The following is a 138,279-nucleotide window of genomic DNA, read 5'->3' on the forward strand; positions in this document are numbered from 1 at the left end:
GTTGGTCTTTGTATTGAACAATGATGGGCTTCCATGTCCTCACTAAATTGGGTGTGGTGGTGATGGGGATGACGCCTCTGCTTGGTAGGGGGGTCTTGGTGGTATCTCCATTATCACTGCTTAGTATTGTACTTCTGCTTGCCTCTTGTAGGCTTCTTAAATATGGTTCGTTGTGTTTCAAAAAAAAAAAAAAAAAAAAAAAAAAAAAAAAAAAAAAAACTTATAAAGGCGCAAAATGTAATTCACCCAAAAGTGTATTTCCCACTTGAGGAAAAATGAAATGGTTCATGGACTTTAGTGCATTAGTGCTGCTACTTGTTTGGCATGCACAAACCTTCAAACTGCATATTTTACATGTGTCCCGAAAATAGTCTCTCTCCTCGCAGACGCCACCCAGACAGTACTGGATTGGAATCCAAGCCAATCCAATCCAAACCAAACTTTGAAAAAGCTGTAACTGCCAAAGCACTCGACAAACTTTTCATAACATGCAAAGAAAGAGAAGGAGAAGGAAAAGGTCTTTGCTTTTCCCACACCTTTTCTTTCTTTAGCAAAGCATGCATCAAGTTGACATGTTGATATCCAAACCTGTTCAAAAATATTTAGTATTTAGTTTTATTCTATTGTTCGGGTAATTTTAGTATTTTACGTATTAGGTTTTATGAGGTATATGAAAAATAAGTCAGTCAAAATGTTATCTCAAATTGTAGTCGTTTTGACAATTTTGTTTATTTGTTTTTCCAGTTAGTAACATAATTTACATAGTTTCATAGTCTATTTGATCGTATGTTATGCATACTCTAATTTTCAGTTAAATTTTCATTTCTCAACCATCTAATTTAGAATCATCAATCACAAGTCTCGCATATTCAATTGTTTTGTAATACAAAATACATGCTACAGATATACTGTTATTATAACGCCTCATAACAATTATATAGTATTATAGAAAAAACCTCACATATTATTATTGACACGTAAAATGTCAGGAAAAATGTGTAACCACGACATGTTAATTTTTGCAGGGAGGAGGAGGGGAAGATGACGACGGATGTTGTTGGGGATTTGGGAGAGTGATTGGCGATTAGCGTAACTGCTTATGTCAAAAAGTTGCGCTATATCAATATTTTATATTGATTTTTTCTATAAAAATAATAATAATATAAAATATTAACGTAGCTTAATTCGTAATCGAATAAATAGAAAAACATAGAAGTGTACAGAAACTAAGAGAGCAGGAAAGCCAGGTCCAAAAGTTGCTCTTCTTGGCAGAGTGGTGTGGGTCCCCACAATCCCACAATAGAAAACGATATCCTTCGTTCATATGGGATCTGGTGGAGTTTCTTGTTGTACCCCTAATGTTTTACTTTAATTACGAAGTTGCCATCATCAAAATGGCTGGTATTTCACTAGTTCTAGTTCCATTCATAATTTGGTACTTATTGCTTTGTGGGTGGCACTAGGAATCCAGTTATGGAGAGCTAAATGTAGCACTAAATTACTTTTAGATCATCCATCTCCTCTTCACATCTCTTTTTGGTGTTGAGGGTTAGAAGGTTTGATCCTTTTGGAACTTGGAATTCCTATTTAACACACATACAAAGAGCAAAAAAGTTAAAAATAATAAGAATTTAAGACGCTCTAAGTGACAACTTTATAAAACCAAAGATTTGTTTACAAAGGTATAAACCTCCATCCTTTCCTTTACTATCTCAAGTTGTGTTAGTTTGGTTCACCTATCACTAGACTTTAAAATTCGTGGGTCAAGATTGGTTTTCGAATTCATGTAGTCTAGCTTCCGCCTCTAATTGTTGTTACCCTTGCATGTTATACTCAAATGATGTTAAATGGACTAAATTTTTCCTTCACATCCTCCCCGTGCACCAATGTTGGTCCATAGTGCCTCTTGTGTTGTAGCTGTATCGGAGTGCTCTTTTCACTGGGCTGCGAGTAGTGGGGCCTACAAAAAATTTGGCCCTAGGGCTAGCGGGTTGGATATATCTAGCATGCCTTGCGGCTAAGTTTGGCCTGATTCCTATAGATGATTTCCTTAAGTTCTTTTATTGAAGACCTATATTGTCCATTTAGAATTAAATATGGCATATAGTTCTTGACTGGAGATGCCTAGTATGCCACTAAAATCACAAGTTAGTGAATTAATTCGTGCCGTGGACCTAGAAATATCACAAAAATGTTGCTATTTTTAAAATTGGACATTGTTTTTCCACTTACTAGTTTGAAAAATGCATCACGTTATCACATTGATTGTAGTAAGTATTAGTTGAGTTGTTAAGGTCCGTAGGGGACTTAAGGGAGAGCTCTATATTTGGTCCATCATGATATCAAGCTGGTCACCACTATGTTAATTTTTTTTTTTTTTTGGTACTAAACAGTGTTTTCAGTTATTGTAAAAGTACTTCTAAATGATCTTTAAGTTATTATTGGATTGTTCGTCTATTACAATAATGATACATAAAGAGTGAGGAGTTTGTTGTACCAATACTATATAGATAACACGTGTAATAACATTTGACACTAGTACAAAAATCAATTTGCGAGACGGAAATTTGCGCGACGCATCAAATTTCGTCGCCCAAAGTGTGTTTGCGCAACACTATACAAAAAGTGTCGCGCAAAGCTGTTTTGCGCAACGTACTTTGCGCGACGAAGAAAACGTCGCGCAAAACAGCTTTGCGCGACCAGGACATTCGTCGCGCAAAGTGGTTTTGCGCAACGTAGATCACTTCTTCGTTGCGCAAACCCTGCTTTCACGCACTTAGCGCAACGATGAATGCGCAACGAACGTCCGTTGGGCTAATTTTTGCACGACGTTTTTTGACTTTGCGCGACGAAGGTCCTGCGTCGTGCAAAGCCTTTTTTTTACTAGTGACATGATAAAATGTAAGAATAAAAGCCTTTTAATTATTTACTTTAAACAAGATAAGCCTACCGTAAACATAATTCTTATTTCTTATTTATCAAGAAAGTAACTTTTTTTTTTTGGGTCGAATTATCAAGATAGTAACTAAATTTAATGTTGATGAATTGTCGATATTTTTTTGTTTTAAATTCAAGGTTTTTGTTTTTCACTCTTTATCTGGTCGAAACACGATTTGGTATATTTAGAGTTATAATATGATTAGTTAAAAATTTAAAAATAAAATTACAACTAATTATATTATAACATTTTGTGTAATAAACTGTATTTCAAACACACTGCGTAATTTCTTTTTATTGTAGGAGATGAGATCAATTGACGTTGCATTGTATCCGAATTGCACAAATGGCATTTACGTTAAATGGCGAGTAAATAAGGACAAAACCGTCATCACAATAAATAAAAATAACCCACGTGTCCTTTGACGCAGAGTCCCTTTCTTGTCCTCTCTCCTTCAAAGCCCCCGACTTCCTCCCTCCGAACTCGACATTACTTCTTCACTCTCTCTCTCTGTCACTCAAGAAGGAAGCAAAAATCTAGAGAGAGAGAAAGAGAAACTGAAGCAAAGCATGGACGAGAATTCATCGGCACTAATCGAAGCAATTCTCAGAGAGCAAGAGGAGGAGGAGGCACAGAGATACGGCAAGAAGTTGACCCAAAACGGCGACGCTTACGCCTGGCAAACGGTATCGTATCCGAAGCGAAACCGGAAATCCTCCTCCAAGGCGATTCCTGCGGATTCCAACGGTGGTCTCCATAACGGTGTCGTATCCTCCGCCTCCGACGTGTTTCGGCCGATCGAGCTGCATTCCGAGGAGCGCCGTCGGAGAGTTCTGGAGGCTCAGTCCGCAGCCGTTTTCGGAGACGCCGCACCAGGCGGATCGAAGCGGAATTCAGATGACGACGATGAGGATAATAGCGATGCTGAGGTGGCCGGGGCGGCCGTCGAGAACGTCGAGGTGAAGAAGGTGAAGCAGAAGAAGCCGAAGAAGCCGAAGGTGACGGTGGCGGAGGCGGCGTCGAAAATGGACGCCGGTGAACTCGGTGCTTTTCTGGCAGATATAACTGTGAGAGATGCTAATCGCTTCTGTTTGTTGTCAAATTCTTTAAATTTGGGAATTCAATTCTGTTTTCTGATGTTTGGTTATGGGTGTTGGATTGGATAGGCATCGTATGAAACGCAGCAGGACGTACAGCTTATGCGTTTGGCGGATTATTTCGGCCGAGCATTTGCGGCGGTCAGTCCGGCACAATTTCCGTGGTTGAAGACGTTCAAGGAATCTTCTGTGGCAAAGCTGGTTGATGTGAGTTTTTACTTACACGTGTTTCTCTGCATTCGACTTTGAATATTTTTCTTAAAATAATCACACCAAAAAAAAATAAAAAAAATCAAAAAAATCAAGGCATCAAACTTTGGAGGACTTGTAGGAAAAGAAAAGGGCTTGTGATCATTTCGTCGTGTTTACTGCATATTCTGTGTACTGAATTGTACATGCATGCGGGTTTTCGATAGAATGTGAGTGTTTCGGAAAGCCCTTTTTTCGTCATTGTGTTTTCGAGTTGTGGAATTTATATATATGTTTCAAAGGGTCTCCTAATATCTTACGATTATGTTAATTGTCAAGCAGATCCCTCTTTCGCATATATCTGAAGATGTTTACAAGATATCGGTTGAATGGATCAGCCAGCGCTCTACTGAAGGGCTTGGATCATTCGTGCTATGGTCGTTGGACAGCATTCTTGCTGACCTTGCAAGTCATCAAGGAGTAGCCAAGGGATCCAAAAAGGCGGTCCAGCAAGCACCTTCAAAGTCTCAGGTAACTTTCAGTTGTTGCATGCATCGGATTCCCTGTTTAAAGTGTCTGGTGGTGTTGAACTTGTTTCTGCCTGCCTTGGTTTGTGACAAATTGTAGAAGGTGGATAAACTAACTAATAATGCTGCATCATCTTGCGAAGTTGGTGTAAAAATATGAGAAAAAACAGTGTTCGTGGGTCGTGGCCATGCTTTTGAGTTGAGAACTGTAGGAGCAAATTTGTCCTACACTTTTCGATCCATATATTTGAGATAAATACTGCGTCTACATTTGTAAAACTTTACCAGAATATCATGTCAAGTATATATTTTGTAGAATTTTACATAATTGTATTCATCATGCTGCTCTGTATTAACCCCTTGTTTCTTGAAATGATTTTGTTTGAATCCACTGCTATTATCTGTAATTATAGTTTGTCTTTGCTTTCGTCACATTTTTTCCTTTCTTTTCAAGTAAGTTCCTTCTTCAGCGGCTGCATTCTAGAGGATGCTTCTGTGTGCTAGCATTATTGAACTTTTAGATATCATATAATAACAGTTCCATAGCTTATCCAACTTTGTTGCATATGTGATCCGATGCCAAGATTGACTAGATGTTTTCCTACTCTACCATCCTGGAGATGCTCAAAATGTGGATTTTTTTACTCATTTAGTGGTTCATTATCCTTGGGGATAGCTAATTCGGCATTTTGTTTGTGGGAATGTTTCTTTCATCTAAAATTGGATTCGGCATCCCTAAGTTTTAAACAGCAATAGTAAGACTGCAGTGTTTTAAAATAGCATCGGAATATGGGGTTCAAGTTCAAAACTATTGCTAAAGTTACAATTAAATAACTTCTAAAGTAACAAACCTTTCTGCATCCTTGCCTTTTCTTTGTTCTTCCATTCAATTGGTTAACATTCTCTTTACCATTAACAGTATAGATTATATGTGCTTAAACCAAGTGAGTTATTAGCTGTAACCTTGGAGCTGCAGGTTGCCATATTCGTGGTTTTAGCAATGGTATTGCGACGAAGACCTGAAGTACTGATTAGCTTACATCCTGTGATGAGGGGAAGTCTGAAATATGAAGGCCAAGATAAGCTTCCAATCACAGTTTGGCTGGTTGCACAGGTAATGCATTGTGTTTAAACTTTAAAGTTCCTAAAATCATGGTTCACTTTTCTAAGTTATGGATATGCAGGCTTCTCAAGGAGATCTGGTTGTGGGGTTGTACTCGTGGGTGCATTTTCTCTTGCCTATATTGAGTAGCAAGTCAAGCAGTAATCCTCTGTGTAGAGACTTAATTTTGCAGTCTGTGGAAAGGTATGACGCCATTTAGATTAACATGAGTTCTACTTTCTTCACCTTACATGTGTACATGTCTGGCTTCCTTGTCACAGAGACCTGTCTTCTACGACTAATTCTGTTTTTTTCTGTTCTTCTTTTATGCGTGATGTCAGAATTTTGGCTTTTCCGAAAGCCCGTCCAATTCTGTTGAACGGTGCTGTCAGAAAGGGGGAGCACATAGTGCCACCATCAGCCCTTGATCTCTTGATGAGAGTCTCTTTTCCAGCACCTTCTGCCCGAGTTAAGGTGCGACTCTTCAAGGAGCCTTTGCATAATTGCAAAATTTTCAATTTAAACAGGAACCCCACCCTGTCTTACCCCCCTCTACCAAATAAATAATATGTGGAAAATTTTGGTTTGGTTTTGCTAAGGCAACTGAGAGGTTTGAAGCTGTTTATCCAACCTTGAAAGAGATCGCCCTTGCTGGTTCCCCAGGAAGCAAAACAATGAGGCAAGTCACACAGCAGATATTAAAGAATTCAGTTAAAGCTGTTAATGAAGGTAAAGCAAAGAACAAAAAAAACTTCTTTTCCTTAAAAAGTATTTCCCCTTTGAAATTCTCTTTCGGAGCTTGATGTATAGGGCACTTTGCAGGCATCCCTGATCTGTCTAAGGAAGCAACTGGCTTATTTATTTGGTGTTTGACGCAAAACCCTGAATGTTACAGGCAATGGGTATGAATTTTGATCATTGTTCTTTTACTTCTTTATTTTTTCATTTAAGGCATTGCACGAGGATTTAAATATCATCAATTTGCTGCTTCGCTGTGAATATTTGGAACAGGACGTACTTTATCTGGACAATCTCGATGCAAGCGTTGCTCTCCTGAAAAAGCTATCTGACGAGTGGAAGGAGAACTCTGTTAAACATGCTTCTCTTGACCCCTTGAGGGAAACTTTAAAGAGTTTCAGGGAGAAGGTAACTATATTCAGCTATCTAAATGACATAAATCTGCCGAGACCACTAATATTTTGAAGTGATGAACCCAGTCTTATTATTCATTTGCCTTATATTAATCCATGTTACCCTGAACCCGGTCTTATGAACTTATTTTCTGTTTTGGGTGTAGAATGATAAGGCATTGGCAGGGGGAGATGATGTTGCCCGCCATTCACTGTTGAAGGATGCAGACAAATATTGCAAGCAGATGTTGGGACGATTGTCGCAAGGCCATGGATGCATGAGGAGCGTGGTGCTTGTTTCTGTTGCCCTGGCTGTGGGTGCTGCGGTCGTGTCCCAAAACATACAACTCGAGGACCTCAAGAAACTTGCAGCCAACTCTCTAAATGGAGGAACTCACCAGTACTTAGTACTTACAGCATACCGGGTTTAATTAAGTCTGGCGTAGGTCAGCTAAGATAGGTGGCCCATAAAAGTATAGGCAGAGGAGGATGAGTTGACTGACTTGCAGCAGGTCTCAGTGGAATTAGAAGAGTGTAAGCAGCAGCGTAACCAAGTCTGTGTTGCGGTTTCTCAGGTTGTTAGCCGTATCTGGTTTTCAGCGTCAGTCTGTTGAGTTGAGTGAGTTGTTTTTCCTTTCAAATGGACTAAAACGTTATGGAGGCGTGTGTGTTTTGGGTTTTCTTTATTTATTTGTTGTGTCAATAGAATAATAGTGTGTTGAAAAATGCACATGCAAAATGGGCATAAGAAGATGGGAATGAAAGGCGGAATAAGTGCTTGAAAGAATGTGCACTTCTTCTCACTGTGTTCAGATTTGAGCCTCACCATTTTACTGTCTGTTATCATATTAGTATGTTTGAAATAAGAGATGGGGAATCCTTAAGGCCTCGTTTGGTGGCCGGGATCGGATTGGACCATATTTCGAATAGGCTAGGAATTGAAGTGGATATGGTGGGAGTCTTGTCTAGCGTTTGGTGCGGTCAATGACCATGCAAAAGATTTTGCCAAGGGTAGTGCTATTCAACGGTGGCTCCATACGGGATCGATCTTCTTGTCATATTCGTTTAATAACATACGGATCGATCTTCCTGTTAGTGAAATATTGTTATATATAAAAAAAATGAAAAAATAAAAAAAGCAAATCATGACACATGGCTTAGTGAAAAAGTGTGAACAATAGCTCTCTTTAAAAAAAGAGATGTTGTAGGTTCAATATTTTATAAGCTATAAGTTGTGAATCTGTTTGTTCGTGTTCATAAGTAAGGTGCAATTCTCAACTAGCCTCATATGAGTCCGAAAGGAGTAGATAACCATGGTAATGTAGCATTACTCTTCTTTAATTAACAAGGCTTACCAATTACGGTTACTATTTTAGTTGGAGGCTGGACTTGCACAAGATTAGAGAACAACTAATGAAAAAACTTATGTTATTATGTTGCAACATGTTCTTTCTCAAGTATTCAAGGGAGACCGATTTAGTGGTATCCCTCGTCACCTTATAAGTGAAAGTTCTTAAATTCAACTCTTCTGGATGACAAGTTTGTAACTAAATTATTATAACTAGCCTATTATGTGTTTTATCCCAAATACGTGCTCCTTTACAATTACAATTGTAATAAAAGTGAAAAAGAAAATCAAGCAATCAAGACCAAAGAAGTTTGTGAGCGAAGGACATGTACAAACATCAAACACATCAGTTCAAACTTAATTTTAAGTCTTTCCTTTTTCTTTTCTTTTTTTCTGTAGTTCATTTCGAGTTTTTCGTTCGCATCGGTTTGATTTTTTTTAGCAATTAATTATTGATTTAAGGACATGTTGACTTCCAAAAAGTATGAATTAGAATCATTTTCATTTTTGAGTTTTATGTGTTTTCAAACATAAGGGTAAACAATCATTTTACTCTTTAACTTATTTATGCGTTTACATACATGTAAGTAATGGAAAAAGATCCATAATCAAATACCTAAAAACAAGTAATCAAATCGACTAGGGGGACTAGTTGATCTAATTTGCTTTCCTTACCTTCTCTTATGTTTAAGCTCTCCAATATATTTACATTTTCTCATTTCTGTAAAGTAAACATACCCTAACTTTCTTCTGTGTAATTTAATTTACATTTATGTGTGATCAATGCTGTTTTTTTTTTTTTTTTTTAGAAAATCTCAGCAATACGAAAGAAATTTATTGATATGAAAAAGGAAGTTACACCTAATTAGGGGGGGGGGACATAAACCTTACCCCTCATAAAACAAGAAAACCAAAATACAAGAAAGAGAGGGGGTGGACATAAACCTTACCTTTCTTGAAAAAGAAAATACAGGAAAAGAAGAGGGACTTAAACCTTACCCCTATTGGAAAAGGAAATACAAGAAATAGAGTGGGGCATAGAGTCAATCCCATCTAAAATAAAACCAAAAAAGTTACATGTAAGATAAGCTGCAAAACAGAAAGGGAAACCCAAAATGATTAGGTAAAAAAGAAAATCACACATCAAGAAGAGGAGATATCCCATATAATCTGGCATGCCTAAGAAGTATGAATGCAGAAAATGAAGAATCTCTGTAGGAGGAGTTGCATGTCAAACAAGAGAAGATGAGAGAAGATGAGAGAAGCCCTAAATTGGCTAATTTGTCAGCGATGACATTCTCTTCTCGAAATGTATGAAAGCAGGCATTCCCTTCTTGAATGTATGAGAGCAATGGAAACCTATATGCTGCAATCAGGAAATACAGTTTGTCCAACGAGTCTGGAGTAACCAATGAGGAGAAAAAGATCCATAAGCAAAGCAAGATATTACAATAGAAAAGTCACTTTCAACCCATAAATTTTGTCAACCCCACGCAAGAGCCAACTCCACAACAAGGATGACAGTATGAAGCTCCGCGTAGAAAGAAGTATGATGCCCTAAACTCAAGGAGTAACCACCAAGAAAATAACCCACATAATCTCGAAAAACCCCACCACAAGCAGTAGGACTTGGGTTACCTTTAGCAAAGCCATCCGTATTCACTTTGATCCATGGAAATGGGGGATGCCAAAAAACAGGAACTATAAAATAAGTTTTACAAGACTCAGCCGAGATTCCAAGAGATACTAAAAACTGCTTATCCAAAATACCACATACATGACCTGGAGTGAAAACTCCAATCTGCCTAATCCAGGACAAAGTAGAGTGACAAATGCGTGGACAAGAAGGAGGCATTCTTTCAAACTTCACTTTATTACACATCTTCCAAATAGTCATTATTAAGAAAAATCATGATGCTAGCTAGACATTGCGAAGTTGTAGAGAAAATCTTTTTGACACAAAATCAAGTCATAAATCCGCGAATGAGCCTGTAAGCGGAAGAATAGTTCCAAATTGAGTAGCAAGCCAAAACCAAGCACGTTGTGCAAGTTCACAACCCCAAAATAAGTCAATAGACTCAGAATTTGTAGCATAGTTGGCATATTGGAACCAAAGGAATGCCTCGTCTTTGAAGTTGATCCTCTGTTGGGAACTTATTGAAAAGTATCTCCAAACTAAAATGGAGCAACAAGGTAGAATAAAAGATTGCTAGATAATGGAAGCCCAACTTTTAACAGGAAACAGACGACGAACAATTTCATAGCCATAAAAAAACAAAAATACTCCAGATGCAGAAGCTTCCCAAATTAACATATCATTTTCCTAATCAATTGGAACAGGCACCTCTAAAATATCTTTAGCCAACTATGGAAAAGTAACAGAAAAAAAGGAAGGAATAACCCATTTTCCTCCACGAAGAATGTCTAAGATCTTAGTGTGAGATAAAGAAGAAGCAAACTCAGTAGCACCAACGACCTCTACAATAGGTGTATCCAACCTCTTATCAACCCAAAGAGAAGCACTAGAACCATTCCCAATCACCCAACAACAGTTCTGAAACAAGATAGGGATAATAGATTTAAAACCAGGCCATATAGAAGATCGTTTGTGACAAGTATAGTATAAACGACCATGTAATTGAAATCACCCTCTAAAATAAACACTCCATAGAGAGTCAAAAGTAATAACAACCCATCCAAGCTTTAAAAGAGCCATAGTATTTAAAGAGCAAAGATCATATAATCCTAAACTACCCTCATTTTTGGGTGCACAAATCTAAGACTAAAAAACTGTGACAATTTTCTTTGAAGTCACATCACCGGACCATATAAAATTGCAAGCATCGCCAAAGAGACCTCAACAAGGAAGAAGGCATTGATAAACATAGAAACTATGCAAAGTATACTTTGGAAAATTGATCGAATAAGTTGAACTCTTTAGAAGTTTTCCTTTTCAACCTTTAACTTAGCTTTAGCATTATCTGTCAAGGCCTAAAGATGACACCTCCTATACTTGCCACGAAAAATCGTGCTGTTATTGTCATGGATATTATCCTTTTATCACTTAAACAACTCAGTTGAGCATCGAGATTTTCATTACCATATTTTAGAAGCATTTTTTATTCTAATGGTCAATTGCACATTTGTACACACAACTTTCACCATCTAAAGCTCACACCACGAAGTCATTTAGATTCCACTTTTTAGAGTGAAAATTTACTGAAAATTTGTATTCACAGTGTTAAAATGAATCTCACATTAATAGGAGGAGAAGCCTTACATATGTTTATAATTGCCAATTGTTTTATCGTGGAACATCAACTTTTTTCATGTTAACAGAGCATGTTGACCCACATGTGAAGCCCAACGGCCACACGTGCTCCACGTCACTCCGTTTGAATGTACAGACATTAGGCTTGAAAAATCATTACACGTGAGGAAGCATGAGAATGAATCCCAAATTGATAGGAGAATAAACCTTGCATGTACTTACAAAACTACGTAAGTTGGATTACTCTCTATATTGTCAATTGATTTTATGGTGAAACCTCAACTTTCTTCACATGGCTAAAATATAATGATACCAAGAGGAGCTTTTTATTAGTCTAGTTAAGATCAAGACGCATTACTACAGTTTAATAATATTTTTCTTTACTTGTGAGTTAAAAGTTTTAAACTTAAATTTTTTTAATGACGAGTTTAAAACCAGTTTATTTTATTAAAATACAAAACAAAAAAAACAAACAAATTGAAGGCCTCTTGCATCACCCACGATTAAAGATAATGATGTAACTACTAATTGACTTATAATAATGCTTCCATATTGGGTGCTATGATTCACAACTCACAGGGGATCTCGTGGTGGTAAATTAACAAAGCATATATCTAAATGGGGTTATTATATTAGGGATGTACTATCTATACTTTTTTTTTCTTTTTTTTTCTTTTACTTCTTATATATTTTTTGTTAATTTATATCCGTTGTTCTTTTTAATTTCATTTGATTCGATAGTCGAAAATTAAAAATATGTGTGAGAAGTAAAAAAATAAATAAAAATATATGTGAATATCATGTCCCATTATTTAAGTCGGTGGAGTGAGTTGCAGTAGATGAGAGCAAATCAAACTGTTTATATGTTGCAATTTGCACGATCTTTCACATGCAACATCAAAAGGACCACATCACAATTATTGACACACTTCACAATTCAGATGAGAGACATCATCGCATCGAAACGTTTAAAAAAGTATCAACAAAATATCCAAGTGGGATAACATAGGGGGCTGCATTGCATATATTACTATAATTCTTGGGTGAACTATTTAACTAAGCTATCTGGACACAAATTCCCATGTTCTTATAACTAAAGTGGTTAGAAGGGAATTTTTTGAATGGTGTTTTGAGGTATTAGATATTTCAAATTTTTTATCTCTTAGACTTTTGGCCAAACATAAAAACCAAGATTTGCGGTTGAAAAGCCACCTATACTTTAGAATACCTTAGAAGTTTTGTGATTAAAAATGTTCATTGTGTTCTCGAAATCTTATGTTTGTTATATTGAAGTGTTATTTTTATTCATTTGTAAGTATAACATTTTAAATTTAACAACAATTATGAATAGAAAGCTCAATTCAAATTACTAATGATTTATTATATGACTTAACTCAACACCTAGTTTTTACCGTCGATATCATTGCGAAGAAATAAAACTAAAAAGAAGGTGGTCTTGAAAGAAAAGTAGTTGGTCTAAAATATTACTAACAAAAAAGAAAGACAGAAAAGGTAGGGAATGAAGATTGGATCTGTTAGAAAAAAAGTGAAAAAAAGACGATAACATGGTGTTAAAGTTGACAAAAAAAGCAAAAGCCCGAAACTAAAGCCAAACACTAAACACGGCGCCTTCAGCGCATGCAGAACAATCCCACATGGACTTTTGAGGCATCGGTTCCCTAATCCCCCAATTCCACGCCCTTAAACTACTTGTTTTATTCCACTAATCCTAATATTATATCCTATAAATAACCCCACAAATCCTCCACTACAAAGTAGAAACCATTCCTCTTCACTCTCAAGAGTCAGAAAATGGCAGGACGTTCCTCCACCTCCGTCTTGCTTCTGGTTTCTCTGCTTCTTCTCCTCGCATTCTCTCACGTAGCTGAGGTACGTGCTCACAATCCATCTTCTTCGTTATACTGCATTGTCGAAATCTCGATGTCTTCGTCACTATTGACTATAAAAAATCATCGCCAATCAACTGTTCATACGAAATAAAGATTTGATACGGATCCTGATAACTTATACTTTTAAAAATTTATTTGGCTACAATACTTACGTGTATGATGTATCATATTCATATGCATGATAGTGATCTTGCTTTACAGTTTACATATATAGGCAATCTCCTCTTTTTTCTAATTTAGTTTCTTTTTTTTGTTTTTATTAATATCCAGGCTTACAAAACGCTTCCTCAGTCAGGTAAACATTATAAAACCGAATTCTTCAATTTATTTACTATTTTGTTAAATCTTCTTTTCTCTCTGTGTACATCAACTTCGAGGTTGCTCAAGAGTGTACATAGAGTAGGAGGGGAGGATTTATTCTCGAGTTCTTTTTTTTTATGAACTTGAACTTGACAATCGATGTTAATCGTGCGTGCAGCGTGCACACCGAGATGTAAGAACCGTTGCTCGGCGACATCGCACAAGAAGCCGTGCATGTTCTTCTGCGAGAAGTGCTGTGCCAAATGCAAATGTGTTCCTCCAGGCGTCGTTGGCAACAAGCAAATGTGCCCTTGCTACAACAACTGGAAGACCCAGCAAGGACGACCCAAATGCCCTTAATTTAAATATATTTTTATCGGAAACATCTTGGCTTTATATAGTTTCCTAGATTATTATTATTAATAAGCCTGTCACCATATTTTTTGGTATGTGACAGTTATGGTTTATATTTTTAGTCTAATACATTAGGACGACCCTAATGTTAATTTATGCCCTACTGTCCTAGTTTCTTTTTGGATAGTAGCTAATGCTCTTAAAGTTAAGCCCACATTTCCTCTGTCGCTTGTTTTTTCTTTCAATTCGATTTGTAAACTTCGATTCGAAACTGAAAGAATTTGGTATCAAAGTCATCGAATCAACCACCATTTTGTGAGATCCATGGAGATTTTATGTTCATTCTACAATATCGAGATTATTATTACCCTATTTATTGTCTAATATTGAAATAACACTGAGTGGTACAACTAGCTCACGTGTTGTGAACCACGTAGTACTACGGTTTAGTGGTATTCTTCTTCACTTATAAGTGAGATGTCTTATATTTAATTCTCGTCAATAGCAAATTTGAACCACATTATTGTTAACCCATTGTGAGGCTAAGCCTACCCCTCCCTCTTAGTGTAGATAATATCGTTTGTTCAAAAAAAAAAAAAATAAACCTCACGTTATGAATGATTGGATGATATCATACTTATAGTAGAGTGGGAAATATCAACTCTATCGAACACTTATATATTAACATGTGAACAATTAAGAGCTCATGCAGTAGCAGAGCCAGGCTGGGCACGTTGAGTTTACATGACTCCAATAAACAAATATTTTCTCTCTTGTTTTTTTTTTTTTTCATCAAACTTTTCTTCTTATTTCCTCTTCTTAGTACGACATTACTATGTGAACAACAAATATGATTAACTTTAGAATCGCTTATTATGACCTCATTGTTATATAATCCTGAATCTGCAGCTGAGCTCATAGATAGTATTTGGTCTTAAAACTAGCTTGTAAGAGAAGGGTTGGATACTTATCAATTTCTCAATGTTTTGTTTGTTGTTTCTTTGTTTAATCTTTCTATTGTAGAAATCCTCCTTCTATGTTGTTTCTTCATGCCATTTTTTTTACGTATTCATACCTTCTTTTTTTTCCGCGTATTTAAAGTGTAGACTTGTAAGTGAGAGGTTTTAAGTTCGATTTTTGCCAAAGGCAAGCTTATTGTAAGGCATAGCCCACTCCTCTACCCGTTTAGTGTAGATACGATCATTTGTTAAAAATAAAATTTTTTCAAAGGAATATAATAAACCAAATAATTGAAGAAAATGACACCTAATAGATTCACGTTTAATGTTTTGAACCGAAGCTAAAGGCCCAAAATAAAATGAACTTTAGCGAAAAACTCATGATATTGTTCACTTTAACGAAAAACCATAATTTTACACTAAAAAATCAATTCCGGTACTATTCATTTTACCATTTATTTTGTCCTTATCATTACAACTCAAAATTTTTAAATTCTTTTCATTAGTTTTCCTCAAAATAAATTGTTTTACATTTATCCATCCATCCACAATGGATTAGGATTTCTGTCTTTTAGCAAAGAGTTTGTACAGTTGTGGTGAAGCCCAATCCATAACATCTGTCCACTTCAAGCAAACTCCAAAAAACTGAAAAATTAAATAAATAAAAAAATTTGTGAACGTAAATGCAAGTAAATTTGAGTAGGTCACTTACTACTACGATCTAATGATATTTTTTTTTTTTTACTTCTAGGTAAGAGAGGTATTAGGTTCGATTCTCGTAAAAAACGAAGTTGAATCACATTATTACTAATCCATAACCAATTTTAGAATCTTAAATTAAATTTTAATCAAACATTCTAATCCCTTACAATTCTAACAAAAAACTCAGGTGAAAAGTCTTAATGACCTTTATTTATACTAAACCTCTCCGTCTCCTCTTCCTCTCTCCTTTCTCACAAGCTTGAAGCGCTACAATTATTGCTATAGTCGGGCAACAAGGGCTGGTCCTACCGGCAGCAGCCGTTTTCTCGTCCTTTATGGGACCATTCTGCAGTGCCAGAATCCAAAGAGAGGTCCGCTCTGGTATCACTCTAACTGCCCATCAATTCACTGTTTTTTTTCCCTTTCTGTTTTTCAACCGATGAAATCCTGAGTCAAAATCCATCCAACCAACCAAAAGAACCAGAAAAAAAGTCAGACCCTTAAATTATGTTCTAATCTCCAAATTAGATAGCAGAATAACCCAAAAATTCAATCTTTTCCTTATCCAGAACCAGAAGTCTCAAAATTTTCACTAAACATTAAACCCACAAACTGCAAAAATAAAAAATAACCCAACACATATCCTGTAATGATCTTATCCTAAGCCAATGTTTACCTAGGACTCAAATCAATGTTTTGCTCCCCTGATCGTAATTTTGAGTTAAAGATGAACGACGATTGAAATTTTTTGCTTGGTAAAAGTACAACGTGCAGTATCGGCCTTGAATTATCAACTTCCGTGGCCGGAACCGCATCTAATTGTATTGCTAGTTGAGTTATCTGCATGAATAAACATCACAATGGTTTTTGGCACCGTGGAATGGTCCCAAAAAGGATGAGGTGGAATGGTCCCAAAAAGGATGAGAAAATGACTGTTGGCGGACTAGGACTAGCGCTTGCTGTCCGATTATCGCAATAATTGTAGCGGCTCAAGCTGTGAGATTGGAGAGAAGAAGAGGAGAGAGATTAGTATTACTAAAGAAGACTATTTACCATAGTTTTTTTTGTTAGAATTATAACAAGTTAAAAAATTTGGCTAAAATTCAAAGAAAAATTAATGAAAATGATTTGAAAACTTTAATTTTTAACGATGAGGATAAAATAAAGAGTAAAAATAAATAGTATCATGATTGTTTTTTAATGCAAAAATATAATTTTTCATTAAAGTAAACAGTGCTGAGCTTTTCGTTAAAGTTGCAAAATTCAATCCGCGCCTCCGAAGTGGGCAATTTTTCAAAATTTGTCAAAATGGGTCCAATAATTGCATAAATGATAAAAACGTAACTCTCCCGCCTTTCATGAATCTTCGTTCTTGTATGTTTGCGCTGTGGCACTTCCGGGGCCACATGAACCTGTTGTGGTTGCAATTTCTCTTCTCAATTTCCACGCCATTCTTCCTTCACTGTAGACTGCCTACAAATTTGTTACGATCTCTCTCTCCCTCTCCCTCTCCCTCTCCCTCTCTCTCTCTCTCTCTTGTGGAAAGTCAGTGCTTTCCTACCGCGAGGTGAGTTTCTTGCTTTGTTCACTTCCAGCTGCTTCCACATCTTTATTCTGCAAATTCTTATATGGGTTTTCTTTGATTTTCAATTTGGTTAACGAGATTTCGTTTTCACTCTATGCTCTGAATTTTTAGGACTTTGTCTTTCGATTTTTCGTTCAGTGACTGATGGATGCATTGTGAAGTTTGCTTTGATTTAGCTATTGCGTGCTTGTTGATATGATCGTGGTAAAATGATTGAGTAATTACAAAAAATTTGAACTGAAATGTTGAGGTGATCAAGATTAGTAATCGAAAAATGGAATACAGAAACCTTTGCTGTACTTTAGCTTTTAAACTATGAAAATATCGCCCTTGATTAATTATTTAACTCTATAATTAATACTAGTGACACTGACAACAGCAGCATTCTGCATTAAAAAAGGACGACCCCAAGCCGCAAGGCTCTCTGCTTTGCGAGGGTGGGGGAACTGCCAATACCGTCAAGGGCGGTTAAATAGAATAAGAGATCATGGGCGAAGTTAGGGAAAAAAGTGACTAGAGTGTCCTTTATAAGAATTGGAAGAAAGAAATGAGAAAATTCTTATGTTCATATCACGATTTTGGAATGAAACAGAAGCACTCCAAACTCTTAGTTAAAGAGGTTTGAAAACTAAAGATGTTGAATTCATTGATTTTGGAAGCCTAATAAGAAAGACTGGAATGTGACGGCAGACTTTATGAAAAAAGAAAGGTAGTGAATACCTTATTGGTGGGCTATAAGGATTATGTTGGCTGAAGATTCTGAACCCAATCATATATTTAGCCAAAAGTTATGAAATTTTTGTTATGAAATTTCCCCAACGGAACTATGGTCTCCGTTTGCATGTTAGACTGCATATGTTGGGGACTTAGTATGGTATATGTAATATCGTGTATTTGATGCTCGTAGAAATTTTGTGTATTGTGTGGTAGTATTTTCTCATAAGTTTTTTTTTTTATGTTAAATGAGAATATAACACTTTCTTGATTCATTTTTCTGTTGTAAATGAAGATTTAAGCTTCTGTGAAGGAAATTCTGGCTAGTTTCACTTCATTGGTGTGTTGATCCTTCCATGGCACTTACTGCAAGCAAGGTTTCCAGCTGTCCTGCAGTGACTAATTCAAAAACGATTCCTAACTCATATGGAGTTTTAAATTCGTTTTCCAAGTCGATGCAACGACATAACCTTCATTATCCAAGTCAAGGGGTTGAACAGAGGCAGCTAAATTGTGCACGTATCGGTTCAGAAAAAATGAGCTTTTCTAATGCTGGTTTGAAGCGTATATTGGGTAAACCAGTTAATTTTACTGCCTCTCAGAGATCTACTGTCTTAAACCTGTCAGGGGGCAATCATAATACCAAAGCAAAAGAACGCATTGTAACTTATGGTGATTCGGCAAAGGAGACTAGGTAAGAACCTAGTAGAAATGGTCTATTATGTTTCTGAGACTGAATTTACTTTGTTAAAGTAGATATTGTTCTATGTGTATGTGCAGCAAATTAATGATAGGAGGACAAAGGGAATAATAATTTATCTAAAAGCATAATGCAAGTCTGCAATAATTATTAGATAAACATGGCTATTCCTTAAATCAGATTGTTTATAGTGTTAACTTTGTTTTGGGATTTTTTATTTTTTATTTTTTATTTTTTTTATTGGGGATCAACCTGTCAATTGGCTTATGATTGTCAACTTGTGCTGGTAAATTGGAACTTGTTAATTTATTAAATAATTGTATATGTGTGAAGGATTTTCGCTATCCCTGGTAGTTTCCTTACATGAAACTTGTGGTTTGTATTTGAAAGGAAAATATGCCTATTAAACATAGGAATTAGGCAAAGTGCCATTTATATGTCTCCATCTGACAGCCAAAAGGAAAAGAGTTGCAGTAGATGAGCAGACAAGGAGTTACAAACCTTCAATCTCCCCATCTTCCTCTTGTCTCGGAGTAAGAAATACATTCTTCTGAGTTGATTGAGATATGAGTTTTATCTTCTTCTAGCTTGTTTACTTGTGTTTGGTAAACAAGCAACAGGGTCTCTCCACATCTAGCTCTATCAATCAAATTTTTCCTTAGCGTAAGCACTAAGAAAGAAAGGGCTCTTAGACGACTAAAGGGGATACATGAGGGATAGTTTACTTGCTTAGTTAGGAAAGGAATAAGCACTCGGAAGTACTACTAGAATGGACTACTCACTCACAGGGACACAACTGATTGATCTAATGCTTTATAAGTTATCCATATTATAGAAAATACCAGCAGGAGGATTTCTTAAGAGGAAGAGGGCAATCAAACGAACAAGGACAATAATGTATGTATATAGGGAGAAGGGATTCGCTCTCTAGGTACTTTTCACAACCCTCAAACTAGGGACAAGTGCATTTATATTCCCTTCATCTAGATCCTCAGTTAAGTGTCAAGGTGAGAAAAATTACATATTAGAACCAAATGGACCAGAGGGTAAGAAAATCCCGTGACACTAACTTTCTTACATAATTTATGTTTCTTCACTCATGAAAAGGAGGTACTTAATGAATTTGTGCCTCATTTTTATAATAGATTTTGACAACGAATTATTTCATCAACTTTCAGAATTTTCCTTATTTATATCTTGAACTATCACTTGTAACTCTTGCCTAATTAGTTTGTTGTTCATGCTTTTTGATTGTGGCATATTTTTAGCGTAAGTTTAAAAAAACTGCCAATTGTTCTCTTTTTCAACATCTGTTAAAGAACTCCTCTTGTATCCTAGTTCACAGATTAGGGATGACAAAGATGGGGGCCCTCCAGTCTTTTATGAGAGAACTACTCACTCCAATCAGGGTTTAGCTGAAGCTTGCAAATTTGTTTACAATGACGCGAAGTTTGTTAATGAAAGGGCACGCAATGACATTATTCTGCTTTCTCGGTAAGATTCCCTAATCTACGTTCGTTTTTTTTTCCTTTTCATTTTGAGATGAGATTGCAGTAGTTAATTGTAACCCATCTTACTTGGTCTTTATACTTTAGTCTCAGGAACAAGTCTTGCAATATTAAATTACAATTAAGGTTTACAATTTTCAAATTACACTGGACCTGTATGCAAAATTTGCAAGACCATTTTTTTGGCCTTTTCTGTAATTTACGCATTATAAAGTCAGGTCGAGCATGGTTTGCAAAAAATATACAATTGTACTGGCTACCTGCACGTGATAGTTATTATCAATGTATTAAGATAGGCATCCATGATTTTTATATGACCTGAAATGTTCATGCTTAGAGCTCATTGTTCATTATTTGCCATTTCTTGTCAGTGGTATAATGAGGTTGGATGCCCGTGTGCGTCAAGACATTGCTATCCTTGGGTCGGGGTTTCTTAAGCTGGATGGTAAAACTCTTATCACCTTTTCAGTGCGCAGATTTTCTTGGGCAGCTTTATAAATTCTATATATCCTTGAATCCACACTTACAGAAATTTATTCATATTCGAATAACAAATAATGTGAAATGAATACAGTGTTTGGTTTCTGGAATGGAATTGGAAATTTGGAATCAAGAAAATAATCAAACTCTTGTTATTTATTTGGAACTGGTAATCTAGGGTCTGCATCGGGGATTCATCAAGAATATATATGATTGGTTAAAAGATTTTTATCAAGAATATAAACTCTGTTGCTTATATATTTTAGCTGTAGTCATAAAAGAAATCCTATTCTCATATTTTCTCTCAGATAGAATTATTAATAGTTACAAAAATTCAAAATCCATATTCCAGTAATTTAGAAATTTTTTCTTTTTTAACAAGTAATATAATCTAAGCTAAAAGTCGTGTAAAACATTGGTTGGAACCAATCATGAAGTTATATTTCTACTGAAAATATGATATCTACGTGGCTGAAGGACTTTGAGTGGAGTTGTACCATTTAGGACTACTCTAGTACGGTTAATGAGGTATGCAATAGTTAGAATGACCATATGCCATACTCTCAAGAAACATCAAACAAAAGCTATATAGTCTCCACATTTTGCACTGAGCCACACCATTCTGCTTTGGTAGGGAAGTTTCTGAAACATACCCTTTAGGAAAAGCTATGACTGAAGTTATTTGAACTGTGCGACAGGAGAGAAAAAAAGGACGACTACAACAGATAAAAGGAAAAAAAAGGAGAACATGCTGAGTTAGATGTCCGATAGGATAGAATGTATTCAATTATATAGGACAGGAGGTATTCAATTGTGTAAACCCATGAGGAGGAGTAAGTTCCATAGGTCTGATTCTTGTGAAATGCACATTTCGTCATCCATAGCAAGTTTCTGGATAAAGATTAGCCTGGAAGACAAGGTAAAATCAATTGATTGCAAACAAGAAGAAATTAGCAATGCGATGTTGAGTACATTGTACACATTCACCCCAAAATACTCCAAAAGGATTTTGTGGTAAACGCATGTGTGTATAGCATAATGCAGTAATTCATCATTATTATTGGAAAACCATGGGTCAATCTTTTGACTGGAGATAAACCTGCAATGGGGGTATGGTGATGTAGATGAAGTTAGGTGAGGAAGTTAGTGGCTCTGGCATAATAGGAGAAGATAAGGACACCTGATCATGATAAAATGGGGGAATGCTGATTCCACGTTTTGAGGCATTCCTTCGAATGTTCATTCTGGGGAATGAGCACTCAACCAACGATTTTGTATGAGTATACGTTCTTGGATGAATATTTTTCTCCTTTTAGAACTTCTGGCTTCTTATTTCTTTTTGTTTATTTAATGGGAGAATGGATTATTTGGTTCTCTTTTTTTCTGGTTACCTAACCATGCAGTCATCTTTCTCATGAAACTTATGATGTTGTTATCGTGACCTTCTGCTCTGTAGCACGGGCAAGAGAGGATACTCAGAAAATTGACCGTAATGTGAAGAAGAAGGCCGAGCGCCTTCATCATATTGCTATGGTATGTGTGTTATTTATGGGGGCATTTAGCAGTAAGTCACAAAGCAACACTTGTAATAAACACTTACTTTTGGTGTCTTCTATTTTTAAGCCCCGAACTATTTTTTAAAAAATATTTAAGCCCAGTTTTTCTGGGAAAAATAAATAGGGCCTAAATATAAATAGTTTTTTTTTTTTTTGGGGGCAGCTTTTTACTAAAACTTTGAATATTTTTACTAATTTGATAACCAACAATCCTCTGCAGATCTTAAAAGAAAAAGCCGAGTCTAGATTGAAAACTGCTGCTGATAAGCATTGGAGTGATGGAGCCTTAGAGGTACGCTTTTCACAGAAAGAAACTCTTTTTGTTATAACTGTTGTTTGACATGATGTAATGTCTCAAAACATAGAAATTTTGAAGGAAACTTAGAAGAAATTGAAATCATTCAATATGCATCAATTAACTATACGAGCTTCATACAATATTTATTAATGATGAATATGCAACGTATAAGGTGAAAACAGTGTGCCCTGCCGGTATATTTGACTCTAAACTAGATTGCTATAGTTCAATAGTTGACTTCTAATACCCATTAGTGTGCGTAGTTAAACTACGAGAGTGTAAAATAGAAATAAGCGAGCCAGGAAACAATTCAAGAAAATAAAAAAGATGCCAAAGTTGAAAGAAATGCATGTAAATAAAGGCTTGATTGATGTACAAGAGTACAAACAAGAGAGGGTACATGAATCTGCATCCAATGCTTAGAAAACCGTTGCTAGTATTCTAGTATAATTAAAAAACAATTCAAGTTTTCTGAAATTCGGTTCTACATTATGTGTATGTATATAAAATATATATTGTAAAAGTGCAGTATTACTTATGGAAAACAATTTTAGTTGTCTGGAAAATGCAATGATGATACTAAGGCACTAAATATGAATCTTGATGCTGTGTTGACTCTCTAAGGCTGATTTGCGCCGTGCTAACCTCCGTGCGAAACAATGTGCAATGGAAGATGCCCTAATGGCTTTGGAGGTAAATTGATTTTGTTTTGCGATACTAATCAAGGATACTTGTGGGAGAATATGTTTCTAGTTTATCATGTCTAGTTATGTTGCTCTGTGTTCTCTGAATTTTTTACATATTATATGCAGTTTGTCAAAAATATTCATGACAGGATGGTGAACAAATTGTACAATTTGTAAGTTTCTTTTGTGATTGTTAAGTTCGTTGTTTGATCCCTTCTATCACTTGTGTATTTACCTTTGGAGCATAATATCTCACATCAACATCCAGTCCTCTGCAAAGAGAAAATGGTGTTATATCAGAAAATGACATACTGGGGCGTATAATGCTTGAAAAGAATGGGAAAAGTCTTGATTTCCCTCCTGGAGAAGTATCTACTGATCGCATTACTGCAATTCAGGTCCCCTTTTCCTGGAATTCTCCGGTTCTCTTTCTTTCTACTTTCTTGAGATTCAGGATATTACAATCATGTGACTGGTTGTGTACAGGAAGCTTACTGGAGTATGGCTTCTGCCTTCTTTGAAGCTGATGGAATTGATTATACTGATCCTGAAGAGGTCCATATCTAATTATGTATTTATGTTCATGATCTGATCTAGCAGTTAATTTTACTATGTTAGACTGCTTGTAGGGTCGCTTATTTAATTTATCTTTTCTATCTGGAGTAGCTCGAGCTGTTAATTGCGACTCTAATCGATCTCGATGCAATGGATGGTAAAAGTAGTGTATCGTTATTGGCGGAGTGTTCAAGTTCTCCTGATGTCAACACCAGGTAAGTTATGCAAGCATTACTTATCTTATAGTGCCCCTTGGACAATCTTACCCCCCTTCGATGTGACAAATGCATATATTTTCCCTCACAAGCTTACAGTTTAGTCTGTATTGTTGTGTTGTGAAACTAAGATTTAAATCATGCAATATGATTTAAGTGTACAAAGCCAATCATGCAATAGGCTTCTTGGAATTATTTTGCCTCTCTTTTTGGAAACAATGCTGAGAAAAGTGTCTCTTGTGTTTCTTTTAGACATTTGTTTCTCATTTTATATATTGTGAATTTGCAATCCATTTCACTGTAAAATGCATAATAACCGTAACCTATGAGAAGGTAATAGATAGCCAAATAGAAGTCTGACGCTGATATTAATTTAAAACAATCGTGCTACTGAATATATTTTCGAGTAATATAACAAATTCCAGAGACAAGGAAGCCTGTTTGAACTTTGATTCCCTAGTTTCTGTCAACTCCTACTTGACTTGTATATCATCCACTGTTACCTGTTTGTTTTCTGTTGTATAGGCAAGCAGTGGCCAATGCTTTAGCTGCAGCTCCATCTATGTGGACTCTTGGTAATGCAGGAATGGGAGCATTACAGGTTTGCTGGAAATTAAATAATTGTAATCGTCATTCTTTGCCGTGGTGATGCCAGAAACTCATGCCTTTCTTGCAGAGACTCGCAGAAGATAGCAATCCAGCAATTGCTGCCGCAGCCTCAAAAGCAATCTTTGAACTTAAGAAACAATGGAAGATTGAGGAAGGAGATAGCTGGAGGTTTACGATGAACCAAAATGCCATTCAAGAAGATGAAAGCCAAGAATCCGACGACAATGCAGATACAGATTGACATACAACTGTAGAGTAGGTATTGACATGGAGGCTTAAATTCTGTACATATATAAAATGCTGCATTCTTTTTCTTATCTTATCGAAATATATGTCAAATGATTCACAACGGCTGGGGGATTCAAACTTGGGACGTCTCATTAGCTACAAATCCTGTCATGCTCTTAGACTACTTAATTTTGTTCAAATTGCTGTCTAGGGTTTATAGTTTAGATAGTGTTACAAATTTATATAACGTTCAGTTTTACAGGGTAGCCAAACCCGGTTTCAACTTTTCACCAAGGGACGTGTCCGCACACTCTTTTTCTCCATACAACATGTTTATTTCTAGCCTTTGGATTGAAGAAATCAACGAATTAAGAGAAAGAAGCGGTGTGTGAAAGGAGAAAAAGAGTTGGGTAATCATTTCCATTACAAATGGTTACCACTACAAATTAAGGGTTGGAAATCCATGGACTCTATCGTCATGGTCTACAAGTTGGCGGGTTTGCACATGAATTGTGACTTGTGAGGTCTCTAGCCAGTTGTTCAAAAGTATTGAGGACATTTGCAATAAAACCTTCGACATGTTTTATTTCAAGAGACAAGAGAACCGATATCCCACTATAACATGTGGGTCTGCTAGTTTCTTAAGTGTTGTTTGTACTTTTATCTATTAGGGGTAATTTCATGTTTCTGGTTCAAGTGTTAGTCGAACTCTAGACGTCTTGATCTTTTGTATTTTATTGTACTACAAAGCCAACGAGTTACCAAAATGAAAAAATGAAAAAACAGATATTTATTAGGGTGTTAGGTAACTCTCAACTTTTTCTTTTAGACTTCCTTTTCATTTTGTTTTATTTTTTGTTATAGCACATTCGAAAAATAATAATCGCACACCCTATTATTCCTTGTATGTATCTTTGTTTATACCTGGCAGTTTTCTCCGTTTGATTTACTCAATTCAACATACCTCATATGTCCTCTTGCACACTCCTATTTATTTTTTTCCATTAATTATCTTTCATTTGTTCAATCCAAAAGTATATAATCAGGAATATAAAAGGACAAAATATGAGTGTGAAAATCACCCCCTTAAACATTTCAAGGAAGCATTTGGTTGATATTTGTTATGTTTTTGAGACCCAATAATGAACTTTTTGAAAGGTATCCACACATTTATTTTTACTTTTTACACACTTCTTTTTAATTGTTATAATAGTCGGAAATTTAGAAAGGTGTGTGAAAGGAGAAATTTTTAATTGCGACGAGAATACAGATGATACATCACGTATTTTTATGCAAGTGGTGAAAAATTTTAATTTTTACAACTCACCATTTATATAAGAATACGTGATGTACCATCTTGATCATATTAAAAAATCTCTCGTATGAAAGGTAAAAAATAGTGTGCGCTAGCACGACTCCTTTTCAAAAAGTTAAAGGAAACATACACAGGCCCAGGAACAAAAGCAAGATATTATATAACCAACTTTATTTATACAAAGGCTCTCCAATCACTTCCAAAACGCCCGAATTTGATCCAATTCCTTCCCCTTTTCCTTCCACTTTTTCTTTTTTTCTTGTTAGCTTTTTTATCATGCCTGCCACTGTTGAGTGTTTGTTGACAAATGACAACCCATGTTTCATCATTTCCTGCCTCTCACTTTAATTCCAAATATAACAAGAATCCCAAGTAGCATATGCATTTATTTGATTAACAATTAACAAGTACAAATTAATTACATAATACTTGTGTAGATAACTTTTGCTTTCTTCTACGGGCGCGGGTTTATAGTTTATAGTATTTAACTAACATTACAAGCCACCTTTTTTTCTAATCGTATTTCTTCTTCCAACGCTGAAGATGGATCCCCACTCCCCTTTTGATAAAATGAAGAAGAAAGCATAATTTTTACTGTTAACCAACTTAGAGCTGACCGGGAAGCTAGTCTGCTTCTCTTGCAACAACTCGCTCTTTTTTTTTCTGTCTGAACTTGAACCTCTCTCTCTCTCTCTCCATCCATGGCAGCTAACAAGTTTGCAACCATGTTGCACAGGAACACCCCGAAGTTGATTGTAATTCTAGTCTATGCTGTCCTTGAATGGATTTTGATAGCACTCCTCCTCCTCAACTCTTTGCTCAGTTACTTGATCACCAAATTTGCCTATTACTTTGGTCTCAAACAGCCTTGCCCGTTGTGTACTTATAGAATCGATCGCGTCTTGGAACAAGGCAACAGCTCAAACAACTCTTACACAGATGTTGTATGTGAGAGCCATGCCACTAAGATATCCAACATGTTTTCCCGTCCTTGTTCTCCACCGTCTGAGCCTTCTTGGGGTTCTTTGGAGTATGCCCGGAAAGGAGATTCAGCTGAAGAGGCTGCGGATGGTGGAAACAACGGAGGTGAGTATCATCAACGTGCAAACAAACCCGATAGCCTGTCAACTCACAGTGACAATGGCTATGAGTTAGAGACAACGAATGAAGAACATGAGGACGATAGAGTGGCAGACGAGCAACAACTTACATCGGATGTTTGCAGTTCTAGCTTCAGAGGCAGTGCAGTGGAAGATTGTCTGACGTCTAGATCAGTATTGCTACGTCAGAAAAATGATGCAGATGAAGACAACAAAGGAGGTTCTCTTGAAATTGTGCGGTCAGATTCTAACAGCTCGAAACTTGTCCATCAATCCTCCGAAGCTAGTGCTACTAGCATTCAGTGTTGCTTTGAAGAAGACTACTCTCTCGAAATCGTCCCCCTTTCTTCCGAGGATGGTTTGATCTGTGCTCACAATCATCGGTTGATTCCTGTGGAGTTGATTGATTTTTCAACTACAGTAGACCAAGGAATCCGCAATGTAAAAGAGGAAGAGGTGAGAGAGCATGATCATCATGAAGTGAATTTCGCTTCCGACTCAAACATCGGATCTCAACCTCAACTCTCTGGAGAAGCATCATTAGTACTCATGGTAAACGAGAGTGCAGTTAACACAAGTAACGGAGAAGTTGAAAGCTTAGATATGGCCAGGGGTTTTACTGATAACTCTTCTGAGGTAGACGCGGAAGAGGGAAAACAAGATTTGCTTGGCAAGCCATGTGATGAAGTTGTCACTGATCCAGGAGCTCAAACATTATTTGTTCGAATTGAAGAACCCGATAACAAAGAACGAAATGATCCACCAGGTACAGAAGAATTGTAGTTATTCACTAAATTTATTCGCTATAAGTTTATTTTGCTTTCTGATTCTTAATTCCATGCAGCATCTGAAGAAGAAAGTATTTCTGTTGATCACATTATACCAAGAAATTTGGCAAGCACAGAAGTGGGTGACCGTGAAACTGATCACCCTCGGGCTCAAGAAGGTTCTTCTTCGACGTGCTTTGAAATTCCCAATGTACCTGATACATTCTCGGATCAGAGTGATTACGGTAAATCTCAAAATCATATCTTATCTCCACCTATATACAGAAACTGATTTGATGAAAGGCATTTAGTAGTACAAGTAGTGTAATTGTTAAAAAAAAAAAAAAGAGCTGGCGTTTACGGTAAATTTAATTTTGACAGGTTTAAGGCAAACTGAAGAAGGTATACCGAAAGAGGAAACAAGTAAGCTTGAAAATGATCAAGAATCAGAGGAAGAGAAGATTCCTAACTCACCAACATCAGTAAACAGTCTTTGTTCCTTGCACAAGAAACCGGGTGGAAAAAAAGAGCCGGCAGTAGAAGAGTGTTTGGATGGAAGTGGGGTCAGTGAGATGGAAGATGGAGATCCTTTTACTACCATTGGACGGCTCAAAGAAGCTCTGACAGCTGAACGTAAAGCTATAAGTTCCTTGTACGCAGAACTAGAGCAAGAGAGGAGTGCGTCTGCAATTGCCGCCAACCAGACTATGGCTATGATAACAAGGCTTCAAGAAGAGAAGGCAGCAATGCAAATGGAGGCATTGCAATACCAGAGGATGATGGAAGAACAATCCGAGTACGATCAGGATGCCTTACAACTTTTGAATGATTTGATGAACAAGAAGGAGAAGGAAAAGCAAGAACTCGAGAGGGAACTGGAAATATATCAAAAGAAAGTCCTAGATTATGAGGAAAAAGAGAAGATAAGGATCATGAGCAGAATTAAATATGGAAGTGTAAAAAGCAGGAATTCCTCTGCTTCTTGCAGCCAATCATGGGATAGTGATGCGCTATCGATTGACCTTAATGTTGAAACCAGGGACGAAGAAAGTGGCTTTGGTGGCCTTCAAGAAAGCAATAACAACAACAATACTACAGATGATGCAGGTCTGAGTTTGGAAGACTTAGCTCTGGATTGTGTTAAAAATATGAGTGTTCTTGATGAATCGCTAGCAGGGTTTGAGGAAGAGAGGCTGTCCATTCTGGATCAGCTCAAAGCCTTGGAGGAGAAGCTAATCACGTTGGGTGCAAATGAGGAATTGGGCGATGACTTTAAATTAGTTGAGCATTCCCCCGCGTATAGTCTCAAAGACTTCGAAGAGAATCATGATTTTAGCAGTCCAGAAGAAAATGGGACATCGAAGGGATTTTCGGGGGATAAACATGATCCCGAGGGAAAGACATTGGGTTCCATGGTAAAAAGACTTCTTCCGCTTTTGGATGCAACTGACAATGAAACCGAAGAAGGGTTAACTCATGAAGAACACGTTGATCAATCTGAATCTATTGAAACAATGCGGAACTCAATTACCAATTTTGAGTTGAATGATGGCAAAATAGCCATTGAAGAGGAGGTGGATCATGTTTATGAGAGGCTACAAGCTCTTGAAGCAGACAGGGAGTTTCTAAAGCACTGCATGAGCTCCATAAAGAAGGGTGACAAAGGGGTGGATCTTCTCCAAGAGATTTTGCAACATCTAAGGGATCTGAGGGCTGTTGAACTCCGCGTCAAGAACATGAATGATCCCGACGGCGATGAAGTTGCAGTTGATTGATACAAGGAGAATCTAATTAAGAGGTAATATTCAAACAAGTTTACAACTCAGTTCTCTGACTTCGGAACAACCTTTACAATGCTGTAGGCACACAAACCACTAATACACAACTAAAAAGCATCAGTGGCCACTGATATCTGTGGAACAACATGATGCGAGTAAAAGGATTGTTCGTGCAAATCAAATAGCACGCATAGTTAACTGTCGCCGTTGACTACTTAGACACGGATAATCTTGTAGGCACGATATCATAACTCAAGATCTTTTTTTTTTTTTTCTGACTAGTGCTTTTTCATGTAGTGAGCAGACCAAATTGGTGTTATTTTAGTAGTTACAGTAACACCAATTTACAAGTAACTAACATAAATCAGTTGTGAAATTCACTTTAATCCGATTTAGGGTTTAGGATAAACATGCACATGCATGCATTCTGTCACATTACAAAAGTTAAGATGGTAAAAAAATTCAGTTTGATGATTGCAGATTGCTGTATTGGTGATCAGGAAGACTGCAGAAGCAGATACATATGTGTGATGAACAACTACTATTCCACATTTTGTTTAAATACTTGTTGTGGACAGAAATTACGGAATTTATCGATCAAGGGGATGATTCCACTTAGTGGGATAAGGCTTTATCGTTGTTGTTGTATCGTTCAAGGGAAGATCTCTTAAAGGAGGGGAGGAATTCCTTGTTGTGTTTTTTCCACTTGGGCTGGGCATGGCACAATCAGTGACTCCGCATTACTGCAGAATGCAGATATATGAAGAGGAGCATCATATGTTGAGTTTGTTAAAACAAGTTGCTTCTAATTATCAATAGTCTGTTTATTATTTTTTCTTCTTTTGGATTGTAACTAGTTTTTCTTTTCTTTTGTATTTTAGTTTTATTGAAGAGGTGTAATTACTTCATTACAAAGAAATCTTCTTTTTCATTTACCCCAAAATGAAAATATATTTTGGTACTTATTTGTTAGGGAGAAATTTCATTAACTAGAAGAACAATGAAGATATTATTGATGGAAGTTGCATTAATGTAGCCTCGTTCCGAACTCATTATGGGCGTTGGTGTTGAAGGCCCGGTACTTCCCTAATTGTTCGTTCCTTGACGCAAAAAGGGGCGGGAGAACCTCTTGGGCTTGGTCGAGCCTCCTAGCTAGAAGGGATATTTTATGCAATGGAGCTCACTGGCAGATTATGAGTGGAAAGGAGGTTAGAGTATGGGTTGATAGATGGAAATCAAGGTGTAACTTTCAATTCGACCAATAGCAGATTCACCCAAGACAAGTTATTTTGGCTAGTTCCCTGTCGGCTACCACCTTCAAGGAGGCCAGATTTGTGTCTTTCACTTCGCCCATGCCCAGATTGCTGGAACCAATTGACGGTGGTATATGGTCTCCACCAAGTTTGGGCTTTGTAAAAATTAACGTGGATGCAAGTTAAGGACCAAATGATGGACTGAGATTTACGGGTGTGGTGGCACAGGATGAGGAAGGAAGGTTCTTAGCTGCTGGTCATTACGGTGGGAAGGCTACAAGTGCAGCTATGATGAAGGCTTTGGCTTTCTTGCAGGGGTGTAAGTTGGGAAAGAACAGGGGTTGGAATTTGATTATTGTTGAATCAGACTCCTTGGAATCAATTTCTTGCCTTAGGGACATGGCAAAGAATGGCAGTTGGGATGCCTTCCCCACTCTGGTGAAATGTTGCAGATTGGGAAAGGATTTTCTTGATTGTCGCTAGTCTTGGGTTCCAAGACTGGCCAACTTGGCGGCAGACCATTTGGCGTCGCGACAATGTAGGGAAGCATGTGATCAGGTTTGGGTCGACAGACCCCCATCTTCCCTTGTTCATGTTCTGTGTAATGATGGTCTTCCTTGCCCCCCCCCCTAAGTGCTTTTGGTAGTGCAAGGAGGGACGCTCTAGCATTAGATGCGGCGTCGTGGTTATAATGTCACCTCTTTGCACTACTCTTTTCTAGTAGTTTCTTCTGATGTTTGCCTCGATGTAGGCTTTCTTGTATCTCTTTGGCATCTTTGCCCGAATAATGCTATATCCTGATTACCAAAAAAACAAAAACCCCCCAGAAAGGAAAAGAGAGTACCATATGCTCCCTCAGACTAAAAAGAAAAACACACGAAGACTACAATGCTATCGCACTACTAAAAACTACTAAAAAAACATGAAGACTGCAAAAATTTAAAAAGCAATGTCAAGATCAGGATATTTGATTAACCACCATTATTACGAGAAAATCTTTTATTACTTAGTGGTTGTTTGGTATTGAATTTGAAACCAATATATAGTTTACCAAAATGCTAATATAGTTATATTATTTAACACTCATTGTTTACAAAAACAAAACCGAAAAATCGACCCAAGAAGATACCAAACAAGCTTTAAGCTTCAGTTTGTTTTTGACTTCATCTGTTACCACCCCAAACTTATTTGGTTTTTTTATACGACGATATTGAGAACGGGAGATTGGGCCACACAATGAGTTAGCATTAATTTCATGGGTAGTGCTACTCACACTTTTTTTTATCTTCTACACACCCTTGTTAATTTTTAGGAAAACTAATGAAAAGAGTTTCAAAACTTTGAGTTTTAATCAAAAACCACCCACTAACTTTATTTAATGATAAGGACAAGAGAAAGAAAAAAAAAACCTAACAAAAGCACATGCAAGCCCTACACCTCTGTCAATATATGATCCACCACTTAAAGAAAAGGACAATATGAGGAAAGATTTTTTTCAAATTGTCAGTCGGTAGTCTTTTTCCAATCAAAGGTACATCTCTCTTCAAATCTCTTAGAATTCAACTCTATTACAATCTCCAATTTCCAAACATCCAAACGGACCTCAAAGTCCTATTGATTCAAGCAAATGAAGTTGAAGATCAACAAAGCCTGCGATTTCCATACACTTGTATCAATACGTGATCCGCCACCGCGACGAAGACGACGACGATCTTCTTGCTCATTAGACTGATTTGAAGGGATGGACCCCATCATTCACATCCCCATGTTGTAGTTAGACATTATCTCCACCATTCGCATCCCCATGTTGTAGTTAGACATTATCATCTGGTGTTGGTGGGGGTATTGGGGTATTGCTAGTAAACTCTTGTGATGTCCTCATCCTCCTCCATGATTTAATAAGAATTTCCTGCTCCCAACTCCAACTGCCCTGTTAATGGTATGATAGAAATTATGATCCCAAGAGGAAAGCTGATGTTGCTGCTCACCTTCAACTTCTTTTCTATGGAAGTTTTTGTGACAGTTGTAGGCAGAGCAGTTGCCCTTAAGGGCTTCGATGGTGCCCTTTTCTCCATTGGGCATGAATTCGCCACAACCATCCGTAATAGTCCCTCATATGGCTGTTGCATGGATCTTAAGGCACTCCTTGTACCTCACCCTATTGTGCCCAACTTTTTTATTATTGAAAGTGTTGTGTTTTAGGGCACAACATTTGCATTTGGTGGAGGAGAAGAGGAAGCCGCATACGGGCGGACAATAGAAGAAAATTAAGTAATTGGTGTAGAAAGTTAAGAAATTGACGAGATATAGAGAAAATTTGATTAGTATCGAAGAAAATGTGTTTGGAATGTGAGAATGTGTCAAGAAAATTCAAGAAGAGGAGAGAGAAGAATGTAGTACAATTAAGTTTCATAAACAGTGTAGTACTGTTAAGTTTCCTAAACAGTGTAGCACCATTAAATTTCATAAACAGTGTAGTACTGTTAAGTTTCATAACAGTGTTGTAAGTTTCATAAACAGTGTAGTATATTTCATACAGTATAGTACCGTAAGTTTCATAAACAGTTTGTGTGAGGACGTGTGGATCCGCTCGTCAAATTTTTTTTTAATATTAAAATTATGTATTTTTCATTAAAATTTAAGTTCTTTTGTCCTGTTTATTAAAATTTAAGGGTTTTTATTAAAATTAAGTCTTTTTAATTAAATAAAGTTATAGTATAGTTTTTTTATTAAAATAAACTTAGCCCAAGCTTCTTTCATGAAAGTTCTCTTAATTTTTTCTATTGATCTTCTTTAATTCATTCAATCCGACAATCGAAAATTGAGAAGGGTGGCCGAAAGCTAAAAAAGGATGTGTGGATAACAACACCCTAATTTCATATCAAAATCGTCATTCATGAGAGTCAAACATAAGATCTCACATGTATAAGTTGAGATAAAAAGACAATTATTTTAACTAGATTTTTCATGAAAAATATTGAACACCCAAGTGGATTATGTGAAGAAAATTGAAATTCCACCATAAAACCAATTGGCAATATTAGGAGTAGTCCAATTACTTATAAACACTTGCAATGTCCATTTTTCTCCTGATGTGGGATTTGTATCTCATCACGCCTTCACACGTGGAGGACACAAATCAAGTGCGTGGAGCACATGTGGCCGTTCAGCTTCACGTGGGATAACATGCTCTGATACAATGAAGAAAGTTAAGGTTCAACTATGAAACCAATTTGTAATATGGGGAGTAACTCATTGAATGTCTACTCGTTTATGATCACAATAAAAAAAGTTCACATCATCCCTTTTTCCTTTCTCTTTTTCATGAAGCTTTACAAAGCCAAACTATACATTTCGTCAAATCACATAAATAACGAAAGCAATGAGCATTTTTAAAAGGCTATTACATGTGGAAACTCTCATAATTGATTGTATATTATTTTAATTATTGTTGTTGTTGTTGTTGTTGTTGTGAATAAAGGGGGATGATTGTATATTATTTTATCATATGACCCGAAGTGAGATCATATACTTTAACACGTCCCTTCACAAATGGCCCCACACGGGGTCACATGGGAAACCAATTCCCACCTCACGAATTGGTCAAGTCATTAGACCAAAACGAAAGTCAATCTTTTCGAGAACTCGGTCAGTATTCAGTTTTTAGAGCCAACGTCAATCTTTTGAAGGCCCAGTCATTCAATTGCCTTAAGTTGGATGCAGCTTTTAAAACCCAACTTCAGAAAGCATGTTTGAGTCCGGTAACTCAAGCCCATTACGTGTCTAGAGAATAGCCTACTATGATACTATGATTAATTTTGTAGGCCCAAGTACGGTTCACCACCAAAAGGCCTATATTAGTTGTATATTATTTGTCATATGACCAATGTGAGATCCTAGTCTCTAACATTATGCACAAAATGTTGGAAAAAGCTTAATTAAGTCGGTGTACATGTCAACTGAAATGGTTATTAAAAATGTAATGCATTCATAACTATATATGAGAGTCCATGAAACTCTATATACAATACACTTAATTGGAGTGTGGAATTCAGCTTGAAAATTACTCAAAATTCATCAGCTGATAACACTAATTCTTTCATTTCAATTATCTAATACCTACACTCACATATTCTCCAATTGAAGTTGGACTACCATTCGCAATGGGGGACTCCACCCTGGCAAAGGAGTTCACATGTTCGATGAGGTGTCCACGTTTATTAGACATTCTTTTTACCGTTTGTATGGTGCGTTTTGTAATAACATGGCCGTTGCACAGTTTTGGCATTTAGTTTCGATTTTAGCAAGATAATAAATTTTATCATACTGCTAATTACGTTTCACATACACCTGTATTTATGTTCGTTGATTATTTATTTAATTTTATTCACTTCAAATGCTATAAATAAATAAAAGTGTGTAAGAGGAGAAAAATCCACATTAAAATCATTATTTTGAGCAGTGGGACTAGACTCTTGGATCCAGATCCTCTCCGGATCTAAGGATCCTGAGCCTAGGGATCAATTGATTCGGCCAGTTGAAATTTAATCTAATGATTTCAATTATTATAACTTTTGGTGAAATCCCTTATTTGTAGCCGTTTGATCAAGTGTCAACGAAACGAATCAATTGATTCCTAGGCTCATGATCCTTAGATTCGGAAAGGATCTGGATTCTAGACTCTCCCCTCCCATCACCTACTGTCTGCAGAACCTTCCAATCAGAAGTTCCATAACCTGCCACCTCAGCGATCCCCATCTCACCGTCTCTCAACCGTTCCATCGTCCACTCTGAGACTCCCAGCCGTCGATCAAAGAACCAAAAGCAAGCTAATTATATTATATTATTTACTTTATCCTTTTGGCTTTAAATCTTGCTCTCAAATCCTTGCAAGCTCAAATCCAACAGCTTTTTTACCATCAGAAAATTGAGGGTTTTCTCCTTGCTGCTGTAGCTGTAGAAGCTGTAGCAGCAGCTGAGTGTTTTGTGGGGTTCACTGAGAGGCCTAGAAATTTCAAACAGCTTCCTTTTATTTTCTCTGCAAAGTTTTAATGGCCACTGAAGAGGTTAACAAACCTCCATCACTCCCTCCTTACCCTCAGGTACTTCCTTCTTCTCTCTCCTTCCAAATCTCTCACTAAAATAATTCTCTTTAAATTTTTGTTTTATTTTTTTTTCTGTGCTTCAAACCATCATTTCTCACAGTTTTCACAAATGTTTTTTTAATAAAAAAAAAAAAATACTACTTTTCATGGTCTTGGATATTACTGGTCTTGTTAAGTTTTGGATATTTTACATGTTGTGGAGAGCGTAAATTAAGAGGGGTTCCTGAATAATAGCAAAAATATTAAAAATAATTAGAGCGCTTGGTTCCATTTAGTTTTCCTAGTGATCATAAGAAATGAGCTTTCACTGATCTGAATATCTCTACCTGTTACAGCTAGATATATGAAAAAAAAAAAATAGTTTGGGTATATTTTCGAGAAAGGAAGATTTGGTGCTAATGGAAGACTGGCAAAATCGAGCGTTTAGAATTCATACGGTCGAACTCACCTAGTGGGATAAGCTTGCTTCGTTGTTGTTCCCTGTGTATTTTCGAGGAAAAAGGTATTAGGACTACAGTTTTAGGATTCTCCAAAGTTTTAGATCTTTTTTACTGATTTGGGTAATTTGAAATACCAGAACCCAAATCATTAAAAAAAAAAAAAAACAAAAAGATTTGAAATTTTGCAGAACCCAAATTTGCAAAATATGTATGTGTGTATATATTTATATAACTTGAACATTTGTTTGCCGAGAAATTTCTGAGTAGAAAGTTTGAATTTTTTTGTTCTTTTTGGTAAAAGTCTGAATTGTGGTATTTTCAGATGATTCTGCAGGCAATTGAAGCCTTGAATGACAAGAATGGTTCGAACAAATCCTCCATCTCGAAATATATTGAATCAACCTATGGGGAAGTGCCGGCCGGGCACAATACCCTCCTCTCTCACCACCTCAGCAAGATGAAAGATAATGGGGAGCTGGTGTTCTGGAAAAACAACTACACAAAGCCAGATCCCAATGCACCTCCGAGGAGGGGGCGTGGCAGGCCGCCAAAGCCCAAGGATCCATTGTCCCCGGACACCACCTTGACCTCACCAAAGGGTAGGGGCCGCCCGCCTAAGGACCCGGAAGCACCCCCAAAGCCTCCCAAGGTTAAGGTGTCTTCAGGGAGTGGGAAGCCGAGAGGGCGGCCAAGGAAGATGGCAAAGCCTACCGGAGGTTTGAGTGGCTCGACGGCAGTGGAAGAGACAATGCCGGTGAGGCCAAGGGGTAGGCCTCCAAAGGCGAAGGATACATTGAGTGCTGGGGTTAGTGTTGGGCAGTAGGGTTCTATTAGTGCAGTATTGGTAAGTTTAATGCGTCTAGCTCCCCCTCATTGGCAGAATCGAATGTTAATAACTTCGGGATCGGAGAAGCAATCGGAACAGGCTCCGCGTTTATTTCGATGGCGATCGAATCCGACGTTTTGTGTTGTTAGTTTAGCTGCTGTGTCTTTTGTCTCAACTGTTTAGCTTGTACAATGTGTTGCAGTTGTTTGGTTTCTTAGGTTTGAGAGGGGATGTGACTGCTGCTAATTCTGATTGGAATCTCATTTCATTGTTGTGATCTTATAAGATATAATTGTTATGCCTAAATTCTTTTTCTTTTTTGGGGGGTGGATTGTTTGCTTAATGCCAGTGCTATCCGAACAATCTTTCTTATTTTTTACACACTTCTGTTAATTTTCGGTCGTCGGGTCTAATGAATTGAAGAATATTAGTGGCAAAAAATTAACAAAGTGTGTATGAGGTAAAAACACGTGTGTGAATATCCTTGCTTAAATGTGCTTAATTTGGGTTATCCAAGCTTGATTTGAAAGTGGGGTTGCAGTTTGATGTTATATCAAGGAGAGCGGAAATCGAAATAGGACTTTTAGTGTAGGTGAATGCTTTTAAATTTTAAATCACTTGGATTACAATTTTTTTAGGTTTAATATAATTCTCCGAATGTTTCTTTATCTAGTTTAGCAATTTTATTCTTTTTCTTCCTCAAATGATGATATCTACTTTAATGGAGTAAAGAAATTCTAAATTCGGTGGAGCACATTCCTCAGCTAATGTAATTAAGCTCACGTTTGGGTATTCTTAAGTGGTATAATATTAGTGATATTTTTCGTCATTGAGTGAGAGGTTTAAATTCGACTTTCATACAATGTGAGTTTACCATAAAATTATTGATCATATTTTTGGCTTAGACCCTCACTCTCAATATTGTTGTAAAAAATAAAAAAAATTAATTAAGTACAAATGGCCAAACAAGCAATTTTTCTTCCATGATACATCCCACTAAGTAATCTGGAATTCACTGGCTAAATCTTGCATATAGAAATTCAATCAATCTTTGCAACGGTTAAATCTTTTACATAAAACCCGTAACACCAAGTGGTACGTATCATTGTAGCTGTACTCATCTAAAAGATCTATTTTTTAATACATACGATATTATCTATGCTAAGGAGTGTAAGGTATCAGCTAAGTTTCACAATGAGTTAACTATAATAATTTAGTTCGAATTCACCTTTAAAAGGAATTAAACCTAATCTCTCACTTACAACTATATAAAAAAATATTATTAAACCATAATACTAATAACTACAATACTTTTCTAGAGTGGTTGCTATACATTATTTATGGTGTCGTAGTCTCACGGCTCTTTTAATTGTTGGTGATATGTACTATTGTAGCCGAAACCATCTACATGATCATACTTTTTTAATACATATAGTATTATTTACACTGTGGAGTGTAGGTTAAGCTTTACAATGAGTTAGCCATGATAATTTAATTCAAATTCATCTTTACAAAAAGAATTGAACATGATCTCTCATTTACAAATAAAAAATTACTATTAAACTGTAATACTAAATGATTACAATATCATATCATTGCACAGCGTGGTTGCTATGCATAATTTATGATGTCGTAGTATCATTACTATTTACCTATTGGCGTGTCTCTTTCCTGAAGGTCTTTTGCCCACAGTTGGCTGACTTCATGTGGGGGCTCAAAGTGGAAGGAAGCCTCTCCGCAATTGGCCAGATTTTTTGGCACATGTGGTTGGTATCTTTTCTTCACCTTATTCTTGGGTTCCAAATCAATGCAATTAAATAAAATTAATTAAAGGTTTCGTGATGCATATCCTTCTTTAGTGCTCTGCTCATATAGAAAGAACCTGGATCCTATTCGGATCTTGTTTGTAACGATTTTAGGAATTCCTGGATTATATTCGTTCATCGTATATCGTGTGATCATAAATTATTTTAAATATTTTTATCTAAAATTAAATACAACCAGTACCTGACAAAAACTAACAACATGATGTACGATGAACAAACACAATTTAACGAAAAACTCCCGATACTATTCATTTTAACGAAAAACCACATTTTTACACTAAAAAGTCAATCATGATACTATTCACTTTACTCTTTATTTTGTCATTTTCGTTAAAACTTAAAATTTTCAAGTCTTTTTCATTAGTTTCCTTATTAAATATTGTTGAGTAAGATATATAACTTCAACCACAAATCTAAACTTCTTTTTTGTCACAAAAAGCAATATCTATCAATTTGATTTCCAATTAACAGGGGAGAAAATCGAACTTCGAACAAAGATCAAATTCATAACGCAAATCATTCATTATGGTCATATTATCGAATTAAGGCATTCCACAGTAGTTTCAGTAAGTGTCATATTTATATATAGAAATTAGGCAATTTGAGTGTGTTTTTATAACACTACTAATACATTACTGTGAATTCAATATATTGATCACACTCATAAGTTTAGTATATCGAATTCATGAGTTCAATATATTGATATGTGACTCAAATTTTCGACTCATTGTAGGAGTGTGATTCCTATATGAGCTTAACATATTGGTATTTTTGTCAATATATTGGTGCCACGCTCACTTTTTTGGCCAATAATATATTGTCATGTAAAGAGAAACTTAAAATATGTTAATGTATTATTGCATGGAGACGCCACGATGACAGACAACCGGGAATGAAGCAGGGTAAAGACCAGATCTTGACATTTCCAGCCTTCAGAGTATTGCATATGCAATGTTTTTGTAGGCTATAGAAATTCAAACATCCTCTGGTGAAACATTCAAACCTCCAAAAAATAGCAACTGGTAAAAAACTGCTCAAAAGAACCATATAGAGAGTGTCAAATAACAAACGCAATAAATATAAAAGTTACCTAAGATCTATACAGTTTTACTATTTACTGCAACAGGACTGAGGACAGCCTCAAAATTTCTACACATCACTTACGATAACTCACCTTGAGTAATGCTAGACGCATTTACAGAGTCAAAAATAAAATGGAAGTTCGTTCTTCATTCCAAGGTTCGCCACTGATGCGTACAAAACAGCAGTATGGGGTCAAACCATACTCTTGAATTGCAACGGGAAGGCTACAGTTGTTCAACTTGCACTGAGAATCCACATTGACACCTCTTTGTCAGCACCAAGTTTCCCTCATCAAAACTCTGGTTTTCGGTCAAGAATACATGCTCGTGATCTTCAGGCATGGAAGCTGATGGATCAGCTGTCCTCTTTTCAGGCACATTTTGCTGGCATGCAAGAGATTGCTTATCATTCTGACGATCATCAACCTGTACGTCTATGTTGCTATTCACCTTGTTGGCGTCAACTGATGCTACAGAAGAGGGGGAGTCCCCATAGCGGTTGTTTAACCTTTGTCGAGTTACAATCGAACAGAGAAGCTGATACCACCGAGAAATAGCCTGCCCTTCGTTTCTTTTCTTTTCTGCAGCGTCTCTTCTTTCCTCTTCCTCTGCATATGCCTAAAGAACAAGCGACCCAAAAATTCGGTCAAGATTATCTACGTCAAATGAGCTGGCAAATTAAAAAATTCATAACATAAACTCTGAAGTATTGAGAATGTTATAGATTGAGGTATGGTTTGGAAATTCGAAAACTCAAACAAAATTCAAATGAATCACAATGAAAATATAAACTTATCAAGGACCACAGTCCACTCAAAAGTAGCAAAGTACTTTACCTCCAATATTGCATCCTTGAACTCGGAGCAGACTACTATACCATCAAAGACAGGAAACGATTGACCATTTTTATATTCGAAACCAACCATGGCGGGAGCATAATCAATTTCCAGTCTCTTGGCAACATAAAACAGCCTCGGCAACCTCAAATGCACAGTCCCTGGCGGAAGGCACTTCTCAGACCATACTTCTACATTACCATAATCATTCTATATATCAAAAATAGCATTTGTCAGTAACAATAGAATGCTAAACTTCTCCCCTGTGCATAAAGACAATTTAGTCAAATGGAAGGAAAAGCGAAGTACTAACAGCCACTTGCAGAGTAGAAAAAAAAAAGAGAGTAAATATTGAAACAGAAGAAGATAATGATGCTCAATCCATAACCCATGTACACTTCCAATGTGAATGAACATCCGCAGAAAATTATAGGTAAATCACCTTTGGCACTATCCCATTAACAGCATGAGGCAGATGCAATGGTTCAAGTTGCCACTTCCCATAAAGTTCAAGAGTTCGTTTCGAATTACCCCCAACAAAATCCTCAGATTCAGGTACCTGTGCCTTTTGGACTTTTGGAGAACGTTTCAACTCCTGAAAAAGAAAAACGGAATGGGAGGTGAGGAAGTGAATATAAGGAATGGACAATGAGCAAAGAGTAAAAGAGTTAATGCATCAAGTACTCCACAAACTATCAAGTATCAACCAAACCAGACCTTCACAGGATGCTCATTGGTTTTAACTTGTAGCCCCTCCCGCAGCCATCTTTCTCTTGTCTTTAGTGTTTGCACACATGTCCTAGGGTAAACTGGATGACCAGAACAAAAACCCAAAACAGGGCCATTCGGATGAAGTACCTGATCCCTTGTAAGCCATTTTTCTATAGCATATAATTGATGGTTTTTATAGGCCTGCATATGGAAGTTCAAATGTTCAGCAAGAGAAAACTAGCAGCTGCACAACTGGAACATCATTGTAATGCAACAATATCAATTCACTATACCTGCTGATTAGTTGGAAGAGGCTCAGTTAAGGCCCTAGTTTCCAACTCCATATCCTCAAGAGAATTTCGGGAAGCATCAATCATAGTTGGATGATAATCCATGGTCGTACCAATCCCTTCTTTCTCTAACTTAACTATGCCACATGTTGCTCTCACCTCTAAAGTTCTCAAGGGTGCCAGTACTGCGTCCCACCATATTGAATTGACTCGTTGGGAAGCTATCTGATACCACTTCAGACAGTACCTGTGGTGTGAACATGTTGGTGAAAGAAGTGGGAGAACAATATTACTAATACAACAACCAAGCCTTATCCCACTAAGTGGGGTTGGCTGTATAATAATATACAGTCCTGCTATCTTGATGTCAGACTCTTAAATAGGAACTGGAATATCACAGGTTAAATTATATTCAAGCACAAGTGAAGCATAAGATTTGCACGAAAGCAAGCAAGCACAGTTGAACAAGACTTTCTTTTTGGTAAAGGAAAAAAATAGGAGAGCTAGATAATAACCCAAATTCTCATGTATAAAAACAAAGAATATGAAATCAATTATAGACAGTTTGGCCTGTTGCTTACATCCACCCTCAGTTTCCTGGGAATTTATAAATCCTCCAAATTCAAATATGGATTATGGTAACTCCGAAAACCTTACACTCCACTATTAGACAGAAATTGCACCCAAAATCTTTGGGACTCAAGACCAGAAATACACAGCACAATCTAAGCACTTCTCTGCGGTGATTGTCACTGGGGAGATTCAAAGGTTTACAAATAAACGCAATGGTATAGATCATATTAGTGAAGTGACCAATACTCTCGCTGTTCTAAATCTTCCTCTCCAAGTGAACTCAACCAAGAGGAGGAGGTAAATAGATTTGGTCTCTAGGAGTTCTTTCTCAAATCTCAGAGGAATGAAGAGGAGTAAACAGATGAACAACAAGAAACGCTGTTTACAACGTATTTTATCAAAGGTGCGGTCTACTCTGAAAAGATGCGTAACTTCAACCCCAGAAAGTGTCGTCAACTCCTCAGAGCAAAGAGTAGACCGGGGGTTTAAAGAACTAAAATGGTTTTGGATTCTGCCAGGAACAATGAACAAGGGACGACACGTCACTCAACGGACCGGGCCAGTCAACTGGGACTACTGACATCACACAGAGAGAGATAAAACATTATGACAATTGGTTGGGGCGAATTATGATTTCAAATGGTAAGAAACCTTAGTCGTTTCCTTTCCAGTGGTAAATCATTGTACCCCAGGAATTTAAGAATGAATGGCATGGATTCACATCTTATAGCGGAAACATACACAGCCAAAGATGAAGACCTGATGTTTAAAAGAAGATGGAGAAAAGAGAGACTTTATAGATGAACTTGAATTCAAAAATATAAGATAGGCCTTTAATGTAGTCCATTTCTGCATTCTGAAATGCCTAGAGAACTTAATCAGGTCCAAGCTCAGGACTAGGGAATTTAAACAAGCAAACCATGATGTGGACTTACGCTTTTTGCAGTAGGAGGCTAATAGTGTTAGAAATATATGCAACAGTTAAAGAAACTGCTTCTCATAATGGAAATGGTGTATATAGAATCATAGATAAAATCAAAGATAACAAACCAACCTGCGAGTTACATCTTTCGCCCCATTCCCAGCAAAAGCAACTGCATATCTCAAAGACGTTTTGCATGCAGCAGCTATGGCTTCAACCTTCTGCTCTCCATCAATAATTCCATTGATAGCATCTAAATGCACCCACTTCCCCTGACAGTATACTTCCGCCCAGTACAAAGGAGATCCTTCTTTTCTCGAGCCAACCGCAGTAGAGATACTCTGGGAGGGGTTTTGTGATTCTTCACAAACAATTCTTTTCATTCTTTTCGGGTCAGGGAAATTTGCAAAATTTCCACTCAAGTCTTTCTGACCTGAACCCATTTCTCTATCTGCAGTCGGCACTGCTGTGGCAGAAAGAGCCATTTGCAACTGCATTTCGAACTCATGATCCCCTTTCCTCTTTGATCCCAGAGATTTCTCATTAACGGTTGCTTGAGAGATGTCATATCGTGTTGCAGAAGTATCTGACAATTTATCATTCGTCACATAAGCGATACCAGAGCTTGTGGGCAGAGTATTGTTTCTTGTGGGGTCCTTACTTTCACTTGAACACGCCCGAGAAGTTCCATAGACATTGCCACTCGTATTACATGAAAGTGATTTGGCAGGAGAGACAGAGACCTTTTGTCTAGCCACCATTGGGGTCGAAGAATTGAATATTCTCCTACTCGATCTGCTTGCATCTTCACTAGAATATTCAGTCTTGCCAGCTTCTGGTTTTAAAGAGGCAACATCCAAAACCGATACGAACCTGTCAAGAAACCAACAGAGTTCAACAAGAATGAACTTTACCATATCTAAACGTTGGGGAAGAAGAAGGGTAACCAAGAAAATCAGTAACTCGCAAATAAAGAGATCTGCGGAAGTGCAATAACTAGACAATAAGAACAGCAATATTCTAAGAGATCTTAGGCGAATATTGTATCTAATTTTCAATGAGGGAAAAATGGAGAAGCATGGAGTATGCCTCAAAATTAAAAGTCCTCAATAAGAATGGCTTTTTCTTTTTCTCTTTTTACTCCGAAAAAGCACCATCACAGAAAAGACAACACTATCATGTGTGCAAACGCACACACACTTAAAATTCAGACTAAAGATAATTATACTTAAAAGAACTGATTATCAGCCGGACTATAAAATATTATCAGTTTTGTCATAATTGATATGATATCATACCGGGTTGTCAGATTTAATGCTCTGAAGAGTGCCACAGACAAAGCAGCAATCTGCAACAAAAATGACATTAGAAAATTAGTAGAAAACAAAGCAATATTAAAGCAATAAATAAAACATTTGTAAATGAAGACTAAATCTTGATCATAGACTCCAATAGTTCATAAGTACCAGTCTACATCCAGCACCAGTGACTAGGTTTACATAAGATAACTGAATTCAGATGGACTCAGCCACATTTAAAACCCTTAACTGAAATGATATTAGGAAAAAACTGACCTCTTCTTGAGTTCCTTCATGAGTTTCAAGGGCAAATTTCAGACCCGAAGAAAATGGCCTGCTCACACTTGTACTTCGAACACGGAAGTTACTTTGAAACTGCAAATTATATGTGAACGAACCAACAAAAATAAAACAATCATATGCTAATCTACAAGTCTGCATGTATATAAAGTAAAATTAAAGACGTACCCAGAAGACTAGAGGACTAAAATCCTTTGTAGTAAGGTTTGCAACCTTGGATGTATTCAGCACGTGTAGTGGAAGCAGAGAAAGTAAAGCTGCCTGCCACAGTAATCAAATTTCCTCAGGAAGAAGTGACATAGGTTCTTTTTCGTACCAAAAAATAATCAAGAGAAAGATTCTCTTCCACTCTCCTCAATTACTAATACTATTTAACAAAAAAAAAAAAAAAAAACCTGAATAAGAGCATCATCACAAGCTCTATCAATCAACCTTCCCCGTGCAAGTAAACAAAGTAAATGAACCCTATGAACAAGCTCAGCCAGTTCCTGCAAGAAAACCAGAGAACTTCGGAATCTTTTAGCATAAAAAAGTTGTCATAACAAAGATGCCAATGTAAATGCTAAATGAAAATCTTTGATTCACCTTATCTTCAGCAGAAGCCCGATGGATACGTTTCTTTCTTGTAGAATCTGGCGTCTCATTTAATTCAATAGTCACTTCATGATCACCAGCGAAATTAGAAATGGGTATTGAACCCTCTTCCCAATCTGAGTCATCCAGTTCTTCCCTAATGTTTGTGGAAGTGCATCCAAAGCTTTCCCCATCAACTTTCTCTTCTGCAGAGACCTTTCGCTTTGCATCTTTACTACAACCCTCAGATTCCAAAATATTCCCTCTGACTCTTGAATCGATATCTTTGTCTCTTTTTGGCTCACTCTCAGGCTGAAATATAAACAGCATAAGACAAACCCTCTACTTTTATAAGTATTTGATTGATTTTCCGAAGTATATGTGCTCATATAACAGGGACAAACCTTTCCGATTGAATCACATGGACGCAGACTATTGTTAGATTTCCTTTTCCCAGCTTTATTGGCACGCCCCAGAAGTTTGCTGACAGCCTCATGTGATATGTCAGCAAGAGTTCCTGAAATCAAGATTAAGTGCTAACTACAAATCCATGACATAATTTGTTGAGGCTCCCTAAGCAGAGCACAGTTTTAACCAACAACAGCATTAATTTCACGGATGTGCATTGCCATTAAATGACTCTAAGTGTCTTCTGATGCTTTCCTTCAACGTGCAATGCAACAAATATACAGGCGTCACACACAGAGCAAAAAATGCAAATAAGCAAAAAGAAAACCAAAAAAAAGGCAACCAGAAGCATGTGCTAATCTCAATGCACATGCACCGCAGAAGTGCAAATGTACTTCAATGCATATGCACTGCAGAAGTGCTAATCTCAATAACTAAATTCCATTTTCGTACATGTGCTTTATCTCTGGACTCTAATCAATTAATTAGCTTTCTGAAAAACTAAAATAACAACACTCAGCTGAACTCAAACAGGAAGTAGACACTAATGTTTAATTCAATTCCATCTCACTAAAATTCATAAAGTCTTCAAATTTCAATTTCTCCTCCTTTCCGGAGGCATGGGCCCAAGTTGGCTAGAGCAGTGTGCTCCACCCTCTTCACCCAAGTTTGAATCCCCCACCTCGTAGTTCAGAAGAATTTAGTGTAATTATCCTATCGTTTGTCAAAAAATAAAAAAATTCTCCTCCTTTCCTCCCCCACAAATCCTCAGCAACCCAAATAAGCAAAGATTCTATTAAAAAAAAACAGAAACACCAACGAGCACTCCGAAACGAAATCAACCAACCCAGAAGTTTCTTGTGGATTATCTTTCCTCCACAATGCAACATACTGTAATTAAGTATAAACGACAGCCATTCTAATCGTTGCATCGTTGGTTAACCCCAAATTGAAGTTTTTGGCTTTTTCATTTTTCTGCTTACTTTCTCGCAAACCAAACAGAACCAGAAAACAAAACAGAACAACGAGTTTGTAGGAGCGGAGAAAGCAATGAGAATCTACCTGATGACGATTGTTTGGAACGGTTCGTCTTGTTTTCGCTTCGCATTTTTTGCAGCTTCAACCGTTGTGAGAGAGAGAGTGTCCTCGCGCGTAAAACTGTTGAAGAAAAGGGGGAAATCCTATGAACCCTACTAAATTGGCCCTTTGTCTTAACTGTATTTTTATTTTTCGATATAAAAAATTTGGATAACAGAATATAAAATTTTAAATTACCAATAACAATTCAATTTATTCTTGTTATTATTAATTTCTTTCTCACATTACCAAATCTGAGTTCGATATGAAGCGGATGGTAGAACTCCTAGTAGAAAGAGATTTCGCTAACAAAAAAACTTTCAATGTTGCCCCACATCTCTTCCTTTTCCAAATTTTTTTGCGAATATTGGTTTTTTTTTTTTTTTTTTTTTTTTTTTTTTGAAATAGAGGTGTGCTTCCTTGGAACTGCCATTAAAATGTTATAATAGGATTTTTGGTTGGACGTGAAGGACATCTATTCTTCAAAATCAATTGTTCTTTGCTATTCTCTTATCTATTTTTTTTTTCTCTAAATTAGACTTCAAAAAAAAAAAGAGCGGGGTGTTAAAAATCACATAAAGTATCAATAAGAATGATAAGGTACACTATGCCAAATAGATTGAAGTTGATACAATAAAAAAATATAATACAAACAAAAACGAAAGATTGTCCGTCATTTTCTTCATATTTTTGCCATGTTACATTTATACATATAATAAAAAAAATCTAAAAATTTAATAATACAACCCTATCAACCACTCGGCCATCCTTCCAAAAGATAATTTCTACTTTATTTTTATTCCACCCTAGAACACGACATATGAGTTGATGCCATCCCTTAGTTCAAACTTGAACCCGATCATATACGTATACTAAATTATTAATACAATTTTTAAAAACTAGGTTTGTGTGTCCTCTTTATTGGTCTTGTAGTGTCTCATTTTTTTTTTTTTACTAAAACAATTGCGTGGAATTAAAAAAAAAGAAGTTATTTTCTTTGTTATTAGGTTTGTTTTGTTTACATACTTACCTAGTTGTTAATTGATTAACTTGTGCTGCATAATCAAATTTTAGAGATTTTCTTTATGATAAGCAGGTTGGTTGGTGCGCGTTTAAAGGTTATGGACAACACCTCCCAACCCCGCCCTCCCGTTGCCATCCCTATTTGAAAGTAACATTAAGATTTTCTTTTGAAATAGATTAAAACGCATATTTTTTACAAATTTTAAAATGTATGTCAAAATTTAACTTAAAAATTATAAAACTAAAAAAGTTATTAAACCAAATACAAGACTGAAGATAATAATGATCAAGAATAACAAATCTGCAGTTGTTACATTTGCTTTCTTACATAACATTACCATATGGGCGCACATAAAGCGTGTAAATCGGTTTATTTTTTATTTTATTTTAAAGGAATGATAGAGAAGAGAATGAGGAGAGAGGCTTGTTTTTATTTTTATTTTAATTAGAAATACGTTAGAGTCACAAGCAAGTGATGCATTAAAAAACAAAAGGGTAAAATTTTGATCTTGTGAAATTACATTATTGTCTATGTTATTTTGTTTATATTCAGTTTTGATTAGAGAGAGGTGTTTTTATTTATTTATTTATTTAAACAAATGATATTATTTACATTAAGGGGATGGGGATGGATGATCTAAGCATTGGTTCACATTCGTCTTTCGACGAGTATCAAACTAAAGATCTCTTACTTATAAGTGAAGAAAAATACAACTAGATCGTAGTACTAAATGACTGTTGGATTAAATAGTCAGAATAATAATTTTATGAGGTTTTGGTTGACAATGAATGTTGTTTATATGTCCAAACAAAAAAAGAAAAAAATTAGAAATATAACAAAAAATCTTACTAAAGAAGAAATAAATAAAGAATAGTGCTATTCACACACTTACTTTTACCTTTTATATACTCTTGCTAATTTTTTTTATTAATCTTCTTTAATTTATCTAATCGATGATCGAAATTATTACGGGTGTATCAGAAATAAAAATGGCGGTGTGAATAGATAAATAAGTAGATATCATTGATGATCTGTGTCCCAACCGCGAACGAAACAGCGTTTCCTCCAAAACAAGTGAAAATCCCAAACGCCCGCCTTTTCCCTGAACTTACCACAAAACAAGTGAAAATCCCAAGCACCGCCTTTCCCAGAACTTACCACAAAAAGGGCCTTAGGAAACCCTAATTCCTGTCCTCTGTGTTATAAACCTAACCCACTCGTCTTCGTCCACATCTCACACTTCCCTTTCTCACAGCGCCCAGTCTCTCTTCCTCTCGCACTTTCCTCCTCGATCGTTTATTCGGTTCGTCGGAACTGTCTCTTCTCTAATCGTTCTCTGGTATGTTCCGTTCTCTCTTTCTTTCTGTGCCCTAATTCTTTGTTACTGTACACCTTTTAGGGTTTCTGATTTGAAATCTTTGTAATTTTGTAGATTTATTTCTTTGTTCTCGTCGATGCGAAAATTCGCTTTGATTTTAGATTTTTGCTGATCCGATTTGCCCCTTTTTTGACCTAAATGAGTAATCTTTGATTGCTGTGTGTATAATATGATTCACGAGTTAGATGCTGTCGTTATATATATAATTTTCGTTCTATTTTTTGTAATTGCAGGTTTAGATCTCATTCGTAGCAAAAGGATTTCAATTGTAATATCTTGATTCGATGTCGACCGCTTTGGATATGTCGCTTGATGACATGATTAAGAACAGCAGGGGTAATCGTGAGAGAAATAGAGAACAACGTGGTAGGGGTTCTCGTGGCCGTGGAGGACCACGTGGCTCCTTTAATGCTGGGAGGATGGCCGCTGGAAGAATTCCAGCTGGAAGGATGGCCAGTGGAAGAATGACAGGAGGAGTTCGTAGAGGTCCTCTCACGGTGAATGCTCGGCCATCCTCGTACACCATTGCCAAGGCAAGCTAAAAACTGTAGATGTTTAATGATATGCTTGAGAAATGATTTTATATCCCAAATACATGAGGATCTCTTAAACACATAGAAAGTCAAATACGAGAGGATCTGTGACGTATGTTGTTCATGGAGAAGCTCATTTTGGCTCATCTTCTAAAGCGCTATCAACACCCACTGCATATGTACCGTTATCTTCAAGATTTATCTGTACTTGTGGGTTGTTGTGTTATTTTTCTGGGGACTTTGAGGAATGGCGAATTATCTTGTTATCTATTCATAAGCTGACATTTATTTCCCCCATCTGGATCTTTTTCTGCATGCTTTCATCAGTCTACCCGCAGAACCAAGCGTTTCCCATGGCAGCCTGATTTGTTTGAAGACAGCCTTAGAGCTGCAGGGATATCAGGGATTGAGATTGGCACAAAGTTATATGTTTCCAACTTGGACTATGGAGTGACAAATGAGGATATAAGGGTACAACTTGAGCCATGTACTTTCATCTTATGCGCTTTCTTATCGAATTTCTTGTAACGTTCTCCTGAAACATCAACTGCAACTGCAACTCAGGAACTTTTCTCTGAGATCGGAGAGCTGAAGCGATATGCAGTACATTTTGACAAAAATGGTCGCCCAAGTGTGAGTTTTTTTGCTCAGTATTTAAAGTTCTTCCCTCTTATATTCTATCGTAATAGTAATAACAGTTTTGCTTATATTGGGCACTGATTTTTAGTTTAAGATCTTGATATTTGTTATAGATTCTACAAAGTAGTCAAATAAATCAAATTTGTATTCGAAGTCATGGTATTCATTTTAAAATCCTGGTATTTGAACAGATTTGAAACTAGCGTGGTTCAATTGCGTTCGATCCCTATGCAGTTTCCATGTTAGCACGAGTAGACATTTTGGAAAGCGTTGCTCTTGTTAGTTTTCTCTTAATTGTTCTAATCCAAACGAGTTCCAACAAACTCTGTATATATCACACCCCTAACTTCATTTGTTTTTACGTTGTTTGAGAGACATTGCGCTATGCTTGTCCATTAGACGTTTGATGTTTAATATTAGTCTGCCCTTTGGGCTGGATGGTTCTGCAAAAGCCAGCTGAGGTGCTATTTCCTCGTGTCATGATGTATCTACAACATTGGTATATGTGATACTCTGATATTTGAGCTTGATTTGTATTTTGATGTAGTTTATTTATGTTTTGACTATTGATATGGTTTGTCCATTAGGGATTGTTGGTATTGTTCAGGTCTCTTGTCTGTGGTTATATGTTTTGCATTATTCTTAGCCAGAGTATAATTGTATATGTCCTTTTTACTATTTCATAGACAGGTTACCTTGGTGATCAAGTTTCATTGAGGGAAAATTTCTTCTTGTGTTATCAGGGTTCAGCTGAAGTGGTTTATACTAGAAGAAGTGATGCATTTGCAGCATTGAAGCGGTATAATAATGTTCTATTGGACGGGAAGCCTATGAAGATTGAGATTGTTGGTGCCACTGCAGGGATGCCTGTTTCAGCTCGTGTGAATGTGACAGGCATGCATGGAAGGAAGAAAAGGACTGTTGTAATGACGTATGCTTTCTTTTTCCCCTTTCAGATTCTGCTTCTATCATAACTTTTAAGCAACTAATGCAATCATGAGCATGTACCCTGTTATGCATAAAACCAGATATTATTAATTGATTAAATTACACTAGAGATATATCAAGTTGTCGACATGCTTGCATCTATAGGCTACAGAATACAGGACGTTGGAGATGCCCATCACTAATTGTATCAGTCTTAGTGTAAATTCTACCAGTTTTTTTGTCTGCAATTATGGACAATGCCCATCTCCCGTTTACATTATCTAATATCTTACGATGACACCAGGAACATTGTCATTTGTTATTTTCTTTTAGATGGTTTGGTTGAATGTGAATATATTAATATTACCAACAAATTTATTTTACTTGGTATGAATTGATGCGTTCCATTGTGATATCAGTATGTTCCTTAATCTCCAGTGGGTGGGATTCCCAGGTTGTGGGGAGAGGTTCTATCCGAAATCCTCAGAAGTACAGTCTCAATGTTACCATCTATTCTCCCTTTTGTGAAAGTAGGGGGTGGGGAATCGGGAGAGTGCACCTTTGGGTAGATGGTGGGGGTGTCATCTTTTGATCTATATTTCCTTCCTCATTTAGTTTTGAATAGCAGTGACTCGGAAACTTAGATAGTTCCAGTTGTGCAAACGTTTCTCCTGTCTTCTTATATATCTTTGCATTCAAGTTGCATTCAACTTGTGCAAATCCTTTTTTTCTCCAATGGTCACCAGTCAACTGGGTCCTTCCTAGGTTGATTTGGCAGCTGGTATCCTGACTTCCAACCAAGGTGAAAATTCTTTATTGGTTGGTTGTACATGGAAAAAAGACCTGTTGCATGTTAATTTCTACGTTGGAGTGTTTTAAGCAAGGAGGGGAGCAAATGGGCCATTTATTTTTTCCTTGCAGATGCACTAGACCAATTTAGAACAGATTGTTGCAGGGAATTGGTTGGGTGTGGGTGTGCCAGAAGAACTGTTACTGAGGATTAACTGGGTTATGGTGTTCTGACTGTTGGTTTAGGTGTTTTCTGGGTTTGGTGCTATGAGATGTACTGGTTGTTCATGGTTCTTGTAGTTCCTTTTGTATCTTCTTAGTATAATTCATATTTATTATGACAAATATGTTGCATGTCTCCTGATAATCGGTTGTTTACTTTCCTGGATGTCAGTCGGCAGAAAAAGTTTCTGATACTCCATGATTAGTTAGGCTCTTTGTATGTTGCGAGGTGCTGTTACTGTTGGATGAGATAAAGTAAGGATATTTATATCTTTGTTCTCCACTTACACAATTTGTAATGCAGGCCCGGACCTGGTAATGCTGGTGGCTATGCTATGCCTATGGTTAATCGTGGTCCTAGGTAAGATCTTATCTTTTACCTTGTGACGATGCAATTGTGTCTTTTTGAACTATCACTGTCTTATTTTAGTGACGTAATATGCTAGAATTCCAATGTTTGGTGCATTTCTTAAAAAGAACTCTAAACTAAAAATATTAGATGTATATGTTCAGTCATCTTAGATGATGTATTAAATTGTTGGATAAAAATATAATTGGCCTCTGAGCAATGATACAGATAAAGTTGGAAGAGTATTAGCATGCTTGTCCATGCGCAAGGATAGTACGCATAATAATTCAATATAAATCTGAGGGCCGGTTTATAGGACCACAGTTTAGGGCATACAAGTAAATTATATGTGTTCTATTAACTGTTGAGTTTTATTCAACGGCTTAAAAGTTAGAGCATGGTAATTACTTTACTAAAAGTAGGGTAAAACTTAGGTTTGAAGTGTTTTTTAAGATGGGTGATGAGGTTTCAATTTTCTCATATTGCACCCTAAGGTTTTGTGATTGTATCATTTTACACCTTTTGTCTATTTGAATGTTTAATTCTCCATTAAATTAATGAGATTTTTAGTCAAATTAGTACAGATGTGGCTTATATTATATGTCAACCCAATTACGGCTTCAATGCACACCATGTCATCAATTTGATGAAGATTCAATTATTTTGTTAGACAAAAGGCATAAATTGATACAATTTTAAACCCTCGGGATGTAATGTGAAAAATTGAAAACCGGCCCAATTTGAAATACCTAAACCTAAAGGGTGCAAATTGAGTTAGCCCTTGGAAGTGTAATAAGATCTCAAGTTTTGTAGCATGCACACAGGTAAAAGGGTATAGACTGCAGTCGTATTTTCTCTACTGCTGTCTCTGTATGATGTTCTATGGCTGTCTGGTTGCCAAATTGATATTGCTAGTTGGGTATTTTTGGGATGTCATTGAGATGACAAGTAGGTGGTGTGGGATCGTTAAAGATGGACAAGGCTTCAAATGTTGCATTTTTTTGGGGCTGTTGATGGCGTGCTCAATTGCTGTTTTGTTAATTAACTTTGGGAAACTTATGAGTTGAAAGTTGCAACTCAATAATGACTGCAGTAGCCTGCCTTAGCTTAGAAATGTATGTCACTTAACCACGTAAGAACAAATCTGTATGATCAATTGAGTTTAGATGGTCGAATTCTTGTTTCTCTGTTTGGATGAACTCAGTAGACATATTTTAGGTACTATGAACTGATTTAGTTGTTTATCAGTGACCTAATTATAGTTTTGTCAAACTGCATTTCTACTTATTTGTCATATCAGAATGCATCTTTCCCTGATCAGACAGTACAGAAATTTCATTGTACAAACTATTCCGATCATTTCTGAGTTGTTTGAAGTCTACTTTGAAATCCCATTTTAACCAGACTTTTTTCAATTATCCTCGTGACTGCTATTTCAAGCCGTGATTACAGTTACAATGATTTTGTATTTTGTAGTAGGAGCAGTCGTGGAGGGAACAGAAATGGTCGCGGCAAACCACGTGGGAGTGGCAACGGCAGTGGTCGTGGACGCGGGCGTGGTCGTGGTGGAGAAGGGAGGAAGAAGCCTGTGGAGAAGTCGGTTGATGAACTTGACAAGGAACTCGATAGCTATCACGCAGATAACATGCAGGGTTAGTTCAAAACTGGAGCTGTGGAACTTTGCTTGCTTGTATCAGTCAGTGTTTGAGCTATGGTAGCTGTACAAAATATGACGGTTGTGATTTTCGGGATATAGACTAATTTCTGCTTGGATGTTCTCTAATGCTTTTCATCATAGGCCAGCAAATTTAGAGGAAGCAAAATGTTGGCTTGATTTGGAAGTTGTTTTGGTGGTTGGTAGCATTTTATTTTGTGTAAAACGATGCTTTAATGTATGTTCCTATGATTTTGCTAATGAGATAAATTAGTTGTGTATATTGTTTTTGCTAGATCGCACCAATCACCCAACTTTTCGTTTGCATCTTAGACCCAGTTTTATGAGTTACATTATGAATTTACCCGATACGGGAAGTGCATCTGCCGTTACAGAGAGTTGTGGTATGTCGTTGTCGGAATTTCTTCCCGGGTGCAGATGGGTGTGGCGTGGTAACGGGTTTAAAGCGTGGCGAAAGAGATGAATATGAAGAACGGGAGTAAATTAGGGGTGGGCAAATGGGTAGTGGAACCTTGGGTTGGGGCGGGTAATCTAGGTTCGGGGTGGGTATGGGACGGGTTTTAATTTTTTTGGAGAGTAAACGGGGTAGGGCGAGACGGGCCGAGTTCAAATATTGAGAAGAACGGGACCCCGGATCGGCCCATTTCTTAGTCCATCATCTAGGATCCCATCCCCTAGTCTGTAACTCAACTCATCTCCTCCCACGCACACACTCTGTCACTTGTCTTCTCCTCCTCAACCGCGACGACATCAAACTCAAAACCGCCGCCACTGTCGCACCACCCATCTCTTGATTTTCCTCCTCAACAACATCCCAAATTCAGAGAACCCAGGTCCAGGACCACGACTGCTTGATTAGCTCGTCCTCAACAACATCACGTTGAACTCTACAATCCCTAGCAAAGAGGACAAAGACCCTTATCATCAACACCTCGAGAATGTCAAACACCACCATCGTCAACGCCATGCGAATCGAAATCGACCACCATGCCCTCTGTTCTTAGTCTTCCAGTGTCTCCTCTCATATCTTAATTTTCTGCAAGATTGGGCATCTGGCCCATCTGGGTTTTCATTAATTTCCAGGTACAATGGGAAATCTGAGATGGGGTTTCTTTTTCTTCTTTTTTTTGAATTTGTTGTGGAGTTTAGACTTTAGTCTCATCCTTCTTCGATTTTGTTTCTAATGTTTAGATTAAGGAAAAATTGAAAGACAATGTCTCTTGCATGTTGTTATCTATGTAGGGATCTTGCAATCGAAGGGTATAAACCTAGATCCCTTTTGTTGATTTTGAAAAGGAACTAGGGACAAAGTGATTGATTTTGAGTCTACTATTGAAATGGTATAAACCTAGATCCCTTTGTTGATTTCGGATAAATGGTGCCATGATTTTATATGTATGGATCCACAAAGGGAAGTACATACAAGGCGGTGATGGAGTCCGAGTTTATTGTGATGGTGAAGCAGCTAAAGGACTCGAGGTACTCGAGAATGGAGGAGTTTAGGAGACACGTGGACTTGCTAAGGAAGCTGAGGCACCCACACTTGGACCCATAGGAACTGGCCCGTTTCAAAAGGGTCGGGTTAGGTTCGGATCCCATTTTGAAAAATCCAAAACCCGTCCCGCCCCATTTTATTTACAAACGAGTTCGGTCCAGTTCCTTCAATTTTGAGCCCGGACCCGCCCAGCCCATGCCCACCCCCCTAGAGTAAATAAAGAATTGTTTTCGACAAGTAAATGGAGGGCAGAAAGTTGAATGTAAACAAAACCACTTAGGCCATCTGCAACCGAATGAGGGCCAGAGGGCTCGTTGTAGCCCTATAACCCTCGGAGAAATTAATATTTTAATGAACAATTCCATGTCATATTTTTTACCATCTCCAACCGAGGGGCTAAAGGGTCATAGGCCAAACATAGCCTTGTGACAAAAAACCATCTCCAACCGAGGGGGCAAAAGGGTCATGGGGCCAAGCATAATTTATTATTTTAATTGAATTAATATGGTTACTTAAATTAAACTACCTCAATAATTTTTTGAGATGGAATGTCAATAATTTGCAAAGTTGGAATCTCAATTATTTTACGTCTCGGATTTCGAGTGCCATGTGTCAATATATAAGTAATTTTGTAGATTTTTTGTTGATAAGGAATCTCAATAATTTTACGTCTCGGATTTCGAGTGTCATGTGCCAATAAGGAATCTCAATAATTTTACGTCTCGGATTTCAAGTGTCACATGTCAATCTGTGAGTAACTCTTTAGATTTCTTGTCGATATGAGTGCGATGGCTATATTGATGGAGAATCTAATGACAATCAAGATGATCCAAATAGGTCAAGAAGGGCTCGTGCAAAAATATATGGTGGGCCTAATTTGGATTTCGATCTAAGAACTGGTAGTATCTCGTTAAACGAGTACATGAGGCACAATAGGATGATATGTTCGTGTGCCATATAAAAGTACCTACAACATGATCTTGTTGCATATCTTTGGGCCAAAAGAAGCATGGAGTAGACATTTAAGTTTTATGTTACTTAATATCATTTAATGTTATTTTATGTTGTTAAATATTTTTTTTAATGTTGTTTAAGTTTAATGTTATTTAATGTTGTTTAATGGCTTAGATAGTTATAGGAAAAAAATTAGAATTTTTAATTTTTTTAAAAAAAAAATCAAATTAAATGGCTAGAAGACGTCAACAAGTAGCCATTGGAATTCAAAATGTTGGACCAACCCTGGCTGGTTGGCTGGTTGGTTTGGGCCAGCCGGTTGGCCCGATTCTCCAATTATGGCTCGGTGGGCCCACGAACCCTTTGGTCTTGTCTTTAGTTGAAGACGATTTTTATGTCATTTCCGGCTATTTTCGACCTTATAATCATCTAGCAAGATCGGTTGGAGATGACTTCAGTTTTGATGACACCGGTTAGTGGTTAGCACACTATTCTCCGCAATTTTTCAAAAGAAATCCTGCTGTAGGCTACAGAGCCCGTCCTATAATTTTTCAGTCTATGAAACGGGGCCCACTCAATTCTTCCAGATTGTACCGGATGCTTCTTGCCTTCTAATCCCCACCGTCGAACACAACGCCGCACTCAAATATTCAAACTCCTCGGCCTTTCCCAGCTCTCTATCCGTCTCCGGTCTCCTCTTCATCCCAAAAAAAAAAAAAAAAAAAAAAAAACCCAAACCCTAAGAACACAAATTAAAAATTCCAGAAATAGTTTTGAGGGAAAAAAAAAAATGTTTGGGGTCGTCTTCCCGAATCGCAGCTTCCCAATGGACATCTCCTCCTTCTCCCAAATCGACACCTTCCACTGGATTCTCGACATGAACACCTTCGTCGGTAAGTTTTCCAAATTTCCGCTTTTGTTTTTATTACGAGCGATGTTACTATTCTAATGTAAACTATGGCGATGGAGGGTTGAGCCGGGACGAAGATGAAGACCCATCACCACGGCAATCCACCGCTTTTCTTACCTTATTTTTTTTTTACTTCCAATATTTTCATCGGCGCAGTTTATCAATCTAGCGTATGGTTTTTCTAATGTGCACAGGGGAGGCGTACGATCAAGTCCGCGAGCTCTGCATATTCCTCTTAAACAACTTCACACTCCCGCCGGACAAAGCCCTAGCCGTCTACATCCAGTCCCCGGGCTCCGCTTTCTTCTTCTGCGGCGCCGTCACCGTGGCTAGGCCTTCGGCGGTGCTTTCTCTGCCCTGGCCCGAGCCCGGCGGCCAGCTCCAGCTCACAGCCGACGCGACGCCGCTGTCGGCCAAAATCGGCGTGTCGGTGGAGGACCTGGCGACGCTGCCGTCCCTGGATGTCACCGCCGAGAAGCGAATCGAGCGGCTGGCGATGAAGGTTGGGGAGAATCTGTTCAATTTCATGCAGTCGTTTTGCGGCGTGGATGGGAGCAAGCTGGTGGTGCCGATGGACATATTGGACCGGTGGTTCAAGAAGTTTCAGGAGAGGGGTAAGCGCGATCCCGAGTACTTGAAAGGCTTCGCTTTATAATTTTGTAAGCTCTGCTCTCTTTTTTGTTTTTCCTTTTTTGAAAGGTTGAATTTTTCGGTTTGTAACTGTAGTGTTACAACTTGATTTGGGGGTTTTTTCTCCATCCAATTCCAATTCCAATTCCATCCAATGTGGTAAATGTTAGGTAGAACATAATTTTCGAATGCGAACTTACTCTGTTATTATGTTTAATTCCTATGGTTTGAATTTGACAGATTAGAAAATTATGTTTAATTCCTATGGTTTAAATTTGACAGATTAGAAACTGCTTATAGCGAAAATTAGACGGTTTTCTTCTCACTAGAAAAATGCGTGGAAAACCAGTATTTGAGTGTGAATTTAGGGCTGCGGCAAGGAGCTGAACTAGGCTTTGTAGGAGGAGTAAGAGATGAAACTTATCCCAATTGGTAGACTATAAACTATAACTTAATAGACTATAAACTAAAACTTTGGGAAAACCTCTTGTTTCTACCTCATGGGGATTGTGTTTCCTCACCAACTCAAGATATGGTTATTTTCAGGTGTTAGGCAGTAGAAGAATAGATCGATTCGGGTTCTGAATTAGAAGCAATGCAAATTTGTATAGAATTCCAGCAGGGTGTGCAGATGGAGTTGAATGCTGGTGACGACAATGGTAGCTTGTTTGAGTGGTGGTTTAGGAATTTTGAATGCCAGTGCTGAAAAGTACGGCATTATGGATGGTATATGTTTGTTAGTTTGAATTTGATTGCGAGAAACTGCCTAATCAGAGATTTTTGCCGCAGTTGTTACTTTTCTGTTCCCTTTAGAAGTAATGACAGCTACGTTTTGATAAGAAGCTCAGGCAAAAACTCAATGGAATGGAATGGAGTAGAGCTCAGCCAAATTTTATGATTAAGATTATAATATGGTTGATTTAGGAGACACCAACAGCTTTCGATGTTGTACTACCCGGAGATGAAACCAGTTTTCGGTTTGCTTGAAACGTTTTTATTTGAACAATGGTCCCGTTTGGTGTCTAGGACGGGATTGGAATGGACGAACCTATAAATTCGAGGTATATTGAAGGTAGAGTCGAGGGGATTAAAACATGAATGAAAATCCTGCCCAAGTCCTACCGCTTTGGAGAGGACCGGAATGAACAATTTTCTTCTTCTTGAGCATTCAATCCCTTAGCTCCAAGTTGGCCGCAATTTTTTCCTTTCTTCCTTCAACATAATAGTGACTTATCCATTCTAATCCAATCCTCATTTTCCCTGCAATTGACGGGAAATGTAACATATAGAAGAACTAATGGCGCGAAAGTTGGTTGAATTGAAAGAACACACGAACTGAAGGAAAGCTAATGGTGACTATTTCTCCAAAGGCCCATTTGGTGAATTTGCAGAGAAAGTTTCAACTGTACGTATCAGTATCCAATAAATGATTATAAACAATTATTAAAGCAATGAGTTTGGTGCTGCGAGTGGGGCTTATACAAGCCGCTATCAATATGGAGTAGGGTTTAGTTTTAGTCTCATGAGTCAACCATTGTTGCCTATACAAAGCATTGGTGATTGGAGGAGGGTTTAGTATTAATTCCACGAGTCGACCATTGTTGCCCGCATGAAGCATTGGTGTGAGGTGGGCATTTATAGGCCGCTATCAATAGGAGGTAGAGTTTAGTTTTAATCTTAGGGGTCAACCATAGTTGGTCGAACGAAGCATTGTTGCCGAGAGTGGGGCATTTGTGAGTCGCTGTCAACACCGGTAGAATTCACACTTAAGTCGTAACTTTAACATAGTAAACCCTTTAAAAAAAAAAAAAAAAAAAGTTCACTACACCATAGTGAGCCAAAAAATATTCGAGTATACCAGCCTCTGAAACGTGCTAAACTCAAGGTGTTGTTTTTACGGCCCGCTACTATCTACCAGTTACTATTTACGTGATGCTAAACCTTAAACGTCATAGGCCTCCGTTGCTTTTGCTGCGCATTGAGCCTTCCCAAGGGCATGAGTATGGGTTGAGGTTAGCGCCTGAGCTCGATAAGCTTGGACTGTTGTTGCATCTCCCTCCGTCTAAACCATCTTTTTAATTTGTTTTTGTTAAAATCTTCTTTTTGCCCTTACCATAACATCAAACTATCATCTTCATGATGTATTTTTGGTGTCTTATAATCCATGTCAAAACACTCGAAAACAAGGATATAAATATAAACCCAAGGGTATTTGAATCTAAATAAAGTAAGGTGGGAAGAAAAAAAAAATCAATGGAAAAAGAAAAATAAATAAATAAAATAGAAAATGACACGATCGGTACTTAAATATTGATTGTCTACCACAACTGTCGCTATCTATGAAGCGACTAAATTGACAATTAATCGCTACCATTATACCGATCCCTCTTTTCAATTTGTTTTTTTTGTTAATTTTTTTTTTAATTTCTCTTACCATAACAACAACTATCATATTCATATTCTTTAAAATATATTTTTCCATGCAAAATCTATTATAATTCATATTTAAACACTAAATTTAAAGATACTTGAATTTAATAGTGGTTACTCAAATAAAGTAAATAAATTGGAATAAGGAAAAATCAGTACCACGCTACTGATTATCGCCTAGTCGTACTTAAATCATCTTTCAATCTATTTATTTTTCACTTTCACTTCACCGTGAAGTTTCAAAAATTAAGGCAAGACTTTCCGTTGAGATTATTGAGAGTAAAACCCCATTCGACAATGTTTTGGGCCTCATTACTATATTTTTCATTTATTTTTTTTATTTTTTGCTTAAATATTCTACTAAATATACATTTGTTGCTCAATAAATCATAAAACTGCTTTCAAATGTCTTATAAAGTTTTCTTTAATGCTCATGAAAAATATATCATGAAATAAAAAATTTGCATTTTTCACCCAAAAAAAAAAAACGTAGGTTAATAACCAACTAGCTTTAGACCATCTCCAACCCTTAGGTTAAAACTTAATTTTTTTGAAACAGAAAATTTAAGTTTTAACTTAGAACTTGGTTTTTCGCTCCAACCCTTCTCGGTTAAATTTTTAGCCCGAGATTACTATAGAATAATTTTTTTAAAGTAACTTAAGATTTTATTTTTCAATTATTTTAGCTGTTGGATTTAATGTTAGACTGTTAGATATTTTTTCACCGTTGGATTTGATCAAATTAGATATTAGCCATTGGATTCAATCAATTTATAAATATAAAATTAAAAAAGTACACATATATGGTGGGTCAATCTAAGGGTGGGTTCGATTTCATTCGGTTTGGTTTTTTGCCAAAATCGACACCGAATAGAAAGGTTTAGTTCAATTCAATTTTCTTTAGCTGTTTTTCAGTTCGGTTTGGTTTTGTTTGGTTCGGTTTTGGTTTTTTTTTTTTTATCTTATAAAACTTGATATTTTTTTAATATGAAATTTGGAAAAGAGACTTGCATTGTAGACTAATAATAAGAAGATGGGGAAAGTGGGAATGTGGGAAGATAGTTGTACATATACAAGATCATATAAACCAATTCAAGAAAAATGATCACTTGCAAAGAAAAATGATATCACTGTATACATTCAAAAAGCAAACAAATAGAGAAGCTCTTCTAAAACTTCCCTCTATAACCAATGAAATATCCTTCCTAATTGAACCAAGTATGCTCCTTGAAAAAGTCCTAGGCTTAGTTTCAAACTTGACAACAAAGTTTCACAAAAGAAATATTATGGACATATATTCATAAAGTGTAAAGGGATTCAATTTGGTTCAGTTTTCTATTTTTCAGTTTCGATACGGTGTTAGGTCTAATTTTTTTCGGTTTTTTATTTTTTAAATCCACTCCTACCCCACTAACTTGAGGGAAATTATGGCCTAAATTTGCCCCATAAATGAGTTTTGAGTTAAAACTCATATTTAGTCCAAAAGATGGAATAAGTTAAAGTAGATTTAGAACCTAAATTTTAATTTTACTCCAAGAATTGATGTATTAATTTTGTTTCCACATCCCGTTATATGGCCTAAACTCATACTCACTTCTTTTAAACTAGAATATTGTTACATAAAAAAATAAAAATAAAAAGAAAAAAAGAAAAACCAAAACAAAAAGTCACGCTTGCCTAATTCTAGCAAAGAAAATTGCATCAAGGAAGTCTAGGCCCCAATGCTTAATAATTTAGAAAAATTAATGAAAAGGATTTGAAAATTTTGAGGGTTAACGATAACGACAAAATAAAGAGTAAAGTGAATAGTACCATGATTGACTTTTTAATCTAAAAATGTGATTTTTAGTTAAAGTGAACAATACCGGGAATTTTTTTGTTAAAATTCCTTATTAATTTTGCGTATAACAACCAATCAACATCAGTTAACTTGGGAACACCCATACATTATCCCAAAACTTGGTTTCCCCTCCAAGATCTTGGGGACGATCGTTGTATTTGAAAGCATGCTACAACATCTTTTAACAAAAGATTAAAAGAATAAAAAATATTATGTAAAATTTAGACATTTGTATAGGAGAATTTCTTCCACAGGCAGGTATACGGAATGATCAAAATACAAGAATACACAATTTTGTTTCTTCACTCATCTAGGTTCCAAAACCCACGAGACCAACACAAATTTCACAGTCCACACACACCCTTTTTATTTTTTACATACTCTTCTCGATTTTTAACTGTTAAATCGAATGAATTGAAAAATATCAATAAATTAACAAAAAATGTGGAAAATAAATAAATATGTGAATAACACTATCATTTTAGTTATACGAAAAAAAAAAAAAAAGGTTTTTATTAGCACCCCACATATTGTTAAATACATTCCATATTAAAATTTATTATTAAATAACTTATATACCCTTATATAAAATGACTACTTAGGCCCCATAAGATTTTAAAAGGAAATTAAAAATTCTATACACACACCAAATCACTTTAAATGTATAATTGTATGACATAAGGCTATTTCTTTTTTCAAGTTTTTAAAGTCACTATCATCCACTATTTTAGAACACAACCATAACCAATAAAATCATAAACGTGTTGATAAAAAATGTTATTTTTGACAATCGATGTTTTGAGGCTTTACATGATATAAGATGACACATCCCGATCCGGTTTGTCCACCTGGACTTCGAATCGAGATGTGCTGGTCGACACCAGAAGGATGACGAAGTCATAAATTGTAGTGATATGAAAAATGTGAATAAATTTAAACCTAAAAGTGCCTAAATATAAGAGTGCGCTTGTGAGCGGGGAATGAACCCGTTTCACACGTAATGTCAGAGCATAAGTAAATTACAGTAAAGTAAGATGAGAATTATACCATCGAAGGTAACCACTTACACCAAGATTTGTCAAGAATCATTGTCGACACGAAAGCTCAACACTAAAACCTGGAATGGCGAAAAAAAGGTGAGTTGGCCTAAAAATAAAGCTTTGTAAAACTTTTTTAAAACGTAATAACCTCTCGCTGTAAAGCAAGTATAGTTTTCAAATATACATACTACATATAGTATGAAAATACTTACCGTAGCCTGCAACACCTCAAAAATGTAAAACTTCACAAAATTCTTAAGTAAGCATATAACTTCCAGCAATCACAATATCTCACAGAAATAAACATATTACATCGAGTGCTCATCGACACATGCTGACACACGAGTTCATGTAGAGGTATTCTGACATGAACATGACTTGGTGGGATAATGATTTACCCTCTAGTACCACAATCACGTGAAGATTGGCGCTATACGCATCACATACGAGTCCTAATTTCCTATAGCAATCTAGGACAGGACTAGCACCTAGAATGGATCCAAAGTGAGTGTACGGTGAGATGTGAACATACACGTGAAAGACTGGCCCTGGCCCCAGGCGAGTACTAACACCAGTGCAGCAACAATGAGCAGATAATGTAAATATAATCATGCCATGGTAATTCAACAATTCTAGTCAATATAATATTATTCCTGACCATAAATATAATTAAGGCATCCCCTTATAATAAGCTTACATGTGCATCCCTTAGGATTATTTCATAATTTCCCAACAATAAGACATTTCTTATAAACGTTGGTTTAATTATGGCAATCACGTAGAAAATTCATTAATAAATATATATGTGAAAACTAACCAACATATATATACTATATAAAAGAAAAGACCCACTCACAAATCATGTCGTTGGGTCAAACCCGCCTCGTGGGTATCAAAGATTCTTGCGATGCGTTTCACCTAGAAACGAAACCATTTACGTAAATATAACGTACTACCGCAATTACGCGTTTTCATACAAAGTATGGCTAATAAAAGAACTATTTTAAAACAGTTGAATTTTGGAAAACGGACTGCGGATTCGAATTCGACACGTCGAGAGACCTAAGAAGGGATCTTAGGTTCCTCCACGTGCCACCACAACTCGGCGGCTCAGAAGGCTACGCGCCATCACACGTGCCGCCACGCACCGAATTAAGTCCCCAAAAAGTTCGCCGGAAAGTCACTGGCGCTGCCGTGCATAGTACCTCAGGGAAAGTGCTAGTGCTCCACGTGTCGAGCACTGCAGCACCACGTGTAGCCTCACGCGCCCTTCCTCGCGAGGCCTGAGGTTGGTCGATTTATGGGCTCGATTTCCAGAGCTCCAAATGAGCTTAAATCTCACTCATTTTCAGTGACTTAAAAACTAGAGATAAGCTAGGAATGTGAGGAATCAGTTTATACCTATTGGGGATCGAGTCAACATCGGCGTTTTCCGGAAAATGGATCTGAAAGAGGCTGGATGGCCACAGATCTTGAGTTTCCCAAAATTCTGGGGAAGTCCTACCTTCGTCCCAACGACTTCTAAACCCTATCAAAATGCGTCCAAACCTTGAGATCGTTCACTGAAAATGAAAAAGGTGAGGGAGATAGTGGTCCTAACGCTTACCTTGGTCGGGATTCATAGAAACTCGTCGGAAATTCAAATCTAAAATAGAGCTCTGTTTGAGCTTCAAAGCACGGTTCCAATAACCCAAACTGGGGGTTAAGTTCATAGGGGTGGGATGATGGTAGTCTGGTGGCGTGATGGTCTGGGGTTGGCTTGTATGACGAAGGTGTTGTGTGTGGTGGTGTCTCGGTGGTGATTTATCGAGAGAGAGGAGATTGTTGGGTGAGGTTGCAGAGATCGAACTCACCTAGGTTGATGACAGGTGGTGTATGGCGGGGGTGTGCATCTCGGCCTCTCAGTGTTATACACAGATAGAAGAGAGTTTGAGAGGCATGGAGAGTCTGTGAGTCATAAGGAGCAGAGAAGGAAAATAATGAGAGAGTGAGAAAGATGAAAGAGTTAGAGGAACAGAGGTCCGAGAGAGTTGGAGAGAAACTGAGAAGAGACACGGGAGTGAGGGGAGGAGTGGTGTGGGCCCCACTTGGCACACAACTTAAAGTCACCAACGAAGAAACAGAAAAATATCTCCCGTAACGTGAATTTACCAAAACACCCATCACGCTCAGTAGTTTTTAAAATCTTCGTTGTAACTCCAAATTCAGTTTCGCTTGCGCTTATGCGTTTGCACTGTTGAGTACTTCGAGAATACGGTAAAATAATAACTCATACGCATCATGGAGAGACGGTCAAAGAAAGTCAACAATCTCTCTTCTAAAGGTATTTTGGTCAACTCACACTTTTAAAATTTATAAAATCGTAAAATTAGGGACATGTTACTTCAAATGTTTTCATTCTCTTAGTGATTTCAACAACATCGTTATGTATATTAAGGCTGCCAATATATTTTTGTCAAAAAGAAACATGATTGACAGTAAGGCTACCAATTAGTTGATATCTTGATATAGATGACTTTCGTTCGTGATTTATTTGGTTGATATTTTCTTACTGTGTTGTAGCTGCGTTATGATATCCGTTCTAGAAGAACAATTTCATATTGTAGAAGAATCTCTCTTAATCAATCAGTCCAGAATGTGCAATAAATTTTAATTAAAAAAGTAATTATAAGATGTATTCAGTATGTAAAGTGTATATAAAATGTATATAACAATATATGAGGTGAGAATAAGACCTGATTTGGTACTGAGGTGATTCTGAAAAAAGCTGGTATCAAAAAAAGCTGGGAGCTGTTTTTGTGTTTGGTAAACATTCAGCTTCAGCTTTTTTTCACAGTTTTGAGTGAAAAAAAGCCAAAAACAAGAAGCTGCAAAACCTAGCTTTGAAAAATCGGCTTTTTTCACATCTGTTTTACATAAAAGTTTACCAAACACTATAATACTGTTTTTTTTTTTCAAAAGCACTTTTACAAAAAATTTTACCAAAACACTCAGCTGCTTTATTTCAGCTTATTCTCACAGCACAGCTGTTTGGATCCAATTTTACACTATCGGCCCATTGCATTAAGACCATTAGATGACTCCAAAACTAATCAGATTTTTCTTGATATTATTATTGATTTTAATCATGGTAATTATCTTGAGAGAGATCTTTTGCGTTTAAGGAGATTGGGATGGATTAAATGGGTTTAACATGGTGCGGGAGTTGTGAAAGTCTACAAAGTCATGCCTTTTTGCTTGGATAAGGGATTGAATTAATCATATCTGATTTGAGAAGCATGCAGCATGTGATGATTGGATTGATTCACAATCAAATGGAGTTGGTTTGTGACTTTCTATTTGAATTAATGAAGATTGCATGGAGATAAGCATGCATGCAACATTACAGAGCCGCATCCACATGGCTCATTTTTATCAATCTAGAGTTCCATTTGAGATAGAATATATCTCATCAAGCAAGCACGTGGACTCATCATGGAATATTATGCATGCGTTGAAGGAGATAAGCGACCAAGATGATTGGTTAAGGGAAGAATTGTGATTAAATTGCAATTCTTTACGGAATTGCATGGATGCGTTTACGCATACAACTCGGGAGACGGAGAAGAATTGTGATTAAATTGCAATTCTTTACGAAATTGCATGGGAGACGGAGTTTTGGAAAGCCATCATCCAATGGGTTTATAACCACTATAAATACAAAGCTGCACCTTCAGTTTGAGGACCTCCAATTCAACACACAACTGCCCTGCGCAAAACCTCTCAAACATCTTGAGATTTTTTTATTTTCTTTTTCTCGCCAACACATCTTCAGTTTGGATAAACAGCACTGTGAAGGCAACCGGCGAACATCTTCAGTTTGGATAAACAGCACTGTTGCCGTAGAATCAGCCGTTCTCGAAGCACCTTCAGTTTGGATAAACAGCACTGCATCGAGGCCGGCTGATTATCTATCCAAGTCTCGGTCGAGAAGGATTTTCGAATCCTTATTGGCAGAGGTCATCTCATTAGCCTTCTGGGCAAAGTGAGGTGTTACCAGGTTACTACATTCAGCATCGTAAGAGCCGAATTTGATATTGAACTTCGCAAAATTAGTAGCCTTGTCTTCAGGCTATAGAACCCAGAGACCGAGAGTGTTCCTTCCTCGGTCGCAATCGCAAGATAGAGAAGTCAACGACGCGCTCAACGCGACATTCAACAAATTTTACTCCTCGGCCAAGCTCGGCCGACGAGTTGGCACGTCCCGCATTCAACCGGAGGACGTAGTTAGCTTATTAGTTACTCGGCCTGCGCGCCACGTAGGCTTTGTAATTTTTAGAGTCAACAACAGCAGAATCAGTTTTTTTTTAAAGCACAACAATACCAAACCAATCCTAAAACAGCTCAAAAAGGTATGGCAGGCAAACAAAGCAAAGCCAAATTCCGCGTTGAGGTCAGCAAAGACATTGACACACGACCACATGTGTATTTATATTCCGTGCAACCACCGTTACCACCCAAAACACGGGAACATCGCCCAAGTATTATTAATACCACCCACCCATTTTGTTACTCCCACCCACTTGCACAATAAATCTACCAATACAGTAAATAAAATATTAAATAAAACCCAAATATAATAACTTCCACCAATTTTTCTTCAACTGTAAAAGCGTGTGGAAATCAAATTTAACGACTAAAAACATTGAAGTCAATTTTTAATTGAATTCAACAAAGCAAACAAACCACTAGCCATAAAATAAAATTAAAAAGTTAAAAGAAGATTAAGCAAAATAAAACAAACCAGAAGAAAAATATTTGAAAACGCGATCAATTAGCACCGGTAATACTTTAATACGTTTTGTACACCTTAAAATTAACTACGTCAATCTCTAAGAAATTTAAATCCAAATCCCTAATTAAACTCTAATTTTATACTAATTAATATTTTGCACTGTTATGTTGCTTTACCGATCCATTCGCTTCAATAGCTTTATTTGCGAGTCATCATCTTCTTGAACTCGGCGAAGTTGACGTGGCCATCGCCGTCGGCGTCGACGGAGCTGATCATCTTCGCGCAGTCCTTGAGCGAGCACTTCTGCCCCAACCGCTTCAGCACCTCATGCAGCTCACTCGTGGAGATCAGCCCGTTCTTGTCGAGATCGTAGAGGTCGAACGCGTCGCGAAGCTCCTTGGTGGATCCGCCATTGATGATCTCTGCGAACTCCACGATGTCAATGTGACCGTCGCCGTCCTTGTCGAACTCAGCCATAATGCGCTGGACCTCCTCCAGTGAGACCGTCTCGGAACCGAGATCGCCGAAAACGCCCCTGAGCTCGTCGCAGGAGATCCTGCCGTCGCCGTTCTTGTCGAACTTGTCGAAGACCTTCTTCAGCTCCTCCATGGAGCCGGCGGCGCCGTCTCCCGAGCCTTTCGAGACCAATTCGCTCTTTGACATCGCAGCAAACACAGTGAGGAACTTTCTAGAGAGAGACAGAAGTGATGAGGGAGATTTGGAGCTTTTCTGTTTCTGTTTGATAGTTTGACTAACAAGAGATATATATATAGGCGATATCACACGCTTTTGAAATTTTGACGCGTATATGTTGCGGCGGGATCGGGTGCGTGCCGACCTATTACAATTGGGATTTACAAGCAATTTGTTTGACCCTGTGGGCAAGCGACAGCGAATAAGATGTCGAAACGTGGAAAGAGATAGTGAGGTGGGGCGTAGGGGATTTGTTGTGGTGGAGTTTGTGTATAAAAAGGTAAGGTTTGTGCTGGCCTAAAAGGGGGAAGTTAAAAAGGATTCGAATCCGTAACGATACAAATACGGTTGGGTTTGGGGGAATAGGATTACCGGTTACCTGATTTCGCGCGTGGATTAATTAAGTAAAATAAAATTTTTGTTTTCAAATCGGATTTGGGATTTTGTTTCCCGGATTTTGATGGGAGATGAAAGCGCGTCGAGTCTCTACTAAGGAAGTAAATGCGGGATAAATATCCAAAACAAGTGATGTAAATGCATAGGTCAATTATTTAAATAACTGACGTAAGCACCCATGTCTCATTGTCTTGTTCTAGAAAATGTTTCGTGTAATTCATGCTACAAAATGAGTTCAAATTTTGACCCATATTAAAAATAGTTGTTTTATTAAAATATGTTCGATTATTTGAGTTTAGGACTATTTTATTATTCATAATCATTGCTTTAAAATGTAGCATATGAAATTAAATCTCCTTCTAATTATCTCTTTAATTATTTCTTCTTTGAGCCCTATTCATATATGTTATTTATTGATTGTATTTATCTACTAATATGACAGATTCTTTTTTATAATCAAACACGTATCCATAGACAGAGCCATCATGGGCTAGGGGGCAGATGCCCCCACTCATTTGGTTGCGAAAAAATGTACATACTTGTGACATTAGCAAAGTGTATCACTAGTTTACTTGTTTGTGATATTAGCATTAATTGTTCTAATTGATACTGTGCATTTTCGCCCATGAATTTTGGAAGAATAGATTGAGAAATCAGATAGGAGACTAATTGATGAATGATAACATGATTATTTTTTTATAGATAGAGAGATATTTGATTGTATTAGTAATGAAGTTGTCATACAACGTTTTCAAAATATAAAAATGAGTCGAGGGATATTGTAATGAAAAATCTTATGGATTAATATATAAGTATTTTGTTTAGTAATTCTTATCTTTTTTAATTTGTGATTTTATTGTTTAAGTATGCCCCGATCCATATGGATCTTTGGCTTCGTCTCTGCATGTATCACAAATTAATTTTAATAAGGGACATATGGATCTTTAGCTTCGTCTCTGCATGTTTAAGTATGCCCCCATCCATATGAACCTTTAGCGTCGTCTCTGCATTCCTCTCTTTGTTGAGAATGTATAAATAGCCTCATTATCTTTCCACTAAATCTCAATTCGATTCGCCTACTTTTTCTTACGATTTTCGCGTTTTGATGGGAGGGTGTGCCAACACCCTTGTTGACCATTGTTGGTCCTTCCCAGTATTCGCCCTTGTTAGCGATGTCGCTCATTGGTTCTTTCTTCTTGCCGGCCTCCTTTGTTTCTGAGTGACTTTTAGTGGTCTGTGGAGGATGAAGCGGCCTTCTTTTTCAACTTTGGTTTTCTGGATGGTGATGGAGGCTGGCTTCTATGCTTCGTTCTGAGGTTTGTCAACGATGGAGAGAGCTTTTATAGTAGCTTTAGAAACTTGTATTTGGTTGCCATCACTAGCCTTCACTGGACTAAATCTTAGAGCAATATTGTGTTTGTTACGCAGCAGGACAACCTGTAGTAGGACTAGCCGGGACTCGCCTCGACAAAGGACGTCGCTAGACGGTCTTAGTGAGTCTCATCGAAAAGCATTGGATTGCTAAGACCATCGCTGCTTCACTTCATCTGCTTCTCTTCGTCCGCTTCTCTCCCTTGCTCTATCTGCTTCATCTGCTTCTCTCTCCCTTGCCCTATCTATCTGTTTCTCTCTCTCTCTTTCTCTCTCTCTCTCTCTCTCCCTCTCTCCTTCCATTCATCAAGCCGGTCGAGATCGGCGTCCCTCTCAATTGCTTCTTGGAAGCCAGAGTCGTCGAGCACGTTTGAGTCTTGGCCCAAGAGATCGACGACCGCCAGGTGAGCTCACTTTTCATTGCCCTCACTGCATTTTTCTCCCTTTTTTGTCCAAATTGAAAGAAAAAGATTTGGGATTTTTCGTTGGGTTTGATTTGAATGCCCCGTTGTAATTGCTATTGGAGAGATTGGGACAATGTTTTATTTTGGGTTGAGGTACTTATTCGCAATTTCCTAATTTGTTGATAGGAAAGGCATCCTGGCTTGACGGAGATTGCTCAATACATTACAGGGCAATTGGAAATGATAAAGTTGATCATCCATTGATTCATTACTTGGTGTATTCTGTATTTTGATTGCATGTGTTTGTTTTTGCATTGGGTTTTGTCTGTTCGGTTTATTGTGTTGTTTTTGCTTCAAATATTGATGGATTTCTGACCGATATTGTTATATGTGGGTCTTTTTACACCCGGTGTTGGTTGTATGCTTGTGATAATGTGTATTTGTTGTGTGCTGCTTTATGGATGTTCTGGTTTTTTGTTATGGTGAAACTCGAATCACATGAAAGTAGCTATTGTTATTGTTTAAATTGATGGTCTGGGATAAGTTCTTGTTGTATATATGCGGAAAATCCTTCATGATTGTTAATTCGTGGCAATGTCGGAGATGCTAGCTGGTGGCTCTTGACTGTAAAATTGGCCATTGGCGGTGTCAGTGAATTCGCAATGCCATTTATCAATTATATGCATCATATTACAACTGTTGACTTCAGTGGGGAGGTGGTTAGTCTTACTTTGCATGTTTGTGAATTCTATGACATAATTCCCTTTAGTTCTTCATGAATGCTAGCCAATGACAAAAACATGTTACTGGGATTTTGTTGTTCCTATTCTCGTGGCCACTTAAGAATGATTTCTTATATGGTGGCTTATGTAAAACATGTGTTAGCTTTAGTGGGAGAATGTAAGCTTCATTAGAGCCTATCATTTGTTTTACACATGCTCAAGGGATTGAAGTCATAAGAGTTTGGGATGAACTATACTTGTAAAGCTATCAGGGAATGTATTTGGATTGATACACAGCTATAAGTAGTCTCAGTTTTCAATAAGTTAACTATTCTGATATGATAACTTTGGTTTGCGGTGATAAGGATATTTGTTTATATGATTTTATTAGGATTACATGATGGGAAGTAACCTAATCAAATACCACCACTGAGGATATATAATAGGGATTCTGCATTCACACTAATTACGCAAAAGAACAAGCCCCATTATTTGTTAATTGCATATAGTAGTGTCGAGTGTAGAAGAGCTCTATTTTCTTAAGCTGCAATGGTTTCGCAAAGTTAGTGGTTAATTGTATTTGTGTTCATGTTTGTTTCCGCAATAATAATCTTACACTTGATGCATTAGTTTAACTTTAGGTTCATAAATGCCAATGCATTGTTCTTGTGAGCCCAGAAGTTTCAGATGTCAGCAACAAGCTTGGTTCTTTTTCTCATGGGTTTACATATTATGGACACTCCGTGGACTACGCTGTTGCAATTCAAGCACTCAAGATGTAGACAAGTGGTTGAAGGGCACTGAAGAATATGTAAAGGAACTCAAGTTTAAGCACTAAATAGTTGCAATTTGTAAATGTATCGGTGGCTGGCAATGATGAAAAAATATGTAGACTTTCATGTAAAGCAAATGAATGGTATTCTGAATGAAGCATCTTCTCTCTTGAAAAAGGTTTTTTGACAAGAAAGTGGAAGTTTTCATAATTAAAAATCATTAATTAGTAGAGATAAAAAAATATAATTTAGTGTAGGCTAGTTCGACACTGCACCAAACGTTTCACAATTCTAATAGTGTTTAGTCTATGTCAAGCCAATCCAGTTTAATCCGTGAAGTTAGTTTAGTCCGAAATAATCCGATGCAACAAACGCATCCAAAAGGGTAGGGCTCTGTTTTGTGGTTTGTGTCTGCTGGGCTACAAAACCGGTTCAGGCCAATTTAATTATCGATTTGTGGACAATAAAAACCGAATTCAACCGCACTAAACCGGGAAATTAATTAGATGTTTTTATTAAAATGGACCTCAATGCTCATAAGGCCCAATGAATTCCTCTTTAGGTCGAGTCCACAAAAAGCCCAAGGTCCAATTGCTATATTTTTTTGGTAAAAGCTCATACCAATTCAATGTGAAAGATTTTTTACACATATATACATACATGCTATATTGGTATCAATGGTCATGACATACAGTTTGGTATCACTTATGGTCTATCTGACTCTCAAAGATCAATCATTATTGTTCTTGTTAGGACAGAGACAGAAAAAAGTGGTTTAATTCTCTAAAACAATTAGAATCGCACTCTAATATTATATAACATTGAACACGTGCCGAATATAGTTAATTAGATTTATTAGTTTTGAATCTAATAAGTGAAATTAGTTAATTAATCGTATCGGCATTTAGGGGTTCAATTTGAGCCTAGTATTATTTTTGGGTTAACGAGCCACGTAGGGACCGAACCCATTGGGATTTGTATTAAGTCATAAATATGATTTAAGTCTTAACTTAATCGTGCAGGATGTATCACAGTGAGAGTGAGTGTGTACAAGAAAAATTACTTGGTGGTACTTGATTTTTCGGCTACTTCTGTGTATGTGCGTTATTGCCAACATTTTCTTTGTTTTTATCGTTTCCACTGATGAACTATATTTTTCATGTTTTCATGGTCTTGAGAGCGTATATCGCTAAATTGGTCTATAAAATTCTTACCATAGTATAGCCAAAGGTGCATTGTAATCATTTCAACAAAGAAATTTGAAACATTTTGCCGTCGCACTGACTTTTGGTATCACAACGAAGGTGCTAGGTTTTTGTGCCTCACAAACAAGCATGAAATCAAAAGTACCTTTCCCTAACACTAATTTTAAAGGCTCGCAACGTAACTCTCTTCGTAACACTCATTTATAATATTGACTACTGCATTGGATACACCAGAGTACATGAGTTTAAGGATAAGGCGATCTAGATTACTGAAATTGAATCTAATGGTTCTCATTAATTTATTCCGCTGTCTCACCTCACACAATTCAAAGATTTTAGATTTTTTTATATCTCTTTCACACAAATAAAAAATCCGAATTTTCTGATCTTAAATTTCACACTAAGGTCCGGAGAATATTCAAATTATCCGATGGAATGCCGGATTCAAAATCAAATTTTGTCTGGTGAGAATAGATTAGACGATGGAATAGATTTCGTCGCACATGGCAACAAAACAAAGGCTTCGGGGGGACCAACCAATTAGAACAATAAAGTTCATCGGCAGTCCAAAGAACTTTGACAAGGCGACAAACGTTACGACTACGCCACTACTCTCCTGCTTTGCTTTCTCCGCTGCCATTTTCCATTCCACAAGAGCTTCGGGGTAAAATCGAAATTGGAAGTTCTCAACTGGTTCGAATTCTCTTCTGGGTCTGCGATTGTTTTGATGGCTCTTCATTCTACTGCTTTCTGCTTCGGCGGGGTGGTTTCTTTGCCTCGCAATTCGGTTTCTTTTAGTCAACGGACAGTCAGAGCCTCTGCATTTGCTTCCCCACCACCTCTCAGTTCTTCCTCCATTGCCAGATTGAATGTCCAAGGTAATGCTTTGGTTTATGAGTTCTATCTGCCTCTTTGGAATATGGGTTTTGTTTGGTTCTGATTTTTATCTGATTATTTTGCTGAATTATGACGGACTTTTGGGGCGTTTGTGTGATGTTCCTGAATTGGATTGAAGTATTGTATGAATTGTTCATTTGGGAGCGTTTGTGTGATGTTCCTGGATTGGATTGAAGTATTGTATGAATTGTTCATTTGGGTAATTGGAGTTCGTCGGGCATTATTTGCATTTTCTGGTCAAATTTTCGTTTGGGTATTTGGATCATGAATGTTAGAATTGCATTGTTGTGATCGGTTGTTGTTGACTGCATATGTGAGACGTCTAGCTCTATAAGTGTCCCGATTTTATCTTTATCTTTGGCAATTGAAGTGAAAGCTGCAAGCGCGGGACCTTTTAATTGTAAAATAAATGCAAATGCAAAATGTTAAGAACTAGGACAGACTGAAACTGGAATGTCATCCAGTTTGGGATTTTAGGATTCCGTGATATGAGAAGGAAACAAGAAGGAAGGATATTGGAAAGTTCCAAGGTAGAGACTGGAGAGCAGTGCATACTGGCATCGAGGTATGCCAGATAACTTACATCAGTGTTCACACTGAAGTCCTTCATTAGAGAAGAGGTGGGGAATCCACCAAGCATCCAAAACCTAAAAGAGATGTTTCGATTGGCCATGGGACAGTTGAGAGGAGCATCACTGCCTTGGTATTGCTCTCTTCCGAGAGTTATAGGAGCATTTAGGTTCAAGCAGAGCCAGCAGCTCATGGTCAACATGTCAAATACATTTGAAAGTTTGATTTTGTAAAGATAGTTGAAGGGGATAATTCACCAGTAAAAAACCCTTGTGCACCGAAAAGCTGTGGTACCTGAGTTATCTTGGTCGACTGCTGAAATCTTTGGTTGACCAGGGGTATCTGGTACCCCGAGAAAACCTTTCAGCCCACTTAGAGTGTGGCTGGTTGACTAGCCAATGTCCTTGTCTTCCAGGACAGCTTTTAGTCATCCTGAATGTTAATTTAGCTGTGGTTTATCCTGTTTTGACTTTTTATTGTGCCTAATGTCCATTCAGTTTTTAGTTACTCCTAAGAATCTCTGTCATATCCTATACTATTTTGACTATTCTAGACTTATAGGCACATGCTATCTCTATGTTCGTTGCTCAAAGAACTTATCATAGTTCAGTCTCTTTAACCCTAACCAAAACCTGGAAGTACTCTAGAGGTCAGGTGATGTCTTGATCTACTCGTAGTTGTCCTGATTCCATCTTGATTGTCTTGACTTTGTCTTAATTCCACCTTTACTCCTGATGCTCTTTAGGCATCCAAGTTGTCTCATTTTATAATGCACTGCACGTTCTATTTTGATGTCACTGTTCAGTAAATGTGCACACCATGAAATTTGCCGAACTAAATTCCTGGATTCTACACGTTGTTCTTGGATTGCTGTAATTAGGACCATGAGCTTGTGCTTTCTTAAATTTCGCTATTTGTGCAGAACGTGCTTTGCATATGACTTGAATCATGAGTGACATTACCATACAGCTTTTGGTCTTCTGCTTACTTAATTATCAAAGTTTCCTGTTGTTAAAAACTGAGCCTTTCACTGTCTGACAGTAAAATATTTTAGGAAAAGCATTTGCAGGAGATGTGCTACTGGACACAAAAGAATCCTCCCTTGTGGTTTGTTTCGGGGAAATGCTGATTGATTTTGTCCCAACTACTAGTGGACTTTCATTGGCTGAGGCACCTGCATTTAAAAAAGCTGCTGGAGGAGCCCCTGCTAATGTTGCAGTTGGCATAGCTCGTCTTGGTGGCTCATCAGCTTTTATTGGAAAGGTATCATTTTAAATATATGTATCCATATTATTGTTATTCTGGTTTCTAAATGAAGTCCACGGTTACTTAATATTTTAAGTCATTAACTAATAATTTGACCACTTTCAACATAGCCTACCTTGCCTATCATAGTTGCATTGTGCATGCTTAGACACTTTCAACCTAGTTTTCTATTGTATTTCTTAGCTGTATTGTTGCATCTTAGTTCTTCTTATGCATTAAAGTAGTGAAACAAAAACAAAACTAGTTCTCTCGTGTTGTGCCAATTGTTTACTGTTTTATAAAATCTTGAGTTCAGGGCAATGTTATCCTTTCAGGTATTTTATATTTATGCAATGCCTGCAGGTCGGGGAAGATGAATTTGGATACATGCTTGCTGATATACTAAAGGAGAATAATGTGAACAATGAGGGAATGCGTTTTGATCCTGGTGCACGAACTGCTTTAGCTTTTGTTACATTGAGGAGTGATGGGGAACGTGAGTTCATGTTTTATCGTAACCCTAGTGCTGATATGTTGCTTCAAGAAGCTGAACTTGATTTTGATTTAATTAGGAAGGTATGAAACAGTTGCTGTTGTTAGTTAAATAACACTGAAAGATTATAATTGTAAAGAGTCAAAAGAAGGCAAAGATAAATATATCTTATAAAGGAAATGTCTAGAGAACTAACTATCTTGCATGGTATATCATCTGATTAATGACTGGTAAACCTAAACCAACTTTTCAATATCACATAGTACACCTCACATGAGAAGGATACTTAAATTTGAACTCTTTATTCCAGAATCCAAACCCACTTACATTTATGCATCTGAGACACCATGACAGCCGCAGACTCCAGTATCAGCGTGTTTCATTTAGGTCACCCCATTTTGGGCTCTTCTTATTGTTGGATATCAACTTGCATGCCTGTCTGACATGATTTTATTTTGCAGAGTTTTGTCTGTTTATTTTTTTAAGGTGGTGCTATCCACACACCCATTTTTACCTCCCACACACCTCTTGTTAATTTCTATCCATTGATCTTTTCTATTCATTCAATCCGTTGGCCGGAAATTGAGAGGGCTGTGCCAAAAGTAAAAAGGGGTGTGTGGATAGCACCACCCATTTTTTATTTGACTTGTTAGTCATTTTCTTTATAGTAATGTTCGGAGTCTGTCTTGACCATCCTGTGGCAGGCAAAAATATTACATTATGGTTCTATAAGTCTTATCACGGAACCATGCAAGTCAGCTCATATTGCAGCAACAAAAGCTGCAAAGGACGCTGGTGTAGTTCTGTCCTATGATCCCAACCTCAGACTTCCACTGTGGCCTTCTGCAAAGAGTGCTAGAGAAGGAATTTTGAGTATATGGGACACTGCTGATGTTATCAAGGTAATTAAACCTTTAACTATGCAGATTATGCACTTGTAGGTTCATATTTGATTTTCATTGTCCCTTTTGTGAAAATGGTAAAGGGGAAGTGCTAAAAGAAATTGGAAATATTGCGTCAGAAAATTTGATTATTTGTTTTTCAGATAAGTGAAGAAGAGATTTCTTTTCTAACGGAAGGAGAAGATCCATATGATGAAAATGTTGTTCGCAAATTGTACCATCCAAATCTTAAATTACTTCTGGTCACTGAGGGCCCTGATGGTTGCAGGTACTACACCAAGGTAAGCTTTCAAATATGCTCTTACACATTGACTCATGAATTATAACGTGTGAATCTTAGAGTATTATTAATTTAACAAAAAAATAGTTCAAGTAATATCATAAGAGTGTTGAGATATGTTGAAAGTGTGAAAAAAAATGATGAATGTATTAATTGCACAGTTTGATATTGATGATACTATAAAGTGAGTATATATCAATTTTGGTGAATTAGTTTGATTTTATTAGCAATCTCAGTAAAAGCAATTAATTTGATTCTCGTGTGAATACCAAGTAGGAGCAATTTTGACTGCTTGCTTCTCTTTGCGCATCTTTTTCCAAACATTTCTGAAACCACAATATACTTCTCTTCCTAGCGTTTGTGTATCTGAAACCGCACATTATATGTATTTGCAGGAATTCAGTGGAAGAGTCAAGGGTACGAAGGTAGATGCAGTGGACACCACTGGTGCTGGGGACGCATTTGTGGCTGGAATATTATCACAACTAGCTGTTGATCTTTCTTTGCTTCAGGTACTGCATCTCGGACACAAAAATTTAGAGAACTTTCGGGCTTGTTTGATTTGTAGGATTGGATTGGGAACGGGTAAACCCCTAATCTCAAGGCATTTTGAGGGGAGAAGAAAAAACTATGACCAACTAGAGGATAGAAGATGGATTACTCATGAAGAAATCTATCCATTCCAATCCTATCCGAAAAATGGTAGGGGTAGAAGGAATGAGTTTCTTCATGTCTAATCCTTTTCTAATCCCCTCGTCTACATACCAGGGTTATTTTAGTGCTAGTGGGTGTGGGTCAAATTGACAAACGATAGCCTAAACCCTCTACGTACTAGATATCTTCCTTGGAAATCCTTTCCTAATTAACTGGGCAGCTGTGATCTTGCCTCTTGAAGAATAAGAAAGACACCTTTGTTCCAGACGTTGCTAGAATAGAGTACAGTTGGTGACAATGGCTTTTTGAGTTGTAGAAGATAATTTCAACATTATATATTTTCGACGTATTTGTTATTCATCATGACTTGGGAATTACTCCATTTTATTTGTTGAAATTCTCAAATTATAAACATAGTGTTGGATAGTGGTAGAGCTTCTTTATTAAAGACTAATTTTAAGCATGTACTGCATTTAAACCCTACTTGTCGTCCATTTTATTGACTTAAAATATAGCGTTTGAAGTTATATCCTACATTATTATGTTTTTTTTAACAATAGATTATGCCTGTCAACCTAAAGAGAGTGGCCATCTGGATTTGAAATGCAGGACGAGGACAAACTGAGAGATGCGCTCGTGTTTGCTAACGCTTGCGGCGCATTGACTGTGACGGGGAGAGGTGCTATTCCGGCTTTGCCAACTCGAGAATCGGTGTTGAATGTCCTTCTCAAGTCTGTAGCCTAGGTTTTTTGAAGTAAGTATAACTACCTCTTATCCAATAAATGTAAACTTCAGATCTACTGTCGTAGCCAGTTCGTGGTGTTGTGAGATAGACGTCAACCATTTGTAGCAAAATTAATTGGTTCAACGAAATAAGTTGTTGATTGTATAACACCATGTCACTGTAATTCAACAAACGTTCGTTCTGAGGTACGACGTTAATAACATTCTTTTACCTTTCTCATGTTTCTGATCCAGATATTTTCATCGTTTATTTTACCACGCGTTTTTGTTTTGCCTGCAACTTACCATATAGCTTTGTATCTGGTATATTTTCAGTTCTAGTTTTTAAGTGACCCCCATACAGAGTTGGGGACTCGTCATAGGTTTTTATCGAGCACACGTAATTTTTGTGGACTCATAGCAACACGGCTGCATTGTCACGTGGTGTTACTGTCTCTAGAATGTACAGGCTATGTTCTTGCAAATCACTTGTATGTTTGCTTTCTATAATCTTCTCTTTTGTTTCCTTGGTTGTGGAATCCATTTGTTAGGCAGCTTGATTACCTAATCTTCTGGAACTTCCATTCTCAAGCTCATATGGGACTTAGAACCGAATATTGCCGGAAACAAGTCCTTTCAGTCAATTGTCCTTTGTTAGAGCACGTCGTTTCGAAACTTATGGCCACTCTGTCTTTTTCTTTTTTGATACGTATGATATTATTTATACTAAATGAGAGTTACTAGGTCAAGCTTCACAATTGACTAGTCATAATAATTGGGTTGATTCGAATTTGCTTTTGATAAGAATTGAATTTAAAATCTCTCAGCTATAAGTAAAGAAGAATACAACTAAACTATGGTAGAGCCGCACTGTTAAGTGGTGGTGTTATTAATTTCGATGTTTATAATATGGGTGTACGACACTCAAAATTGGCTACGTTGCTAACACATTCTAATACAAGTGAGCCTAACATAGTAAAGCTCATGTGCATTCAAATGTAGCAATGTGATAAACATTATGCGTCTAATAAAAATTAAAAAATATTTACCAAAAAGAAAAATAAAAAATGAGTGTAAAAATTATAAGTAATGCGACAGTCAATTAAAAGAAAATCTCCCAAATCACTTAATCCATTCAACATCATGATTCTCATCTCACCACATGTATTTGACGCGTGGAATGCACTTAGTGGTCCCTTCAAGAACTTTCCATTTTTGGTTAACACATCCATTAGTACTATTTCACCGAACCATTGCAACTGTCTTTTTCTTTAAATAGTAATAAAAATGGATAAACCACTAAAACATGTAACCAATCCTCTTACAAATTGACCAAAAATTATCCACCAAAACAAACCAAATATATGTCCACGTTTTCTTTATTTATGCAGAAAAAGACACCTGTATTCATTTTCTTAGACGCTAGATTGTAAGAAAGAAAATGACCAGTGAGGATTTATGTATTTCCCGAACAACAAGCTCTACAACAAGTTATGTTAGAAAAATTCTTTTTCCTTATTTGGGTAAAACTATTGAAAGTTTCATTCTTCAGGCAAATATCCGCAATTCATTTTCAAACCCCTATTTTGAAGGATTACCTTACCTTTTTAGAAAATCATCTCTTTAAGAACCAAACTATTTATCGCTTACTTCATTCATTTATCGCAAACCAATATTTGCTTTTACATCTCCATTTCACATTCATCGATCATCAAGAAACCAAAACTCAACCTAGAGAAAACACATTTTGATCTAACCATTTCAAAAAATGGCCGAAGAAGATCCTAAAGAAAAGGCTGATCGAGAGAGAATTTTCAAGCGGTTTGACACCAACGGCGATGGCCTAATTTCTGCAACCGAGCTAGGAGATGCATTAAAAACACTAGGCTGCGTTCAATCGGATGAAGTGAAATTTATGATGGCGGAGATTGATACCGACGGTGATGGCTTCATTTCGTACCAGGAGTACTTGAATTTTGCTCTAGCTAACCGTGGTTTAATTAAGGATATTGCCAAGATATTTTAGGGGCAACGTTCATCTTCCATTTTATTAATTTGTTTATGCCATTCTCTTTAATGTGTTGTGTGTTTATGTGTTAATTCAATTTTTATTGAATAGAAATGATTTGGTAGTTGGACTGTAAACTTCTTATTCCCATACCATACATATGGTACCATTTGTTTAAGTGTACCAATGCCAAATGATATCTTGGTGTATTTATTTATATATTTGTTTATATATGAGTTGTGCTCGCGAATGAGAAACTGAAACACATGGCTTTGAAATTATGAATGAATGCTTTTAATCACTTAAACTGTAAACTCTACTTTATAATTATTTTCATATATTTTATATAGACAATTTTTGACACATTTCGACCAGAATCAAGGCGTGTTGGCCGTCACGGGAGACCTATCATGGGAGTGTTCGTGTGAGTTCTCAGAAACAAAACTGTGAGGGTGTGGTCATGGCACAAAGCGAACAATATCGTGATACGGTGGAGTCGAGCCTAAGATGTGGTGGAGGCCTAGGCCGGGATGTGACAATTTTTTATGACTAATACCACAAAAAAAATTACAAGTTGTTTACCATAATTTTCATCAAAAAAAGAAAAGAAAACTAAATGTTGTTTACTAGTGTGTGTGTATATATATATATATAATGTATATATAAATATAAAATGTATATGACCCCAAATTGTACATCGAAAATGTATTGGAAGTCAACGTATCTACATTTCATGTTGCATGTGCATGGGCGTTAGTTTTATTTATTTGGATAATGCTACCTGTAAATGGCAAAAGTTGGCTAAAATCTGACATTTGGCCAGTAAAATCACGTTTGATGTGACACTGTAACCAAAAATCAGTCCCCCAAAAACCTTGAGACTTGAGTCTTTAATTAATGGCACTTCAAATATCAAATGTTCCAGCTAATCGCCATCAAAGGTCAAATGTCATAGACCTATCTCCAGAGGAAATACTACCTAATCAAATTTGAAAGTAAGAAGAAATTTGAATCGATGTCTCAATCTTACAGTTAAATTAGGTATTTGAGAATAGGTTTTGTCGATTAATTTTTTAAAATTATTTTATTGTGTGGATCCTGTTAATGTTCCAATTATAAATCTTAAAATTTTATTTTAATTATTATTATTTTTAAATAGGTCCTATAGATATTATTTATAACAATATATATATATATATATATATATGGACTAGAAGAGAAAATTTGGCATTGTCATGTCAACCATCAAATTAATATTTGACATTTATTTTTTTAAATTTTCATCGAAGATGCTCTTAGAAGTTAGCTTTCGAGTTTCAAGGATACCATGCAAGATTTTGAGTTCCATCCTCCTCCTCTACCCTACTTATTTGTCAATTTGTAGGGTGCACAGTGGGATTGTAAGTGAGGAAGGACATAACCTTGATGCACATTGTCGACGTATTTAATAACAGCTTAAGTTTTGGAGAACTAGCCATTGTTCAACGAAAATCTTAAAAATCATGTCTAACTCGAGCCAGTTTTCTTCTACGAAATCTCTCAATCAAACGTGAGCTACAAGCGTCGTTCTTCATACCATTGTGAAAAAGCATTAGAAAAAGAAGAAACTTGATACGCTTTAAATGAAACAAGCGCTTTTATGTTTTATTTTTCTCTACAACAATATACGCACAAAGAGGTGAGGAAATCGATAGTGAACTCTCCATCCCCGAGATTCGAAGCTAAGACATTTCGCTTACAAGTTAAGACGACAATGACACAAAATCTTTAAAAAAAATTAAAAAAAAAAAAAAAAGAAAAAAAGAAAAACGTGTTACAATTTTCCTGTTAGAATAGTTGGATAGGAACAGGTACATGGAAGATATATACACATCAGACTCCTATTCCTACCTACAATATCAACTCTCGTGCTCACTTCTAGCATACCACTCCGTTCAGAGTTCAAACAAGCAACAACAAATCTAAGAACTGAAAAATCCAGATAGTTCCGGTGCAACGTATCAACGAGTGCAAAGGTGATCATCGTCTTCAAACTCGGAAACTCCTAACATAGCCAAAGCTAGGTGACTCTGCATCTCGCTTTTCGTTTGCTGTAATTGAGAATGACAATCAATGACCAGTCCACTCCCCAGAAAACTAGGCCTCTTCCTCTTGGAAACGATACATTCTTCTTCACCTTTAAGTATTGCCATTATCTCACAAATGCTCGGTCTTCGGGATTCTTCACTCGTTATGGAGGCAGCTGCAGCTTCAATCATCCGTGCTATTTGATTTGAATTTCTCGAAGTGCATTTTATATGTGGATCAAGCAGCTCCTCAATAGCTCCTTTCCCTTTACACAAGAGGGGCTTTGCCTGATTAAAAACGGAAGCTGACACGTGTGAGATATAACTTATAGCAACCATACATCGCTCATATTTGAAACAAGAAGTTTTGATGACTTTCATGGTAACACCATACAGAAAGTTTACAGAATGATTCAAGAAATTTGACTTTCAGAAAGTGACGTGGTTGGTAAACAAAACCCTCGCTAAGCAAAGTGTCTATCCAAGGGAGTAACTAACCTGATTGAATGAATGACCGTTCTTAAAAAAGTTAATAATACTCTTCTAAGGAGACGTGGGTTAGGCCAATTAGCCAGGATAGTGTGTCTTCCCCTTACACCCGTGTTCGAATCCCACTCCCCATAAATTAGATTAGAATAGAATATCGCTTTGTCAAAGAAGAATAAGCTATTAAAAGAAAAGAAACTATGTTGAGCATGAGAAGCAATCAAGGGCCCATCTATTCACCATCACATAGTAAAAAAGGAGTTCAACTGTTCAAGGCACAAAAAGAAGATAAAATGATGCACCTACCCATAGAACCAAGCTTTCTTCTCCTTGTGGCCTTCTTTCTTCAATCGGCTTCCTACCAGTTATTAATTCCAGCAAGACCACCCCAAAAGCATACACATCAGTTTTATCGGATATTTTCCCATGCTGGAAATACTCAGGAGCCAAGTAACTGCACATGCCATTTAAAAATTGTGCAATGAATAAAAAAAATCTTTATGGAACAAGCAACAGGAAAAAAGTGTTTCTTTATGGTCAAGTTTCCTCAAGATCATACCCAAATGTTCCTTTGACAGTTTTGCAGAGGAAAGGGACGGAAGGTGCGGAAGTCCAAGTGGCTAATCCAAAATCACATAGCTGCAAGCAATGTCGATAAACCGCAGTCAATCAATCAAAAGATTCAGTTTCAAACCAGAACGAAGTCCATAAAATTGCTCTCCATTTACCTTGGCAGTGTTCTTGGACGAAAGGAGAATGTTCGAGGGTTTCATATCTCTGTGAACAATACAGCGTTCAGTTCCATTATGCAGATATGCAATTGCCTCAGCAATTCCAATAGCAACCTTGTGCCTTACGAACCAAGGAAGTGTTGCAGAGCCCTTAACTCCCCCCTTTTTCTCTGCAAATGTGTATGTGCCATAAATCACTAAAACCCTCACCAAATTCAAATCAAATTCGATTCAAAAGACCGAAGCAAGAGAACTCACCGTGTAAATGACACTCCAAGCTTCCCCCCGAGACATACTTATAAACCAAAAACAAACCGTCCTCTGGATCGATGCAAAATCCCACAAAAGGTGTTACATTTGGGTGGTGAAGAGAGCTAGAAATCATCAGCTCTCTACAAAATGCCTTAGCAGACTCTTTATCTTCCTTGTCTAATCGCTTGATCGCCACAGCAGTTCTCAAAATCCCAACTCTGCCCCTAAACACACAGCTCAAAGCTCCTCTCCCCAAAACTCTACCTACCCAGAACAAGAAGTTCCATTACAAACTCACACAATAAAAAGATCAACTTTTGATTCAAACAAAACAAACCCATTTGATTACCTTTCGAAAAATTACGAGTAGCTGCGAGAATTTCACCGTAGCTAAATCTGATCAGTGTGTGAGCCATTGGGGATATGCTCCTCTCCAACCACTCAAATCTCCTCCATTTCATCTCTTTAGCTTTCGATTCAGACAACCCATTTCCCAAATTCACCATTAGAACCGTTGCAGCGGCGGAGGAGCTCAAGTTCATGGATTCCAGCTCGACCTGAGAGCAGAAGCTGAACCTGAAAGAGGAGTGAACCGATTGGGGATCGGCATTTGCCAACTCCGCCCCACACCCGCCGGACTCCGCCAGCAGCCACGCTTTGTTGTGCTCTAAATTTATCTTGTTGTTGTTGTTGTTGCTGTTGCCGCCATTGTTGCCGTCGTCATCAAATGGGGTCTTCTGGTTGGTCGTCCTCCGGCGAGGAGGTGGGAGAAAGCAGGCCAGACCAAGCTCCCTGAACATTTTCTTTACAAGGGTTTTGATTCTGTGGTCATTGTAGTAATGGTGATGTATGGCTAAAGAGGAGGAAGCGTATAGAGGAAGAGGAGGAGGAGCATTGGGTGGCTCTCTGGAGTGGGTGAAAGTGCCTTGGGAGTAGCCCATTTTTTAGCAGATCTCAATGAGTAAAAGCACACAATCCCAGAAACAAGAAAGAGACCCACGGAAAAGGTAAAGCTGCTTTGCTTCCAGGGTAGGAGAGAATTTCCAAATGAATATGAATGTGAGTGGGGAGAGAGAGAGAGAGAGAGAGGAAGAGAGAGATGGGGTACCAGAGACAGCAATGTATATATAATAAATGGGTTTTTTGGATTAAAGAAAGGATGGATTAGAGTGGGAGAAAGTGTAATCTGTGAAAAATATTTGGCAGGAGAAAGGCTGACTGATTCAGAGGAGGAAGAAAGAAAGTGGGTGTTCTTAATTTTTTATGGTAATGGGCTCGCTTGCTTACTTTTGGGACTATTTTTCCATTTCCCAAGAAAACTAATGGCAATTATTTTAAGTTGAAGAGAGAAAGCGTGCGTTGATCCCAGAAAAGAGAGGGATTCTTCCTGTTCACTCTAGTTGGAACAGCCAAAGTTAGTTGTGGGCTCGAAAAATCGAAAACAAGAAAAAAATTGGACAGACTATCGAATTGAAATAAAAAAAGACCGAATTAAACTGAAACTAAAAAGCTGAACTGAACCAAAAACTATTGGTCCGGTCTTAGTTTTAGTGGTTTAAAAACCAAACCGAACCTTCATAGATTAACATTTTATTTATTTAGTTATATTGGATATTCAATTTCCATGCTCAATTCTCAATCAACCATTAACCTAATTTCAACTCAAAATTAGTTAAATCCAACTTGACGCCTAAATATGTTGAAAGAAACGTAACCAAACAAGTTGCCTCTATGAGATCAAAAGTTCGTGCATGTTAACACTTCCTCTTTTACTATTGAACTCTCAATTTTTTTTCTTGTTAACTAGTATAACATACGGTTTCATAATTAGATTATAACTAAACCTACAAAGTGAAATCAAACCAAACCAAGCTACTATTGGTTTGGTTTGGTTTGATATCCACAATCCTATTTTATTTCTTACACACCTTTTTAATTTTTGGTCGTTGGATCGGATGAATTGAAGAAGATCAAGGGACAACACACCATTTTTTACTTCTCACACACCATTTGTTGATTTCTGTCCCTTGATCTTCTTCAATTCAGTCAATCCGACGTCCAAAAATTAAAAAGATGTGTGAGAAGTAAAAAGGGGTGTGTGGATATCACACCCCTATCTTTTTTTAGTCATTTAACATATTCAAAGCAATTTATATAAAAATTTATCAAACACTCAGACACTGCTTTTTTTATTAAAAACACTTTTACAAAAAAAAAAAAAAAAAAAAAAAAAAAAAAAGTTTACCAAACACTTAACAACTTTATTTTACAGCTGTTTATTCTCACACCCACCACAGCAAAAGCATATATTTTTTAAAAAGCATAGCAATACCAAACTAGTCCTAATTCTTGGTGGCCACTACCATTACACTCTATATATTAAATTATAATGCCATGCAATTTTAACTTAATTACAATACTACTATTGCATAATAAATTTAATATATTACGATTCTGTCACTGTTAGATAAAAATATATTAAGTAAATGCATATATCGGAGCCAAGTCTTAAATTATTCACTTCTTTCTCCAACATAGTAAAATTTATATTGGGTGAGAGTATTTATATTGGGTGAGAGTTGGATTTTGCATCACACTGCATTGCGATCCTGAATTTACATGGTTTAAAGAACCTTCAGATATTATTTTAGATGTTCTTGTTGAAGATAGTACTTAATCTATTATTTATGATTATGTTGATGCAAAATTTTTTTGTTTCTCTTAAATCGGGTTAAAATTTCTGACAAATTTTTTTATTGAGATCCATGTTATACACATTTCTTTCGGTATTGTACTGAGTTTTTTTTTGTAACCAATGATTATGGTACTTCAATTTCAAAAAAAAAATTGAGGAAGTGGGGCGTGCTCGCTCACATCGCTCGCTCCACTCACTCTCTCCACTAACTTTTTATTCCAGAGTAATGTTCTGATGAATAAATTTATGAACAAAATTTAATAAACTAAATCACATTAAACTTAATAATTTAATTATTACTTAAAAATTAATAAATATATTCATTTTCTACTAGTTACACGTCAATTAATTTGTAGATTTTATCTAGTCAGCTAGCCTTACTCTTTATTTGTTCCGTACGTAAAAGCCAGTGCGTGTGCTCGCTCGCTCACTCCACTCGCTCTCTCAACTAACAGTTGTTTTCTCTTCACAGTCCTCCGCCTCGGCGTCTTTGCCGTCCACCGAGTCCCTCTTCCTCAAACTCCACGAAATCGCCGCTGTCGAGTTTGGCAACTTCAAACTCCTATCTGGAATCTTCTCTCCAATCTACATAGACCTCCGCCTCCTCGTATCATACCCCTCCCTCCTCAGCCAAATCTCCCAAACCCTAATCGCCACCGTCTCCTCCTCCACGCGCTACGACCTCATCTGCGGTGTGCCCTACACCACCGCCCTCCCCCATCGCCACGTGCAGCACGTGCCACGACCTTCCTATGCTCATGCGCCGCAAGGAGGTCAAGGACTACGGAACCGCCAAGGCTATCGAAGGTCGTCTTCAAGCCCGAACAAGTCTGCCTCATAATCGAGGACTTGTTACAAGCGGCGCATCGGTTTTGGAGACGGCTACGCCCCTACGCGCCGCAGGGCTGAAGGTCCAAGACGCCGTCGTTCTGATCGATCGGGAGCAAGGAGGTAGGGAGAATTTGGAGGAGAACGGGATTCGATTGCACTCGCTGTTTCGGCTGAGCGAGATGGTGAGGGTGTTGAAGGAGAATGGGAAGGTCGCGGAGGAGACGGAGCATTGTTTTTTAGTTTTTGGAGGAGAATCAGAAGGTGGCGGCGCCGCCGGTTGTGCCGACAAACGTAGAGAAAGTTAGGGTTAGGGGTTTGGCGTTTGAGGAGAGAGCGAAGGTGTCGAAGAATCCCACGGGGAAGCTGCTTTTCGAGGTGATGGTGCAGAAGCAGAGCAATCCGTGTGTGGCTGCCGATGTTGGGACTACCAAGGAGTTGCTCGACATTGCTGAGAAGGTGAGATTTTCTTGGAATTTTTTAATTTTCGCGGAAAATTTATGAAAGCATTTGCTGATTTGAACTGTATCGTTGGAGACAATAAGTTGACCTCTTGATACACGGGCGTTACCAAGAAGTTGGACTATGAACTGCCATGCAGGTTTGGAGATAGACGAATGTTACATCATTCCCAATTTTTATGAATGAGGATCCTCTGCGGATACTTTTTGTGAGGATTCTGGGATTCCCGTTTATCGTACAGTCAGTTTTTTTCATCAAGTATTATTTATATTTAATTTTAAATAAAAATAAAAATATTTAAAATGATTTATGATTGCACGATGTACGATGAACGAACACGATGTGAGGATCTTCAAGATCCTAACAAAGAGGATCCGAAGAAGATCCTCATTCAATTTTTATGACATTAATGAAATTTTCAAGTTACTTAGTAACCGTTAGATCTTTGATCAAAGATACAAAGATCAAGATCTAACGGTTAAACACCTCGAAGTATAGAATGTCAGACCAGCATAGAAATTCTTGGATACAGATTCGAATTTAGGGAGTAGGGGATGGATGAATATCTATGATTGTGATGGTTATTGATGCTATAATCTATACATTTTAATGCAGGTTGGGCCGGAGATATGTTTACTGAAAACCCATGTCGATATATTGCCCGATTTCACTCCAGATTTTGGCTCTAAACTTCGCTCGGTATATCTCTAAACTCGTTTTTTGCAATGTACAACTTGATATTAATTATGATTTGATGACTACTGGTTCATATGGATTTTATAATTTCTTGATGGCATTGATATGATTGTTGCTGCAGATTGAGATAGTAAATTGTTATCTATTCTTAATTGCCGCTTGAGTTTTAGTTAAATCAAGCAAAGCTTCCTTAAATTGTGAAGTTATAACTGATATGTGCCTTGTCCAATTGAAGATTGCAGAGAAACATAATTTCCTAATTTTCGAAGATCGCAAGTTTGCAGACATTGGTAACACAGTAACAATGCAGTATGAAGGGTGAGGTTCAGGCTCAGGCTCATTTTTTTCTTCTTCTTATTTTTCGCTCTGTTAGTATCATTTCCCTTCCTTTAGCTCCTCGGTTCTTCTGTTTGCAGGGGTATATTCCATATACTCGACTGGGCTGATATTGTCAACTGTCATATAATCTCTGGTCCCGGGATAGTTGACGGACTAAAGTTGAAGGTTTATGCAATTTTGAATTGATGGATATCTCTGCATTAATTTTGCTCAGATGATTCGTTTTTTCCTAACTGTTTACTGCTTTTGTACTCTCTCTCTCGAACCAAGATTGTCTACCCTCCCACTTACCATTCCCTTCCATCCCCTCCTACTTTTTTAGCCATTGATTTCATGTTTAGTTAATTTAATGCTCCAAATTTTATCATCTCACCAACAACTCCAAACCATCCTTAAACCTTTCCAGCTAGATCTGCAACCTCTGCAAGTGCCTTCCTCCATCTCTCCATCATGTCGGGGGGTTCAGTTTTCCGGTGTCTAGCAAATGCCTCGGCAGCTTCCTCACATGGGACGGATCAAATCAAAATTCAAGCATGTTAAAGCAACAGAAAATTCAAAGAAATTAAACCCAAAAAAATAGAGGGAAAAAGCTCAAAATAGTACCTGGGTTCAGAGGTTGAGGAAGCAGAAGAAGAGGAAAGCTTGGACCTTTGGAGCTGAAACTTGACGAATTAATACTTTTTTAAATTAACAAAAAAAAAAAAAAAATTGGGAATTTGGGATTTTATTTAGGTCAGCGTGTGAGGGAGGGAGGAATGGCCTCGATTTTTGGTAAACCAAACAGCTCGGTTTTGTTTGTAATTTTGCTAATTTGTAAATTAAAATAGATACAGATGGAAAAGAAGGTCGAGCCAATAAAATCGTAAGGAAGAGAATCCTACTCCGGAAGAAACAGTGAGAGATCTCAACGGAGACCGAGGAACACAAGTTTTTCACTTTTCAGTTGTGAATTTTGGGGACTTTTGATCATAAGATCCAGTCAGAATCTATGGAGATTTTTTACAATGGATAGGGGACCAGTCTACCGGTCTTCTACGATGTTGATCCGTCCCATGTGAGGAAGCAGATGGGAAGCTTTGTCGAGTCATTTGCTAAACACCGGAAAACTGAACCCCACGACAGGATGGAGAGATGGAAGAAGGCACTTGCAGAGGTTACAGATCTAGCTGGGAATGTTTAAAGATGGTTTGGAGTTGTTGGTGAGGTGGCAAAATCCGGAGCATTAAATTAACTAAACATGAAATCAATGGCTAGAAAAAGTAGGAGGGGATGATAAGTGGGAGGGCAGACAATCTTGGTCCCTCTCTCTCTCTCATAGGGTTTGCCACGCGATAGGGGCCTGTTGCTCCTTGCTGAAATGAGCTCAGCCGGTAACTTTGCAAAGGGAGATTACACAGCTGCCGCGGTGAAGATTGCGGAGGAGCATTCTGATTTTGTGATTGGCTTCATTTCAGTTAATCCAGCATCATGGCCAGGGGCACCCGTAAATCCAACTTTCATCCAGGCAACTCCTGGAGTGCAGTTAGTGACCGGCGGTGATGCTCTTGGCCAGCAATATAACACTCCAAACTCCGTAAGTTTACTATTTCTACTTGCATTTCATATTACCATACTCTTTTATTAGCCAGACTTGTGCCTGAATTTTTTTTTGTTGCAGGTCATCTATGATAGAGGTAGTGACATCATAACTGTGGGCCGTGGAATCATAAAAGCTGCAAACCCTGCTGAGGTCGCTCGTGAATATCGTCGTCAAGGCTGGGATGCATACTTGGCTAAATGCAGCAACAGTAGCTAAGATATTTGTATTAGGCTGGCTCCCCTGTTTCACTCATGTTTACATTATTTCTAATTTGCCAAGAGTGAGTGAATTATGATTCACAAGAAATGAATGTGTGGTTTTGTGAAACCAGAGGATATGAGGTTTAGGGTATTACTGTCTTTTTGGTAGTTGGAACGGGGAGCCATTACATTCAGAAGAAAATAATTAATATTGTTGTTATCTGAAATTACATCTATCAGTTGACACATCATAGATGGAATACGGAACTAGTGCAACAATGTCGCAAACATGCATAAGTCTTAAGTATTTCTAACCTACGTGTTGAGCTTTCCACTTTCTCAAAAGTTCATCATACACGTTTTCCTTCCTTGCTTGGAAGAGGTTTTGTTTCAGCTTTGACAATGTCGAAAACTCCAATTTGATTCCTCTTGCAATCATATCCTCTGTGTACTTGACTGCTTCTGGTACCTATTCAGATCACGTAGCCCTACCACCAACAAATTCCCGGTATCCTCCAAGTCGGAATGGTAATTCTCTATCATGCACTTCCAAACTTTTATAGCAAAGTAAGGGTCCTCAGAATCCAGGAAAATCCTTACTGCTGTGCCACAATTAGCAAGCTCTGGAACACACTCATTTTTAACCATCTCAGTAAACAATGCCGAAGCCTCCTTTAACTTCCTATCCTTGATTAGAAACTTAAACACCATGTTATATATTTGTGAATTCGGGAACGCCCCATCGTACACCATCTCATCCAACATCCTTTTCGCTAAATCTACATTGCCATCATGACAATGTAAAGAAATCACTGTACTATACATACTTGTATCAGGTCGGAATCCAATTCTCTCTGTCATTGCCTGCCAAAGAGTGTCAGCTCCCCAAGCATCGCCCTTCTTGACACACTCATCGAGTGCAAGCCTGAAAAAATTGATCCCCGGATAACACCTCCTATCTTCTAAGGTCTCAAAGAATTTCACCACCTTGCGGATCCCATCAGGTCCCTTAAGCAAAGTATTCAAGAACGAATCATAAGTCGGCACATTGTTTACATCCCAACCAATCTCAATCACCATCTCAGAAAAAACCTGCCTAGCACAATCTACGCTGACTTCATTTTCTAAACCCTCCAACAAAATGGCGTAAGTATCGGGGTCCGGCGTAATACTAACCTTGGCAACGCGCAAAAACTCAACGGCATCAACGGCCTTGCCATCTCTGCAGATTGCACTCAAAAGTGAATTCAAGGCCACAATGTCCCTAGGACAACCCTACTGGCTCATACACTCAAAAGTCGAAATAGCCTCTTTAACACGACTGGCAACTACGTAACTACTAAAAACAGAAGCAAAAATGGCCAAAGAGAGTAACCTTTCTTTCGCCATGGCACTGATGGCGTCCCACATTGCATCAAAGAAGCAAGTCTTGCCCAAAAGATCAACAACCAAGTTCCAAGCATAGGGGCTGTGCAAGTCATTCAGCTGGCGACCGGCCCACCGGAAGAACTTCACGGATGGGCCCGGATACCCGTAGGACAGTTTGAGCACCTCTTCAACATCTTCTTGGGTCACTCTAACACCAGTCTCCTCCAACCGTTCCTCAACAGAAATGGTGCGGGTTTTCGCCAATATTTCGCAAAGAAGCCTGATTTTCGGAGGCAGATCTGGAGTGTCGAGGTACGAGGCGAAGGTTGGGCGTTTTGCTACTGGGGTTTGGGGATGTGGGTTCGCCGGCAAAAGAGCTGTGGCTGAAGAATTGTGGGTTTTGTGAACAGGGGTTGGGGGATTGGGGATTCTGTGAATTGGGTTGGAAGAAGAATGCAGTTTCTTGGAGGGTTGGCGTTTATGGTGATTTGGGCTTGGAGAAGAGGGATTGTGGGGAGGTGGGTAGCCATGGCGTCGTTTATTGCTGGTTCTTCTGGCCATATGAATATTTGTAAGAGAAACTCAAAGGAGAGAAATTTACAGAGCTTCAGGAACCTAGATTTGCATCCGAAAACAGACGCCGGTGGTGGAGCGGAGGACGGTATCCCTTCCTGTCGGAAAACCGATGGCAAAAAGGAAGGTAAAAATCTCTTAGAATAGATTCTCACGTGCGCAAATCAATTTTACCTGTGTACCTTGAACCAGGATCCTCGCCGGATCCATTCCCTAGGGATCCTAAGGATCATGTAATCGTGTCTGTTCATCGTATATCATGCGTTCATAAATTGTTTAAAATTTAAAATTCAAATATAAATAGTACCTAACAAAAACTGATCGCACGATATACGATAAATGAACACAATTGCGTGATCCCTAGATCCCTAGGGAATGGATCCGGCAAGGATCCTGGTTCGTGTAGCTTCAGCGTTTGGGTGCTTTTAATTGGCCCTAGCATAATTTAATCTATTTAATTTAAAATAAGTATTTCTCTTCGTTTGTAGGTGAGAAATTTTAGATTCAATTATTGTTATAGATCAATTTGAACAACATTATTGTTAACCCATTATGAAGTTAAGTTCACCTCTTCTTAGTGTAAATAATATCGTTTGTTAGAATATATATATAATAATATAATCAAGGCTAGTTATTTATTGCCTTAGTTATGTTAATAAATAGTCCGGCAATTGGTATTAACAATTTTTTTTAACCCATTTTATCACTAGATCTTTAGTTAGAAACATCATGTGGTTACAAATGTAATGTAAGGAGACGACTAGCAATTGGTTAAATAAGTGCACGTGGGGTGAAGAAATTGGTTAAATAAGTGCATGTGGAGAGATCTTCAGTTAGATTTTTAACCAATTTCGTAAGGAGACGACTAGCAACATGGCGACGAAACAGGGAAGAACAATTAGCAAGTCAAATAAGTGCATTTAACGCATTAAATGCAAAGTGACAATTTCGAAATAAAAGAAATTGAAGACTTAGAAAATGGCCTATATAAGGAGGAGAACAACCCCTTGGAGGCATAGAACGAATTACGAGGGAAATCTTACTGTTGTAGGTAAGCACTATTTATAACTCTATTCTCCATTAATCTAAAGAAACTCAACGGACGGAGCTCAATTTTAAGAATTGAACCATTTAAACCTTGTGTTATTTCTATTCATTAAAAAAAAATAAAAATTTCAATTGAACTATTTTATCTTACAAGTAAGAGTAAATTGTAGCAATGATCTTGTAACTTTTACTTAATTGGAGCAACAATCTCTCAATTAAAAATTCATTATCATTTGTTTCTCAACTCATCAAAACGTGTCACTATGGTCCCTAAACTAAAAATCTATTACCATTGATCTCTCAACTTTAATCCAACTAGAACAATGGTCCCTCAACTTTAACCCAATTGGAGCAATAGTCCTTCAACTTTAACCTAATTGTAGCAATATTCCTTCCAATATAACTCATTTTGACAAAATTCTAAGGAATTTGACGAAATTACCATAGCTACATATTTTGATGAGTTGAGGGACCAGTTGTAATGAATTTTTAGTTGAGTAACCATTGCTCAAATTTGATTAAAGTTGAGAGATCATTGCTACAATTTACTCTACAAATAATGATAGATGGTGAAAAAGTTAGTAATTTTGTAATACTATAGGGGCTAGGCTTGGAAATCATGGTGTCTTGGTCATTTTGGTTGATTGTTTCCTCCCATTTATGTTGTTTTGGGTTTCCGACTCTCTTTCCCTCTTCTTCTTGGATCGGAAATAGCCGTAAGAAAAATTACAGGAAGGATATCTCTTATCTATCAAATTTTTATTTTTATTTTTCTACGAGTTTATCCATATTTTCAACTTTTAATATTAAGCAATTTGTTGTATTAATTTTCTTAGATATTAATTGTCATCAGCACTCTAATTTCGTTAAATTTCCTGTATTTTAAATTTGAAATAACCCTAAACACATGTTTATATTAGATGAAAATTTTAAAGAAGTTGGAGAAAGATGACAAACTAATAATTTTAGAAAGTTGATAACTTGATATGACAACTCCTTTAAAATATTATTTTATATAACAAATTAAAAAATGTAAAAGTTTATATGACATTGTTAACGCTTAACTGGTGAAGTTAACAAAAGTTCAATGGATCACGCGTCTATCATTGATGGGCTTGGGCTCCTAAAATATATTTTTAAAATTTCCCCCGAAATAAGTAAACAGAACCACCGTAACAGAAAACTCGTTTCAGAACCCCTAGAAATTGAAGCAGAAGCTTCTTACACCTGTGGAAATGGCGGCTTCCGATTCCAATGTCCCTCAGCGCCAATCGCAGCCCTCAAACCAACCTCCACCACAAAACCCGACTCCGACTCGGACTCCGGTTCAGCATCCGGCTTCTTCTGCTTCTCCATCATCTTCTTCTTCCAAGAGTAAGTCCTACATCTTTCTACCTAATTTTCTGTATATTTCACCCAAAAGATTATGGACACTGTTATGTCTGGTTTTGGAGAACGAACTAGTTTTGTTGTGGTTTACCTTTCGTTCTGTATCTATTCGCGGTGATATGATATGCGACTTATTAATCATGAGGTGGGATATCGCCGCCGGGATTTAATTGAGAGAATCTCTTTGGGTGTGTGGATTCCAATCAAAATTATAAATTGTGTAGCTCTAACTTTTTTCTTCTTTAGTGTGATTTCATTTTTAATCTGAGAAATGAAATTTAGCTCACAATTCTGTAAACTATCACCTTTGTTTATAATGGTTTTGAACTTGCAAAAGATTGGATCTTTGGTAGTTCTTATACATTTGAGTTCATATCGGCTTACCAGGTCACCTGACGCACAAAAATCAGCTGCATGAATATGCCCGGCGAGCAGGTATTTCGCCTCCTGTTTATCGAACTGTTAATGAAGGAATGATAAATAGACCAGTGTTTAGGTCTGCTGTGTTGGTTGGTGGAGTTTGCTATACTTCACCCGACACATTTCCTGGGCGAAAAGCCGCTGAACAAGATGCAGCGAGACTTGCCATGATTAGTTTAACAGAGAAGATAAAGGATGAAGTTCCTCCTATTCCTCCTATTCCTTCTGTTACTCCTGTTCATGAGGTTCAGTTTTCTATGCTCAAAGTTTCTGTTTGGGTACACATTTTTTGTTTTAACATAATATATGAATTGTTCAAAAACTTGTTTTTTCAGATTAGCTTGCAACTCTTTTTTGGGGCATCATCACTATCTAAATGAAATATTTGCTTGCTTGTTTTACACTTTGCATTTTACCATGCAATATAGAAAGGAATGGAAGATAATAAATTTCACTACATTCCATTGGTTATTTTCAGGATCTGATGTTGTGGAAGATGATGCTGAATGAATATAGAACGAAGAGGAATATTGAACCACCTACATACCACACTTTTAAGGGAAAAACGAAGGTTCCATTTTTTGTATCTTCTTTGGTTTTCAATGGTGTGACTTTTACAGGGGAAGTTGCAAAAAGAAAGAAAGAGGCTGAACAGTTGGCGGCTCGTGTTGTTGTCCAATCGCTTCTGGGTATTGTTTTTACTATTTTAATTATACATATTTGTTTAAAGTAACTTATAACTTATTTGTGAGTTAATGTGGTGCATGCACTTATTTTCTTGTGGCTGACTAATTCAAGATAAATTCAGGTGATTCTGAATCAGCGCCCATTATGTTGGAGATCCTTAGGTCTAAAAACAAACTTGCACATAAGAGTAAGGAGCCAGCCTGTTCTCATGTCAGTCTTGCTACTTCAGCAGTAAATGCAGGTCAAGGTTATGTAATCTCGACTGACACTCCAATAGCTGCTGCACCTGAGGCATCTTTGGGAATGCATCCTCCACACCATGAATTTATCAAACGGAAGCGAGAGGAACAAGCTTGTCAAGCAACCCCCCAGCTTCCCATAACTTCGTTGGCTGCTGCTCCAACTTCTTTGTCAAATGCCCCAACTTCCTTGGTTGCTGCTCCAACTTCCTTGCCCCCTGCTCCAACTTCTTTGGGCGTCTCTCCAACTTCTTGTGCTGTTCTTCCAGCTTCCAAAAAGCGGCGTAAGAACATGAAGGCTGAAAAGAACTTGCAGAATAATGCCCAGTAAGTTATAGCTTTTTGTTATTTTTTTATTTCTCTTTTTTTTTTTTTTTTTTTGTTTATATTTTGACCTGTGCTTTCAGTCACAATAATAATTTAACATTTTTTATATTCTCATGAAGACTAAATAATTTCTGAGCAATATGAAACTTCCTATTGCTGGAGTATATGTATGCACATGTTGCTTTTTGATTTGAAGAATTTTGGGTATAAGGCAATATTTTCCTTTGCTTTTGTTTTCCACAGCACCATGTTTAGGGTTTTTTGTATCCCTTAATTTGCCATGCTAAGTAGTCATAAGCTAATATACTTGCTAGATTGTTTTGTTTTCCGATTTTTCAGTTACTTAAAATTAGTCTCTGCATATGGAAAACTAATCAACCAAAAGATGTACTTGATTGAGCAGGGAAATATACTATGAAATTAGTTGCCACTCAGTGGAATTCGTTTTTCTCCATTCTACATATTGCTTTCGAATCTTGTTCCTCTCTTGGATTCTTATAGAGGTGAAGGGGTAACAATGGGTTTCCTTTAGTATATCCATCATCTATAAAAAGGTTCTCAATCTTCAACTTGATTTAAAATCGAAACAAAAACTTGTTTGTGATTGTGTAGTATTTCTCGGTTTCCAGGTGAGGGGAAGGTATATGTATGTATACCATGGATTCTTGTGAAGTTATATAAGTATAATAACTCTTGCTGGGCTTTCGTTTATAAAGTATGGTAAATCCGATTTGCGAAAACTGTGTGTTTAATTGTTGTATTCACTAGCTTAATTGAACTGTATTCTAAAAATTGCAGGTTGCCAGTTGGTACGTTGAACTTGAATCAACGAGCATATTGTTCAGTGTCGCAATGAATACGATAACCGCGTGGTATTTATTGCAAGGTGTAGGTCAGGCTCTTATGTATTTAGATTTTGTTGGACATTTAGACCGCTTCTGCAAGATAAGACATTGCGGTCGCATGCTAGGAAATTGGAAATGGGAAATGGTTCGACTCGGATGTATGTTTCTCTCTCTTTGTATGGTAAAAATTTCCTTTACATTGCCATCGACGTCTTATATCTTATGCTTTAGTTGGAATTGGATTATGATTCAAAATTTGCTTAAAAAGATTGGACTTTAGCGAACTTCCATCAATTACAAAATTACCAATTGCAAAGTTATTTCGGCTTTGTAATAAAACAGAATAAGGATTCGAAATCAGACTATTGCGTGGAAGTTTTATAGATTCTTTACTTCTATTGACATCAAACGAAGGTTATATATTTTTTTTGTAAGAGATTTTGCGTGACGAATGTTAATTTTTGTCTCGCAATGCCTTCTTGAGCGACGAACTTCAAGATCCTTCGTGCAAGGAATTTTTTTTTACTAGTGTGTTTAAATGATCAAGGATTGATGTACAAGAAAGGTTTTGGCCAGTCTTACCAAAAACATTTCGGTTGTCGAGTGTTTCTACAAATATCCTAGGTAGTGGGTGTACGACCAAGAATTTGTCACATGATGAAAATTGAAATCTCAATCTTCGCAAAAGTCTACTTAGAACGAGTAGTGATCATTCCGAGAGGAAAACTACAAGTATCAAATATTGTTAGAATTTAATAGAAGGATAATACTTGCATCCTCTTATGCTGTAAGTTCACATATCCTACTTTTTACGAATAAGGTATCTACACCATATAAAATTTATAGATGGAATTGTTCAATTTTCGTCTTCATTTGAAAATCACTTTTACAAAAAATCATTTGAAATAGAGATTGTTTATTCATCCAAATGTATGACTTATTCATGATGAACCGTCTATTTATTAATACATTTTGCTAACTAAACAACATTTTACTTGGATAATTTCTAATAGTGATCTTCATATAAAGAATAAGAACTTATGGGCATCTGTATCGTGTTTGGGCCCAATTTTGTATTTTGAAATTCATATGCATGACTCTCATTTAATTTCTCCTTTCCTCTTTAATTCGAGTCGTGTTCAGCTTAGTCTGCTCATTCACTTTTTAGTATAAATAATATCGTATGTATTTATAAACAAAATTTCCCTTCCCCTTTAATTCACCGTAATGTTCACCTTAGCTACTGTAAAAAAAATTAAAAATTATTATTTCCCCATTTTTGATCGTCCGAACTTATACTCAAAACGAAAGTGCAGCCAAACAAAATAATAGAAGTGGATCAACCAAGCAGCTAAATTCTATAAAAGAAATCATTATTATTGTCCAAGACCATACTTATTAATAGACAGAATTATTATTTATTTGCTAAATAGAAAATGGGCCCCATACTTAATAATAAAACACTAGAAAAAGTCCACATACTGTGAAGATTTTTGTTGCCTTTGGAAAAAGTAGAAATCGTGCCCCAATTCACATGGAAATTGAAATTGGAATGAAAGGAGTCGGTAGGAAATTCCGTTCACGTACGATACAATTTCTTATTAGTTGGCAAAGCTAGTTAACACTAATTACGCAACCACTTGAAAAATCAACTTGGTAAGTTATAGGTCTTTTCTCCCCCTTGATTGAATGACTCTAGTAGTCATGCTAATCTGACCATAGTCACGAAGAATGGATACATAATTCATATATATATATATATATATATATATATATATATATAAGCCTCTTGCTTGCATATTTCATACTTGGCATCTTTGTTGGATAAATAATCCGTAGATCAAAGATCAACCAAACTGAATTGAACAATCTCTATTCAAACCCTAGTTCATATATTAATTAGCTCGAAGTAGATATCCATTACACGACAACGTCATAACATTACCTTATTTCTTCTCTATTTGGATGAGTTGCCACATAAGCTAGGTTTTTAGAATAGTTTGTTACAACTTACATGCAATAAACAGCAATTGTTGTATACATGTTTTGTTGGTTAATTAATGTGAAATCTTCTGTTCATTTCTCTCCCTCCCTGCGATTCTCTCGAGTTTCTTCATCTTTCTTCACCTGCTATCATACAATCTCTCTGTAATTCAGTTTGTTAGGACTTCTCACTCGTCTCTCTCTCCCTTGTGCTTTCATCTTCCTCACAACATTGGCCACCACCACATAAATGATAGAGGATGACGACGAAGACAACGAAAATTTGAATTGGCAATGACGCTTGTCATAATTGTTGGGACTTGGTGGTATCGGTAAAACAGGTAAGACTATAAGTTTGTTGCTTTCAATTTGGCGAGAAATTTTGTTGCTAAATTAGGGTATAAACATAATTAGCTAATATCTGGTTTTTGAATTTGTATACAAAGGAAATTATGAAAGATAATACAACTATAAATGTAATTAGCTATGTATAAAATTCTTAAAATGTTCGTGTTCCACAGTGAATTGGAAAATAAAGTGGAAAATGAAATAGAACACCAAAAATGTGCGGATATTGTCATTTGTGAAAATGGTTACCAACAAAGCATATAGATAATTGTTGCAATCAAATTTGCACATCGTCGCAGATGATGAAGGCATAAATTCGAGCAACCTGCAAAAATCATAATCACACAACAATGTTGTTAATGAATTAAAAAATAACGGAACTTTCTTCGGTGGCAGGATGGGGCTTAATCTTCTTTTCTTCCCTAAGCGTACATGGTTGGAAATTATATATTTTAATATTATAATATTATAATATTTAATTTTTGTGTGAATGAAAATAATAGTCAAGTATTTGGATTGAATTCAAATTCAATTGCATGAGTTGCATCTGTTCGTTGGAACTTAAGTCAATAGTTATAATGTTTCAAAAGGGGTGGCTGAAGTTCTATATAAACTCAACCATCCCACTTGTCTAAATAATAAAAAAGAGTAAAGTTTTCTCCGTGGCCTTTTATTCTTTATTGTCAAATTTCAAGTCGTGTATTAAGAGTATGAAATATATTAAGTTCGTCAAAGTCCGGAGATTAAAGTGCTTCGACTTCGAATTATAGATTGTTGAATCATAGAAGACAAACGCAGGCAAAATTCTATATTTAGGACATTGCATTTATGCAAACATCCAAGTTTGTCAGCATACTTCTTACTTTCTCTATTGTCTACAGTGATATACTTCTTACTTTCTTTGTTGTCTACATTGATTTTATACACATTTATTGCTGTAGTATATTCAGTTTTTGAATTTTATAGTTATTCTTATCAGAATTTATATTGTTATTTTCATATTTTCTAATAGGGAGACTTTGGATGTGGTTCTTAGTTAGAAATATTCTTTGATTGAAACTTTGTTGGTTTTTAATTTTTGATCGAGGTCCCTGAAATCAATGTGATAATTTATTTCTATGTACGTTGCTATATTTTTTAAATTAAAAATTAGAAAATTTTAGTTGTTTATATAAATGAGATTTTAAATAAAAAATCATGATTTGTGGGATTAAAAATATTAAAATATAAATATAGTATTGTGTGTGATTATATATATATAAACATGGGTACATTCATCAAAATTAACCAAAAAAATTATTGTATCAAAACATGGGTACATTCTTCAAAATCACAAAATAAATAAATAAATAAATAAAGATATTAGGCTTAATAACATTAGTAAATTTCTTCGATTAAACTTGATATGGATACATTTCAAAATCAAAGAAAAAAGAATGTACCCATATAAGTTTAAAAATGGATTAAAAAAATTGAATAGATTTTATATAAAAAAAGGGTACATTCTACATATAACAAAATAAAAAGTTTTACATGAATAGGTACATATAATTAGCATGGGTACATTTAACAAAAATAAAAAGTACAAATAAAAAATATATATGGGTATAAATACAAATAAACTTTAAAAAATATGGGCACAAAAAGAAATTAATATATGGGTACAAATTAAAACTGAAAAGAAAATTGGTACAAATTAAAAAAGAATTACAAATTAAAAATGGGTACAAGCTAAAACTAAAAATATATGATAAAAACTTTAGTTATAAATATAAATATACTAATTGTAACATTTTTAACATTAAATGAATATATTTAGAAATAAAAAAATATTTTATTATTGAAATAATTATTGATGTTATTAATACCCAAGAACCTTGATAAAAAATTAAAAAGAAATATGATTTTAATTAATGAAATAGCAAAAAGAAAGATAAGAACCTAATTTCTCCTTTCTAATATTGCTGCAGCAAACATATCATTTTCTGATGGCGATGGGAACAATTCACGAAAAAAATGATTTGTGGTGAGATTAGTTCTGGGATTGAGGAGATACAAAGAAGGGGATTATATAGGGGCACCTTTGAGATTTTCCTCAAATGAAATGAGTGTTAATTCATTCCTTATTAGGATTGAATTCTAAAAATATGACATTTGTCAAAAATTCGAAGGAAAATTAGGGGAGTTGTTTGGCAGTGTCCTTAGTCGTTACTCACAAAGCATGAATTATATGGGTGAGGAAATGGAAATCCAGCAGGACTTACAGTTACCACGAAAAAATTGTGTAAGGAGGAACACTGAATAAGTGTATGAGACGAAGTAGAAATTCTTTTACCCTTAATAAACTACAAAATTTACTTTTAGCTACCTGTTGCACCATAAAACAAATTATATTTTATTCCCTACACTATAGTATGTTATATCTCGCCTTATTACTTATATGTTCTTTTTGTCTCGCATCAGTCTCAGTATCCCTGCACTTTATGGGGTGTGGGTCTGAGACAATGTTCTTCACTACATAATTTTTATCATGTATCATATGATTTTGGCCTACTAGTTAGATTAGGACTTATGTTTGCTATTATGCATTATTAAGTGGAGACCAAGTTTGAGTATATAAATACGGCAATTGTTCTACAAATTCTTCATGGAAAGATTTGGTGAGTTCTATTGTCACATGACTTTGATTTACGGTGGTAGTCAAGTTTTAAACTTACCGGTTAATTCAGGACTTCAGTTATTTTGAATTGCATGAGTTTGGTTTAGAATTGTGCTTAAATTTAGTAATACAAGCTGTTTTAGTCATGTGATTTGCTCCACCTTAAATTATACCTTTCGAGATTATTACTTTTATTGTTACCGAAGTTTGTGATACACTGTTCAAATTTATCTTATAAATATTATTTCCTATCAACCAATATGATAGAAATAAAGATAAGATAGACGGGACTAGTTTATTCTTTAGCCAAAAATTGGGACCAGCTCTTGTGCTAACACATAATTAAGAATGATTGATTAGGAACTTAAACTGCCAGATGGATTCAATATATAGTCTTCTTCTTAGAGGTTCTGGAATTAGGACGGATTTACTCATAATTTCAAGTGAGTATGAACCAGCAAGGACATAAGGGGAATGGCTTTAAAATAAATCTTATGATTAATTGGTTAGAGAGTTTATGATCTGTTGTGTAATAAAGAGAGATTGATTCGGACCAAAAAGAAATTTTGATGTACGGACCGTGTTCTTGATAAATTTTCTTTTACAATAAAGATAATTTTTTAGTATATCGAAAATACGGTTTATTACACCAAATACCATAATACTGGACGGGTATCCTGCATACTAAAAGATCTCTCCAAGGCAAGGAAAGGGTCAACACAATCTCCTTGAGACAAGGAATTTTTCTCTTGTTTCGATGCCAGCTTTGGGTTTCCCTATTCCTCCCCCATTGTCTCTGTCAAAGACAAAACATATGCATGTGGATGATGACCTTCAATGAGTTTTTATGTTTAACAAGCAGCAAATGGTTCAGTGCACGTAAATGTCAAATGGTTCAGAAAATGCTTTATTTAATTTTCTCTCTAAATGTAGGAAACAGACTACACCCTCACTTAATCAGTCTGTTTGTAACTAAAATATGTCGTTGTTGTTAAATGAGACATAAAGACGGTTAATTCAAATTTTGCAGCAAAAGTTTAGAATTTTTTTTGGGGAATCCAGTCTCTTGTATTAAATATTTGGTGTTTATCGCAACAAAATTTTTGATATACAATTTTGACATTCTTATACATATGCCAGCATACGATTTTGCTACTTTAAATTATAAAAATGATTACGTATGTATTTGATTATGTTATTTTTCTAAAAAAGTTATACCTAGTTTTAATTTTGATATGTGATTTAAAGATCCTCTATACTTCGTAACTTTCTCAAGGTTCATAAACAAAAGTAATTGGCTTAGTATTATCCCATGGTGGAGAGATTTTTCAGTGAACCAAGAAAACAGACGGATATGCCACATGTTATTATACAATGTAGAGGAAATTGAAAAAAAACTTCCCTCCAATTGTTAAGAACATTATGGTTTACCGCTTTGTATTTCAAGCACACATAAAAATTTATCATCATACAGATACCATACAATACATACATGCATAAAAAGAAATGTCGTGTATTCTTGTTAGTACACATACATTTTGGTCTGCCTGCAAAGTTTTATACTCCCATACTGTTTTCATGTGGTTTGTAATAATGGACGTGGATTATCCAACATTATATTAAATGGAAATGAGATTATAGAGCGCTAAATAACAATTTTAAATATTCCACCATGTGTTAGATTAATTATCTCCAAGTTCCATGACAATGGGACTTTAGCTTACACACGCATCAAAGCCGAACCTTAACTACTTAACTTGGGTTGGGCATGCTTTTTCTCAAGCCTAGGAACACATTATTGATTATTTCTTTCGTTTAAATTACTATTAGTAGTGAGCTATTGATCCGACTTTAAAATTTTAACAGATAATGACATGAGGGTTTTCTTTCATGTCCCCTAAACTTAAACATGAGAGTTACATTACTTTTTCAAATTACTCATTCCGCGAACCAAATTAACAAGCTCTAGTCTCCCATTAACTATGATATTTTTGACAATTTGTCTTAACGAGTCTAGAAGGTTTTCAAACTTTCAAGTTGTAAATTGATCTTCATAATTGAATATACACACACACACACACATATATATACATATATAAATAATGAACTAAATTTAAAAATCTAATTAATTAAATGATGATTGTGGTATACGAGGAGTCTTTCTTCTTTATTTCCTTAGGTTTTGCAAATTTTTCAAATGATGTGGCTTTCTACATCAAATGTCATCTAAGGTGGTATAGAAATGTAATATAAAGATATGGTATGAATGACATTAGTCTTAAAATAAATAAAATACAGCCGGAACCCACGTGCCGATGAGATAGAAGGGAAAGCTGATAGGAAGCTACGTTAAAGTGGTCCAGGTTCCGGAAGATGATGAGAGACTATGAATTCTCTGGGAATCTCAGCGACGTGGGGTGGCGACAGATCCGGCGACCCTTCTGCTGCATGCATGCTTTTCCTCCAGTATAATTATCATCTTCTTCTATATAGGATATAATCTTCTCCCTATCTAATTCCTCGCTTCTGCCAGCTAACATTCCCAATACAAAAATAATAATTATTTTATAATCTCCAACAATATTAGCTTTTTCTTCTTCTTTGAGTAATGCGGCACTTACTACATTTTTCATAACACGTTTGGGTCTCATCTGTATTACATAAATAATACAAATGTAGTATGAAAAATGTAATTAGATCAACTACACTCGAAGGCGTCCTTAGGTGATCTCGTAGTTCCTACAGGTGAAGAAGATGGCGTCATTCCATGAATTTTTCTTCCTTTTGCCGCATTTCGCTCAAAGGATTGAAGGGAGATAATGCATCAAGTTGTTCATAATGGAGAGTCGTCGACTCCACTACCGTTCATGTACATTGACGACTCTTCCACTACCATCCATGTACGTTCCGTGCTAGATCTAACCAACTACCCATTATACCTCCTCCACGTTATTACTCTCAAAGAAGATGAATATTCTGCAATAAGGGAGGAGGATTAGACTAGGCTATACAATAGATCAGAGAATGACTAAGTATCGATCGAATAGAATACAAATATAATACGTCATTGTCATCCATGTGAATTGAACTTGAGACCTACCAAGGCGACAATGACTAAGCATCGATCAAATACAACACCAATAAAATACGTCATTGGCATCCATGTGAATCGAACTTGAGACCTCCAAAACTCAAACTTCGAAGATGAATGCCATACTATTATAGACCTCTCAGTCTCCAACAGTATTAGTTAACTTATACACTTTTCTTGTTCCCATGAGCACTATAATTAATTAGACTTTGCTAGCTAGCTAGTTTCAGTCTCATACATCTTATTTATTTATTCTAGTTTAATTAATAATATTGCAATCAGACCCATAACCAATAATATAATAATCTTTTAGTTTGAACCCCTACAAATAGGGTTTCCACTCTGTGTCATTCTGCATATGCATGCCTAGCTAGCTAACTACTTGATCATCAAGTTTAGTAGTTTACTTTAGCATCATTCTCCTCTCTCTCTCTCTCTCTCTCTCTCTCTCTCTCTGTAGAAATGGCACTAGCCAAGGATATTAGAATGTCTACTCCTCATGACTCATGCACTCATGATTCCCTTCAAGTTTCAGATCTTTCTAATGGATTTGTGTTTAGAGCCACATCTAGTTACCAACCTGATCAGCTTATTAACTTCAAAAGTGGGTACTACAACAGTGGTGAATCTCTGCTTAGTTTTGATAAAAACAAGCAGAATTCTCAAAGCATTTACTTGAACAGTAGTGCCAGCAAAGATAACTGCGACAGTGATTTGCATCATGGTAGTTACAGCCAGTGGAATCAGACGACTGGCATCGGCGATCATAGCCTTTCGGGGAATTTGAATTGGTTTCAGACGGCTAGCAATTACAGCAGCTCCATCCCCAGCACATCAAAGGAAGACCATGGAGATCATGAGGCTTATGGATGGATATACTCTGAAGCAACTGATAATTTCCAGCAATCACACGAGCAAGAAGCGGGCTTTCACAAGCGTCCCATTACGGTAATTAGCTCCTCTTATTATTCTCTTTGTTCACAAAATTAATTAAATATGTCGGAAAATTATCAATCTCGACTATATAATATATTGAGTTGATTCATGCTACAATGTGCAGTCTAGATTGACAATAGATTCTTGCTAAATTAGAAGTCAACATTGTCATGTAACTTGTATAGTTTCATTTGTGTACCACGAACAATGGCCTTGATATAGCAGAAATTTGTTGACAGGGAGAGAGCATGCAACCTTCAAAGAAGCAATGCACCAGTGCAACTAAGAAGCCCAAACCCAAGTCATCGACAAGTGCTTCAAAGGACCCCCAAAGTATTGCAGCCAAGGTTTGGACACAATTCATGCAGTTTTGATTAATTTAGTGCAACCTAAGCAAACTATATCAAATGGAATTTATAATGATGAAAGAATATTTGTCTTTCAGAATCGACGAGAGAGGATTAGTGAGCGGCTTAAGATGCTGCAAGAACTGGTTCCCAATGGCTGCAAGGTGAGTTAATTTCTTATTAGCTTATATAATTTCTTGATCACCACATAAAGTGTTGTAAGTTTATATTATTATTATTATATATATATATATATATATATATATATTTTTTTTTTTGTAATTCTTAAATTTGTCTTATAAGTACATTTTTGCAGGTTGATTTGGTGACCATGTTAGAGAAAGCGATCAGTTATGTTAAATTTCTTCAATTGCAAGTCAAGGTGTGACATCAAACAAATAATTTCCTTGTAAATTAATTTATCTATTGCATGTTTTCAAATTAATACTGGAGAGTCTTATATGCATGGGATCTGATGATTTAGGTGTTGGCGACCGATGAATTTTGGCCCGTTCAAGGTGGGAAAGCTGCTGATATTTCTCAAGTGAAGGAAGCCATTGATGCCATCCTCTCATCTTCTCAGAGAGACACAAGTTCAAGCTCAAAGTAATCGTTGATTAGTACTTGAAAATGAGGCATAATTAAGCTAGAAAAATATATAAAAATAAAAACAAGAGCAACTATATATGCAGGCAAAGGAAAAGCGTTGCCATACAAGGAAGTTGGCAATGAATTAAGAATTATAACCTGTATTTTTGCTTTAATTGTGAAATGTTGTGATCTGATTAATTATGCTTCTTGATCTATATAACTGCATTAGTGTCATTCATGGAGAGTCCATTTGTTTTGTTCTTGATCCATATTTTAGAAAAGAGACATGGTCAAATACTGATATATGTTAGATCTATATATGTAATCTAACAAAACGATATTTGGTTACTCAAGATTTTGAAAGAAGTCCTCTTGTGCATGCTAGATTAGCCAATGGTCCAAGAATTTGACTTGAAATATATCCATGGACCGATCATTTATAAGGGGAGGACACTAATTAAAATGACCCCAATTTTAAGAGGCCCCAAACGCTCTACCATTTTTGTTTTTTTGTTTATTGGTTATATTCTAAAACTTGAATTGATCACTTTCCAAATCTAATATTTTATTTGACCAAAAAAAAAAAAAAATCAAATGGGTTGTTCGGTATCCTTCATAGATCCAGTTTAACATAGCTAAATTACGTGGTACTCATTGATTTCAAAGTAAAAAGTTGAATCCAAAATGTACGCCAGACATGTTTTAATATTCTATTTGAAGCTATTATTTTTTACATATACCTATTCAAAATCCATAAATTTACAAATTGAACAGCTTGGATAAATAATATTTCAATGTAAGAATTTCCATTAACTAGCTGAATGGGTTTCAAAGTTTTATCGACTTAATGTCTCCAGGTTTTTTTTTTTTTTTTATTTATTTATTTTTATCTAGTTAGATTCATGAATTTACCCAAATCCAAATTTACCTTTGTTGTTTAACTGTATAAGATAACGAAAGATATCTGTAAATATTAAAGTATACCTAAACATATGGACCACCCACGACGAAATTTCAAACTCTACTACTTAATCATCCCTTTTATATTTTTAAAAAATAGTTAAGTTTTAACTATTTAGACCGTGATTTAGATGCATAAACTGTTTTTAATTGATTTAATAATTTTTTTATTTTTATCTAGACTAATCCAGTCTCTAATCATGCCTTAACCACGTGTTCCCATAAATGGCCATGGAGATTACCATCCGCATATTAAAGTTTAAAGTTATTAATTAGATGATCAATCGCTAAGCCACTGCAAAGGTGACACAATGCTCACGCCTGCAGCTCCTAACTATTTTATTTAGTTTATAAAGTTACTATTGACAAGTGGCGAATTGCTACATTGACAAGGATTTTCTTCAATTTGTTTTGTTTCCAGTTCAAACTATATCCGTATAAATTATAGTATTATTCCAGTGCTTATTTGAAATTGATTTTTTTTTTATAAATAAATTCAGCTCGAAAATTCTTTCAGTAAAAATACTTCTAAAATGCAAGTTTTTCCTGAAAAAACACTTAAAACTCTTTAAAATGACTAGACAATTATTAGAGATCTTTTGAAATTGTTTTTAAAATAATTAGAAGTGTTTTTTTTTTTTTTTGAGAAAAATATGGGTTAAAAAACACTTGAAGTGCTTCTTGCAAAAAGCTCTAGTTATGTACTTTCTGCAAGAATTACTAGTTATGTATTTCTTACAATAAGCACTTCAAGTGTTTTTCCAAAATTTACATGCATTTTTACTAAGAATTGAAGTGCTTCTTGCAAGCAGCTCTGATTATGTGATTCATACAAAAAACACTATTTATGTGTTTCTTACAAGAATTACTTCAAGTATTTTTTTTTTCCAAAATTTACTTGTATTTTTACTAAAAATTGATTTTAGAAATATTTTCACAAAAATCGTTTTTAATCATTTTTTAAGTATTTTTAAAACTGCTTATTGTATAAACAAGGGGCACGAGACTGCTTATTACATGAACGATGGGCACGAACCCAACCCAACTTCTTCGCTTCTAAAAAGGAAAAATTATCGTTTACTTTATAAATGAGATTTTTTAAATTTTCCGTAAATGACAAACTCGGTATGATCATATGGTTATATAGAAATAAAAATGATTTAATTATTCGTATATCGACAAATCTCCAAAAGAAACCGACGCATGTTCTCCAACAACAAAAAAAAAAAAAAAAAAAAAAAAAAAAAAAAAGAAGAAAGACAAACCAACGGACGGAAGCCAAGTTGCTGTCCAATAAAACTTTCGAACTGTTTGCTTAAACGCCAACCCTCCTCCCTCTCTCCTCTCTCTCTCTCTCCCTCCCTCTCTCTCTCTCCTCGGAGCGTTTCTCAGCCTCTAAATTTCCCCACTCAGATATTTCTTGCTCTCTGTTTTTTCTTACTCGACCACCCACCCAACTAAACTTACCCACCACCACCTCTTCACTTCGTTCGCCTCCCTTCTTAATGGATTCCCGCTCATCATCCGACGGTCGGAGTTCGACTCCGGACTCACTCTCTCCCACCTTCTCCTCATCCTCAGCCGTCCATCGCGCTCTGGAACTCATCCAATCCGACGACCAGGATTCCAAGCTCCAGGGCGCCCAGGAAATCCGGCGCCTCACCAAGACCTCGCAGCGGTGTCGGCGCCAGCTCTCCGACTCGGTGGGCCCACTCGTGTGCATGCTCCGCCTTCGTGACTCGCCCGAGTCCCACGAGTCGGCCCTACTCGCCCTCCTCAACCTCGCCGTCAAGGATGAGACGTACGTGAAAACATTCCCCTTCGAACTCCTTCTATTTTTTTAAATTTTATTTTATAAAAAGATTTTCCTTTTTTATATGGAATTTACTGACTTTATTTCTTGGAAATTGTGTATGTATTTTCTTGAATTTTGGGAAATTTCTTCATAGGATTCTTGGTTTGGATGTCTTCCCATCCCTTTCTAGTTGTGCAGTCACAGTTACACCACGTCAACATTTTATATTTCTCTTCTTGTCTTATTATCTTTATAAAAAAAATCAATATATAATGTTAACGTGACTTAACCGTAATACTACAAAATAAGAGAAGATGGAAAAGGCACCCAAACAGGCAGACAATCTGCCCTCCTTAATTTGGTGAAAAATATAAATATTAATATAAAATAATGGCTCCCGCAGATTCCGATCCTCTTTTTTCTTTTTTTCTTTTTTTGCTTTACTTTTTCTTTTATCTGATTGGTTGCTGAGAAGATGGTGGGAAAGAATATCCTAAAGTTGTCGGTCAGATTTTCCTTCATGGATATATCTGTTTTGTTTGCCTTTTCAATTTTTTTTTTTTTTTTTTTTTTATCATGATAAATGTTTTTGGTTTTGTCAAAATAATTTTATTTGGGTAGCAAATAAATAAAGCTTGTTCAAATTATGATAAACAAATTAATAGGGTGATACTAGCTCAAAAAGTATAACTTTTACACTTGTAAATAAGTCTCATATTTTCTGTTTAAATAATAAAGTCTCATATTTAATTATTGTAAATTTAAATACCTAATTATAACTGCACCATTCTGTTATGTTAGTCAGCTCAAATCCACTTTTCTCCAATTTTGTTTTGCTTTGAAGAAAAAGAAAGTTTATTTAAATGGGTTGGTACTTTGGTTGGTTATAATTAGGTTCATAAAGTTACCAAAAGGAAGAAAAGAATGCAATCAAATTATGCTCCATTTTCTTATGGAATTGGAAGCTATGCTCGTTTGTGGTTGCTTCGAATATAGTACTTTTGGTCTAATTTCTTGAATAGTATTGAAATTAAAGGAACAATATATAAATATACACACAGATATACAATATTTTCTAGGAATTCAAGTAGTTTGCATGGCCAATGAAAATGTTGGTATTAATATGAAGTTCATCATGTGATCGAGAGATTTTTTTAGTGTGCTGAGAACACGGCCCGATATATTAAGTGTAATAATATAATTTGTCGAGAACTTTCAATCAATTTTATTATTACAAATGGTGTGCATAACCGTATTTCCGGTACACTAAAAAATTTATACCCAGTGATCAAAGAGAAATGTTTGATATTTGTAGCAACCAAAATGAGCATTAGGGGGTTGAAAGCAAATGAGAACCAATCAAAATGTTAAGAAAACCAAAGAGATTGCTTTGTGAGTTATGATAGACTTGTATTGAAAGGAATTGGATGCTTCATGGTTCGAGAAGCCCAGGGGATCCAAGGAGAGTTGTTGCTCTCTTTTTCTTCGCTTCTTACTCCATCTCCTCCTTTTTTTATGAATCCTACTGCTCAAGTTATCATATTCTAATTAAAAAGTTTTTTGTTCAGTGGGGAAGAAGATAACTATGTGTACCTATTGAGTAAGAGAAGCACATTGGTGGTCCTCCTTTTTAACCTTTTTGCATGTTTATTTGTTGCATTCTTTTTCTTTTTCTTTTTCTTTTGTTTTTAATAATTTTTTCCTTTTCTTTAGTCTAAATGTAGATCACACTTTTGTAATAAAATAAAACAAAAACATTTCTTTTTGTATTTTTTGTGGTAGTTTCTTGGCGCCTAAATGGGGTGGGTGTAACTAAGTTCATATGTGGATTAGGTCAATTCGTCAGTTACGAGTTTGAATCAATCTTGTAAATTAGAGTAGCTTAGAATAGAATATCACATTGTCTAAGCAATTGAGAAACATGACAGTTACGATTTGGATGAAATTACTAGTTGAGTACTTGAGTGTATTTCCATTCAAATTGGAAAGATGCTTGGGTAATTTGAATTTCAATGTTTTGGGCACAATCTTCCTTTTCTGCTGCTAATTTTTCTTCTCAATATTTGGTCTCTCAGGAACAAAATTAAGATAGTGGAAGCTGGCGCTTTAGAGCCAATAATTGCTTTCCTTCAGTCACAAAGTTCCACCCTGCAGGAGTATGCAACTGCAGCTCTACTCACTCTATCAGCTTCTGCCGTCAACAAGCCAGTTATTGGTGCTTCCGGTGCCATTCCTCTTCTCGTCGAAATCCTTAGACATGGCAGCCCACAAGCTAAAGTTGACTCAGTAATGGCGCTTTCCAATCTCTCAACACACCCTTCTAATCTTAGCATCATTCTTGAAGCAAAACCAATTCCGTCCATAGTTACTTTGTTAAAGCCCTGCAAGAAATCTTCAAAAACAGCTGAGAGATGCTGTGCTCTGATAGAATCTCTGGTGGGATTCGACGAGGGAAGAACTGCCCTCACGTCTGAAGAAGGCGGAGTGCTTGCAGTGATTGAGGTGCTTGAAAATGGATCGCTCCAAAGTAGGGAGCACGCTGTAAGTACTCTACTAACAATGTGTCAAAGTGACAGGTGCAGATATAGAGAAGCGATTCTTAAAGACGGGGTAATCCCTGGACTTCTCGAGCTCACAGTTCAAGGAACGCCTAAGTCTCAGACAAAAGCACATACGCTTTTGCGCTTATTGAGGGAGTCTCCATACCCGAGATCAGAGCTTGAAGCAGACACTCTGGAGAACATTGTATGCAACATCATCTCTCAAATTGACAGTGATGATCAGTCCAGTAAAGCGAAGAAAATTCTGGCCGATATGGTTCAAGTTAGCATGGAGCAAAGCTTGAGACATTTACAGCAAAGGGCTCTGGTATGCACATCGACTGATCTGCCTATCAGTACTTGCACCTCTGAAGTATCTTTGAAATGACAGTTTTTCGTTTGATTAGCTTCGTCTTTCTGATACGGGTCCTGTGAGATAAAATTTCGATGCTGTACTAGAACAAGGAACAAAGAATGATATGGTAAAAATGATGCCAGTCCAGGCCTCTGCGAAGTCGGGTGACTGGTAAGTATCAATAAACTAGAAAATGTATGAGAGTTTGAGAGAAAATATTCTATTAGTTGGTTTGTAAAGAACTGTTGGATCCTTTAGTATAATAATCTACTGAAAGCTTTACATATATCTCCATTGGCTACCTATCATATGAGGTTCGTCTGTTAATTGTTAAACGGAACTCGTTCGAGAAATTTTTCAATGTGTCTTAAGTTTATTTCTAATCCCTCGCATCCAACTATTTGTCATCCATTTCTTCTTCTATTTTTCCTAATTGCCTTGGAATTTAGAAGTTCCTCACCCAAACATACCATAAGTGAATCTAAGCATCACTTTGCCTTTCCTAATAATGATGTTTCGAGACAAGTTTCTGTCGTAGAACTTCCCAACTTCGACTCAATCTATCCCGAGCGACCACACAACATTAGTTTTGTGGTAGGAACTTGCCAACACACAAAATTTAGCTTGGACTAACAATTACCAATGCCGCAAGGCTTCTGGATGTAACGGAAATCTCCACAACCATTTCGTTGTTTTTTGCCATCAGGTTTCTTGACTCCCAAGCTACCTCCTAACTTATGAAGGTAACTCAATGAAGAAATACAAGTTCAAATTTGGTCCATGTGATTTGCAAGATGGAATAGTTGGTAGTGGAATAAGGGTGAGAAGAGTGATGAAAGGAGACAACTCTCTCTAGTCGAGATAAGTGCCCTATCTACCTGTATTTCTGCAATTTTGCTAACAGATGAATGCACCAAAGGCAATTTAAAGTAACAAAATCATAATTAGATCATAAATATCAAATCTTGGCGCCTAGAGGCGTTGGGAACAAACGAGTCACCCCCTTAAAGAAAGGAGCATCGCAGCCTTTCCATTATTTCCTTCTCCAAGAACTCTAGATTGTCAGCATCAGATGCTTGATTTTCCTCGGATGCCTTTTCTCGGTAACCAGGAGAATTCATCCACCATACCCTTCCCAGAGTACTTATTTCCTGCTTCAAGAATTCTAGCTTGTCAGCGTTAGAGTCTTGAATCTTTTCAGATGTCTTTTCTTGGTAACCAGGAGAGTTTATCATCAGATACAACTTTTCCCGTTCCCTGTAAGCATAATAAAGTTCGTTAGTACTTGGTAGTCAGCAGCTTACTCTTCGGGCGACATTTGATATAATACAAGACTAAACTTCTTTCTGCTGTGTCCATCCTAATCCTTCAAGTTACAAGGCATTCATATTCTTCGTCTATTGCACATGAAATCTAATCATTTAGCTAGTCGAGTCGAGTCCAGTCCAGTCTAGTCTAGTCTTGCAACCTGCCAAACACAGCCTAAATATATATACATATGGCACAAAACAAATAGCACAGGCAACGTTGTATAAGTAAAAACAATTTATTCATGGGCTTACAGTACGAATTTTCCATCTTCTCACGGATCTTTTCAGGGTCTGCCTTTACTCTTGGAACCCTTAGAAAAACCGACAGATATTCATTTACAAGACACATTTCGTATCCACTGGAGATGGTGCGGGAAGGAAAACTGTCATTCTCGCTGTGTATCTGCAGGGACAAGAAGATTTATCACATATAATTACCTAATAACCTGGTAGACAACCAACTTTACTACCAAAGCATCATCATCAAACACTTGTTTCGTGGACATGTCCCCGGCAATATATAGGATTTTAAAGTGGCACTTTTTGAAGATTCCCTTCTCTCTGTTTGGAGATTATATTCATTGAACAGAACTCCAATCTCCGTATTCAGTTATCTGAACAAGCCAATCCATGGGTTCTGCTCAGGTAACTTAGTGGGTGAATCAAGTACATTTAACTATCAAATTCTTTCAAGCTATTTCAAGTCAATGTACTAGCTCTCTGTCAATTGAATTGTGAATTAAAATTTTTATATTAACCAGTGGAATCGCTTAATTAAGATGCGTCCAGGTTGAATGTAGGATTAGGTTTTAGTTTTAAAATTGTTTGATTATAGCCTAAACCAACCAACCGCCCTCCCCGCACACCATAGACTCTGTGTCTTATCTTAGGGAATTGTTGTTCTCTATACAAGAAACATGCTTGACTGGTGGCACAAAAGAACTGTCGTTAAAGAAAAATGTTGATAGGTTCGACCAAAACAAAAGATGCATGATAGAGGAGATTTTCTAAAGAAAAATGTATCATTTACCGTCAAAGAAGACAAATGGGCAAGAGCTTCCATCTCCAGTCGATGGCTGTAGATTATCTTCCAATCCAAATTGTTTCGACACATTACATGAGCTGGTCGCCTAAAAAAAATAGAAATAGAAAGAGAAAGAGAACATAGCTATCTTAAATGTCGAAATTTTTCAACTTTCTGAGGAGCGGCAAAGACAAGTATAGCAAAGTGCAAACCAGTACCTGCAGCTTGATAGCTTTCTGCAAAGCTTTTTGCTTTTTCAATTCTTTCTCTTTTGCCTGCCCAAATGCCAAAAATAAAATAAATGAACTTGCTTTGTTTGTTTCTCCAGTAAATACAAGTAATTTACTCCAGATTCTCAGCGAAAGCAAGTGGTTTGTAACTCAGATTCTTCGTTACACACGATGTCCCGGGTTCAAAACCCGTTGCTTAACGTAAATTATTTTATAGTTTGTCAGATAAAAATCCTCAGCCAAAAGTGAATTTAAAAGAAGCAACAGCGAACCAACCTTTGCTTCCTTCTTCATTTTCTTGATTGTGTCTGCCTCTGCAGTTGGGGAAGACATTGCAGAGCACGGCGGGAGACGGCAAACTGACACCACTGAGTGTGTGGGGGAAGAAGAAGAAGACGTCGTAATGTGGAAGAGATTATTAAATTAGGCTCCCAATTTATGCTGCCAAGGGAGGAGTAGAACGCATAGTGTTCCTATTCAACAATACATTGTGACGTGACAATGTATTATTGGCCAAAAAACGTCACGTAGTAGTAAATCCATTTCATATAAGCGGAGAAGAAGCAGATGGAAATCTAAATTCGACTCGTACAAGGAAACCCGAATTCGACTTAAAAAAGCAAACCTAAATCGAATTGAACAAGGATACCTATACCGGATTCACGATGGACACATGACACCGGGGTAGGAGAAGGGCTTCACAGCTGTCTAGTGCTGAGTGCCAGTCAGCTTCTTGTAGCACTAAGTTGCTATACGTATGCTGGAGGTTTTTATATTTGGTTTATCATGGACTCGAGCTGTTACGAGTTATCCGTTATGATCGTAGGTGGTCTTGCAATTTCCTGCTGTTCAAGAATTTAAGCACAAAAATATCGTCTTGTGTATTTTGGAATGCACGACAAACTGTAGAGGCAGACACAATTTCTTCACCTTTGTCAATTTAACACAACAAACTGAAAGAAAGAAAGAAAGAAAGAAAACCCATTCGTTATTTTTGCATTTGGGAATACATGTATATGTTGTATAGGTGGTGGTCAGCACCGTTGCTGGTTTTTGGTTTCTTATTTTTAATTCAGTTTAAAGATAAATTTACATATTTAATTGAATTTGTGATACTAATTTCGGTTGTAAACTTAAGTTTGAAGAAAATTTGATTTTTTTAATTAAAAATAATGAGTTTAGACACCAAAACATAAACGCTCAATACCTATACATGTCGATTAAATGACATTTTACCACAGCGGTGGAAAGGTGAACCCTTGCATGACGACGTGTGAGTTCGAACCCCTCAATATCTAATCTAATATCCAATCTAACAAAATCTATCATTTAACAAACAAAAAAAAAAACACATACAAAGTTGAAATAACTCCCAAAGTTGAAATAATACAAGCTACTACTCTAATTTGGAACATCAAAGTTGTCTTGTATGTGGTTGGTCACCAGAGGACATTAGTATAATAAAAGAAGCTGAAAATACATTCATAAATTAACTAAATAACCATAACACATTTCCTACAATAAATTAAAATATCAACTTTTTGTGTTTATTTTTTTATTTTCTTCATCTAACAATTCCACATTTTGTTAATTGATGGGATACAAATCCAAACGACCATACCTCAAACTTTTCTATAACAATTCCCATTGCATCTACAGATAATATGGTTCCAGAATATAACATATAATATAATGAACCCCTGAGAATAATTCAATGCACAGTGCAGATAGCTGCCAGCCTGAATATGACTCCATGTATGTTGGCCCGAAGCCCCAACTGGTATCGAGGGGCTTCGGCGTTTCTAAGCGTTTACCGCCTGCTTCCGAGGCGTTGCGAGATGAACGCGCTTTGTTTATATACTAGTATAATCTAGCGCCTTTATCGTCTTTCGACCCCAGATGGCAGAATCAGGATCAAATCTCAACTCCCATGTGGGCCAGTAGTGCAAGTCCTGTTTCAATGTTAGAACTCTCGGCTTCCCATTTAGATGGACTGTCCTCACACGAACAAACTGTCCGTGTTCCAATTCCTGATCACATTTTAAAGCAAGATTACAAAAATTAGAAAATATACGAAAGCAAAGATATCATAAGCAACTCAATTTATATAATATGAAAAACACCAAAGGGGAAACAAAAATGCTATCGCGAGCTATATATTGCGCAAATCTCAGCAATGCATCGCACGAACACGCATAAAATATGAAGTCAAGTGTACGTACCTTTGTTACATCCACGAAAGCATCTAAATCAGGAGTCTTTTTTCCATTAACTTCAACAATCCACTGAAGAGCATATAGACCATATCTATGCACTGGACTACCATGACACCACCTGATAAATTTGGCAACTCGTCAGCATATAAAGAGAATAGAACAGTGGGACATGGAAGGTCATATCACTGAAAAGTTTATAAAACAAAAAGTGCAAGTAATTATTAAGAGACAAAGTGGAAACTATGCACTGTTTTCCATAACTACGGGAAAAAAAAAGAAAAAAAAAAAAGCAACTAATTTATTTATCTGTGTACATAACTACATATATTAAGCAAAATGCCGCTAAGGGCTAATTTTCAAAAACGATATATTCCACCCGCCAACAAGAGTCTCTTATCGCATGTACTCTCCTAATCCCACACTCCCACTCCATCTATGGCATTACAATAAGATTCATTCCTCCGAATGAAAATACGTGCAATATGAATACACACACACCAGTTTGCAATATGCATGACACTAGTCAACACAAATGCTGACACATGTGAGTGCTTGATGACGAATGAACTTTCTTTTGACATGTGAAAACTGTAAAATGGTATCAGAGGAGTGTCCGTCCACCAGGCATTGTACACCAGTTTGACCTGTAGAATTGCTGGCGTTCATAGATACATACTAACTTAAAAACCCTACTGTACTCAAAAAATAGTTTTGCTGTCAAAATAGAGTGAAGTATGTAGTCACCTTTCACCCAAATCAAGCATTCAAATTTCACAAAGAGGAATTTGTACCTCGCGACATATACGCCATGACCTTCATCTGGAAGAAACCCAAGAGCACGCACTGCTGGATGAGGATCCTGAACGATACATCCACACCAATTTATTACACGAGTAGTACCACTTCCATCCCTAACATCCGTTCCCACAAGAAGATTGATTTCGCACCCCTGGAAAACAAATAGAGATGAGACTTTAAGAGGAGCGTAATTTAAAAGACCTTGCCCCTAAATCAAGCATTAAAACAAAATTAAAAAGTCCATACAGTAATAATCCAAGGAAACAGCCCCATACCAAGACAAAATACTACCACTTTCCTAACTCAAAGATTAAAGATTTTGCAATGACTGGAAATGGGATCTAACAAACACAAATTCTCTTTACCTGGCGAAAAATGGTCATGTCAAGCTGGCCATCGTTGTTTTCACTTTTATCTAGTGCTTGGCAGACATTTTCAACATCAGAGAAACATGTAACCGGCTCCTTATTGATCGCCAAAACCATGTCTCCTTGTTCTAACAGATTTTCTGCTTTAGATCCAGCTAAACATCCTTTGACACGTAAAACTTGTCGTCTAATCGGATCTTTCTTAACAAGAGCCTAAAACAAGAACAATAATCACAATCTCATGATAATTTTCCACACACACATATATCAGTTTAGGGATCCAACTCCAAAATCAATAAACAAAAAAATGCACAATCGAGATCAAGGACCAGAAACAAGGCTTCTGAGTTTAACAGTAAAACCAAGAGAGCAAAGGATATCAAAAGGCCAAAAAAGAGGTTCAGAATAATAGTCAAAATGTGGAGAATAAGGGACAGTTTATTTAGCCCTTGCAGTTTCTCTAGTTCATTCAAAATAAATTAAGGGTGGTGCTATCCACACCTCTTTTTACCTTGCCACACTCCTCAGTTTTCGGCCGTTAGATCAAAGGAATTGAAGAAGATCAAATGACAAAAACTAACAGGGGTGTGCGGGAGGTAAAAAGGGTGTGTGGATAGCACCACCCCTAAATTAAGTGCCATTGAGGCACAGCACAGAAACATAAAACATAACTACTAAAAGAGGAACAAGAGGTAAGGGTGGATTTTTATTTTTTAACATTAAGCATTCCAATCCAAAAAGGATCTGAACGCTCCTCTCCATCCAGGTACACCAAATAACAGTGGGAAAGCTTAATAAAACCAATCCAGTTTTTCTCACAATCAACTAGGCCAAGATGGCAATAAGAGATTCAAAGATGATCAACAGAGCCCAAATACTGATGAAAAATACCCCATTAGCAAGAGACAGGACAATGATTAAATCAATGTCAGGTTTCTGTTCAGTTCAAACTCCCCTAAACTGGGCTGCAATAAAAGGCCTAACAGCTGGATGGCCGCAACTATCCAGTTAGGCTCATGTTGGCAGAAGTAGGGACATCATCAAGAGAAGATTTTGTTAAGTGGTAGTGCGATCTCCAGAATTTTATTATTTATATGATGCTCTCTTAAGAAATAAGGATTAAAACAGACGCTTCTTACTTTGATTTTATTGTGATACAAAATTTCAAACAGATTTAGCATCACTAATTGTGTCATACAAACATTATAAATTTATTGTTGGGTTTTTCCCTCCAACTTCAACCTTAAAGTGTTTCTTTATAATTATATGGACCATGAGGGATTACTAATTATCCATAAGCAACGTCATACCAAAAGCATCTAATTCTTTGAAAGTTGACATGAAAGAAAGATACAAAACAAAGACACAGTCGGAAGAAATATTTAGTATCAGGAAGAAGACGTACTTGGACCCAATCATCACTCAGTCCAAAGCTTCGGGCTTTTGAAAGCAATGTAGGATATAGTTCAACCTCTAAAATTCTCACAAGAGGCATTGGCCTTTTGACACGATTTATGAGAAGAGGAGGGCCTTGAGCACCAGAAATAATTTTTTCTAGGACTTGACTGATTGAATAAATAGGGAGACCTCTAACAAACTGATGATCTTCGGAGCTACTGCCACCAAATTTTAGCTGCAAATACAAATCAAAAATGAAAATCAAATTAACAGATGTTAAAGTAAATACCTGAATTTTTTTATTTTGCTTTTTCTTTTCCCTTTGCTGAGGGAAAGGATGGAAACCTGAGTTGAAAAGCTGCCCCAGATGGCTTGAACCCTTCCATACTCATCAGTTAGCACACCAGAAAATGTACTGCCAAAATCTGAACAGAGTGCAGCATTAAAAGAAAAAAGTGAATCAAAATCAGCACAGCGAAATCAAGTTCTAGTTTAAGCAATAAGAATTTCAGTTACCAGTATCAAGCTCAATGACTTCCATATTGGTTGCTCTGTACCGTGGACAATCAGCAGATCCAATATTTAATGCAGCACATGGGTTAGTTACAATTGACTTTCTAGATGTTGCTTGTAGGCTTCTACTTAACCCCACAAGATACACAGAATCCCCCCGACGCAATGCAGGCTCTGTCTCAGAGAATAATTTTATCAGTAAATTTGTTCAAAGACAATGGAGTAGATCCGAACAAGAGATGCAAAAGAGACAAACCACAAAATTGTTTTCTTTTCATAGGAAAAAGAAATGTAATTAAGAAACAAAAGTACCACAATAGTGGAGCAGTCCGCAACTGAATAGAAAATTTTACAGGAACTAGTTGTAAACTAAGTATAATACAACAAAACCAGAAAAGCCTAAAAATGACCAAACTACTACTTTCCAATCTGAGAAAATAACAAAAAAAAAAAAAAAAAAAAAACAATTCTCTAACATTGAAGCAGTAGATCCTACAAAGAAGCCCAAAAATAAACCCTATTCCAGCATAAATGATCCAGCTCCTCCACTGACATCTAAAAAACCCTCCTGTTGCGCTCTACCCATAATACCAAAACATTGCCATCATGGCACATCTTCCCAAAACTGCACCCCTCTTCTAACCACCAAAATTCTACGACAACAGAAATTACTCAAACTATCAAAGTTTCAAATATTAAAGATATTTCATTATATAAAGTCAAAATTCTAGATATCTAGAAATTACTCAAACTACCAAGGTTTCAACTGACACTCCATCAACCATTATCATCCTTTATAATAACATGCTAAGTTTTTTCTTGCTTGACCACTGTTTTCAAAAACTGATTCTGTTAGTACTTAAGCCAACTATTTCTATCATATCTTAACAATAGGATAGTACCTTGACAACAAATAAACAAGCTGAGACACAAACAAAAAGTAAAATCAAAGTGCTTTAACTAATGCTTTAAAAGAATTGAGTTTCACTTTGACTTAAACAATTATAAATGTCTAAAATTATTATTAAAAAAAATTAAAAAAAAAAACATTTAACTAATATCCTTAATCACTACATTTTGTTTAAGTATATGCAATATCAAATTTACAAACCTAATCCTGGAAAATGGATTAGAAATAAACAAGTAACAAATCATTTAATAAAATACAGCAATAATATCATTGTATAGTATACTAATACACACATACACACTATGCACATAAACTGAAAGGTAAAATTAGAGAAATAAGGTGAAAAGCCAGCCCTACCAGGAAGTAGTTCAGCAGCACGAACAGCAGACAAACCAACAGCTCCCAGGGCCAAGGGATCATACGAAATGAGAGCATAATTGTGAACAGGGTGGAGAAAAACCACCTGAAATTTAAAATAGGCAGTTTAGGTAATTTCAAAGGCATCATCATTTACATCTGTTTACATTCTATAGAATTACCTCGCCAGGAATTTCAATTGGAAAAGCAGCAAATGAAAGCATCACATCAGATGCAGCTATTGCAACTGTGTTCTTGTCAACAGCAACCAATCCCATGTTTTCAGAATGATAGATGATGACACCAGTCCCGAAAAAATGTTGTGAATGTACACCATCGAGCATACATGAAGGTGGCACATGAACCTGTAATCATATGAGAGCACCCCCTTAATATTCACAAGAATGTCATACAAATCTGTAGCAAGAATTTTTTGGTGATAAAAAATTTAAACCATCAATATAAAATACTTAACAAAACATCCATGACTGTAAATATACTGACAGAGTGACACCACTCACTGAGACACAACAAAAATCCCCAAGTACAAACACAGTTAACATGCTATCCACTAGAAAGAAATCCACAAAACCAGCAGGTAGCCTGCAAACAAAAACAACATACCTATCCTGACAGTATCACAATAAAATGGCACAAAAAGAATTTGTAGTCATAGGCTGCAAACCACCTAGTGTTGGGTTTTTCCTTTGAAAAAAGTGTGACCAAGTGAGATTTCGTGTGTGTGAAAGCCTGTGGGCACATGTGCATGTGTGTGTGTGTGTGTGTGTGAGAGAGAGAGAGAGAGAGGGAGAGAGAGAGAGAACATACTGCCAAATGCCAATACAAAGAATAATGACAGTTTCCTTTCTAACAAAGATTTTAGAGTTAGGAAAGAGACTATCGAGAAACACATACAGAACATAATATATCTCTGAGATAGTTACCTCAAGCATAACGAGAGTCGGCTCTATAACACGTTCAGCTAATGAAGCATTAGCAGTTGCTACATTTGCACCTTCAAAGTCTCTCAGAACAGCATTCTCCATAGTATTTGGATCATCCAGCTTACTGTCATTTGCTTCAGGAAAAGAACAGTCAGCATCAACATTTCCATCAGAAGGAAAACCCTCCTTCACTCGCCTTTTCTTTGTTTCAACATCCAGTTCATCCCTACAATGTGCTCCTTCAGATACGTGCTCATAACTGGTTTCCATACTGGTGACACCATCAGTCAATTGCTCATGGCTATTATGCTGCATGTCTAACAGGGAAGTGACTTCACTACTTAGCGGAACTGCTTGGCTTCCTGTACCTCCGAGTTCATTGATACCAGATGATTGTAGATTACCATCATGTTGAAACACAGGCTTAGCAGTCCAAAGACCAGTACAATCATCACGAGTGTATATCTGTGGAGGCGCATACCATTCATGGCGATCAACCGTGACCAGGACTGACTGCAGCCACCACAACAATCAACAGATGAGAACCAACTAAGAAAAGATAAAAACAGTTAATAGCTAATTTCTCTAAGATATCTAATGGGGCAGCTCATTACAAGCATTTGCTGGGTTTCATTAGAAAAGCCAACTCATGGGACCCTATGGTTCAGAAATCAGATTTTTATTTCTTATTCCTTTGTGCAATCTTAAAGATGAATTGACCAAACCAGCATGTACAACTATTTTCATGCCAATAATTGGTGGAATACAGTATAACTAAATCAAAGTATTACCTTCCTTCGATGACGATCCATGTAGCTTATATACTCTAATGGCACTCGAGCACCACGAGATAGCTTGCATAGAACTGAGATTAGATCCTCAAGTCGTGATATTTCCTCACCAGCAAACTTCTTAATGATAGCATGGCGAGGAACTCCAGCTCTAAGGAGCATATATCTGTAACAAATTAAATAATTGTTAATGATAGCATGGCAAGGAACTCCAGCTCTAAGGAGCATATATCTGTAACAAATTAAATAATTGTTACTCAAAAAAAATGCAGATCAATTTTGTCAATAGGTGCGGTTCAAAAACGAAATAAGACCTATAAAGAGAGAGACACATGACCTATAATACTTTTTCAAATTCACCCTTCAATAAATATCTGAATTAAAACACTCTTAAAATCAAAATTAAGAGCAATGTTCTTATCACAACTAGGATGGAATTATTGGTATCATCAGAAAATTTTATTCTCAAATTTATTCTCTTTCTCATATAGATCTACTTGAAAATTTTGCTAGATGGTGGATTTCTTATCCATATTTTGTAATTCATGTTATTGTTTTAATAAATTGTTATTTTTTTTTCTCAAAAAAAAAAAAAAATAGAAAAGAAAGAAAAAGCTGTCACCATCATCCCGTAGGCCATAGTTCTTTTATTTGAGTAATAACAGGAAGCAAAACATATTGCACAAGATCAAGAGAACGTACCCTGGTTCTGTCACATATACAAGGCCACAAGGGAAACGAAAATTTCTAGCCTGTATGAAAAGCAGAGTAATGTCATAACATTAAGTGAAAGGTTCAAACAGAAAACAAATCAGACAAATCAAGATAATAAGCCAAAGCCATGGTAAATGGAAAACGAGGAAACATTATTTCAATAGGCAGGGTCAACATAATTCAAAAAAGGCGTGCATAAAGCTCTCAGAATTGAATATATATATATATATATATATAGAGAGAGAGAGAGAGAGAGAGAGAGAGAGAGAGAGAGAGAGAGAGTATACGACAAGCTACACATGTAATATGCAAAAGAAATGCACTTGACTTGGTTAAAAGCATGCCAAAATTGGAATAAAAAAATTCAGTTCAAGCAAATGCAGATTTCTATATGAGGACAATAGCCCAGCAACAACTTGTAAGATCACTCTCGAATACTAAGTACAAACGGCAAAATCAACCAACCTGTTGGTACGATAGAGGTTGAATCACTCCACCACTTACTTCCAAGAAGTAATTAGGGGTTATTGAGTGTAAATCTTGCACCTGAAATAAATAGGATAACAAATTTACTGATGGCACCTTAATGAAACAATGCTACAAACTAAAGGAATACCACCAAACTGCAACCAGGTATACTGTATACAACACAGTTGGATAACTAAAGGAATACCACCAAACTGCATCCAGGTATATAACACAGTTGAATAAATTATGGGGTAAAAGACCTCAATAAGTTCATACCTAGCCCAGTGAAGAAATAACTTAATTATGCATTGTGATAAAGGCATTAGTCTCTCTTTCATCACGATGCATAATGAGGAATGGGCAGGGACAATTTCAGAACGAAAAACAAAAGATTCAATTTACCAAGCTGATATTAATGCAAGCAAAGTAACTATATCTAAATATTTTCAGACAAAGGCTAATGCAGTGAAAGTTGACTTGTGACATAAAATATTATCAGAGAAAACACCTCTAACCTAGCCATGTCTAAAGGGCAATCAGAGCATCCCTAACAGGTGATGGCTTAAACCTCTACATGTGCGTTTCAACCATTTGAATAAATTCACTGTTATTGGTTTTCCTCTCCTATCCTTTTCTCTACCCTGTTTTCAGTCCATTAAAGATGCCCCTCATGTTATACTGAGGTTCCATAAGTCCCAACTCCTAGTTAAATCACCCACACAAACTGATACCATTTGCTAATGGCGTCCTAACTGTTCAAATCTCATGGACAGGAATTGTTGATAAAAAACAAAACACAAATGCACACACATACCATTCATATTACGAGGAACCTTAGGTACACAGACACATATACACTGAAGCATTCTCAGAAACACGAAGTGAAACAGAAAACACTGCAGCTTAAAATCATGTGCACTGAGACATTTACATTCACTGATGCATCTTCTAAACATACCATGGACATGAACATAGAATATTAAATAAGGTAAGGCCAGATCCACCTAAGCACTTAAATGATCTCTACCAGCTGACTTCAATTGGCCAATGCATAAAAAGAGAGACAAAGATGACATGTTAGTGTGTGCACATATCTTCTGCAACATTTGGTTTCTCCTAAGTAATGAAATCTCATCTTCTCATTTATAAGGAAAGCACAAATTCTCATTTATAAGGAAAACAATTTGTGCTTCCAAGAACTAAACAAATAATAGGAAGAATTAGTGAAAACATTGTTTGAAAGCGTGTGGTGGCAGTTCCTTTTAATTTCTGGTTCAGATGGGCATCTCTCATTTTCTTTCTCCTTTTCTTAAAATATTATTCAAAAACAAATTCATAATCCCATGAAAAAACAAGTAGAGCATTATACATTCAAGAAAAGACATAAATTACAAGTAACAAGTCCTAACATTCTTGATTCATAATATTGAATGAACTGTTCTTAATCTTCCAGAAGGGTGCCAACATTGGATAATAATTAATGTTAAAAAGATTAGAGTAAAGCTTGCAATGCCTTGATTAAGCAGTGCACCTGTTGATTGCCACTGCAATAAATTTTCCAGACATACATACGAGACTTTTCCATAGCAAAACATAATACCAAACAAGAAAAACTCTCACCGTCAAGTTAACAGTTAATTGTGTGCCACCCCTTTCAATCTGTAATTCAATCTTTTGATTGACACTGTCATCAAGTAAAGTCTCCAATTTTAGGAATTGGGTAATTACCTGCACAGCAATCCAATACGTTAGATTCAATTGTGTAGCTACTGTCTTGCTTGCATGAAAAACATTTGAGGTTTCCTTTCCCACAATCAAATGGAGCCTAAAGGTAATTACTTTGGATAGCATTTACAGACAAACTACCTATTGCCACAAGCGTACTATTTATTTTTGTCTGATGATGTATTATTTATTGTTTTGTCTTTCTGTTTTTTTTTTCCTTCAAATTTACTTAATTTAGTTATTATAGTTTACATGGGTGATTTTTTTATTTTTTGTGAAATTGTTTTTTCTTTGAAATCCTAATGGAAGAAGGGCAATTTTGATATGAAAGCTTCACAGTTTTTTTCTTCTCCCTTTATATATATAAGAGATAATAGATAAAGAGTTGAATTCTAACATGTGTCATCTAAAATAAACAATATGGACCATAAAAAATTATCATTGATTATTTATCCAATCTAGAAGATGCGTTTGCAAAAGTAGAAAACCATTCATAATGAGTTACTGTAGCAAACTTACATTATACAAAGTTAATATCAAGTTAATCATAATATATAGTTAATACCAAGTTAATGGCATCACAAAACTCAACAATAAGATTGGATAAAGCCTAAAACTTGATCCGGATTGATGACCTTACAGATGGTGGCCAGTGAGAAAAGTAAACCTTATAATTTGATCCAGACATTTGCAAACAAAATAGTGGTCATATTTACAAAAACAACAATATCAAATAAAGCAATGAATTTGCATGACATCAAAGTCTTTTCTATAAATACAAAATTAAATGGGGTCGAGCAAGATACTGGGCATCAGTTTCAAATGAGTTCAAGGATTATTTTATTTCTCATATAGTGTGGGATATGTTAGCAGCCGTAAAATGATTTTGGTTCAGGTTATGTTACTTATAATCAAATCTATTTGAGAGATCTTAGCTAGCTTTGCTAAATGGTGGATTTCTTATCCACTATTTTGTAATTCTTGTTTTTATTTTAATAAAGTGTTATCGTTTCTTCTCAAAAAATTTAAAAAAAAAAAAAAAAAAAAAGTCTTTTCAATAAATACAACATTAAATGAGACAAAAAGTATGACTTACTTTCCCATTCATGCAAACAAGAACATCCCCTGGCTCCAAACACTTGTATGCCGGACCACCTGGAACCTGAAACAAGTCCAGCCTCATAAGAATCCCAGAAGTAAGAATTAGATGACCAAGAAAAAGAAAAACTTACACAATTTCAAAGTATGCAAGAATACTCACCACAGAGTCAACAACCAGCATCCCAGTTTCACCCTCGGGAGATGCATGACGAACTAACTGAACAAATCAAAACTACAGGTTACTTGAGGCACCCTACTTTTCATGCAAATAATGAAGTATGGGGAAATAAGACGGAAAAGAAAAAAAAAACAAAAAGGACCTGCTCTGTTTCACTTTGAAGACCAAGCCGGCGTGTCTCATCAAACCCTTTATGGACAAATGTCACCTGCATTATAAATTATATATGCTGTGTCACAATAATAATTACTCAAACATCGTACAACTCTGAACACCATGAAATCTTCGTATTGTTTCCAAGAATAAAATCAATCAGGTCCAAAAATTAAGAATTTCTTTTATATTATGGTTTTATTTCTCCTACCCTCGACCAAAAAATGTTTTCAATACATCTAAACATATATGCATAAATTAAGTTGTAAAAAACACCATGATCCATTGCAATTGCAACCGATTTCAACCTCAAAGGTAAAATAATGCTGGGGGAAACTGAGTCAACTGCCCACCAAAATAGCAGTACCCTTCTGAACATGAAGTTAAAAGAATTGGAAAACGGTTTAATTGAAGTGATTCCCTTTAAGGATAATTCAAACACAAACCTGAAGCGTACCACGAGGTATAGAGACTGCCTCCCATTTATTGACAAAGGAATCTCTGCCTTTCTGGAGATAGTTCAATGCCCTCACAACCTGCCGTTTGAATAAGTCTATGTCATAAATCATAATTGTGGAATATAAAATATTAAATCCCCATGCATAATTAATAAAGATACAGAAGATACATAAAATGCACTTACTCGTTCTAATGGTAAGAAAAAAGCTGAAGCACTTGATGACTTGCTACCAGCATTCAAGGCCACCGCCCTGCCTAGCCAATCAATCACAGGAGATCCACTGGAACCACCCTTAGTACCAGATGCAGCCTATAACAAAAACAACTAATAAATATAAATGTGAAATTTTAGGCTAAAGCTACTATATCAGCAAAAGATGCACTGCTATCAAGTATCAACCAACAATGCCAAGTCATTCAATAACATAATTAACAATGACAGTCATGTAGTAAAGGACTGCAAACATATATTATTCCATATGCAAAATAGTAAAAACACTGATCCATAAATCCAATGCCAAAGCCAAGCCATATTCGCATCTCAACTCTCCCAGATTCTAAAGGTACATGCATGCCATGAATGGAATGTATATAAATTTATCAGTAACAGTGTAAATCATTAAGACCATTACCATAGGTAAACAAACTTTGCACCTATGATTTTTTCTAAGAATGAGTATTTTCATGAAAGTCTTGTTTACAAATTTAAACCCTCATCTTTAGATACTTCGGGGCTTTTTTTCATGAAAGTCTTGTTTACAAATTGAATGTATTTTCTTAGTGCAAACACGGCCAACATGAGTGAGGAGGCCAAAGGGCAATTATAAAGACAAAATGCTCACCACTCAGATTTTGTTCCCTATTTCCTTTTATTTTATAATAGAATCTAAAACCTATGTACAAAGGGCTTTCTCCACTTTTGGCCTCAATTCAAGGCCAAGTCTTGAACAAAAATCATAATCCTAAAGTTAAGTTTTTGCATCCAACAAGTATCAAATCAAACTTCCGGACAATGAAATTTGATCCTTGGTACTTATTTTTCATCAAATGTGCCCTCGATGATAATAAGGAGGACGGTACATATTACCCCTGAGATATGTTAACCATTCCTATTTAAAGTTTGACCTGGTACTTGTTAGAAACAAAAAAGTTAGATAACCACTAAATGGGACAAATTAATCTTCACGCACTGAATTGATAAATGGGTTCAAAGTTCAGGTACCAAAAGTGGGAGAGAAAAATATTTATGCCATGTGGACAACTCTCAGCAGTCAGAACCAGCCTCCAGCCATATATAAAACATCAATGTATTTTAAAGCAAGAAATTTTGTTTTCTATACGTCAGTCTGCTTCTCTTGTTGATCAAATTATTCGTTCTAATTACATTTTCATTAAAGGAATCTTCTTCCCTTTTCTGTATCTTATACCTTCATCCTCACCCAATAACCAATTAAGCAGTACAATACGGCCCAAGTATAGCCCAAAAACTACCCTACAAAAGAAACAGAAATGCTCATATAAGTGACACATTTAAGCGTCTATAAGTGCCAACCACTTTCAGGTTGGATATAATACAAACACTTCAGTATATCAAGCATTGAAATATATCCAACAGTTTGATGTTTACAGCACAGTAAGGCGCTTGACATATGTCCCTCACAGAAGCATTTTTTTACAACAGAAGTACTCTAAGGCACAATAATGAAAATAGTCACAAAATTCTAAACCCAAAACCTACTCCAGTGGAGGAGGCTTACATGAAACTATTAGGTAGCAAAAATAATGAATATGCTACTTACTTGCATGTAGAAGGTATTGAAGTCATTATAACCATCCCTGTGCAAAAACACAATCATTATTAACCAAAAAAAAAACAGAAAACTGGTTGTAAAGTCTCCGAAGAACAAATGATCAAACCGTTAAGTGTTCTGCCTACCATAGGTCAGTAGCATAACAAAAGTAGCTTAGGCTCTGTTGTCTTATATCAAGCACACCTCTGTAAGAGGAGTTTAATAATAGAAGAGACAATTATGATTTTCTCCATGTAGTTTGCGATAGTTCCAATTTTCTCAATTGTAACCTTGTAGATGTAGTTTATTAAAGGTTGCAGACAAGGTGAAATCAAGATTTATATCAAGAAGTACTTATAATTTGTAAGGAATCAGCACTTGAAAATTTATTGGACTCAGTATTTGGAGAGGTGGTTGGGGGTTATCATAAAACGTTTTTATTGTTTCTATTGACTGCTTTTTTTGAACGAGTTCACTGTAAAACTAACAAAGAAGAACAAAGATTGTTTTAGTTGGTCTTCTTCTAAATTTTTATAAAGTTTTCGTCGTTGTTCTTATACGTCAAGCACAACGATTTACTTCTACATTATTCTGTGACTCAGGCAATCCACAGTCCACACTATGGTGTGTGCATCTATGACATACTAGAAAACGCCAGGTCCTATTGTTAAATGGATGCTCTGTTTAAAAAGGTAGCTGACTAAGAATGTTATGCCCCTTTGAAGAGCTCTTCCTTTTATTTATTTATTTTGTTCTTTTACATAACATAAGAAAATCAGTAAAAGGCACCATGTGAGCATCATGCGGTTGGCACCTTTCACACACATGATAAAGACAGCTTGTAGGTCTCAGTTTGTCAATTTTGTTAATTCTGGTTTTTCCTAGACCATTGGATGCTAAAGCTTCAAGCTTTCTTTAAAGTATAGGCATCTTCCTAGTATACTTCCCATTTCACAAGCACCAAGGTTTACCACTTTAGTGGTTCTGAAAAAAAATATTACTATTCCAACAAACTACAATTCAATGAAAAACTCTTAATTTTTCGTAATCATGATATGAATCCATAGGACAATGTATATATTTCACTAGTTTTCAGGGAAAATAAGAACAAAGGAATAAGGCAGATGTTAGTCAAGCTGATACATACTTTTTGTAATGTGGAGCATCTCTATCCAAACGAGCAATAGTACCAGCCAAAATTGAGACCTAAAAATTAAAGTGAATCCAGTAAATAACAAATTACTAAAAAAAATTTAAGGCATACAATTACAAGCCTATTACGTAAAAGCACAAACTTGACAAATGAATACCTTCTCACCACTATCATTACCAACAACCCTGATTTCTAGTCCAACACAAGCGGCCTCGGGGGCCAGAGGAATCTCCTCATAACTAAGAAATTGTACTGCACTAGGATCATAACAAAAGAAGCCAAAATCATGGACCTGAAAAAACATATGCATATATTAGTGTTTCGGATATACACAAGATGTCAAACGCACAAATTGATTACAAAGGTTGTTTCGGATATACACAAGATGTCAAAAGCACAAATTGATTACAAAGGTATCTATAATTGTCCTGTTACATAAATCCCATGTTTAATTATAGCTAGGGGTGAGGTAATGATTAAGAGTTTCTTATTTTACAAGAAAACATGTAAATATTTTACTATCATACTAAAATTTTCAAATGCACTTGAATTGTAGGGTGTATGACATGCAATTCAATTATAGATTCGTTTGAACAGTCAAATAGTTTTAATTATTCTTTTCTTGCTATTTTGTTGTTGCTAGCAGACTACTTGTAAACTGCTTTTTAAATAACATTTTGAAGGTTCTTTCATTTTCAAAATCACTTCCTAAATACCAAAAAAAAATTTAAATACTTCACATGTCATTGATGTCAATCATAATCGCATTCGCATTAAACATGTAAGAGGACATATAAACAGATAATCTCATTTACACGTTCCCAAAATCACAACCATGTCTTACGATTTGAAGAACTTAAAGGAAAGTTCAACAAAACTTAATAATGAAAATAAACTGCTTGCTCTGCAGTCACAACTTTTCATTTACTATGTTAAGTAAGACAACAAAGCGTAAGGAACTATATCACAATGGAAATGTACAAGATTGTTTAATGGAGGAAAAAATAATATCGATTTTAGAAACCACCGTGCAATTACAGCAGATCATAAACCAAACATAAGAAAGAATTTACTCACTGGATCCCTGTATATAGGATATACTGGAATTTCTTCACGGTTCACAAACATAGCTTCTGCAACTACAGGTCCTACAGTACCAAAGAAACAGATTGGGAAAATATCAAAGAAGGTTCAAGATCCTTAAATCAAATTCAGTTGAAGAAAAAGAGCACTAAATGTTACCAACTAGACAATCATTACCGACTAGACAATACTTACCAACTAGACAATCATTACCAAGCAATGCATTGGTTGGTTAGAAGCTTAAAAGAATAAAAATTTACTTTATAACTCGAAAGGCTTAAACTTTGAAAGTGAAATTTTCCCTTTTCTTTCTCTCACATTTCCTCAGTATCCAAACAACAACAAGAAAGTTCAAGAAACTAAAAAGTACCAGGCTTGACAACATGTCGATTGGTGAGGATGATCCCGCGGCGCTTATCGACGATGAAGCCGGTGGCATAGCTAGCACCAGCGGCCTCAGTGTCAAAAGCACGACAGGCGGTTGTCCGCAGAACGACGACGGCGGGGACGACCTTGCTGAGCGCCTTTCTCCAGTCGTCGGCGGTGGCGGTGTTTTCTTTGAAAGGAGGATCGATCTCCATGGAGAGTTCGTCCTTGATGTTCGATTCGCTCCCTACGGCCTCTGATCCCAGCCTCTCCAGAGGATCGGCCATTCGAACTCCGTCGCTGAATCAGGTAATAGAGAGAGAAATGGAGATTTTTGGGGGAAGGGAAATAATCTAGGGTTTGTGAAATGGATGGCAGTGAGGTTTAGTCAAGATTAGAGAGAGAGTGTGCTTCTTTTAGTCTAAAGTGGGTGCGAGTCTGAGTTGGGTCTGCGAAGGAAAGTGCCTCCAGACCAGAGTCCAAACGTGTCCGGAGTGGCTTTTTTACTAAGGGAAGGAAAATATAAAATTTCTTTGTTACGTTTGGTAACGATGGAAAAGTAAATTAAAAATAAAAAGCTAAAATGTGGCAAAAAGGTGCATGATCATACTGCGAGTTCAGTTTTCGTTTCAGATCTCTACTAATAATTTTTTCGTTCTCAAATTATGTAATTTGCTGTACTAATAATCTATTTTATTAACCCCGTCAAGTTTTTTGTTAAGTTAAAACAAAAAAAGAATTTCATCAAAAAATAAGAAAATGAATTTTTAAAAGAGAAAGACTTGGCATCTCAAGAATTGAGGATGAATTCCTTCTTAGAGTACATTGTGACATGTTAGAGTAATAATAGAAAATATGGAAATAACACAAGAATTCTAATAATAATAATCATAAAGAAATTCACAACATCAATTATATATAAGATTAATATAAACAACTGGAAATAAAGTTATAAATACTAACAAATTTAGATATTGAGGCTTGCATAAAATGCAATGTCCTAAAGACAGAATTTCGTCCATACTCTTGTGCTTGTAGTTCGGTAGGTGTCTGTCTTCCATGATTCAACAATCTATGATCCGAAGTCAAAGCACTTCAATCTTCGAACTTCGGCAAACTTCATATATATTTTATACTCTTAAGACACGACTCGGAGTTTGATTAACAAAAAACAAAAGACATTGGAGAAAACTCTTTTCTTTGATCCATTAGATATGTGGGATGTTTGAGTTTATATAGAACTCAAGCCACCCTCTTTTGAAACATTGTGATCGTTACCTAAAATTTCAATAAACAGACGCAACTCATGAATTTGAATTCAACTATAACACATGACTTTTATTTTTCATTCATATAAAAATTAAATATTATAATATTAATTATAATATATAATTTCCAACATATTTTCACATAACCTCATTTTTATTATCGGAACTCCTTAAGTATTAATTAAACAATCTTAATTTTAATTGATTTTTGCAAATATGAATAGTTCCGATTATAAGTATGAAATTCTATTAATAGACCCAAAGTATTTTGAGGAACTCCTCATTAACTTTAAGGAGCCAAGCTCTTCTTTCTTTTTGTTTTCTTTTTTTTAAATGCTTTTTTTATATGAAATAAAATAAAAACAATTCAGTTAATTTGTAATAGTAGAGATTAAAAAAAATTTTGATTGTTTCATTTTTTTTAATGTTTTTTTTGTTGTTCATTTTTGGATAAAAATACTTATTTTACCTTGTAAACTTAACAGAAAATTGATGAAGTTGATGAAAGGACCACCCAATAGGCTCAGTGTGACATCTCACATCGTTCAAGAGAGTGCATCCTTTATGCCTTATATGTATATTCTCATCTCTACCTAGCACGAGCCCTTTTGGGAGCTCACTAGCTTCGGAGTTCCGATGAACTCCGAAGTTAAGCGAGTTCGCGCAAGAGCAATCCCGTAATGGGTGACCCACTAAGAAGTTCTTGTGTGAGTTCCCAGAAACAAAACAGTGAGAGTGTGGTTGGGCCCCACAACGGACAATATTTCGTACTCTCAATTTTAATGATCGGAACTCCTTAAGTATTGACTAAACGATCTTAATTTTAATTGATTTTTGCAAATATGAATAGTTCCGATTATAAGCATGAAATTCTATTAATAGACCCGAAGTATTTTGAGGAACTCCTCATTAATTTTAAGGAGCCAAGCTTTTCTTTTAAAAAAAATAAATAATAATTTGCTTTTTTTATATGAAATAAAAAAAAAACAATTCAGTTAATTTGTAATGGTAGAGATTAAAAAAAAAATCTGATTGTTTTATTTTTTATATTTATTATGTTATATTTTTTTCTTGTTCATTTTTGGATTAAAATACCTATTTTACCTTGTAAACTTAACAGAAAATTGATGAAGTTAATGAAAGGACCACCTAATAGGCTCGGGTTGACATTATTAAACTCATTTTTCCTAAGAAAATGATTCTCACTTCTTGTGTGAGGCTTTCAAACCCAAGAAAACCCGGTGGCATCGGCCCTAGCTTCCGACAGGGTCAATTGTCGTTGCCTTCTTGCTTTCTTTCTCTTTTGTTTTCCTTACTTCTATTGCTTTTCTCCCAAATTTCTACTCCGATCTCTTCTATTCCTCTATCCCCAAGGGTATTATTCTTCCTTGCTCCTGATCTTGAGCCATGAATCCTACTAAAGATTGTGCGTAGAGTTCTAGTGTATCAACCGGCTCAGGTGTTTACAATACCATCACTTTGTCCTTGTCGTTTGCCAATTCCAACAGTGTCGTTCGTGGGTTTCCACGAGCTTCATACTAATAGTTGGCTTCTCTCTTTTAGTTGTTGACTATCCCTAATTCATGGTTGTGTTCATATAGCAAATCGGAGTTGGATGTGGCGTCTGTTGAGGTTGTGGCTAAGGAATCTAACGGATGGACTGGAACTGGACTGATGGAGTAAGATGTGGATGCCTTTGGTTTCGGAAGCTTGGTGTAAAGTTTGGGCCTAACTGTTTTTGG

General features: G+C 36.5%; 16 protein-coding genes, 1 long non-coding RNA gene and 2 pseudogenes across 21 annotated transcripts; 14 read left to right on the top strand and 5 right to left on the bottom strand.

The window, feature by feature from the left end:
• The first annotated feature begins 3,428 nt into the window (after window positions 1-3,428).
• LOC137708781 (uncharacterized) lies at window positions 3,429-7,767 on the top strand. Its single transcript, XM_068447932.1, has 10 exons — window positions 3,429-4,005; window positions 4,105-4,242; window positions 4,567-4,755; window positions 5,728-5,865; window positions 5,936-6,057; window positions 6,195-6,327; window positions 6,453-6,582; window positions 6,676-6,755; window positions 6,865-6,999; window positions 7,151-7,767. Exons 1-10 carry the CDS (start codon window positions 3,508-3,510, stop codon window positions 7,412-7,414), a joined length of 1,827 nt encoding a protein of 608 aa, XP_068304033.1. The 5' UTR covers window positions 3,429-3,507; the 3' UTR covers window positions 7,415-7,767.
• A 5,627-nt stretch (window positions 7,768-13,394) lies between these two features.
• Window positions 13,395-14,502, top strand: LOC137709483 (protein RSI-1-like). The gene is made up of 3 exons (XM_068448576.1): window positions 13,395-13,492; window positions 13,783-13,807; window positions 13,991-14,502. Exons 1-3 carry the CDS (start codon window positions 13,415-13,417, stop codon window positions 14,170-14,172), a joined length of 285 nt encoding a protein of 94 aa, XP_068304677.1. The 5' UTR covers window positions 13,395-13,414; the 3' UTR covers window positions 14,173-14,502.
• Window positions 14,503-17,328: 2,826 nt separating this feature from the next.
• Window positions 17,329-25,565, top strand: LOC137708038 (senescence-associated protein AAF, chloroplastic-like). 4 transcript variants are annotated; one of them, XM_068447007.1, is made up of 14 exons: window positions 17,329-17,394; window positions 18,422-18,820; window positions 20,165-20,320; window positions 20,706-20,779; window positions 22,271-22,347; window positions 22,591-22,662; window positions 23,293-23,361; window positions 23,481-23,527; window positions 23,623-23,752; window positions 23,841-23,909; window positions 24,021-24,124; window positions 24,650-24,725; window positions 24,801-24,992; window positions 25,216-25,565. In XM_068447007.1, the coding sequence occupies exons 2-13, from the start codon at window positions 18,483-18,485 to the stop codon at window positions 24,972-24,974; spliced, it is 1,386 nt and encodes a 461-aa protein (XP_068303108.1). In that variant the 5' UTR covers window positions 17,329-17,394; window positions 18,422-18,482; the 3' UTR covers window positions 24,975-24,992; window positions 25,216-25,565. The 4 variants fall into 4 exon arrangements, with proteins under 4 accessions (XP_068303108.1, XP_068303107.1, XP_068303110.1 ...); XM_068447006.1 differs by having other exon boundaries at window positions 25,224-25,565; XM_068447009.1 differs by having other exon boundaries at window positions 24,801-24,988.
• Window positions 25,566-26,824: 1,259 nt separating this feature from the next.
• Window positions 26,825-30,922, top strand: LOC137708777 (myosin-binding protein 3). Its single transcript, XM_068447930.1, has 4 exons — window positions 26,825-28,142; window positions 28,221-28,388; window positions 28,525-29,941; window positions 30,402-30,922. The coding sequence occupies exons 1-3, from the start codon at window positions 26,978-26,980 to the stop codon at window positions 29,916-29,918; spliced, it is 2,727 nt and encodes a 908-aa protein (XP_068304031.1). The 5' UTR covers window positions 26,825-26,977; the 3' UTR covers window positions 29,919-29,941; window positions 30,402-30,922.
• A 5,118-nt stretch (window positions 30,923-36,040) lies between these two features.
• LOC137708744 (HMG-Y-related protein A-like) lies at window positions 36,041-37,881 on the top strand. The gene is made up of 2 exons (XM_068447893.1): window positions 36,041-36,276; window positions 37,042-37,881. Exons 1-2 carry the CDS (start codon window positions 36,226-36,228, stop codon window positions 37,540-37,542), a joined length of 552 nt encoding a protein of 183 aa, XP_068303994.1. The 5' UTR covers window positions 36,041-36,225; the 3' UTR covers window positions 37,543-37,881.
• Window positions 37,882-40,332: 2,451 nt separating this feature from the next.
• Window positions 40,333-47,611, bottom strand: LOC137708292 (DNA repair protein RAD4). The gene is made up of 13 exons (XM_068447336.1): window positions 47,427-47,611; window positions 46,361-46,473; window positions 45,969-46,268; window positions 45,779-45,871; window positions 45,552-45,644; window positions 45,360-45,458; window positions 45,084-45,133; window positions 43,918-44,658; window positions 42,294-42,537; window positions 42,007-42,201; window positions 41,732-41,884; window positions 41,290-41,499; window positions 40,333-41,071 (listed from the first exon to the last, which is right to left on the bottom strand). The coding sequence occupies exons 1-13, from the start codon at window positions 47,470-47,472 to the stop codon at window positions 40,679-40,681; spliced, it is 2,730 nt and encodes a 909-aa protein (XP_068303437.1). The 5' UTR covers window positions 47,473-47,611; the 3' UTR covers window positions 40,333-40,678.
• A 1,908-nt stretch (window positions 47,612-49,519) lies between these two features.
• Window positions 49,520-55,237, top strand: LOC137707765 (THO complex subunit 4D-like; annotated as a pseudogene).
• A 2,716-nt stretch (window positions 55,238-57,953) lies between these two features.
• Window positions 57,954-60,642, top strand: LOC137709375 (protein OPI10 homolog). Of its 2 annotated transcripts, XM_068448468.1 has the most exons (3): window positions 57,954-58,319; window positions 58,531-58,995; window positions 59,513-60,642. In XM_068448468.1, exons 1-2 carry the CDS (start codon window positions 58,217-58,219, stop codon window positions 58,989-58,991), a joined length of 564 nt encoding a protein of 187 aa, XP_068304569.1. In that variant the 5' UTR covers window positions 57,954-58,216; the 3' UTR covers window positions 58,992-58,995; window positions 59,513-60,642. The 2 variants fall into 2 exon arrangements, with proteins under 2 accessions (XP_068304569.1, XP_068304568.1); XM_068448467.1 differs by lacking the exon at window positions 59,513-60,642 and having other exon boundaries at window positions 57,956-58,319; window positions 58,531-59,019.
• Window positions 60,643-69,070: 8,428 nt separating this feature from the next.
• Window positions 69,071-69,780, bottom strand: LOC137708885 (probable calcium-binding protein CML23). The gene has a single exon (XM_068448046.1). The coding sequence runs from the start codon at window positions 69,711-69,713 to the stop codon at window positions 69,249-69,251; it is 465 nt and encodes a 154-aa protein (XP_068304147.1). The 5' UTR covers window positions 69,714-69,780; the 3' UTR covers window positions 69,071-69,248.
• Window positions 69,781-71,780: 2,000 nt separating this feature from the next.
• LOC137709550 (uncharacterized) lies at window positions 71,781-73,569 on the top strand. The gene is made up of 2 exons (XR_011064867.1): window positions 71,781-71,914; window positions 72,101-73,569. It is a non-coding gene; the product is annotated as an uncharacterized lncRNA (long non-coding RNA).
• A 1,559-nt stretch (window positions 73,570-75,128) lies between these two features.
• On the top strand, window positions 75,129-80,619 carry LOC137708241 (probable fructokinase-6, chloroplastic). The gene is made up of 7 exons (XM_068447276.1): window positions 75,129-75,492; window positions 77,136-77,344; window positions 77,690-77,902; window positions 78,524-78,721; window positions 78,865-79,002; window positions 79,397-79,513; window positions 80,265-80,619. Exons 1-7 carry the CDS (start codon window positions 75,342-75,344, stop codon window positions 80,397-80,399), a joined length of 1,161 nt encoding a protein of 386 aa, XP_068303377.1. The 5' UTR covers window positions 75,129-75,341; the 3' UTR covers window positions 80,400-80,619.
• A 1,435-nt stretch (window positions 80,620-82,054) lies between these two features.
• On the top strand, window positions 82,055-82,648 carry LOC137749245 (polcalcin Bet v 4). The gene has a single exon (XM_068489349.1). It carries the CDS (start codon window positions 82,147-82,149, stop codon window positions 82,402-82,404), a length of 258 nt encoding a protein of 85 aa, XP_068345450.1. The 5' UTR covers window positions 82,055-82,146; the 3' UTR covers window positions 82,405-82,648.
• Window positions 82,649-84,101: 1,453 nt separating this feature from the next.
• LOC137749154 (probable serine/threonine-protein kinase PBL7) lies at window positions 84,102-86,897 on the bottom strand. Its single transcript, XM_068489268.1, has 6 exons — window positions 86,271-86,897; window positions 85,928-86,185; window positions 85,667-85,839; window positions 85,498-85,577; window positions 85,245-85,392; window positions 84,102-84,740 (listed from the first exon to the last, which is right to left on the bottom strand). Exons 1-6 carry the CDS (start codon window positions 86,860-86,862, stop codon window positions 84,387-84,389), a joined length of 1,605 nt encoding a protein of 534 aa, XP_068345369.1. The 5' UTR covers window positions 86,863-86,897; the 3' UTR covers window positions 84,102-84,386.
• A 1,839-nt stretch (window positions 86,898-88,736) lies between these two features.
• On the top strand, window positions 88,737-92,841 carry LOC137707716 (uridine 5'-monophosphate synthase-like; annotated as a pseudogene).
• A 293-nt stretch (window positions 92,842-93,134) lies between these two features.
• LOC137708707 (pentatricopeptide repeat-containing protein At1g77360, mitochondrial-like) lies at window positions 93,135-94,778 on the bottom strand. Its single transcript, XM_068447840.1, has 2 exons — window positions 94,096-94,778; window positions 93,135-93,942 (listed from the first exon to the last, which is right to left on the bottom strand). The coding sequence occupies exons 1-2, from the start codon at window positions 94,647-94,649 to the stop codon at window positions 93,156-93,158; spliced, it is 1,341 nt and encodes a 446-aa protein (XP_068303941.1). The 5' UTR covers window positions 94,650-94,778; the 3' UTR covers window positions 93,135-93,155.
• Window positions 94,779-96,888: 2,110 nt separating this feature from the next.
• On the top strand, window positions 96,889-100,052 carry LOC137708820 (double-stranded RNA-binding protein 4-like). The gene is made up of 5 exons (XM_068447971.1): window positions 96,889-97,082; window positions 97,485-97,762; window positions 97,996-98,206; window positions 98,326-98,770; window positions 99,569-100,052. Exons 1-5 carry the CDS (start codon window positions 96,944-96,946, stop codon window positions 99,624-99,626), a joined length of 1,131 nt encoding a protein of 376 aa, XP_068304072.1. The 5' UTR covers window positions 96,889-96,943; the 3' UTR covers window positions 99,627-100,052.
• Window positions 100,053-108,158: 8,106 nt separating this feature from the next.
• LOC137749460 (putative transcription factor bHLH086) lies at window positions 108,159-109,589 on the top strand. Its single transcript, XM_068489550.1, has 5 exons — window positions 108,159-108,644; window positions 108,872-108,979; window positions 109,078-109,143; window positions 109,296-109,361; window positions 109,464-109,589. Exons 1-5 carry the CDS (start codon window positions 108,159-108,161, stop codon window positions 109,587-109,589), a joined length of 852 nt encoding a protein of 283 aa, XP_068345651.1.
• A 2,278-nt stretch (window positions 109,590-111,867) lies between these two features.
• LOC137708574 (U-box domain-containing protein 4-like) lies at window positions 111,868-115,508 on the top strand. Its single transcript, XM_068447687.1, has 2 exons — window positions 111,868-112,331; window positions 114,401-115,508. The coding sequence occupies exons 1-2, from the start codon at window positions 112,036-112,038 to the stop codon at window positions 115,251-115,253; spliced, it is 1,149 nt and encodes a 382-aa protein (XP_068303788.1). The 5' UTR covers window positions 111,868-112,035; the 3' UTR covers window positions 115,254-115,508.
• Window positions 115,509-119,244: 3,736 nt separating this feature from the next.
• Window positions 119,245-135,702, bottom strand: LOC137749506 (protease Do-like 7). The gene is made up of 24 exons (XM_068489605.1): window positions 135,274-135,702; window positions 134,898-134,968; window positions 133,978-134,112; window positions 133,815-133,873; window positions 132,677-132,713; window positions 131,062-131,187; window positions 130,865-130,954; window positions 130,408-130,473; window positions 130,248-130,304; window positions 130,083-130,148; window positions 128,882-128,989; window positions 127,259-127,339; window positions 126,782-126,831; window positions 126,080-126,245; window positions 125,289-125,801; window positions 124,527-124,709; window positions 124,345-124,450; window positions 123,081-123,251; window positions 122,910-122,989; window positions 122,572-122,799; window positions 121,164-121,379; window positions 120,792-120,949; window positions 120,007-120,118; window positions 119,245-119,814 (listed from the first exon to the last, which is right to left on the bottom strand). Exons 1-24 carry the CDS (start codon window positions 135,554-135,556, stop codon window positions 119,638-119,640), a joined length of 3,339 nt encoding a protein of 1,112 aa, XP_068345706.1. The 5' UTR covers window positions 135,557-135,702; the 3' UTR covers window positions 119,245-119,637.
• Between the last annotated feature and the right edge of the window lie 2,577 nt (window positions 135,703-138,279).

This window comes from Pyrus communis, chromosome 11 (genome assembly GCF_963583255.1).
Source record: "Pyrus communis chromosome 11, drPyrComm1.1, whole genome shotgun sequence".
Classification (NCBI taxonomy): Eukaryota; Viridiplantae; Streptophyta; class Magnoliopsida; order Rosales; family Rosaceae; genus Pyrus; species Pyrus communis.

Bases quoted from the DNA above. Each gene is read 5' to 3' on its own strand.
- LOC137708292 (XM_068447336.1), bottom strand. From the start codon at position 47,472: ATGCGAAGCGAAAACAAGACGAACCGTTCCAAACAATCGTCATCAG. The intron at 45,872-45,968 runs GTGAATCAAAGA...GTTTTCTTGCAG, and splicing joins GGGCTTCTGCTGAAGATAAG to GAACTGGCTGAGCTTGTTCA. The intron at 45,459-45,551 runs GTACGTCTTTAA...TATAATTTGCAG, and splicing joins TTAGTCCTCTAGTCTTCTGG to TTTCAAAGTAACTTCCGTGT.
- LOC137709483 (XM_068448576.1), top strand. From the start codon at position 13,415: ATGGCAGGACGTTCCTCCACCTCCGTCTTGCTTCTGGTTTCTCTGCTT. The intron at 13,493-13,782 runs GTACGTGCTCAC...ATTAATATCCAG, and splicing joins CATTCTCTCACGTAGCTGAG to GCTTACAAAACGCTTCCTCA. The intron at 13,808-13,990 runs GTAAACATTATA...TCGTGCGTGCAG, and splicing joins CAAAACGCTTCCTCAGTCAG to CGTGCACACCGAGATGTAAG.
- LOC137749460 (XM_068489550.1), top strand. From the start codon at position 108,159: ATGGCACTAGCCAAGGATATTAGAATGTCTACTCCTCATGACTCATGC. The intron at 109,144-109,295 runs GTGAGTTAATTT...ACATTTTTGCAG, and splicing joins TGGTTCCCAATGGCTGCAAG to GTTGATTTGGTGACCATGTT. The intron at 109,362-109,463 runs GTGTGACATCAA...CTGATGATTTAG, and splicing joins TTCTTCAATTGCAAGTCAAG to GTGTTGGCGACCGATGAATT.
- LOC137708820 (XM_068447971.1), top strand. From the start codon at position 96,944: ATGGCGGCTTCCGATTCCAATGTCCCTCAGCGCCAATCGCAGCCCTCA. The intron at 97,763-97,995 runs GTTCAGTTTTCT...GGTTATTTTCAG, and splicing joins CTGTTACTCCTGTTCATGAG to GATCTGATGTTGTGGAAGAT. The intron at 98,207-98,325 runs GTATTGTTTTTA...AGATAAATTCAG, and splicing joins TGTTGTCCAATCGCTTCTGG to GTGATTCTGAATCAGCGCCC.
- LOC137708574 (XM_068447687.1), top strand. From the start codon at position 112,036: ATGGATTCCCGCTCATCATCCGACGGTCGGAGTTCGACTCCGGACTCA. The intron at 112,332-114,400 runs GTACGTGAAAAC...TTGGTCTCTCAG, and splicing joins CTCGCCGTCAAGGATGAGAC to GAACAAAATTAAGATAGTGG.
- LOC137708744 (XM_068447893.1), top strand. From the start codon at position 36,226: ATGGCCACTGAAGAGGTTAACAAACCTCCATCACTCCCTCCTTACCCT. The intron at 36,277-37,041 runs GTACTTCCTTCT...TGGTATTTTCAG, and splicing joins CACTCCCTCCTTACCCTCAG to ATGATTCTGCAGGCAATTGA.
- LOC137749506 (XM_068489605.1), bottom strand. From the start codon at position 135,556: ATGGCCGATCCTCTGGAGAGGCTGGGATCAGAGGCCGTAGGGAGCGAA. The intron at 130,149-130,247 runs GTGAGTATTCTT...GACTTGTTTCAG, and splicing joins TGCTGGTTGTTGACTCTGTG to GTTCCAGGTGGTCCGGCATA. The intron at 120,119-120,791 runs GTACAAATTCCT...CAAATTTATCAG, and splicing joins CATGGCGTATATGTCGCGAG to GTGGTGTCATGGTAGTCCAG.
- LOC137708885 (XM_068448046.1), bottom strand. From the start codon at position 69,713: ATGTCAAAGAGCGAATTGGTCTCGAAAGGCTCGGGAGACGGCGCCGCC.
- LOC137708707 (XM_068447840.1), bottom strand. From the start codon at position 94,649: ATGGCCAGAAGAACCAGCAATAAACGACGCCATGGCTACCCACCTCCC. The intron at 93,943-94,095 runs GTTACTCTCTTT...TGCAATCTGCAG, and splicing joins AGTGCCATGGCGAAAGAAAG to AGATGGCAAGGCCGTTGATG.
- LOC137749154 (XM_068489268.1), bottom strand. From the start codon at position 86,862: ATGGGCTACTCCCAAGGCACTTTCACCCACTCCAGAGAGCCACCCAAT. The intron at 85,840-85,927 runs GTGAGTTCTCTT...ACACATTTGCAG, and splicing joins CTTGGAGTGTCATTTACACG to AGAAAAAGGGGGGAGTTAAG. The intron at 85,393-85,497 runs GTATGATCTTGA...TGGCATGTGCAG, and splicing joins ACTGTCAAAGGAACATTTGG to TTACTTGGCTCCTGAGTATT.
- LOC137708241 (XM_068447276.1), top strand. From the start codon at position 75,342: ATGGCTCTTCATTCTACTGCTTTCTGCTTCGGCGGGGTGGTTTCTTTG. The intron at 77,345-77,689 runs GTATCATTTTAA...CAATGCCTGCAG, and splicing joins CATCAGCTTTTATTGGAAAG to GTCGGGGAAGATGAATTTGG. The intron at 77,903-78,523 runs GTATGAAACAGT...ATCCTGTGGCAG, and splicing joins ATTTTGATTTAATTAGGAAG to GCAAAAATATTACATTATGG.
- LOC137708777 (XM_068447930.1), top strand. From the start codon at position 26,978: ATGGCAGCTAACAAGTTTGCAACCATGTTGCACAGGAACACCCCGAAG. The intron at 28,143-28,220 runs GTACAGAAGAAT...AATTCCATGCAG, and splicing joins AGAACGAAATGATCCACCAG to CATCTGAAGAAGAAAGTATT. The intron at 28,389-28,524 runs GTAAATCTCAAA...TAATTTTGACAG, and splicing joins CTCGGATCAGAGTGATTACG to GTTTAAGGCAAACTGAAGAA.
- LOC137709375 (XM_068448468.1), top strand. From the start codon at position 58,217: ATGTTTGGGGTCGTCTTCCCGAATCGCAGCTTCCCAATGGACATCTCC. The intron at 58,320-58,530 runs GTAAGTTTTCCA...TAATGTGCACAG, and splicing joins CGACATGAACACCTTCGTCG to GGGAGGCGTACGATCAAGTC.
- LOC137708038 (XM_068447007.1), top strand. From the start codon at position 18,483: ATGGCACTTACTGCAAGCAAGGTTTCCAGCTGTCCTGCAGTGACTAAT. The intron at 20,321-20,705 runs GTAAGATTCCCT...ATTTCTTGTCAG, and splicing joins GACATTATTCTGCTTTCTCG to TGGTATAATGAGGTTGGATG. The intron at 22,348-22,590 runs GTATGTGTGTTA...AATCCTCTGCAG, and splicing joins GCCTTCATCATATTGCTATG to ATCTTAAAAGAAAAAGCCGA.
- LOC137749245 (XM_068489349.1), top strand. From the start codon at position 82,147: ATGGCCGAAGAAGATCCTAAAGAAAAGGCTGATCGAGAGAGAATTTTC.
- LOC137708781 (XM_068447932.1), top strand. From the start codon at position 3,508: ATGGACGAGAATTCATCGGCACTAATCGAAGCAATTCTCAGAGAGCAA. The intron at 4,006-4,104 runs GTGAGAGATGCT...TGGATTGGATAG, and splicing joins CTTTTCTGGCAGATATAACT to GCATCGTATGAAACGCAGCA. The intron at 6,583-6,675 runs GTAAAGCAAAGA...GGCACTTTGCAG, and splicing joins AGTTAAAGCTGTTAATGAAG to GCATCCCTGATCTGTCTAAG.